The sequence below is a fragment of the Garra rufa genome, chromosome 8 (assembly GCF_049309525.1).
Source record: "Garra rufa chromosome 8, GarRuf1.0, whole genome shotgun sequence".
NCBI lineage: Eukaryota > Metazoa > Chordata > Actinopteri > Cypriniformes > Cyprinidae > Garra > Garra rufa.
Genome location: NC_133368.1, coordinates 15,952,989 through 16,088,068, shown reverse-complemented (window position 1 = coordinate 16,088,068; position 135,080 = coordinate 15,952,989). Strand labels below are relative to the sequence as shown.

The 135,080-nt window shown below is 35.8% G+C and overlaps 2 protein-coding genes across 2 annotated transcripts in view; both read right to left on the bottom strand.

The window, feature by feature from the left end:
• Nucleotides 1-22,205: 22,205 nt before the first annotated feature.
• chn1 (chimerin 1) lies at nucleotides 22,206-105,088 on the bottom strand. Its single transcript, XM_073845621.1, has 13 exons — nucleotides 104,705-105,088; nucleotides 102,141-102,179; nucleotides 99,663-99,718; nucleotides 87,167-87,198; nucleotides 86,909-87,022; nucleotides 79,697-79,985; nucleotides 44,374-44,451; nucleotides 40,251-40,335; nucleotides 30,314-30,487; nucleotides 26,276-26,353; nucleotides 25,457-25,594; nucleotides 25,000-25,105; nucleotides 22,206-23,212 (listed from the first exon to the last, which is right to left on the bottom strand). The coding sequence occupies exons 1-13, from the start codon at nucleotides 104,721-104,723 to the stop codon at nucleotides 23,041-23,043; spliced, it is 1,380 nt and encodes a 459-aa protein (XP_073701722.1). The 5' UTR covers nucleotides 104,724-105,088; the 3' UTR covers nucleotides 22,206-23,040.
• An 8,997-nt stretch (nucleotides 105,089-114,085) lies between these two features.
• atf2 (activating transcription factor 2) overlaps nucleotides 114,086-135,080 on the bottom strand; it is a 44,065-nt gene continuing 23,070 nt past the window's right edge. Inside the window, exons 10-12 of the mRNA XM_073845319.1 lie at nucleotides 132,082-132,288; nucleotides 127,489-127,594; nucleotides 114,086-115,822 (exon numbers count right to left, since the gene is read on the bottom strand). Coding sequence (XP_073701420.1) covers nucleotides 115,587-115,822; nucleotides 127,489-127,594; nucleotides 132,082-132,288 — 549 coding nt within the window. The 3' untranslated portion in view covers nucleotides 114,086-115,586. The remainder of the gene's footprint in view (nucleotides 115,823-127,488; nucleotides 127,595-132,081; nucleotides 132,289-135,080) is intronic.

The following is a 135,080-nucleotide window of genomic DNA, read 5'->3' as shown; positions in this document are numbered from 1 at the left end:
TCTGAAAAAGAGTCATTTTTGCTTAGTGACTTTTAATCAGCTGGTGTCAAGTTTGCTGAATTTGAAAAGCATATTACACTGTAAAAAAACAATTAGTTGAGTCAACTTAAAATAATTTCTTACATGCTGCCTTAAAAAATTAAGTTCAGTCAACTCAAAGAAAGTTTAATCAACTTGAAATGTTAAGTTTTACTAAGTGGCAACTTAGATATTTGAGTTGATTCAACTTACAATTTTAAGGCAGCCAGGTAACAAACACAACTGTTAGGTTTAACAAAAAAAAGTGTATGTTAACGTGATTCACTAGTTGGTGGGTTTACTGTGTAAACATTGCTAACTGAAATAGCTTCGTACAGATTCAAAAAACACACACAAAAAAAACAATTTGTTGAGTCAACTTAAAATAATTTGTTACATGGCTGCCTTAAAAATTGAAGTTCAGTTAACTCAAAGAAAGTTTAGTCAACTTGAAATGTTAAGTTTTACTAAGTGGCAACTTAGATATTTGAGATGATTCAAATTACAATTTTAAGTTTACCAGGTAACAAACACAGCTGTTAGGTTTAACAAAAAAAGTGCATGTTAACATGTGTGAACATTGCTAACTGAAATAGCATCATACAGATACACTGTAAAAAAAAAACATAATTTGTTGAGTCAATTTAAAATAAATTGTTACCCTGCTGCCTTAATTTTTTTTATGTTCAGTCAACTCAAATAAGTTTAGTCAACTCAAATATCTAAGTTGTCACTTAGTACAACTTCATATTTCAAGTTGAATAAACTTATTTGAGTTGACTGATTTTAAGGAATTTTAAGAAATTTTAAGAAAGCATGACTGCATAAACCATAGTGCATCCTTGCTTAATAAAAGTTTTAATTTCTTAAAAAAAAATCTGACTGACCTCCAAAATTTTGAAAGTTAGTATAAATTCGACATTGCTCTGTAAGAAAAGGTGTTACAATATAATATAATTTTTGCTTAATTTCTTGAGACATTATTTTACTTTAATTTTAAATATTTGCATTGAAATTAATGTTTATCCTGTTCTCTAGTTAGTGGGTTTACTGTGTGAACATTGCGAACTGAAATAGCTTCATACAGATCAATGTAAAAAACAAAAAAACTTAATTTGTTGAGTCAACTTAAAATAATTTGTTACCTTGCTGCCTTAATTTTTTTATGTTCAGTCAACTCAAATATCTAAGTTGTCACTTAGTACAACTTCACATTTCAAGTTGAATAAAATTATTTTAGTTGACTGAACTTAAACATTTAAGGAAGCATGACTGCATAAACCATATTTAGTGCATCCTTGCTTAATAAAAGTTTTTATTTCTTAAAAAAAAATCTGATTGACCTCCAAAATTTTGAAAGTTAGTATAAATTCAACATTATTTTACTTTTATTTTAAATATTTGCATTGAAATTCGGGTGTATCCTGTTCTCTAGTTAGTGAGTTTACTGTGTGAACCTTGCTAACTGAAATAGCATCATACACTGTAAAACAACAACAACAACAACAACAACAACAACAAAAAATTGTTGAGTCAACTTAAAATAATTTTTTACCCTGCTGCCTTAAAAGTGTTTATGTTCAGTCAACTCAAATAAGTTTAGTCAACTCAAATATCTAAGTTGTCACTTAGTACAATTTCACATTTCAAGTTGAATAAACTTATTTGAGTTGACTTAACAAAAATTTAAGGAAGCAGGGTAACAAACTATTTTAAGTTGACTCAACAAATTGTGTTTTTTTTACAGTGTATCTGAAGAATGCTATTTCAGTTAGCAATGTTCACACAGTAAACCCACTAACTAGAGAAGGTTGAAATAACTGCTGTCTATTCTAACATATATTGAAATTAATTTATTCCTGTGATGCAAAGCTGAATTTTCGGCATCATACTCCAGTCTTTAATGTCACATGATTTACAATACTAAATTCATATCTTAATTTATACATGTTTACGTGTGGTTTCAGTGTCTAAATGCTTGTGGGTTCATGTCATGACACACTATTTAATATTATAGTCATGTAATTTAAGCCCTAAACATTCATGCAGTGGTTAACCATTATGCAAATTTGTTGTACCTGCCTGCAATCCAAAGATACTTATGTTTAATTCTATAAAGCGTTCTGTATTATATTTATCACGTTTCTAATGTCTCTCAGTAATCAACATGATCTAAATTTAGCTAAAAACAATCTGCTACATGTCATCTAGTTACAGACATTTACACTTTTGTAATTCTGAGTAAAAAATTCAGAATTGTGAGATAAGAAGTCGCAATAGGCTAACCTTTTTTCATTTTTTATTCAGTGGCAGAAACGGTCTTCCACACATTTGTTAGCATTAGTTAATGTATTAACTAACATGAATGAACAATACATTTATTACAGTATTTATCAATCTTTGATAATATAGTTAATAAAAATACAGTTGTTCATTGTTAGCTCACATTTAATTTTAATAATGCATTAGATAACTAAGATTAAACTAAGATTAATAAATGCTGTATTGTATACGTTTTGTTCATTCTTAGTTCATGTTAACCACAGTAGTTAACTAATGAACCTTATTGTAAAGGGTTACCCATCACCATTGCATTTGCAATATGTTTTGACCACCACAATAAAAACTACAAATCTTTAAACATCAAATAAGCATTTAAATAATATCTAAGACTAAGAAGATATTTACATGCATTTTATCTAAATAGCCTGTTATAAAGATCTCACTGGTTTAAAATCCATCAGAATTGTAAATACACTGACCAAAATTATAAACACAACACTTTTATTTTTTCCCCCATTTTTCATGAGCTGAACTCAAAGATCTAAGACTCCTTCTATGTACACAAAAGGCCTATTTCTCTCAAATATTGTTCACAATTCTGTCTAAATCTGTGTTGGTGGGCACTTCTCCTTTGCCGAGATAATCCATCCACCTCACAGGTGTGGCATATCAAGATGCTGATTGGACAGCGTGATTATTGCACAGGTGTGCCTTAGGCTGGCCACAATAAAAGGCCTCTATAAAATGTGCAGTTTTATCACACAGCAAAATGCCACAGATGTTGCAAGTTTTGAGGGAGCTTGCAATTGGCACGCTGACTGCAGGCATGTCCACCAGAGCTGTTGCCTGTGAATTGAATGTTCATTTCCCTCCCATGACCTCCACATCCAGCATCTTCACCTCCAAGATCGTCTGAGACCAGCCACCCAGACAGCTGCTGCAACACTCGGTTTGCATAACCAAAGAATTTCTGCCCAAACTGTCAGAAACCATCTCAGGGAAGTTGAATGCTCGTCGTCCTCATCAGAGTCTCGACCTGACTGCAGTTCGTCGTCTTAACCGACTTGAGTGGGAAAATGCTCACATTTGATGGCGTCTGGCACTTTAGAGAGGTGTTCTCTTCACGGATGAATCCTAGTTTTCACTGTACAGGGCAGATGGCAGACAGCGTCAAGTCAAGTCACCTTTATTTATATAGCGCTTTTAACAATACAGATTGTGTCAAAGCAACTGCACAGTATTTAAACAGCACAATGGTGTGTAAGTAACGCATTATTGTAAATAATCAATTTTCAGTTAAAGGCAGTTCAACAATGAATTCAGTGATATCATCATCCAGTTCAGTTCAAATAGTATACGATATCGCTGGAAAGTGTCCCCAACTAAGCAAGCCAGAGGCGACAGCGGCAAGGAACCAAAACTCCACAGGTGACAGAAATGGAGAAAAAAACCTTGGGAGAAACCAGGCTCAGTCGGGGGACCAGTTCTCCTCTGGCCAGCGTGTATGGTGTTGTGTGGGTGAGTGGTTTGCTGATGTCAACGTTGTGGATCGAGTGGCCCTTGATGGCGGTGGGGTTATGGTATGGACAGGCGTATGTGATGAACAACTAACACAGGTACATTTTATTGATGGCATTTTGAATGCACAGAGATACCGTGACGAGATCCTGAGGTCCATTGTTGTGCCGTCCATCCACGACCATCACCTCATGTTGCAGCATGACAATACACAGCCCCATGTTGCAAGGACCTGCACACAATTCCTGGAAGCTGAAAACATCCTAGTTCTTGCATGGCCAAATGGTGGTCACACCAGATACTGACCACATACCCTGCTGAAAAAAACAGCATATGCTGGTTAGGTATGTTTTGGTGCTGGGATGCTGGTTTTAGCTGGTTTATGCTAGTCCTTTGCTGGTTTATGCTAGCCCTTTGCTGGTTTAAGCTGGTCCTTTGCTGGTTTATGCTGGTCCTTGGCCAGCAACATGACCAGCATAACCCAGCAAAGGACCAGCATTAACCAGCAAAGGACCAGCATAAACCAGCATCCCAGCACCAAAACATACATAACCAGCATATGCAGTTTTTTTTTTTCAGCAGGGTACTGACCCCCCAATTCAGTAAACCTGCACAATTTAGAGTGGCCTTTTATTGTGTCCAGCCTAAGGCACACCTGTGCAATAATCTTGCTGTCTGATCAGCGTCTTGATATGCTACACCTGTGAGGTGGATGGATTATCTCAGCAAAGGAAAAGTGCTCACTAACACAACTTTAGACAGATTTGTGAACAGATTTAACAGAAATAGGCCTTTTGTGTAAAAAAAAGTCTTACATCTTTGAGTTTAGCTCATGAAAAATGGGATTAAAAACAAAAGTGTTGTTTATAATTTTTGGTCAATTTAGACCTCTGAATAAAACGTAGGTCAGGTGGTTTTTTTCCATGGGTATGAGCTCCATATTCTCCTATCATTCCACATGACATGAGCCATAAAAGCCTGATTTAACAATGTCAATTACTTACTTGATAAAAAATAATAATTGTACTTATTGTGTTTATGTTGTACTGTATTGTAAAACACTTTTGCTGCTATTAATGTATACAAGAAGGGTTAGCTTCACAGCTTTCAAGGTTGGGTTTAAGGGTAGTGGAAGAGTCAACGATTATGGTAGTAGTAGTAGTAGTAGTAGTAGTAGCAGTTTTTAAATATAACAACAATGTACAAACATGTATGTACACAGTAAGAGCACTTATCAGAAACAAAAAGTGAACAGGATTGTTTGCAGTAAGTAGTCATTACCAAATTAAGAGAGTCACTCCTACAGTTAGGCTACAATCGGTTCCGCTTTTCCACATTTTGATAGTCCATTTGATTTTAGTCATCCTTCTAACCTTCTAAGTAACTCTACAACTACATGTCAACTAACTCTCATTAGAAAAGACGACATGTAGTTGCAAAGTTAGTTTTAGTCAGTAGAATGTTTGATGGAAAACCATCAAAATACAGTTTTTAGCTTATATTAAGCAGAAGGTCTGCTAGTTGACACATAGTTGTGGAGTTATATAGTCAGTATATGTCTAAAGTGGATTGTCAAAATAAACTGTTACCTCACAATCCTCTGGAGTAATCTGTGTCACAATATTGTTCATACTGCTCATCCTGTCTTTATTTGATTCTTTAAGCCTTCCTCTTTAGCCGCTACACAACACCCCTGTGTTCAGTGTGTGAACTGCAGGTGGCAGCACTGAGTGAGATATTACCACTCGCTTGACTGTGTTGTGCATTGCAGGCGTCAAAACATGTAACTAAAATGGTTTAAATTTACTGTGCGAGTGTGCGCAGTATGCAAATCTATATCCCACAAGCCAAGCAGTGCATTTAATTTTACCTTCTGTTTCAAGTGTTATGAATAAACAGGAAGTAATATCAAACATGATGTTCTTTTAAAAACAGAAAAACTATGCTAGAAACACTTAGTATTATCGTTTTTATTACTAATAGTAATTTTATTTGTATGGTTTTATGTTATATTATTGTATACTGCATACTATTTAACATACTTTGCAAAAAAAAAAAAAAGGTAGCATAGCAGTATGTGTATGCAACTGAGCCTTTGGATAAGAATAGAATAAGGAAGTGTATATAGGAGAAGAGACAGGATGAAAAGGAGAATGGAGACAAAATAAGGAGGATGTAAACACAGAGAGACAGTCTGCCAGGAGCCTGGCTTAACACCACCCTCGCTGCAACCTGTGCCAGCCAACCAGAGAGCCACCAGCACAGGGCTGAGGACTCACATGTACAAGAGCCGTTGTCAGGGAGAAAAGCCCTAAGTGTGTGCTTGTGTGCGCGCATACTGATGGAGAGACCTCAATTATCCTGATGGAGTCCTCCAGTCCCATACACACTGAATAGGGCTTTACAATACTCAGCAGTGTCTGTTTATGAGACAGCGATCAGGCTTATTTGGGATCTAACCTGATTTTGTCACCAAATCAAGTCTCCACACACTGCTGCTCTGAACTCTGATCTTCTGGATCCATCCACATCTTACGGGTTTCACTCCAGGGATTCACATCTTCCCACTGCTGAATGGAATTTTCCTTTAATCGCAGAAATAATAAACACGGTTTAGGATTTAATGTTTAAATTTAGCTTAAATACAAAAATCCTTTAAGATGTTTACAGGATTGCTAATGGAATTTCTGTCAGATTATTTTCCCCGAATTTTAGTTTATCCAGTAGGATCTTTGAAGATTCTTAGAAGATTCTTGATCTGCCTTTTAGAATTTTTTCTTATTATTTATGACTGAAAATCCACTAGAAATTCTTTACACGTCTTTTAGGGTGTTTTAACAGCACACTGGGATAAAACTTTACTTAGATGACCAGAAATATAATTAAGATTTTAGACTTTATATTCTGATTCCGATTCACTGGTCAGATGTGCCATTCTGTGGTCTGTAATGATAAAAAACTTTAAATGGTCAACAAATTTCCCACACAGCTGTGCCAGACATGTGTCTCATATGCAATTTCTTTCTTTCTTCTGTCCAAAAATGTCTGTGCACTTTATCTGGTGTTATTTTTCAAAAAAAGACAATGCAAGCAAAATGTGAACTCAAATCAATATTTCATGTCCAATAATTTATTAGCTAATAAATTCTGTGTAACTAGAGCCCATTAAATAGCATTTGTTATGGCCTATAAATACTAAAAAACAAGAAATGTAGCTCAGATGAGGGCAATGTCTGGGGAAGGTGACCTCTTGTGGTGGGGAGGTGCTATGACTGGCACAGATTGTCACTAGTAAACCTCAGATATCAGCTATAAATGTCCAATTTAGAAATTTGTTTTTACTTGTTAAAATGATCATAATTGTAAAAGTGTTTAAATCACCAACTGTCACAGAGCATAACTTACTTTCACACACTCACAGCATCAGCATTGCACACAAGTCTTTCTGTGTCACATTTCCTCTTTCGTTCTTAGGAGAAAGAAGAGGCAGAAAGATTAAATTGTCTTATTTTTCTCTTCTTTGTCATTCCTGTAGTGGCTGATCTGAGAGCAGTGGTCTGTGGACACAGTCTGCGCCTCTGTTTGATGCCAACCGCTTTGGCAGACATGCCAGCTGTCAGCAGTCACTGCAGATGAAACGGTCAGACACAGTAGCCATACCTCTGTAAAACCTCTTTTCATTTATACTCATTTTTTTGTCTGTTGTAGAACATTCAGATTCTTATTTCTTGCTATCTGATTGGTCCCTGTCCCTATAAAGCCATTAGTCCTCACATTTGTATGACTGAGCAGTGATCCAAGAGTGATTTTTTTTCTATATGATGCTGCTTGTGTTTGTGCATTTTTGGCAAATTGTCAGTTTGTACATTAGTGATTAGATTTTTCAGTGAGATTACACCAATGCGGCAGTAGGTGGCAACAGTTGACTGTCTTTGTGCACAAGTCAATGAATCATTCACTTAACTGATTAACTCAAAACTGCTGATCCATTTAGGAATTAATTCTCCCTAAATAGGAACTAATTTTGAATAAGTAATTAGTCCACAACCAAAAATTACAAAAATATGTAGTATGATTGTGTGTAGTATTAATGCAATTATTTGTTATGTGACCTACCAGCATATGTTTGTTGCATCATTGACGTTCACAAATCCTCTTCTTTGCCAACATAGTAAAATGTCCATTGAATGCACACTTCAGAATCTCAGCAAAGTCATTGAATTATTCACTCAACCAATTTGTTCAAAAACACTGATCTGTTTAGGAATGACACAAGTGACTACCTTAGTGAGTTGTTAAAATATTAATTCAACCAATTCGTTCAAAAACACTGATCCATTTAGGAATGACACAAGTGACTATTTAAGTCACTGAATTATTCAATCAACTTATTTGTTCAAATACTTATCCATTTATTAGCAAAACAAGTAACTATGTTTGTGAATGTGTAATTGAATTATTCACTCAACCAATTAATTAAAAAACACTGATCCATTATGGAATGACACAAGTGACTATCTTTGTGTGTAAGTAATTGAATTATTTACTCAACTAATTCGTTCAAAAACACTGATCCATTTAGGAATGATACAAATTACTATCTTTGTGAGTGAGTCATTGAATTTTTCACTTAACCAATTCATTCAAAAATGCTGATCCATTTAGGAATGACACAAGTTACTATCTTTGTGAGTTAGTAATTTAATTATTCACTCAACCTATTTGTTCAAAAACACTGATCCATTTAGGAACAAAACAAATGATTATCTTTGTAAGTTAGTAACTGAATTATTCACCAATTTGTTCAAATACCACTCATCTATTTAGGAATGACACAAGTGACTATCTTTGATGGTGAGTCGTTGAATTATTCACTCAACCAATTTATTCAAAAACATGGAGCCATTTTGGAATGACACAAGTGACTACTTTAGTGAGTGAGCCGTTAAATTATTCTCTCAACCAATTCGTTCAAAAGCATGGAGCCATTTTGGAATGACACAAATGACTACTTTAGTGAGTGAGTGAGTCATTTAATTATTCACTCACACAATTCTTTCAAAAACGCTGATCCATTTGGGAATGACACAAGTGACTACTTCAGTGAGTGAGTCGTTGAATTATTCACTCAACCAATTAGTACAAAAGCATGGAGCCATTTTGGAATGACACAAGTAACTATCTTTGTGAGTCATTTAAATATTCACTCAAAAAACATTTCAAAAACTCTGATCAATTTAGAAATGACACAAGTGACTACCTTTGTGAGTCATTGAATAATTTACTCATTCAATTTGTTTAAAAACACTGAACTATTTAGGAACGAAACAAGTGATTATTTTTGTGAGAGAGTCACCAAATGATTTACTCAACTGATTTGTTTAGGTAACTAATTTAATCACTAGTGTGTTACCATCTGATATTCAGAACAACAATAGTAATACTCATGATGTTTATTCTTGGTTTAATCTCTTTATATATATATTTTTTTTACATATATAGAAATGGTATATTTTGGATGCTGGTATGCTGTTCTCACCACAAAGCTGTTGCGGCAGTTTAACCAGCAAGACTACATTTGGTCAATTACCTAGAAAACACCAATTTAACCTTAATAAACCAACTTGGATTAGACCAAAAACATCCACAGGGATACCATAACAATACTATGGCATATGAAAATGATAATCATACGATATACACCCCAGTACAGCACTTTTTGTAGGGGTTTTGTCTTTGCCACTGAAAAGGTCCTTTGTGTGTGATTGTATTTACTTGAACAGGCGTGTTTGGCATGTAAATGCATCTACACACACACACACACACACACACACACACACACACACACACAGGGCTGAAAATTGTGTGCTCTATTCCATTACCTCACAAAGGTGATTGACTGGATTGATTTAGATTTTCGTTTTCCAGATAGCGGCGTCTGACATCCATTTCACCGCCTCCCGCCTCCAACAGATTCAACACAACCTGCCCCCACCCGCCAACCCGCCCTTGCACATACGCCTTCCAAAACCACAATATCACTAGCTGATGATCCCAATAAATACACAGCCCACTACTACTGACTTAAATCTATTGCTTTTTACCTGCCAAACCCCAAATCTCCACAAGGAAAGAACCACCCCCACCCCTGCACCGTCTGAAATCCTCCTCCATCCTGCTGAGCTGCTGATGGGGTGAGCGTTCCCCGTTCCTCCCCTTCACAGGACACACTCAACACCATGCTTCATTCATCTTACTTAGACCCGGACTGTCACATTTGGCAACCTCTGAATTAAGAGAGATCAGTACTCCACCCGCCCTTCAACACCCCGGGCCGCATGGATTCCAGCCCCCACACGTGTCCCCTGCAAATATTAAAGCCATTCGACCTTGACTGAGACGAGAAGCCCATTCAGAGGAGTCAAACGCAGAGCTTTCTGAAGCGCACCGGCCGAGGCCTGGATCCCAGCAGGGGCAGACAGCCTGCCCTTTTCTTAATGTGCTTTTTACATTTGATTACCAGGCTTGTAAAAGCTCACTCTAAACATGGGGACCATGCTGAACATCTGTTAGCCATGCTGGGAGAGCCTGAACTCAGCCCCGTGTCCTCTTATGTCCTCAGTCTGGATTAGAGTTTTCTCTCTGGGCATTGGAGTGTAATTGGATATTTTTCATCATTGTTTGCTCTTCTGTCAACAAAGACATGCGTTAGACAGCCCGTCCGTCAACACCAAGCACTAGGAACATTATATATATGCATGTTAATGGCTACTACCAAAAAATTTAACTGTGTACACTAGGATATGTGGGCTTAGATGCAATATATTATATACCAGTGCATTACAATGCATGTAATGGCTTATTCTCAGAAATTTTTAATCTACCTATCTATCTATATAAAAATAAATATAAAACATTTTTCCCCATATTGATGGGTTATAGAAAATAAAAAAGGTTTCTTTTTAAATGTGGCTTTATGTTATATTAAAACACTGTGCTTTCACTGTCAATATAGTATTTTCTTTTTCTTAAATTATGAATTTTTGGAGAAATTATTCTAGTTTAATATTTTCTGACATTATATTTGAGGGAGTAACTTCATAAATGTGTCTATTTTTTTCCTGGCAGAGAAAATCTATTTTTCATTATGACACTTATATTGGCCTTGTCAAGTTCAATATTTCCAACATTTTAAGGGGAAAAAATATATATATTTTCAATATTTGTGACCCTGGACTACAAAACCAGTCATAAGTAGCACAGGTATATTTGTAGCAATAGCCAAAAATACATTGTATGGGTCAAAATTAATGATTCATCTTTTATGCCAAAAACCATTGGGATATTACGTAAAGATCAGGTTCCATGAAGATATTTTGTAAATTTCCTACCATAAATACTTATCAAATCTTAATTTTTGATTAGTAATATGCATGGCTAAGAATTTAATTTGGACAACTTTAAAGGTTATTTATTCAGATGATGTCTCAAACTCAATAAAAAAAAAAAAGACCCTTATGACTGGTTTTGTGGTCCAGGGTCATCTTTTATGGGGGAGGAAAGTACAAATAGTGAATAATGTCACAATGGTATTTGTGCAATAATGTTAATCATAATGACCTATAACCTTCAACCCCGAGATATTTTGAACATGATTGTAACAGGGCTGGCAACAAACATTTTCTGAAATATAGATCTAAACAGTTTAAATGTGTGTTTAAATATGTGACCCTGGACCACAAAACCAGTCTTAAGTCGCTGGGGTATATTTGTAGTAATAGCCAAAAATACATTGTATGGGTCAAAATTCTAGATTTTTCTTTTATGCCAAAAATCATTAGGATATTAAGTAAAGATCATGTTCCATGAAGATTTTTTGTAAAATTGTAACTATAAATATATCAAAATGTAATTTTTGATTAGTAATATGCATTGTTAAGAACTTAATTTGGAGAACTTTAAAGGTGATTTTCTCAGTATTTAGATTTTTTTGCACCCTCAGATTCCAGATTTTCAAATAGATGTATCTCGGCCAAATATTGTCCTATCCTAACAAACCATACATCAATAGAAAGCTTATTTATTGAGCTTTCATATGTTGTATACATCTCAGTTTTGTAAAATTTAACCTTATGACTGGTTTTGTGGTCCAGGGTCACATATATGAATTACAAACATTCATACAATAGATCAATAAATAACTTACAGCACTTTTCAAGGCTGTTGCTATTAGGATTAGAGGTAATAAAAAATGGTCATTAAAAAATTCAAACTGATCTCATGACGAAAGCGTTTCCTGTGGAAACTTTTTCACAAGACACAAAATACGTACCGCCAGTTTGATTATTTGTGCGAGTAGATTACATACAAAGTCAATGCTAAGACGTGAATAGAGGTGAACACGCAGCGGGTGATGCAAATGATGTGAAATCCATTACTCCTGACATCTGAGCCGTTTAAGAGGCAGAGGACAACGTTACTTTCGTTTTTAAAAGGAAAGCGGCAATTCCCGATCTACATATGTATCTATGTTTGTGTGAATCATTCGTGATGCAGCTTCACCCACAGCAGAAGTGAGTATAAGAGTTTTTTATGCATCTTTGCAAATGGCCTTTCTTAATAATGTGCTTGTTGGCAAGTTTCTCCGATAAACGCAGCTAAATGCAGCTAAATGCAGCTAAACGCAGCTAAATGCATCTAAATGCAGCTAAATGCAGCTAAATGCAGCTAAATGCAGCTAAACGCAGCTAAACGCGGCTAAATGCGGCTAAATGCGGCTAAATGCGGCTAAAGTAAACATTACAGCCCGTAATCCCTCAGCAGAGAAGGGCGGGGCGAGCAGAGCTCATTTGCATTTAAAGGGCCCATGCAATAAAATGAGCTGACATTTTGCAGAGCTGATTTTGACAAGCTAAAAGGGAGTTTGTTACACTACTAGTGAGAATTTTTAACCAAAGTATATTAGAGACTTTTCATTAAGACCCTAAAGAATCATATGAACTTGTGGAAAATGGGCATCCGATGACCCCTTCAAACTAGAGTGGGAAAATGTGCATGTTGCGTTCTGGTGCAAGCCATTCAGCGAAGAGCTTATTGACATCTGGTTGTATCAGAAAATGGAAGAGAGAATTATTGTAGCCCAAAATTTATGAAATAGGTATCTGGAACATAGAAAACAGTTGTAGTGGTAGTTGTATTTTATTAGCATGGCTACGAGATCCTGCTATCAATAAAAAAAAAAAAAAATAATGTCAGTGTATGTACAGTAGTAAAATGTAACACATAAATTAATCCAGGATTAATACTCATCTGTCTCTGCATGGCGCTGTGAAGACATCGGCTTTTGGCTTTCTGGCATATTTGGGACTTCCACAACAGGAATAAAGCAGTGATTGTAGTTATCTCCAACATGGTTGATCTTGAATTGTTGTTAATTGCACGAGTAATGTGAAAAACATCCTGCGTTGAAAAGTTGAACATTTTAAACTCAAGTGGAAAAATTTGCATGCCGCGTTCTCGTGCAAACCAATCAGCGAAGAGCTTATTGACACATTCGGTTGTATCAGAAAATAGAAGAGAGCATTATTGTAGCCCAAAATTTATGATATAGGTATCTGGACCATAGAAAACAATTAAAATCAGTTGTAGTGGTAGTCATATTTTATTTGTGCAATTATTCGCGCAAGTAGATTACATTAAGTCAAAGCGAAGTCTTTCGGTGGGTGACGTGAATGATGCGAAATACACAACACGTTTGCCACAAACGCGCGATTATTGCCTCAAAGCACCGATCGTAATTATCTCCACCGTGGTTGATCATGCTTTGGTGTTATTTGTGCGAATGACACGAAAAACATCCCATGAGTAATCTAGAGCGAGTGACGCAATGCACATATTCACTTTGCGTTTGGTGTGAATGCACCATAATGTTCCGTGACATTTTAAAATAACGTACCATCTGCACTACACCTAAACCTACCCGATAGTATGAACAAAAGCAAATGTGACATAAAAACACAATGCATGCCGTTTTAGCTTGTTTTTCGCTCTCTAATCTTTCAGCTCTTTCATCACGAGTCATGTTTTTCACAAGACTTGACCCAAGGACTCAACATCCAATTCTGTGCCGGCTGAGCTATGTCCGGCAAGCAAAACATATGGAGCTGTAATCATAACTGTGTAAAACGATTACTGCTGAAAAAAACCCCCAGCTAAAACCAGCCTAGGCTGGTTGGCTGGTTTTAGCTTTTCAGCAAGCTGGTTTTGGCCACTTAGGGTTTGGAGACCAGCTAAAACCAGCTACTTCCAAGCCAACCAGCCTAGGCTGGTTTTAGCTGTTTTTTTCAGCAGGGAAATGCTCACTGTTCTACCGCCTCAAGTGTGCATTTCTCTTGGAAACTGCAGTGATATGTACTTTTTGTATGTATAATTGGTATGTCATTGTATAATTGTATAATATGTATAATTGATATGTCATTTTTGTCATAAGATCGGGTATAAAAAATATATTTGTTGACCACGGTGAAACAACAAACAATTAAACAAATAAACAATTAAATAAATAATCAAATATTACATACAAATGGCACAGTTACTTAAAAATGGCTCTGGATGTCCAAGAGTCAAAGGTGTCAAAGCATTTAAAGTCACTGAAACACCGCAGGTTATTTTAGTATTCATTGTCAGCATTTGCCTTATTGAGCGAGCGCACCATGTGTGGAAAGTTGGAATTAACGTCAATCAGCGCACAGAGAAAGGTCACTTATTTCATGGATCACACACAAACACAAATACATATTCCATCAGACTGTAATTCACGATTGCGCCGCAGCCGTGGCACATGTCATTTGATGCATGTGGAGAGTAATTCAAGCGCTGTAGCATTACCTCCACAGCAGCCAGCCGGAAATCACCTTCTTATTCGGCAGACCGACTCTTTACTAATGGAGATGGATTACTAATTTAGACTATAATTCCCCCCATACTGTTTTGGTCCATTTTATATGGAGTCAGTGGTGTGAAACAGAACTGTGAATATACATTTAGAAAATGATACAGTCAGTCTGTTATAAAGCTGGACAGTCTTGTGAATCTGACTGTAGGATATTTGAAAATAGACGTCTGATCACTCTTAGCTTCATAAATGCCTCTGGTTTTGGCTTTATTTCTGATAAATACTGGAATATTATAAAAAAAAATCTGGAGTGATTTGGATATTATATATTTGTTTAAAAGTTGGGGGTTGGTAATATTTTGTAATGTTTTTAATTGTATTTTATTTTATATATTTATATTATTTTTATTTTGAATATATTTTAAAATGTAATTTATTGCTGTGAGGCAAAGCTGAATTTTCAGCATTATTACTCCAGTCTTCAGTGTCACATGATCCTTCAGAAATCATTTAAATATGCTAATTTGATACTCAAGAAACATTTCTTCTTATTATCAGTATATCAATGATGAAAACAGTTGTGCTGCTTAATATTTTTGTGGAACTTGTGATCATTTTTAAATGTTATATACAGTATATTGCCTGGAGATTATATATTTTTAAATATATTTTCATATATTTAAACCCTTCATTTAACACCACAGCAAATGAACAACAAAAGGTCAAAAAAATCCAAAAACATGGGTAGCCGCCATCAAGGCTCGTCAAGCTTCATGTATTTTTATGAGTGCGGCTCTGAAGGCCATTCGTGCTTACCAGCGAGAAGAATGGGAGATAATTTAATGGGATTTCATGGAAAATGAAGGCTCTGCAGCTGACAGAAGGGTCACGAATGAAGGAGAGCCGTCCGACCTGAAACACACGCTGTCATCTAAAGCCTTGAGCTCTGGAGAAGAAACCTCTGGGACATAGACACAACACAGAACCTGCTCTGAGTTAATGTGATATACAGCCTGACAGCATTTTTGTTACTGCAGGGCAAAGCCACGAAAATCTCCTCTGAAGCCATTTTCATGTACATCTAGTAATTAAAACAGGGCTGTGAATGTAAAGAGGGGCAGCCGCAGGACCACTGATGTCTGTGTTCATCTCTAAACAAATCAGCGTGATTGAGACAGAGCTGCAGGGCTCAGGGCTCTTAACTCAGCTGTCACTCCAGATATCACACACACTAACCCTGCTTCTGCCAGCTCATGTGCTATGACTAAAAATAAAAAACACAAGTATTTATAATTATTTTCAAAATATGCTGCACTGTCTATGGACAGAACACACAATAAGGCTCGAGAGTCTTTAAAAATTACTTTTTTTGTTTGTTTTTCAACAAAGGGTCAGTAAAAGGAGATGGTTTGTCCAGGATATCAAACAAATATTATATGAGATGCTTTATTTTAGATTTCTTATATATGAGGACTGCAATGTTTTCAATCTTGTTACTAAAATTTTAAAAAGTTTAAAACCTGTGTCTGATTCATTTCTATAAATAAACATAAAAATGGCAAGAATTCAAATGGATAACAGAATTTCAAATAACAGGGCCGCTAAACTAAGCATTCAGTAACAACTATCTTGTTTGTGACCAAATATGTTGACAAACTTTTATTTTCCATAAATTATTTTTGGTAATTGTAATTTGGGTAGCAGGGTTGAATGATTTATCTTAACAAATATGAAAGACAAGGGTACAAGTCTGCGCTTTTAATGACTTTAACGAGGAAAGGACTACAATCCCATGAAGCACTGCAAAAAACAAAAACAAAAAAAACAAACAAACAAACAAAGAAATACTGATTTAAAGAAGTTGACTGTGAATATAGAAAGCAACATTTTTTAAGATTATTGCAAAATAATGTGGCGCTTACGTGTTCTTTTTATGCAATTTGCTTGTTTCGATTCTCTTACTGGTTGAAATGCATTTGCAGAATCATGAGTAATGATGTTTTTTTACACCGCGTTCCAAATTATTATGCAAATTGGATGTAAGTGTCATAAACACACAGTTTTTTGTTTTTCAATTAAACTCGTGGATAGTATTGTGTCTCATGGCTCTTTGGATCACTGAAATGAATCTCAGACACCTGTGATAAATAGTTTGCCAAATGAGCCCAATTAAAGGAAAAGTACTTAAGAAGGATGTTCCACATTATTAAGCAGGCCACAGGTTTCAAGCAATATGGGAAAGAAAAAGGTCTCTCTGCTGCCAAAAAGCGTCAAATAGTGCAATGCTTTGGACAAGGTATGAAAACATTAGATATTTCACGAAAACGTAAGCGTGATCATCGTACTGTGCAGAGATTTGAGGCTGATTCAGAGCACAGACAGGTTCGTGCAGGTAAAGGCAGAATGAGGAAGGTTTCTGCCAGACAAATTCATCAGATTAAGAGAGCAGCTACTAAAATGCCATTACAAAGTAGCAAACAGGTTTTTGAAGCTGCTGGTGCCTCTGGAGTCCCGCAAACATCAAGGTGTAGGATCCTCCAGAGGCTTGCAGTTGTGCATAAACCTACTATTTGGCCACTCCTAACCAATGCTCATAAGCAGAAACAGTTGCAGTGGGCCCAGACATACATGAAGACTCATTTTCAAACAGTCTTGTTTACTGATGAGTGTTGTGCATCTTTGGATGGTCCAGATGGATGGAGTAGTGGATGGAACATGTCCCAACAAGGCTGCTACCACAACAAGGAGGTGGCGTTTTTGGCCGGAATCATAGGGAGAGAGCTGGTTGGCCCCTTTAGGATCCCTAAAGGTATTAAAATGACCTCGGCAAAGTATGTCGAGTTTTTGACTGACCACTTTCTTTCATGGTATAAAAAGAAGAACTGTGCCTTCCGTAGCAAAATCATCTTCATGCATGACAATGCACCATCTCATGCTGCAAATAATACCTCTGTGTCATTGGCTGCTATCTGCATAAAAGATGAGAAACTCATGGTGTGGCCACCATCCTCCCCTGACCTCAACCAGATTGAGAACCTTTGGAGCATCCTCAAGCAAAAGATCTATGAGGGTGGGAGGCAGTTCACATCAAAACAGCAGCTCTGGGAGGCTATTCTGGCATCCTGCAAACAAACTCAATCAGAAACTCTCCAAAAACTCACAAATTCAATGGATGCAAGAATTGTGATAGCGATATCAAAGAAGGGGTCCTATGGTAAGATGTAACTTGCCCAGTTAGGATGTTTTTGATTGAAATAGCCTTTGCTTTCAGTAAATATGACCACCTAATGCTGCAAATTCAGCAAATGCCCATTTTCAGTTCTTTACAACCTATACAATGTTTTAACTCTGTTGTGCATAATAATGTGGAACAGTGCATTTTCAGTTTTTTATTTTTGAAATAAATACTGTTATCATTAGGAGGTTTGTTCAATAAAATTCGAATTATACCCTAATGGTTGATGACTTAAAAATTATACTGACTGTCATTTGCATTGACTAATTATGAAAACCAGAGAAAGATATGATTTGCATAATAATTTGGAACGCGGTGTAATAGTTGAACTAATGTGGCCTGATGGCTTTAACATAAGTGTAAATAACAATTAGATGATATTTACACTAAGTGAAATTAGCATATTTTCTTAACAACAGATGCCATTTACACTAAATGCAAATAGCTATTTATTAAATGGTACTGCCTTACTGGGACAATAAGCCCTCCCTACACCTACCCTAACTTTTCAATTATGTCCTTTATTTTTAGTATTTTTTTTTTTTAAATAAATGCTTTTCCGATATGATATGAGATTTGAAAAAGAAGAAAAAAAGTTTGCCAGAAGGGGGAATCTAACCCGGATTGAAAAGTGTGAAACGCGATTTATTCAATTCAATTCAATTCAAGTTTATTTGTATAGCGCTTTTTACAATACAGATTGTTGCAGAGCAGCTGCACAAAAGTTTTAGGCTACTACAATATATTTAGTAGCTTATTAGTGGTGAATACTGTATGTTGAGTCGATGTACATATGATATAAATATTAAATCAGTAACTGTGTAATCAAACAGATGATGAACACTAATTGCAATGGTTATGTGCTGTAATCAACTTGTAGGAAAATTATGTAGTGCTGTATGTTGTTTCAAGGCTGGCATCATCTGCGGTCCTCTGAGGGGTTGGCATCATCTCTTCATCTGAATCCGGGCTGAATCTTGTGTAAATCCTAGTTACCACGGGATGGAAATCCCGTGGCAGAGACAGAGAAACAGAGAAATAATTAGCGTAGCTGCTGTTCCAACTTCCGACCAAACAAAAATGATGGTTTAGCCCAAGCGGAAGAATATTAATGTGCATTTGATCAGATGTAACTGAAATTACAACGTTATGAGATCCATTATGTGAATGCTTGGCTAAAGAGATGAGTCTTTAATCTAGATTTAAACATAGAATGTGTGTCTGAACCCCGAACGTTATCAGGAAGGCTATTCCAGAGTTTGGGAGCCAAATGAGAAAAGGCTCTCCCTCCTTTAGTGGACTTTGCTATCCTAGGTACTACTAAAAGTCCAGAGTTTTGCGACCTTAGGGAGCGTGAGGGATTGTAGCGTAGTAGGAGACTAGTCAGGTATGCAGGATTAAGAATTAAGGGCCTTATAGGTAAGAAGTAATATTTTGTAGGTGATACGGAACCTAATAGGTAGCCAGTGTAGAGACTGTAAAATTGGGGTAATATGATCATATTTTCTTGACCTGGTAAGGACTCTAGCAGCTGCATTTTGGACTACCTGTAGCTTATTTATTGAAGAAGCAGGACAACCACCTAGTAGTGCATTACAATAGTCCAGTCTAGACGTCATGAATGCATGAACTAACTTTTCTGCATCAGAAACAGGTAACATGTTCCGTAGCTTAGCAATGTTTCGAAGATGAAAGAATGCTGTTTTTGTAACATAGGAAATATGATTTTCAAAAGACAGGTTGCTGTCTAATATAACACCTAGATTTTTGACTGTAGAAGAAATAACAGTACATCCATCTAGTTGCAGGTTGCAGTTTAAGAGATTCTGTGTACTGTTTTTTGGTCCAATAAGTAATATCTCAGTCTTATCTGAATTTAACAGTAGAAAATTATTGGTCATCCAGTCTTTCACATTTTTAACACACTCTGTTAACTTTGCTAAGTTAGAAGTTTCATCTGGTCTTGTTGAAATATATAGTTGAGTGTCATCAGCATAACAATGGAAACTAATCCCATATTTCCTAATAATATTACCGAGGGGTAACATGTAAATTGAAAATAGTAGAGGACCTAGGACAGATCCTTGTGGCACTCCATACTTTACTGGTGTTAGCTGCGATGACTCCCCGTTTAAATAAACAAAGTGGTAGCGATCGGACAGGTATGATCTGAACCATCCTAAAGCCTGCCCTTGAATACCTGTATAGTTTTGTAATCGATCTATGAGTATTTCATGATCTATAGTGTCGAACGCAGCACTAAGATCAAGTAAAACTAGCAATGAGACGCAGCCTTGATCTGCCGCAAGTAGCAAGTCGTTTGTGATTTTTACAAGTGCAGTTTCTGTGCTATGATGGGGCCTGAAACCTGACTGAAATTCTTCAAAGATATTATTATTTTGCAAGAAGGAGCACAATTGAGCAGACACAACTTTTTCTAGAATTTTAGACATAAATGGAAGATTAGAAATGGGTCTGTAATTTGCCAGTTCACTAAGGTCTAGCTGTGGTTTCTTAATTAGAGGTTTAATAACCGCTAGTTTGAATGGTTTTGGGACATGACCTAAAGATAACGATGAGTTAACAATATTAAGAAGCGGTACTTCTGCTACAGGTAACAACTCTTTTAGTAATTTAGTGGGTACTGGATTTATCATCTGCGCCACTGGAGCCGACAATTAACAGCCATCTTTTTAATGTTGACTATCCTAATCACACATTGGTGGGTGGAGTCAGTGTAAATAGCCTCTGCCAACAAGGTCTTTAAATGTTTATAAGCTACCAAATCCCCTATCCATATCTTATCCAACCATATCTTATTCTTCAACACAGAAAGCCTATTGGTGAGACTTCTGATTAATTAGCCGCTATTAAAGGCACTAGAAGGCAAACCTGCAACTTTTAGCAAAAAAAAAAGCATAATGTTTAAAGCTAATGCTGCGGCACAGAGAAGGAGACCAGACACAGTTTAGTTTTTGAACTGATGTCAATGGAGGATTATGCTGAACTGTATGCTCTGACTAAAATTCAATGACATCAAGACTTTAATGTGATTGGTTATGAAGACACACGTGATCCAAGTTGACCGTTATGCTTTCCCCAATGGTAAGTAATACAGACACTCTCATCTCCCAATAATAAGACAATTTCTGATGCTATCCACCTTTTTCTTCCTGTAGGAGTAGGCACGGCCATTTGCAAATTGTATGGTCTGGCTTCTGGACTCATCTGCGTCCAGCTATTCTTAGCTGTACAAAACAGCAGCTTGTTATGCTTTTTCCCCCTGTAGCAGCTAACAAACCAGAAGTCTCACCCATAGGCTTTCTTCCACGTTAAAGAAAAAGGTGGACAAAAAAAAAAGAGTTTGCACTACTAGTGTGCTCATTATCAAGATAATATGGTAAGACACCAATTTGCAGTATCAAGCTGCAAAACGAACAGCTAAAAATAGCTGGATGCAACCGGAAGCCATATCCATTAAATTTTCAAATGCCAGCGCCCACTCTTGCGGGAAAAATAAGGAGGATTAACCACATGTCAGAGAAACAAGTGCACAGCAATCTTTAGAATACGGTCTTTGAACTTCCATTTTTCGGTAGCTGTATAATATCACTGTTAAAGAGTAATTAGCTAAAGTGGATATACTTACTGCAGAGTTAACGAAAGTTATGTGCATTGTAGTATTTGAAGCAGATGTCATAACAGATGCCAGTAGATTGGGAAGATTTTAAAACAAGTGATTCATTCATAAATTCATACGACCTTACCTTTATGCTGTGGAAATTCAAACCTGAAGACAGAAGACAACGAGCACAGTGCTGGAAAGGGACAGAGCTACATAAGGTCTATCCACCTTATCTTTCCTTTAAGAGCAGGCACGGCCATTTGTACATTTTATAGGTCTGGCTTCCAGTCTCATCTGCGTCCAGCTATTTTTAGCTATGCAAAACAGCTGCTTGATATTGCAAATTGGTGTGTCTAACCATATTATTTTTATGTATTATCTTGTTTATGAACAAACTGGTTTGTAGTGCAAACAGTTTTACTGTTTATTGCACGTTGTTATTCTTCTCATTATTTCCCTATAGCAGCTAATGAACCAGAAGTCTCGCACATAGGCTTACTTCCGTGTTAAAGAATAAAGTGGATAGAGAAAATAAATGGGATTTTTGCACTCAATAAATTTCAATTTTTTTAAAACAACCAAAAACTACATTTTAATGGATACATTTCTTTTGAATGAACTGACCCAGAACACTGTACTAAAAGTAAATTTTAATAAATTAACGTATTCATGCTGAAATCAAATACAAAAACACAACCAAAAAACATCAAGCAGTCATGTGAGCGTAAAAATTGTTTTCTAAAGCCGAGTCTAAGATCAAGGATCCTGAAATGTACATGGACTGTAAATAATCTTCCTGTCTACAGCAGAAGTTATTATTTAGGCATGTGAAGGCAGAACAGAGTCAGATCAACCTGACGGAAGGAATAAAAAACAACCGAAAATAAAAACAAATCACAGATTTTGAAAAATCCCCGGTGACACTTTACCTGCTGAGCCATAAATATGTCAAAGATAAACATTCATACCATATACATAAATGAATAACAAACCTCGCATATTTGGGCTAAATGAGCAGTATGAATAATGACTAAAGATTGTCTAAACAAGAGTTTATATATCAGATGAAGAGATGATTATGCCAGCATAATGTTACCATCTTTATTTACGGCTCTTCAGATAAAGTGTCTCCAAAACTGACAATATCAAATTCACAATGTTTTACAAAAACAAAACAAAAACGCCCGTTTGGAACAGAAACACGAGCGATACCATCCCATAATAATGCTGAAGTACTTCAAACCCCTCAGCGACCCCCGACAAAAATGGGGAGGAAGACATGCAAGATACAGGAACAGAACCCATCAGACAGGGAAAAGTGTTAGTAAGCACTGGTCCAAAAAATGTACTATAATACAAGAGTCCTTCATATTCAAGTCCAGACTGAGTCAAAGTAGAAGAGCACAGCTCAGAGCTGCGGTAAACAGTATCGGGGTTCATTCACATCAGCGTGAGATGACAGTGATGCTAGAAGAGAATGTCTTCATTCTTGATGAGTAACTCCACCACCTGCCTCTGGTAGCGGATGTCGTTCAGAGCTGTCATGGCGTCCAGATCGGGCGCCCGCATCAAAGTTGGGCCAAATACGATCCCGAGATTCTCAGCATTCATCAGGTTATCCTTCTCATTTTGAGTTACCCTGCACACACATACACGTAGACGTGTGTTAATAAAAATTAACTTTAAACTTTTTTTTAAACTTTAGTACTTTTGATGGTGCAAGACTAAAAACCAATTCATTGGTTATCATCATGTTTGTAAAATAAAAGATTATGTATCTTTAGTCAGATGCATTTACATTGTGACTGTGCCTCAGTAGCACACTGTATGTAAAGGTGTGAACCAAATATACAGTTAGAATAACAAAGGAACAGCATTTCTCAGGAATGTATTGTAGATTGCAAGATCTCCAGCAGGAGGTCCTAACAGCATCTAGTGTTAGTTCTTTTGTCTTGAGGTATAAAGTTGTGTCTCACAGACAGAACTCTGGGAGAAGCCAGGACTCAAAAAGGGTTAATATTCTCAGACTTACTTATTTTATTTATTAGAGAAATCTAATAAATTGGCGAGCCACCCAAACCTCTGCTCAGCCAAATACACCAAATCTAAAAATTTGGCGAGCCAGCCAGGAGAGACTGACAAGAGGAGAACTCACCAACTCCAACAAGATGTTTGTGAATATTTTACAAATAAAAACTGTATTAGATCTAATGGAATATTTCACGTAACTTTACTGCAATATACTGTTAAATGTACAGATTTTAAAAAGTAAAAAGAACAGTCATTCTGGTCAGGCTTACTTATTTTATGTATTAGAGCAGTGGTTCCCAACCATGTTCCCGGAGGCCACCCAACACCGCATTTTTTCTATGTCTCCTGATTCAGATCATCAGCGCATTAGTAGAGACTCCAAGACCTGAAATGGGTGTGTCAGACAAAGGAGATGCAAAATGTGCAGTGTTGGGAGGCCTTCAGGAACGTTGTTGGAAACTACTGTATTAGATAAATCGAATAAATTGGGGAGCCACCCAAAGCTCTGCTCAGCCAAATGCAGCAAAATCTAAAAATTTGGCGAGCCAGCCAGGAGAGATTGACAAGAGGAGAACTCAACAACTTCAACAAGATGTTTGTGAATATTTTACAAATAAAAACTGTAATAGATCTAATGGGATATTTCATATAATTTTACAGTAATATACTGTTAAATGTACAGATTTAAAAAGTAAAATAAACAGTCATTTTGAAATGTACAGTGAAGAACAGAAAAAAAATTCCCTGTGTGACACTACATCTAAAGGCATTTCATTTAAATATTATTGCTTGTTAGTTTTTGTTATCAGTCATGTACATTGGGGTTTTATGTTGCATCTTGTTAAAATGTTAAATATACTTTTTTGGATTATTTTAGTGTCATGTGTTACCATGATGCTGTTTTGTATTTATGCAATTGAACCTCTATATATTAATGTTTACCTAAAAAAAGCTACTTGTTATGAAATGAATTCATGTCTCTATTTTATTATTTGTTCATTATTATTATTATAACTACAGTGGTTATCAGTGTATTATACAGGTATTTTTTAATACTTCAGATGAAATATTAACATTAGATTACTTAAATAAATATGTAGTTTTTACAATATATTTGGTTTAGACTTGCAAAATGTTGCTACCCTAATTTTTACAGTTAAGTTCTGGCAGTTCATCAGTTTTTTTTTTAATAACCATACATTTCTGTTGGTTTTATACCATAAAATTAAACATTATATTTATATTTTTTGACATTATTATTTATTTATTTACTTATTTATTTGTTAAAAAATGGTTGCATTCCATGGAGAAAATAAATGCATACAGACGACTGAAAAAATGACAGATTTCCTTTTGATTTTATTACAGGAGGTCTGATATCCATATGTTTCTCACCTCTTTAAATGTGCCATGAGATATCGCAGTGTTTCGCAGTGAGCGGGCGGCATTTGCTTCAGAGCTTCATGTAGTGCCTCCAAACGCTCATCTGGGTCTGTCAGCTCTGAAACAAACAAACAAACACATCAAAATCTCTCATCTGTCTCAACACATCTGGAGTATGATTGTCAAACAGTTCCGTAGGCGCTGTTTCAAAACATAGCATTATGTCGCTGCCTTGGATGTTTATCGAAACAAGCAGTCATCATAGTTTCTCACTAGCTTGAAACAAAGGCCTGTACAGGCAAAAAATAACATCTCACAGCTGGAGGATTTATGCTGTGTGCACAAAATTGCAAAAATCTTTTACTTTTGATATATTCAGCTTTTTTCTTGAATAAAAATATAGAGGATAGAGCTGAAATTGAGTGTAGCTTGCATTTGCTAATAGAGAAATGTGGAGAGTGTGACTCACTGGCAGCCTCGATGAAGCGTGGATATGCGTCATACGTGATGACGGGGATCGGCAGGTCCCTGAAGTAGAGTTTAAGAGCACCTGTGATGACATTGATGTCTTCATAGACGTTCACGGAGATGTCTGCTTTCTCTCCATCTGAAAACATACACACACAAACACTCAAATCAAAGTCACATTTTACCATCAGCTCCAGGGAGAGTCAGTCCTCTGCTACTGGAAGCAATGCAATGAACTGCACTTATCCACACAGACAGTGCACTTGTTTGGCTCCAGGGACTGAGCATGGAGACATTTAGCTTTATCTTAAGCTATAACTTTATCTTATTCTGAGCTTGTGAGAATACTTGTGCATTGTGATGCTGCCAGGGTGCCACTATTTTAGTGTTATAACAGTATTACTTAGAAACGTTTGAAGTGAATTGGTAGTGTATATTTACAATAGAAACCTGTAGATATAACAATTTCTTTCTCTCTAGCTTGTTCATATCCTCTCTCACTTTCTCTGATACTGTCTTCATGTCATCTGAGAGTCATTATGAAAGAGCAATGCATCTGAATACCAGCAGATGGGCGAAAATCCTCCTACAAATGTGCCACTTTAACATTTAAGCAGCTCAGACAATTTTACATTACATAAACCCACAGCTCTATACGCAAGACAAAGAGTGACCTAAAAAAGCAGCGGTGAGCATGTGTATGCGATTCGTCGGGATTACACACATGGATACGCGTGTAGGCGTGTGTATGTGTGTGTGTAGGAATGTGGGGGTTGTGACGGATCAGTACTGTACACAAATTAAACAAAATGCTACTCACCTCTGTCAAACGCTAACTTCACATCTTCAATTAAGTCACTGAATCCAGAGATTCGATAGATACCCTCTGATTTCAAACCTGAGAGACAAGACAGTTCAAGAATGAGTTATACAGCACACATTATGCTTTGCACTATCTTCAGTGTAAGAAGGTAATAATGTGCAGCATTGTCAAAAGCTCTGAACATATTGCCTGTTGAACTAAAAGATTCCTTAGTATTACAGAAGCACAAAAAAAAAAAAAATAAAATAAAATGAAAGTGTTAGACAAAAAATAAATAAATAAAACAAATGGGTCAGACAAAATCAAAAACAAAACAAAACAAAACAAACAAAAAATAAAATAAAGAAGGGTCAGACAAAATAAAAAACAAAACAGACAAAATCAAAAAAAAAAAAAAAAAGAATGGGTCGGACAAAAAACAAACAAATGGGTCAGAAAAAAATAAATAAAATAAAAATAAAAATAAAACAAATGGGTCGGACAAAAACACTAAATAAAATAAAAGAGTCAGACAAAAACAAAAACAAAACTAAAAAATTATAAATAAATAAAATAAAACAAAATAAATGGGTCGGACAAATACTAAACTAAAATAAAATAAATGGGTCAGACAAAAAATAAATAAATAAAATAAATCGGTCAGAAACAAACAAACAATAATAAATAAATAATTAAACAAAATAAAATAAAATGGTTTGGACAAAAAACAAAAACCTAAATAAATACATAAAAAATAATAAACTATATAATAAAATAAAATTGTTTGGACAGAACGAATAAATAAATAAATGGGTCAGACAAAAACAGGAAAAAAGCCAACAAAAATAAATAAAATTAAAGCTGCGAGCAGCGATGAACGGGCCCTCGCACCTGGGCTCACCGCCGACCGGTGGCTTCAGGAAATCAGCAAACGGTGGGCAGTATGCTTTTAATACAGTAAATATAGAAAAAAGTCATTAGTCATTTAAATGTGCCAAACTTGCCGCTGCCAGATGGTGGCGCTATGCTTGTAACTAATTATTGGCATGTAGATGTGTTCAGGCCAGCACTATTATCAAACATATGAAGTTTGGTGCAGATTGACCTTGGTATGTTTGAGTTAGTGAAAGATATGATATATCCTGCTGCTAACAAGTAAGAACAAGATTCATGATAACAAAATGTTATTATTGCTTGCTTTACGTCCACCACTTCTGCTGAAATGTCATCGTTACCTATCTGTACAATTTTTGTGTGGATATTGCTTTGCTGGTGACTCCTGTTATAAGACATCACTCTTAAGCGCTACATTACTAAGAATCAATAATGAAGACGGTGCCCACTTGGCACATGCATTCAAAGTAACCCTCTGCTAGTTTGGATTTAAAGTTTACAGAATTGAAAGGGTTAGACTTTAAAATCAACACACAGACACATACACACAAAATATAAAATGTTGCCATTCAGTTTTATTTGTTAGCATTAACTATATTAGTTAACATGACCAATAAATAAATAGCATTTATTAATGTTAATTAATATTAAGCTAAAAAAAAGTATTCATATATAGTTTATGTACTGTGAATTAGCATGAACATGAACACAGTTCATGTGGGTGTACAGCAATACACAATAAAGTGCTCTATAAACTCTTCATTCTTTCAAAATATCTTTAAAAATCAAGTTGAGTATTTTAACGGGGTGATATATATATTTATAACTGATCTTAAAATTATGGTTTTCAGATGTTTTGAAGAGATAACAGTAAAGTTTGTTTTGTTGTCAAAGTTTGTCTTAATTTTTTATTATTATGATTTTATATTCAATAAATAACACTATGTAAATATTGTCTATCAATGAAGATAAATTGATCATGCTAAAAAGTTGTATTTTTTAAAATCTTTTGCTATGTGACTGAATAGGACAAGTTCATGGTACAGTTAAGTAAAAAATAAATAAAAAACAACAACTGCAAAAAATGAACAATGAAAGACTTAGTGACCCTTTATATTTTCTCAAAATATCAGACTCTCAAAGATCAGACATATTTATGTAATTACACTACATACAGTATGTGCATTTTGTTCAAAGATGGTCTGTAGGATGGCTCTCTACTCTGTCACCCTCTCTGCCTCTCACCCCTCCCCCCTGCAATAATGAGCTTCTCTGTGCCTGACTGAACGCACACACATACTGTAGAGACATTCACCAGAGTGACAGCAGGTTTCTGAGTTCTTTTTTAAATTTTCTTTAATTCATAGAAGCTTGTATACATTTTTTATTTCCAGCACTTGCTCAGAATGATTAGATCTCTGTGTGAAAAAAGTTTTAAAGAGTTTGGATGCTGCACTTTAAAGATATAAAAATATTTTTTACTATATCTTTAAAAAATCACCACGTCCACACCGTTCAAGATATCCAAAATCCGCTCGCAATTTAACATCTTCAGAATATTCTCTTCATGTTAAAAAAGTTTGGTGTGAACAGCTGGTTGTTCTTAGAAGTAGTGTGCATTTGTTTACAGCCTGATTTTTCCAAAAATCCACATTCAAATCAAAATAGCCGGCTTCCTGTTGGTCTCAGCTAATGAGTTTGATTTAGAAAGTTGTCCAAATTGATGAGATTAATATATGTACAGAGTTTAGTGACTGTAGGAAAAACTAACCCCCCAACTTTTGTCAAAAGATGGCGCTATAGAGTGCCTGCTCCACGCCCATTTATGACCTTTTGCCAGTGTCTAACTATCATAAATATTGATGTGTGTGTTGAGTTTCATGAAATTCTAAGCATGTTATCTGCCTCGAAAAGACAGGAATCTAATTTTAAAGTTTGACATGTTGCCATGGCAACAGCATTCGATTTATCATCGACCCCTTTACATATTCTTATCGGCCGTGTTTTGACATGATTTTGATGAAGTTTAAAGAAAATCGAGTAAAATTAAGAGGCTGATATCAAAGCATTTTGAAAATGACACACTTCCTGCTGCCAGTTGGTGGCGCTATAACTTTGACTCATAATAGTCACATTTATGGAATCGGCATCATACAACGAACAAACTGGTGAAGTTTCATCAGAATCAGGCAATGTGTGCAACAGTTATTAGACACTTCCTGTTTCTCATTTCTCGCCATAACTTTGTCGCCTTGCCACGGCCAAACCGTTCGAGATATCAAAAATCTCCTCGCAATTTAGCGTCCCCAATGTCTTGAGATCATGCTGACCGAGTTTGGTGACAATCCCATGGAATTCCTGGGAGGAGTACGTTAAATTCCAGAGCATGCGCTTTTTAAACAGCCCTAAATATCTCACTTCCTGTCAGGTGGAGCCTATGACATAGAGTACAAAAGTTGTTTGGCTCAGTGAGATCTATATGTGTACCGAGTTTCATATCAATACATGCAAGTATGTGTGCGCAGTACATCAAGTTTTCAAACTGTGTTCCAGGGGGCGCTGTAGAGGCCCTGAACCACGCCCGGGTCCCAGCCTCTGTGGCGTCCTGATGGCCGCAGATTCCGACGTGTGTGCAAATTTTCAAGAGTTTTTGAGTATGTTAAGGCCCCCAAAAGTGCCCGGAAGGTTGAAAAAAAGAAAAAAAAAAAAAAAAAAAAAAATAATAACCCTTAGAAGAACAATAGGGCCTTCGCCCTTTTGGGCTCGGGCCCTAATAAAATATCAAATGGGTCAAACATAATTAGCATTAGCAAGCAATTTTTTTTATTGAAAAGCACCATTGATCTTGTGGTGAAAACAAAAAACATGAAACAATAAACAAAAGCACACACAAAACAAAACAAAAATACATCATAATAAATAAAAATAAAAAAGGCTGAAAACAACAACAAAACAATAAAAAAGAAACGCTGGCCACAACATTGACTATCAGTATCAGTACAAACAAAAAAACACAACAACAAAACCAAAACCAATCAAACAAAAACATTTACACAACATAAAACCTTTATAATATAATACCAGCCACTGGCCATAACACAGGCTATCAGTTATATCCCTTCATTACTGTTTAGTTTAACTTAAAGTGAGCGACTTCCTCACCTCGTGATTCGATCTCTCGTATGCACATGTCAACCACCATGGGTCGTTTGGCATTATGAGCCTTGACGAGTGTGGTCAGATCACAGCTGTAAACCTTCTTCACGTGCTTCAGGTCCGGTTTGCAGTCGTTGGGCACCATCTTCGAGCACTGCTTATGGACATTTAACCCACAATCTGTGAAAAAACACACACACAAAAATCAAATACACTTCAGCTGACCAAACAACCCTGTTCTATCAGTTATTTCATCATTCCTGTCAAAACAATGACTAAATCAATCAGTAATCAGTCACTGTGTTCAGTCATACGCTGAAATCACTGAATAAGTATGTTGTGTGTACAGGGCAGCAGTCTCGACACGGATATCATCGATCCTGAGGTAGATGTGCTTTAGTTAAATTAGAGTCCCCAGCATGCTGAGCTTTCAGTCTGCTTAATCAGTGACCTCTCTTGACCTCTGATCAGTGATGACAGCCCCTCTGATTGGCTGATGGGGATTTCAATAGTGTCACCTTGGCGATGACAGAACATGCCAGGAATATAAATGGTGCCTTATAAAATATGCATGAGCAATTTCAGGCACCTAATAGCCTCATAACCCTCAAAAATAAATCTCTGGGAACCTGTGAAAAAATGAAATAAACAATAGCTAAAAAATAAAAATTGTGTCATCGTGTCGTTTCAAGCCTGTATGACTTTCTGCCTTCTGTGAAACATAAATGAAAATATTTTGAAGAATTTGGGCGACCATTGACTGTTTGGTTACCAACATTCTTCAAAATAACACTTTGCTCTGCAGAAGTAAGTAAGTTATACAGGTTTGAAACGACTTGAAAGTGAGAAAATGATCACAGAATTGTAATTTTTGGGGAACTATCCCTTTAGTTATAAAACACTTCACCAAATATACATTTTTTTTTTTAAAAAATGTAACATAGTTGTTTTTCTGTAAAAATAAGTAAATACAAAACTAAAAGGCTGAATCCATCAAACACAGGCAGAATATTTAAATTGTTACAATTTGCATAAAATGTCACAATTTATGCAAACATAATTGTATGAATATTTTACGCAAGAATGCAAAATTTACATAAGAGCTGTATAAGAATAAATTTATAAAAATGAAAATAAGTTTCCACCCATTTAAAGAATGAGCCTGAATTTCTAAAATAATAAATAAAATAAAATAAAATAAATTAAAATAAAAATTCCCAGTCTCCATTTGTGGGACAAACAGACTGGTCTCGCCCCAGACATTAATAGCTTTAAATGGCAAACAAGACAAAAAACAAAACAAAACAAAAACTTAATAAAAAATAAAATGAACATAATATAATAAAATACAAAATAAAAACAAAACAAAAAACACAAAACAAAATAAAACAAAACAAAACAAAATAATATAAAAACAAAATAAAACAAGAACAAAAATAAAACACAAAATAAAATAAAATAAAAACAAAACACAATACAACAAAAAATAAAAACAAAATAACATACGGTATAAAACAGAAAACATCAAAATAAAACAAACATCACAAAATAAAAAAATAACAATTCAAATAAAAACAAAATAAAAACAAAATAAAAATAATACAAAATAAAATAAAATACAAAAAATAAAAATGAAACAAAACAAAACAAACTAAACTAAAATAAGAATGAAATAAAAATAAAATAAAACAAATTACAAAATAAAAATGCTAAACAAACCAAAAACAAACTAAAATAAAAAAAATATATAAAACAAAACAAAACAAAATAGAATAGAATACAAAAAATTTTAATGAAACAAAACAAAATAAAAATAAAATAAAACAAAAAAATACAAAAAAACAACAAAAAACAAAAAATAAACTAAAATAAAAACAAAAAAAAAAATTCAAAACAAACTAAAATAAAAATAAAATATTACAAAATAAAAGAAAACTAAATTAAGTAAAATAAAACAAAAAATACAAAATAAAAATGAAACAAAACAAAATAAAATAAAAACAAAACAGAACAAAAACAAACCAAAGCAAACTCAAACTAAATAAAATACAAAATAAAAACAAAACAAAACAAAACAAAATAAAACATAACAATACAAAATACAAAACAGAACACAAAACCAAATCAAATAAAATATTATTAATAAAACCAAACCGAAACAACAACAACAACAAAAATACAAAACAAACCAAAAACAAACTAAATAAAATAAAAATACAATATCGCAAAATAAAAGAAAACAAAATAGTGTAAAATAAAACAAAAAATACAAAACAAAAATTAAATCTCTTTAAATTAGTTCTTTTAAATAGCAAAAACTAACCAACCCCCAACTGCACCAAGCAACCAGGCCAGACACACACACACACGGCATATGCAAATGTAGGCAAATCAGCTGATTAATATATAATGTGGCCTACTAAATGGGCCAGCTGCTTCAAAGCAGGTACCAGACACAGAAAACAGAAAGAAAAAAAAGTATACCAAGAACCCAGAAAAACAGACAAGCAGCAGATGAATAAAAGACTGCAAGCTCAGGGCAGATGTGTGGGACACTCAGTGAGCCACACTAAATACAATGTGACCTGAAGGAACGAGAGAGAGAGACAGAGAGAGAGAGAGATATGGAGCTCTACTGCTCTTCAGATCTGTACTCAAGCATAATGGTGGAGTGGGCAGTGATTGTCAGTCCTGCGGGCTTCACCAGACCTCATTTCCTGCAATAAATGGGCCAAACGCTCTGCTCTGCTTTGCTCTCCTCTCTGACTGCCTGCCAGATTTAAACCCACAAGACTGTCATTCGGAATCACTTCATCAGCCTATGACCGTCTACTGAAAATAAACTACAATTAAGGATGATGAAAAGCAAAATTCATATTCTGTTTTCATACATTTTATGTAATATAAAATTCAAATTGAGAATATTTTCTAGAATGTTATACAATAATATATATGTATTAATTTATTTATTTATTCAAAGAGCTTAAGTTGAGGTATATAAAAAAAAAAAAAAAAAAAAAAAAAAAAAAGAGTGTTACATCTTTGACCCCAAATTTTAATCTGTAGCTGGCGGCTGATTTCCTTTTTTCGCCTCAAGACAATAAGAGGCAATAGATTTTTTTTTTCCTTTGACTCCTGAAATTAGAATTACTTCTAATCTAAACCATTGAATGCAAATACTGAATTATTCGCTGACACTTATTGTAAGGATTCGGCGGCATGTGATTAAAAAAAAGGCCCCTTGAGCGCCTCTGTCGTCCTGAGACTTCAGCCATGCAGAACTGTAATTATTTTTGAAAAAGAAGAGCGAGGTTTATGATAAGCGGAGGAGACAGGCGCTAATAGAGGGCACATCTCTAATGCATTCAATCTGTTAGCTCAGGTCTGCCGAGCCCTTGTTCAGCAAAGTGGCGTAGAGGTGACCCCTGGCCCACATGTGGAACACATATATATCGGGACATGCATACATACAACAAACTGCTTGAGAATAACAGCATGTATGCATGTAGGTTAAGTCTTTAAGCCAGCTAAAATAGCCAATCAATTTTCTAATTTAAAATTAGATTAGAAATGGGTTTCATTTGAAGCCAGTATATAAAATGTTTTATAAAAATATTAAATGACAGTCTTATTTCAGTATTATTGATATACTATAAGAGTTTTAGCTAATATTTAGAACTACACTGCCAGTCAAAAGCTTTTGAACAGTAAGATTTTTAATGTTTTTTTAAAGAAGCCTCTTTAGCTGTCCAAGTCTGCATTTATTTAATCCAAAGAACAGCAAAAGCAGTAATATTGTAAAATATTTTTTCTATTTAAAATATCTGCTTTCTATTTGAATATATTTTAAAATGTAATTTATTTCTGTGATCATAAAACAGTTAAGTTCTGTTTTTTTTTAGGATTCTTTGATGAATAGAAAGATCATAAGATCAGCATTTGTCTGAAATAAAAAGCTTTTTGGGAAAGAAATAATATTTTATTTAGCAAGGATGCTTTAAATTGATCAAAAACAATGAAAAAGGCATTTATATTGTAACAAAATATTTCTATTTCAGATAAATGCTGTTCTTCTGAACTTTTTTATTCATCAAGAAACCTAAAAAAAATACTCAACTGTTTTCAACATGATGATAATAATAATATTAATAATAATATTTTTTAATAAATTACTGTTTTTTGAGCAGAAAATCAGAATAATATAATTATTTCTGAAAGATCGTCTCTCTAGAGTAATGATGCTAAAAATTCAGCTTTGAAATCACAGGAATAAATTACATTGTAAAATATATTAAAACAGAAAGCAGTTATTTTAAATAGTAAAAATATTTCAAAATTTCACAGTTTTTGCTGTACTTTGGATCAAATAAATGCAAGCTTGGTAAGCAGAAAGGACTTCTTTAAAAACATAAAAAATCTTACTGTTCAAAAACTTTTGACTGGTAGTGTCTATTTTATTTTTAATTTTGTTGAAATTTTATTAATTTTTTTGTGTTTGTCATTTTTATTCGCTTGTATTTTACCTATATAGTCTTGCATGTTTTTATAGATTTCGTTTATTTAGTTTTAGGTTTTTTATTACTTATAATTAAAACTAAATGCAAATGAGAAATGTTGCCTTGGCAGCCAGCTGAAGTAAAATAATATTTTATTTTATTATTTTTTTAAGTTCAAGCTTATTTTATTTTATAAATAATTTATTTGATACATTTTGAATTTAACAAATAAAATTGGTTTTCTATGGTTTTAGTTTTATTTAAGGATAATAACCCTGTTAAATGCATTCACGTTTCCTGAGAAGACATAATAATCGGCTGTAAGTAACTGCATTCCATTGAATTTTTTGAAAATTAATGCACATCCAGAATCACAATACAGCCTCTGCATATTCCATTTCAATAATTCAATGGTCCAGAGTCAAATATATTGCTTAAAAAAAAAAAGTTAAAAAATAGATCGTAAGACATTTACTGGTTTTATCATGCATAGGCCAGTAGCAATGTAACCACAGTTAAATAATAATAATGCACTACAAACAGTAAAGCATTATGAATACGCTATAATTAATTAAGAGTATCTATAATGCATTACAAATACAGGCTTCAGTTAAAGTGTAACCCAAAAGCATTAAAAAGGCAATTATCTTGAGCTAAATTCAGACGTCGTCTTCCATTGTGAGAATGTTTTGAGCTGTTCCTGTATCCTGAAATTCCCTTTCACACTCGCTGTGTGACCCAGTGCTGCGACGAGCCCTGAATTTTAATGCGTGTCTGTGTGTGTGTGTGTAAAGTGGAGCTGGTTGCGAGCTCTCAGCCCCTCTTCTCATTATAAAGACATGCCAGCTTTGTTTTCAGTCTCTGCCATGATGGACTGGGCCGAGGGAGAAGGGGGGAGCACTTTATCCTCTCATGAGGCAATGTGGCACAACATGCCCGGGCACTGGGGCTGGCACACTGGCACACACCCAAAATAATAGCTCGGAGTCTCGCTCTCACAGACAAAACGCAAAAGAAAGAAGAAAGCATGTCAGATCACAACGTTGAATGCAAATCTCTACATCAAATGAGATTTCACTGCCCTAGATTCTGGTGGCATCACAGAATGAGAAAGAGAAAGAGAGAGAGAGAGAGATGGGTAGAGGTGAGAAAAGGAGGTGGATACAAGTAGCGTAAAAAGCCTCTCAGAATAAGGGATTTTCAACACAAGCTGCTTTCAAAATAGTTTCATGCATTATTCATGACGCCAGTTCATGAAAACATATGTGTCTCTCATATTATCCTATAAATAAATCATTAAAACACAAACAACCAACCATCCCTCAAAGAAAGAAACTGTGAATTAAACTGAGATTAGAAGTCCTAATATGTATTTTAAAAATCCTGTTTTGCACAAAAAAGATGGACTTTATCCATCTTTATATGATTTATATGATGATGAAAACAAGGACTAATCTATAGTAGCAACAAAATGATCAAAGATGAATTAAAACATGATAAATTAAAGAACTAATCATTTTCATGAAAAAACACACATGAATAAAATAAAATGGTTTAAAGGGAACCTTGGTATTAAGACTTGTATGGCTTTATATAATATTAATAAATGTCTCTTACTGAAATACTAAGTAGAAAACCTATGAAAGATATATGTTATGTTCAAAATTCACATTGTTTAAAACATATTTTGGACTATGGGGGGCGGCATTATTTCGATTACGTAAAATGGTTGCACTCGGTGAGCTACTGGCACTATCTATTGCTATTTTTTAATCGCAATACAACTCTGAATAAGCAACTTGAAAAACAAATACGATGACACATTGTGCGGCTTTTGGTTGTAATCTTTTAGTCGAAGGGCAACAAGAGAAGCGATGCAAGCCTTCACTAGAAGAGGAGAAAAGAATGAGAAGATACATGTGGAGGAATAAAACTTCCTAAAGACCTGCGTCTTTGTTCTTTCCACTTCAGCCCTGATGCCTTTAGGGCTTTTAGTAGACCACAGCTACTGAAAAAGCTTACAAATGGCAGAGACAAGAAACGCTAGATGCCTTCCTGGAAGGATGTAAACATGCCACACAATGCCGGAGCCACTAAAGGAGATTCTCAGTGTGGATTTCATTCGATATCCGTGGCCGTTTAGAAAATCAATGGTAGGGTATTTGGTTTAAGCATTTGCTTTAAGCCTACGCTTATATCCATAGCCACCTGTAAGCTATTTCAGTATCTGTGGTCATCGTATCAGTATCATTGTAATCAAATAGTAACAGTGCCAGTAGCTCAACGTGTGCAACCGTTTTACATAATCAAAATAATGATGCCCCTATAGAGACAGAGTGCATTTAGGCCAATCCAAGGTTCTACATTGACTTTGTATTGCGGGACGCTGACTCCTTGTAATTTCTGACTTATAACAAAAAATAGAACAATGTCTAAAAGCTGCTATGAGACAAGGTGTACAGTAAACAAGCTAAGAAACACTTAACTACTTTTTTATAAGCTGTTGACCCAAAAAACGAGTGTTTAAGGACACAAATAGTTGTAGATGTCAGGGTATTTCACGTTGGGCCATTCAGTTGGATAATTTCTTAAACAAAAGGAAGGTAAGGAAAAGGAGCACTGACATATACCAATAAAATGTAGTTTCTCAATATATCTCCTCCTTTTAAGGTGGTGAAATAATCCTTTGACATGGTTAAATAGTGAATGTTTACTGTCGCCGTTAAATTTCTCTCCAGCGGACATAGTTCTCAGAGTAACATGACACGTTGCGCTCTGATTTTGTGTCCTTAAACGCTTGTCTTTTAGGTCAACAGTTTATAAAAACATATAGTTCTGTGTTTTTTAGCTTGTTTACTGTACATCTTGTCACATAGTAGCTTTTAGACATTGTTCTGTTTTTTGTTATAAGTCAAAAATGACAAGGAGGCAACTTCCTGCAGTACAAAGTCAATGGAGAGAATTGGATTGTTTTACCCTCCGGTGGGCGTGGTTTTCAGATTATGATGCGTCTCTATAGTCCAAAATGTGTATATAATAATGTGGAATTTTTTAAATATAGTAAATATATCACGGGTTTTCTACTACATGTTTCAGTAAGAGGCATCATTTACGTTATATTAAGCCATACAAGTCTTAGGATGTGTTCACACTTGTAGTTCAGTTCGTTTGGTTCATTTAATCCGGACCAAAAAGGAAAATTATACATTTGGTCCTGGTCCGCTAAGCATTCACACTGGCATTTTTGACAGCGAACCTAAAGACACCAAACCTAAAGGCATAGTGAAACGTTCACAACCTAATTGGTCGAGTTGAATGACATATATTTCTTGAGGGAACTCACCCAACACTCCAAAAAAAGGAAAAGGTACATTTGACTTAAAGCCACTTCAAGTCGAATACACCTAATGCCGTCTGCTAGACTAAGCGTGTTGATTGTTACGTGTATGCTTTTATTTTTACCACTTGCAAACTTTCAAAGAGCTCATAAATGCCACATACCTCCTCGTTGCTCTACGTTTGTCCTCTGCTCATTTTGTTTTGGATACACTGCTTGTTCCCTTCATGAAATGTCGCATAGCATCGCATCTTGTCATTACTTCCCATTTTTGGTTCGTTTACAAGTACTTGGTCTGTGTTGCGTTCATATTTCATTTGAACCGCACCAGAGTGCGTTTGGAAGCTAAAAAGATGGGCCTTGGTCTGCTTGTTTGGTGCACACCAGGGTTTAGATGGCAGCATTCACACTTACTCAAATGAACTGCACTAACAGAGCAATCGAACCAGAGTTCGTTTTAATCGAACCAAACATGACAAGTGTGAGCACATCCTTAATACTCGGGTTTCCTTTAATCTCACTTTAAATGGCTGAAAGTATTCTTTTTAAATAATTTATCGCACAATCTGGCTGTTATCATCATAATGTTTTCTCATTTCAGCACTCAATCTGTTTCTCGCAGATGTAGGCCAGTCTATGCTGCCTCCACAGGCTAATGAGCATTCACATACACATCAGCCAGAGCTAACACACTGACCTACATGAGCTCTGATTGTGTGTGTGAATAAACACACCACGAGATATATGCAGGAATCCTCACTTCACCCCCTTACAAAACCCCAAATCTGTCCTAATGTCATCAGGAGAAGCTATTGAACACTTGAGAGGGGGTTCGGGGGGTGGAAGTTAATAGCTTTAATGGCACACAAATTACATTACATTTATAAACACGAGGGTGTATCATTATATACCATTACAATCATGGAGAACCCCCCACTTTTAGATTTTTTTTCACGCCAGCATCTTTATTGATTTTAGAAATTGTTTTCTTGATTGCTTCCTTTTTGAATCATTCCCTACAGTCTTAAAAATAAAGGTGCTTTATTGGCATCCGTGGTTCAATGAAAAACCCTTCCATTGCACAAAAGCTTCATTATAGTAGAAAAGCTTCTGAATCAGTGAGAAAACCACCTCCAGCAACCTTTGTTTAAGATTGGTATACAAACCTATTGAGTGTCTATTAGGGATTTAACAAATTATCAATATTATGGTATTGCGATAGCAAAATTGTCTCGACATTATCATGGTCACAGGATGATATGAAACTATAGGTCTTCTGGGCAAAAAGCGTAGTTTTTGTGGCAGATGATTACAGCATTTCACTAGATTTGTAGTGAGATGCGTTTTTGTAAGCCTATTTTTACCGAAGCTGGAGTTTTCCTTCAAAATAAAAGCTCTACTGCCATTTCCGTCAAAATAAAAGCTTAAAAGTTCAGTATGAATTGCTGACAGCTAGTGGTATAAATGGGTAACTTTACTGCAGTCCAAAATTCAAAATATCTCTTTCAGGTGTAGAAATTAGGAAAGAACTGTAGTGTAAAGCAAAAATAATATACATATTAAATATTCATTTTAATTTATTTTGCAGTGCAATTGTTTTTACAATATATGGGTATTACTGTCATAGGAATAACAATAATATAAAATTGTTGTTATTATTATTCTAATTTGTTTGGCTTCTTAAAACACCAGTGTGAATGTAATTTAGACTGAGACAGTATACCACAAATAAAAAGAGGGTTGAGTCCCATTTAAAGTTTTCTTAGTTAAGAACATGGCTTGGAGGTCTTAATTTTGAACTCTCAAAGTGCATTAGAAAGAATAATTTAACTTTAAAATATACAAGATTTTAATTATTTCCAATTCTTAATTTGTCTTTTTTTAAAATAACACAAATACTGTATCGTGGACTTCATATCGTAACATTTGATATTGTTACATCCCTAGTGTCTATATGAATGTATGTAAATATAAAATAAAAAAATATAATAAATGTTAAAGTGATAGTTATAACTATGTAATAACCACATAATAACTATGTAATAAGTATGGTATTTGGTGGAAAGCGTGTTTTCTAGGGTGATTTTGCATTGGGTGTGTGTTGATTTACCTGCACATTTGACTCCCTGAGCGATGAGTCCCCACATGAAGTTGGCACAGTACTCGCACCAATGCGGTCCTCTGAAGGTGTGCACCTGCAGGACAACACACAAACACAATAAACATACAAATCAACTTCTGCTCCTCTGAGCCGTTTAAACCTGCTAATAAAGATGAATGTGTGATTAGAGACGCAAGCAGTGTCAAATCTGACTGCTGCTTAATCCAATCACAATTAATCAGCAGCCAGAGAGAGAGATGGAGATAGAGAGAGGTCATTAATCAGGAGGAAAGCCCTGCTCTCTTGCTCTCCCCTCTCCACCAGGTAACGGCTCATCCAATCAGATATGTATAAACGCTCCTGTGGGACGGGCCCGCTGGCTCTCTGAGCTCCTGCAGGACACACCAGCAGGTCATCAGGTCTAGTAGCTGGAAGTGTAAGGGTTTACTATCCTAACAGCTGAACCATCTTACAGTAGATGATGAAATCACTGTACTTCACACTGACATCAACATGAGAAGTGGCCTATTTACATATAAAAGAGGTCTGAGGAATTCAAATGATTGAATATTTACAGAGCTATGGGGATTTTAACGGTTTATGGAAAAGAGGACAAAGAAAAGCTTGATGCTTATTGGATTATCAAAAGAAAGCCTTGCTTATTTATGAAATATGTATTTATGAAATCATTTAAATTACAATGGCCCTCATTTACTTGACTTTACTTGGCTAAACTGTATAACTTATTGTTGAACCAATTTTTAAACTCAAATGAATATTTAATTTACATTTATTAACGCAGTAATTTAGCATTTATCTTTTTATTTGACATAAATAAATAGAAATATTATTTTTAATAAAAAATAATTGTAAATCTTTTACATTGAATAAATTAGTAAAATTAATAAATACTATTATTTTTAGTATTTTTTTTTATTTTCACATATTAACAGACAAAAACACAATAACACAGTGTTAAACCAGAAAAATATTAAAGTACAATAATCATAACAATCATTGTAATTTCTTCTTCTTATTATTATTATTATTCTAATGGACTAAGAAAAAAATAATAAATAATAGTAAATTATGAATTAATTATAAAATAAATTATCTATTTTAAATATCATTTATACACACCCATATTTGTGTGCAGTTTTTTTAATTAATATTTTTTATTTATAAATAAAAAACAACATTAATTTGAATTTGTTATTATTATTTTTTTTATGTAAGATATAATAAAATTATATACACAATATATACTGCCCCACACATATATATGCAGCTTTTAAAATATTATTAACAATTCACAATTATTAATACAATTTATAAATAAATAAAAAAAACATTTTAAGTGGTTGTTATTATTATTTACGTAAAATATAATAAAATCATTTATAACATATACTATATATAAAACACCTATTTTATTAATAAAAATAGTATTTATTTTAAAATAACATTTATTTGTTATTATCATTTCTTAATAAAAATAAGAAATAACATAAATATAAAATTACAATAAAATTATATATTACATACATATATGTGACCCTGGACCACAAAACCAGTCTTAAGTAGCACGGGTATATTTGTAGCAAAAGCCAAAAATACATTGTATGGGTCAAAGTTATCAAATTTTCTGTTATGCCAAAAAAATTATTAGGATATTAAGTAAAGATCATGAAGATATTTTGTAAATTTTCTACCATAAATATATCAAAACTTCATTTTTAATTAGTTATATGCATAGCTAAGAACGTCATTTGGACAAGTTTAAAGGCGATTTTCTCAATATTTTAATTTTTTTAAATATTAGAAAACACCCTCAGATTCCAGATTAGTTGAAAAATAGTTGAAAATCGGCCAAATATTGTCCTATCCTACCAAACACATCAATGAAAAGCTTATTTATTCAGCTTTCAGGTGATGTATAAATCTCAATTTTTAAAAAAAATGACCCTGTTGACTGGTTTTGTGGCCAGGGTCACATATTATATACATATATAACCCATATGTAGCAGGGTTTTTTGGATCTAGCATGGACACTCAATGTAAACACTGATAGGTTTCTAACAACAATAACTTGAATCTTTTGTCGTTTTCACTGTACTGCTGACGAAAGCAGCCACTATCCAGCATCTGAGCATCAATTACCATGCGACAACAAGGGAAAAAGCGCAAGCATGAGAGAAAGCAAACAGCAGAAAGAGCTCTTTGTGGAGTCAGCAGTCTGTGAGGCTTTGCGCACCTCTGTCTCTAGACTCTACAGACAAACTGAAGCTGAAAGGGGGGCTGGGGGTCTGGGGCGGCAGTACCTGCTGATGACAGAAGCCAAATGAGGAAACGGCGTTATGTTTACCAATCCTCTATCAGTTCCTAATCTCTCCATCTGTCGCCCCAAACAACCTCCCTCGTGCTCCCTTCCTCTCTCATCCAAACTGAAGATGTTTTTATTCGATTTGTTTTTCAGAACCTCTGGCTAAAATGCCTCTAAATAACCCCGTCTTAAACAGACTCATGGCTCATAGCTTCTTAACTCTTACAACGTCTCCTGAAACCTGCACTCGCTGCCACAGCAACAACACTCCCTCGGGACGTATTTAAATCACATTTGGAGAGAATTTGCATAACATGCTATGACATAGTCGTGCTGAAAGCGAGTCACAACAACACAACAAAGTCAACATTTCAATGAATCATAGTAAAATTGAGTTGGAAGGGAGATCATTATGCAAAAAAGTGGATAAATCACAAATAATAGTATTACTAAAATGATTTATTGGTAATATATTCCACAAATATAAACTAACATTTTAAAAATGTGTTCTCATACCATTAGCAAAAAAAAAAAAAAAAAACATTAGCAAAAATACACTTGAAATAATTAATTTTTTTTGTTAATGTGAATTTTTTTTCTTTTTTTACACAAGACTATATCACAAAAACATAAAACTGACAAAATTTCAGTGAATCATGGTAATACTGATACTGAAGTGAGATCATAATGCAAAAAATAAAAATAAAAATAATAATAATAATAATAATAATAATAAATATATATATATATATAATTTAAATAAAAAAATTATATATCAAAATGTTTTTTCTCATGCCATTAGAAAATAGTTTTGCTCTTGTTTAAGCAAGATTTATACATTAAACAAGAAAAAAAAAACTCAGTAATCAAGTACCAAAAATACATTTAAAATGATTATTTTCTTGTTAATGACAAAACTGTGCGGTATTTCTTTTTTTTTTCTCCCAAGACTATTAATATCACACAATATTAATATAACTGACAAGACATTTCAATAGATCATGATAAAATTGAGATGGAAGTGAGATCCTTATGCAAACTAAATAAATAAATAAATAAAAAATACCAAAAGAAATAATAAAAAATAAAAATATTAAACCACAAATAACAGTATAGCAAATAGCTCTTTTTTAAGTAATTGAGCAAGATTTATACAGGAAACAATCAAGTACCAAAAATACATTTTAAATTATTATTATTTTATGTTAAAGACAAAACTGTGCAGTATTTCTTTTTATTCTCCCAAGACTATACATATCTCAAAAACATAAAACTGACAAAACATTTTAATAAATCATGGTAGAATTGAGATGGAAGTGAGATTCTTTATGCAATAAATAAATACATAAAAAATCAGGAAATATGAAACAAATGTATCAATCAGGAATACGAAAAAACACATCAAGTAATCAAGTACCAAAAAGAAACTTTAAATCATTTTCTTTTTGTTAAATGACAAAACCTTTTCAATTAATCATGGTAAAGCTGAGGCAGAATTTAAATAATTTTGAAAATGTTTTTTTATAGACCACAAATAATAATCTTACAAATTTTCTTTTCCCATAACCAAATAGTTTTCATTCTTGTTTTTAGGACAAATCAAACTCATTGGAATGAGCTTTATGCAGTAAACAAGAACAACAAAACCCAATTGGGTAACAAAAACATTTTTGGAAAATTGACAAAAAACTGACAAAAGAAATGAGCAAAAACTTGACACGTTCCTTATTTCAAAACATCATGCAAACATAACGACTTCTAGTAAAATAATCTCATTAAAGCAGGCTGTGAGCCTTTGTGGGTTCCTACCTTGAAGTTGTGGACTTTCTCGTACTTGGGCGCCCGTTCGCTCTCCTTCAGCGTGGCTCGGCGGACCAGCGACGTGAGCTGTGAATAAGCAAAGAGTTTGAGAGGTTGCCAGATAGTGGCCGGAGGTTTCTGAGGACTCATCTTCATCCCCAGAGCAGCGGCCACCATCCCCTGCTCTTTGCCCTCTGCCTTGGCCTTGTGCACCAGAGACTTCTCCTCCTTACGGAGAATGTAGGACTCACGGGACGGCATTTCAAACGCTTGAGGATCGACTCCAAACCAAAAACACAAAACTAAAGAAACTTAGCGTGACTCCGAGATCTCCTAACAGACTCTTCTACATCTTCTGCCAGAGATCTGAAGATGCCAAAATTAAGCACCAATGTGAACGTCCAATTAGTCCAAACAGAGTTTCCTCAGTGAGTGTATGAAGCCCTGAGTGTGTGAGAGACTGTGTGTGAAGCGCCTGGTTCTCCCTGGGCATCTATATGCAGATGAGATGAGTTGTTGAGTTAATCCCGTCCTGCCTGCGAGCAGCAGATATCCTCTCTGGAACGCTGCCTCAAAGAGAGAGCGAGGGGGGCAGGCGGGGAGGACCCAGCCACAGTCACACTGAATTACACTGCTCAAACCAGCCAATCCCAGCAGAGACTATCACAGAGCTCACCCCGCCCCTACAGCAACCAATCCCCCAATCCACCGCATGAGTGGGCAGAGAGAGAGAGAGAGAGAGAGAGAGAGAGAGAGAGAGAGAGAGAGAGAAAGAGCGTAGGGGGAGATAAGGAGTAGGACGGTAATGAGAGGTGAATGAGTCATGGATCAGCTCTGAGCTCATACTTCTCTAATAAAAGCACAAAGCCACCACACGAATCCACCATAAAACACAACCCACACTATGTTTGAGGACTGCTCAATCTCGGATTAAAAAAAAAAAAAAATTCCAGGATTGCTGCTTGCTTGTAAAGCTGCACAATTTGTCTTATACTTTAGATTATGCATTTATGGGTCTTAATTCATTATTAAACATTTAAACATTAACAATAATAAGAATAGTTATTATTACTATATAGAAAAGTGTATTTAAGAAAAATATAATAATGATTTACTATAAATAATTAAAACATAAAATAAGAAATATTACTACTGTAATATTTCACTGTAAAATTAAACAAAAGTGTAAAATTACAACACTAACAATTATTGAGGTCTTATTTTTTAAATGTCAAACAATAGCATAATTATTTTATTTTAATTCTTTTTATTTTTATTATTCCTACAAAAAAAGTACTAAATAGACAAAATATGAACTACTACAATTGTAATATTTCACTGTAACAAAAACAGTACTTCATAAAAACATAATACTATTAATATTAATAATACTTTTGTTTTAGATTGCAACTGTAAAGTTACAATACTGTCAATACTACAATATTTATTCAATTAATAACAATATTTAATATTTAATTTTCTAATGTCAAACAATAGCATAATTATTTTATTTTAATTATTTTAATTTGAATTATTATTACAAAAAGTGCTAAATAAAGACAAAATATGAACTACTACAACTATAATATTTCACTATAACAGAGTATTTAATAAAAATATCAATTATAATTTTATTTTACATTGCAACTGTAAAATTACAATACTTTGTCAATACTACAATATTTATTCTATTAAATACAATATTTAATATTTAATTCATTTTCAAATGGCAAATAATAGCATAATTATTTTAATTATTATTCTTACAAAAAAGTACTAAATAGACAAAATATAAACTATAACAACTGTAATATTTCACTGTAACAAAAAAGAGTATTTAATTAAAAATATAATAATATCAATAATAAATTTATTTTCCATTGCACCAGTAAAATTACAATATTTTGTGTCAATACTAAAATATTTATTATTCTTGTTAAATTCAATATTTAATATTTCATATAATTTAATAATAATAGGATAATTATTTATTTTAATTTTAAATATTATTCTTACAAAAAAAAAATATATAAAACAATAATAATAGTTAGGAAATAGAATATCAATATGACTAAATAAAAACAAAAGAAACATTACCATTGGAATACTCAAATATTTAAGAAAATATAATAATAATGATAATAATTATTATTATTATCATTATTACTACTGTAAAATTACAATACTAATATTTCTAAATGTCTTAATTTATTATTTTTTATATGTTAAACCATTAAACTTAGATTGTATATACAGATGCAGAGATGGAGTTTGTGCGGAGCAGCATTAACTGTGAATTAAGTCGCTGAAAACACTGGCGGATTATGAGCATTGATTGATACTAATAATATAAATGCAATCATTATAATATTTTCTGTATACAGTGCAATGCCTATAAGAGTTCTACCTGATTATTTGATAGACATTTCTATCTGTATCAGACAGAAATGTTAAATAGCGACACCGAACAATGGTGTGACCCATAAAGGGAGAATCTGAGCACCTCGAAGAAATCAGCCAAACAGAAAATATAATATATATATATATATATATATATATATATATATATATATATATATATATAGGCGATATATTGGTGGACCACTAATCATGAGCTGCTCATGTGTAAACAAACACAGTGCTGCGCTTCACTCTGAAACACACAGCACATACTGTATATTTACCTATGAAAAAACAGCCTTTGCGTTGTGATAAGCTGAGCTCGTGAGTTTGGTTTTATTTTGATTAATTGTGTGGCCTCACTAAGTATCCATACTTGTCACAGAACTCTTTAGAAGACTTGACTGTAAATGGACAATTGAGTAAGTCTGTGGTCAAATATTTTTATATAAATGACGCAAATCTGACCGTTGGTCACAGTAACCAATTTCCTAACTACTTCATAGACGTTCTAGTTTCATATCTCTTTTGTCACGGCACAGATACAAGAGACATGAATTATACAAGAGACACAAGATTTTCCTTCACACATAATAAAAGAATTTCAACTCAAATCAATATTTCAAGTCTCATGTATTTATTTGCTCTTCCCTGAATTGGGTTTGTCATAAAAAATTAATCAAACACCAGAAAAAAAGTGGAATGAATTTCTATATTGGACAAGGGGATTCACCAGGCCTGAACCTGCTCATTGCGTGTGTAATCAAATCAACTTCCTGTTTTATACACACCCACACGAGTCTCTCCTCTCCATCACACACACACTCACATCAGATACTGCAATCTGCCTTCATAAATCACAATGACAGCATCAGCCAAATGACTCTGGATCGTTCCCAAACAGATCAGACAGAGATTATGTCTAAACACTGTCTCTGTTTGTGTGCTATTATTATATTGCACACATTACTGATACACTGATATACCAGCCAGGATGATTAATTGGCTGATATCTGCCTGATATTTCGAAAGGCATCGGTCAAAAACTGCACCTGTCTTACCTCCAACTTCACTTCTGTCTGTCCCGAAATTTACGTACAGCTTCCAATGAGAATACTATGGAAGTCCGTTTCAGTCACTGAATAAAAAATTAAATAATAATTGTGACTTTCTCTCACAATTCTGACTTTTTTCTCGTAATTGCGAGTTTACATCTCGCTATTCTGAGTTTTTCTCAGACTTGTGCGATATAAACTCGCAATTGCGAAATATAAAGTCAGAATTGTGAGATAAAAAAATAACTGGATTAAAACTGGACTTCATAACTCGCAATTGTTTATATATCATAGTATCCAGAGACAAAAAGTCAGAACTGAGAGTTTTTCTCGGAATTATGACTATTTCTCACAGTTGCAAGTTCATAATGTGCAATTCTGAGAAAAAAAGTCAAAATTGTGATATATAAAAAAAATCTAATTTGTGAGAAAAAGTCTGCCTTTTTCTTAGAATTGTGTGATATAAACTCACAATTGTGAGAAATAAAGTCAGAATTGCAAGATAAAAAAAATCACAACTCTAATTTTTTTCTTGAAAATTCAAGTTTTTCTCTTGCAATTCTGACTTTATTTTTCGCAATTGTGAGTTTATATCACGCAACTGAGAAATAAAGTCAGAATTGCTAGATACAAACTTCAATTTTTAAGAAAAATCTGAATTGCGATTTTTATCTTGAAATTCTGACTTTATTTCTCACAATTGTGAGTTTATATCACACAATTCTAAGAAAAAGCCAGAATTGTGAGCTTATATCACGCAATTCTGAGAAAAAAAGTTAGAACTGAGAATTTTTATCTTGCCATTCTTACTTTATTTCTCGTAATTCTGAGCTTATAACACAATTTTGAGGAAAAAGTCAGAATTGTATGTTTACATCTCGCAATTCTGACTTTATTTCTCACAAATGCTAGTTTATACAATGCAATTCTGAAAAAAAGTCTGAATTGTGAGTTTATATCTTGTAATTCAGATTTTATTTCTTGCAATTCTGAGATATTACAATTTTAAGACAAAAAAAAAGTTGGAATTGAGTTTATATCTCGCAATTCTGACTTTATTTTTCACTATTGTGAGTTTATATCGCATAACTGAGAAATAAAGTAAGAACTGTGACATACAAACTCGAATTTTCAAGAAAAAAAAATCTGAATTGTGATTTTTTTAAATCTCACAATTCTGACTTTATTTCTCGCAATTGTGAGTTTATATCACGCAATTCTGAGAAAAAAAGTCAGAACTGGGAATTTTTATCTAGCAATTCTGACTTTATTTCTCACAATTGAGGTTTATATCATGCAATTCTGAGAAAAAAAGTTAGAATTGGGAATTTTTATCTAGCAATTCTGACTTTATTTCTCACAATTCTGAGTTTATATAACAATTTTGAGGAAAAAAGTCAGAATTGTGAGTTTATATAACGCAGTTTTGAGTAAAAAAAAAAGTCAGAATTGTAAGTTTACATCTTGCAATTCTGATTTTATTTCTTGCAATTCTGAGATATCACATTTTTTTAAAGTTTTTACCTCGCAATTCGGACTTTATTTCTCACAATTGTGAGTTTATATCACGCAATTCTGAGAAAAAAGTCAGAATTGTGAGGTTTTATTTCGAAATTCTGAAAAAAAAAAGAAGTCAGAATTGAGATAAAGTCGCTTTTTTTGTGCTAGGCAATGATTAATTGTGATTAATTGCATTAAAAATAAATGTTTTTGTGTACAAAAAAATAATAATTTGTGAGAAAAAAGTTTATCTCGCAATTCTGTCTTTATTTCTCACAGTTGTGAGTTTATATCATGCAATTCTGAGAAAAAAGTTAGAATTGTGAGTTTATATCGTAATTCTGATTTTATTTCTGGCAATTCTGAGATATCACAAGTTTGAGATAAAGTCAGAATTGTGAGTTTTTAACTTGCAATTCTTACTTTACTTCTCACAATTCTGAGTATATAACAATTCTGAGAAAAAAAGTCAAAATTGTGATTTTTTATCTCTAAATTCTGACTTTATAAACTTAATTGTGAGTTTATATCACAATTCTGAGAAAAAAAAGAGTCAGAATTGTGAGTTTGAATCATGCAATTCTAAAAAAAATCTGAATTTTGAGATAAAGTCACAAGAACCTAAGCAATGATTAACTGTGATTAATTGCGATGATTAATTATATATTTATTATATAAACACACATGCATGAATATATTTAAGAAAAATAGGTTGTTTATATATTAAATGTTTATATATAACAAATTATATGGATAGAAATATATACACGTAAATATTTTTTTTTTAAATACTGTATGCATGTTTATATCTATAATTTAGATGAATTTGAAGTAAATGTTTGTATCGTTCATCATTTTGGGGTCAGTAAGATCTTGTGTTTTTGAAATAAGTTTCTTATGCTCACCAAAGCTGCATTTATATGTGCAACTCTCACACACAATGAGATTGCATTCCTAGCTTAGTAACGTTTAAGTCAATCTTCCTTTATATTTTGCTTTTTAAAAAGATGTGACTGACACTTACCAGTAAAAAACAATTTTTCATTTTTTAATTAACGAACTTAGTCACTAATGTGCCATGCTGCATGTGTGAATCATATCAAATGTGTACTTTAATGTGTAGTTTGAACTGAATTTTAATTATAATCGAACTCTCTTCCTCTGTCTTCCTCTCATCTCAGCTGGATTGTTGAGCCTCGTCTGACAGCAGTACGTTGGATCCAGACATGCCAGCACACACACACACACACACACACACACACACACACACACACACACACACACACACATACACCACCATTTCCCTTTGATCAATACCACAGGACTCGATCCTCTCCAGCGCCAGTGAGCAAAGTGCTCAAATGGTGGGCTGGATGAGAGACCTCCCGCCTGCTGGCTTCCAGATCAATAAGCCAAGCGGAGGCAGAGAATATGAAACCGCTGGAGTCGAGATGAAATGCTCAGCGTCAAAGTCTCCAGCGGTGACGATCTCCCGGCAGACCTGAAGAAACCCTCGCACCCTTGAAGGCTACCTGTGCCAGGTGGCTTCACACAGCGGGTCTTTTTATATACACACTTGGCCTGCGTTGGAGGACTGTGGTTACAGAACGCAACAGCATGCTGCGTCTGACCAGTCAGTCCGGCAGGAAGTGGGCTTTCAGTCCCATCTCTAATTGACAAGATTGATCTTTCTGCTTTCTCAAATGTGTCTGGAGCAAAACGCTGCTCATAAATGGGCGGAGGCGAAGAATGGCTAATTCAAGGCCATTTCCTTTCATCTCCCAAAACGGCACAAGTGAGTCCATCTGTCTGTGCAATCACTGATTCAGTTTGACACTCAACACCTGATGGGTTCACAGGAGTTTGACGTTTTCGGAGCCAGATTTGCCCAGAGAGAGAAAAACACACACATGCAAAGACTAACACAACTTGGATACATTCATCTGATGCTCTGTGTTTTTTTTTTTTTTTTTGTTTAGTGATAGTTCATAAGTCCCTTGTGAGAGTCCTGAACAGTTAAACTGCTCGATGTTCCTCAGAAAAATCCTCTAGGTCCCACAAATGATTTGGTTTTTCAGCGTTTTTGTGCATTTGAACCCTATCCAACAACGACTGTATGATTTTGAGATCCATCTTTTCACTCTGAGGACAAATGAGGGACTCATATGCAATTATTACAGAAGGTTCACTTAATGCTCACTGATGCTTCAGAAGAAGAAAAACAAAAAAACAAACAATCTCCAAGAAGTCTCCAAGAAGAAAATTATTAAATATTAGATTAACTGGCTGATACCTGCCTGATATTTCAAAGGCATCGGTCAACAACTGCACCTGTCTTACCTCCACCTTCTTTTCTGTCTGTCCCGAAATGTACTATGGAAGTCCGTTTCAGTCACTGAATAAAAAAAATAAATAATAATTGCGACTTTCTCTCACAATTCTAACTTTTTGCGATTTACATCTCGCTATTCTGAATTGTTCAGCAATATAAACTCGCAATTACGAAACAAAATCAGAATTGTGATAAAAACAATTCTGACATATTTTTTCTGCCTTAAAACTGGACTTTATAACTGCAATTGTTTATATCACGTGATTCTGAGGATTTCCTCACAATTATGACTATTTCTATATATGACTATAACAATTCTGAGAAAAAAGTCAGAATCTTGAGTTTTTATATCGCAATTCTGACTTTATTTTTTCGCAATTGTGAGTTTATATGCGAAAAAAAGTCAGAACTGAGAGTTTTTCTCACAATTATGACTATTTCTCGCAATTGTAAGTTCATAATGTGCAATTCTGGGAAAAAAGTCAAAATTGCGAGAAAAAAAGTTCTCGCATTTCTGACTTTATTTCTCAAAATTGAGGTCATATCATGCAATTCCGAGAAAAAGCCAGAATTGTGTGTTTATATCACAAAAAAGTTAGAATTGGGAATTTTTATCCTGTAATTATCACTTTATTTCTTTATTTCTAAGTTTATATAACAACTCAGCTGTGTTTTTTTGTTTAGTGATAGTTCATGAGTCCCTTGTTTGTCCTGAACAGTTAAACTGTCTGCTGTTCTTCAGAAAAATACTTGAGGTCCCACAAATTCTTTGGTTTTTCAGCATTGTGTATTTGAACACTTTTCAACAATAACTGTATGATTTTGAGTCCCTTCACACAAGGTTCACACGCTCATTGATGCTCCAGAAGAAAACAATGCATTGAGAGGCGGGGGTGAAAACAGAATGAAGATGTGTACATTTTTCTTATTTTGCCTAAATATCATGTTTTTTTTATTTAGTATTGTCCTTCAGAAGATACTTACATGTTTCCCAGAAGACAAAATAAGGTAAAATTACCCTGATCTTCAAATTCAAAAAGTTTTCACCCCTAACCCTAACCTAACCCTAACCAACCCCCCCCCCCCTCCCCCAAATCTTAATGCATTGTGTTTCCTACTGAAGCATCAGTAAGCAAGGGATGAAAAGGGTTCAAATACAATGAAAAGAGTTCAAACACACAAAAACGCTGAAAAACCAAAGAATTTGTGGGATCTGAAGGATTTTTCTAAAGAACAGCGGGCAGCTTAACTGTTCAGGACAAACAAGGGACTCATGAACAACTATCACTGAACAAACAAACAAACAAACAAAAAAAAAAAACAGCTGTGGATCATTCAGGTAACAACACAGTATTAAGAATCAAGTGTGTGTAAACTTTTGAACAGGGTCATTTTTATAAACTCAACTCTTATTTTCTCTTGTGGACTATATGTAAATGTCAGTACTAAATAAAAATGTACATGCATTTTGTATGATCCATCTTGTTTTGGTAAAAATTAAATCATTTTGCAGATTCTGCAAGGTGTATATAAACTTTTGACTTATTCATTTATTGCAAGACAGTCTTGATGATTTAAAGGCAGAAAAGTGAAGCACACATCTTTGTTAAAACACCTGCATGAACTATTCAGTAAAAGTATTTAATATCCAAATAAAGCAAATCTAAATCACTAGTCCTTCCCAATGATAAGAAATATTCAAGTATATTCAGAACAAGTCTAATGCTCTTTTCTGACTCACATTTTGAGCTCTGGAAACGTACTGTATGATTCATAATACAATGAACTCTTTTATCTCAAAAAAGAAAGCGGAATTTGCATCGCCAAAAAATGTACTATCACCCACTTGCCACAAACAAAAGCTTCATTTCAGCAATCCTGAACCACGCAGAAACTGGAATGAAAATGTTCTGCTTATGTAAAACGTTAAATGCGCTGTTGAGTTTGCATAATAACCGTCAGCTGACCTCATTTCCTGTTCATCCCTCCATCCTATCCTCCATTTTCCTCCCTGCTTTTTCTGAGAAACATCCAGATGTCAATAACATCAACAACATGAGTTTGAGTGTTACAACAGGATTACAATCATCAAAATGTCTTCATTCCATCAGTGCCCTGAAATGCACTCTTGAGTTTGAGAAAGTTTCTTCGGTCAGAGCTGCAGTGATGTGGGTGGTTATGTTATATAACGTTACATAAGGACAGAGTGATGCATAATCACAGCGCAGGCGATCAAACAGTGCAGCAAGTGCTCAAACACCATATATGACGAATGATTACGGACCGGAACTGGGAGGCAGGTCTTATACCACGCACATCACCATCATCACCATTATCGTCATTACACGCACAACAACAGGATTGATAAAGCTTGTACAAACCAGATACGATGCTATCATATATACCACACTATTGCTCATACAAACACCAGCCTGAGCTATTAAAAGAAAATTTCAGTTTCAAAAGCTTATTCAACAGCATTTGCAACATGTCGATGAATACAAAAAAAAAAAAAAAAAAAAGATTTTTGATTGTTTTACTTTAAATTAGCAAAATGTGGACTACAGAGAGGCACTTTTAATGGAAGTGAAAAGAGAGAGTTTACTTATTAAAACCTGTAAAGCTGTTTAAATCATTGTTTTTACAGTTGGTTTAGTGTTTTGGTTATAGCATAGTGTCATCATGGCAAGCTATTTTTGTCACAATAAAATCATGTTAGCACGCACATTGTTTGCTATACGATTAAAAGTAAATGTGTTAACCATTATGCCACAAAAGCTGTTGATTAAGCTCAACTTGTACTGAACACAGAATATACTCTTAGGTGTGAAAAATGAAATCATGCAGCTTGAGGAAAAGTGTGATGATATATTTCTGAGTAGAATTTTGATGCAACAATTTCCATAGACTTAACATTTTTATTTTATTTTATTTCAAATAAATGCTTCTCCTTGGAACTTTCTATTCTTGAAAAAGTATCCTGAAAAAGTATCATGGTTTCCACAAAAATATTAAACAACATAACTGCTTTCTACACAGATAATCATCATCATCGTCATATTAAAATGATTTCGGAAGAATCATGTGACACTTTTGTTACACAATTTAGCGGCCATCGCGGTAACAAATTACATTTTAGCAATTTTTCATAATATTACTGTTTTACTATATTTTTGATCAAATAAATGCAGTGTTGGTGAGCATAAGAGACTTATTTCAAAAACAAACATCTTGCACATTTTTAGGGCTCTATGATTTCCACTATGCGGACAACGTGAACAGAATTGTGAAATCCAGTCATAAAAACAGGATTTACTGTGTTAGATTTAGAGGTCGACCGATATTGGTTTTTACCGATACCGATAGCTAGGTTGGACCACACTGGCCGATACCGATTAATTAACCGATAGTTTTTGAAAATAGATACTGAACGGCAACTAAAATAGTGCTGTACTATTTAAAAAAAAAATACTAAACCATACTTTGTAAATGAATAAAAATATTAATTTTAATTATATATTGATCATTAAAGTTATTTCATAGTTCATTAATGTTAACAAAATAACACCCTAACAAGGAACAACACTTCTATTCTACAGCTTTCATCAATCTTTCATCATCTTAGTTGATGTTACAAATGGGCTCATTGTAAAGTGTTATTTCATATTAACAGTAGGGGTGGGAATCTTTACATTTTAACAATATGTAAAATTGCAGTTTCTATGCTTTTTGTTTATATTTGGAATCTCTGTATGTTAGTACTGCCTTATTAAAATTAAGATTCAATTTAATTACGATTTTCAATAACAACTAAATATGCATCACATTCTCAGTTTTAAATATAACTGCACATGGCTACATTTTCATATACATTTTATATAATTTATTTTGAGCAAAATTTACTTTATTTTTTATTATATAAGCAGGCTACTTTTAAACCAATTACTTATTTAAAATAACTGTTCTTTAAGTATCCAAAAGTTAACAGACAATAGTTATTTTTTCCTTTCGTTTGATTATTACTGATGAGATCATTGACAGTGGCTGCTTTAACAGGCTGCATTCAAACGAATGCACAGATCTATTTCGATATATCAGATGCCCTGCTCTGAAAACATAACTGACTGTGTGTACATCAGTTTCGTATAAAAGTATTCGAAATGGCAAGTGCATTTTACCGCATCTGCAATCGAGCTTTTTAGGATGAACAAACACAAATTGCAAGTGAAAGTCTGTCAGTGCGCGAGTTTTGTGCATCTAATATACTGCATTACAAACGGCAGAAATGAAGGCACATGTAAAGTAAAAAACTGCGGGTGGAAGCACGCACTGTCAAGCAATGCACACAAGTCTCACAGTGCAAATTCTGTGCAATGAAGCCAGCCGCGTTTCAGGCGCTCACGCGTGCCATATGCGGGGAAAAACACGAGCTCCTTGAAGAGAGGGTTGCGATGCATTGGATGCAGCGCTGCGTTGCGCGGACAACTCGCAGGTATCTAACACACACAGGATGCGTCGTGTAGTTCAAGCAGAAATCTAAAACAGTTTATTTAATCACCAAATGGGCAAATGTTTACTTCAAGAATGATCAAAAAAGCGGCAAAGATTAGTTTAAACAACAGATCAAACGGAAAGAGAAAGTACGATCTATATTGTTGTAGCCATTTAAGAAAATGTGTTATCTGTTTAACATTTATGTTTAAATATTATTTGTTTGTGTTTTGTTTCAGTTTAATCTGTTAATTACGAAAGAAGTGTGTGTAATTTGTAAATGTCATAAAGGACGTGGTATGAATTGGACGGCAATACGCCGGGAGAATTGGAGAGGGTCAGACACAATTGTTGACCACTTCCACCTTTTTATTTGTGGAAAATCCCTTTTTAAACGAATTTCGTTTTGTATAATTTTTATCTTAATTTTGAATACATATTTTTGTTGATCAGATATTAAAATCAAGTAAGAACAAGGAAAATTGCATTGTGAAATAAAGTGCGTAACAAGATGCAAACCTACCATGCTTCCGCGGCCTGAAGAAAAGGCTAAAACATAAATTATAGCTCTATATGAAGCATACAGACTTTATTAGAGCTACAGAAATACGAATTTATCACTAAAATGCACAATTCTTCCAGCAGGGTCAAGCCTTTATAAACATTAACAACAATTTGGGATAGATATGTAATGTAAAACTATGAATGGCGCGCTGTGGCGCAGCAGGATTCTGTAGGCTGAATGAACACGGTTTGCTTTCTCACATCAAGTCTTTAAATCTGCAATTTTGCTGGCTACGAATATGACCAACTGGATATAAATCAATGCAAATATATGGTAACAATCCTGACATTTAACATTGGTGTTTGACTTAACCTCTCATACTCTATGACAGCGGAGCGGAGCGTGAGCCGCTTCAGCAAAGAATGCAATCCGGAAAAACTATCGGCATGGATTTTTGCCGATAACCGATAGTTCAGCCAATCAACTATCGGTGCCGATTAATCGGCAAAACCGATACATCGGTCGACCTCTAGTTAGATTAACGTGGAACGTCACAGAATTGGGGAAATCTTGGATGGTTACATCAACATTAGGTCAGTACACTAAAATCAAAACAAAAAAGTACATGAACAATCTCTAGGACTGCTCTGAGAGTTCCTTCATGACCATTTCACTGTTTCTTTTGAGAAAAACTATCGTCATTTCAGCAACCCGTCAAAATAAAAGTTCGGTTTAACTTGAAGAAACCATGACAGAAATATTCCTAATGTAATTATAATAATGCTACTACTAATAAAATCAGTATTATTAAACATCATCTTTAGAGGAACATTTACCTTTTTTTACCAGGATTAAAATCAATCAATTAGAGATGTTTTTGATCATTAATAATGAAACCATTAAAATTATCAAATTATTCAAATAATAAGACATGCTTTTTGATGAACAGAATTTAATTTAACCATTAAAACAGAAAAAAAAAACTGAATCCATAAAAATTAACAGAAAAAAAACACAATTTATTAGAGATGCACCGATTGATCAGCTAGTGTTTGCTGCCGTAATATGGCCGAAGCAGGCGGAGTATTATCAGAAATGAGTTCCCAGCTAGTTTAGCATTTGCACATGTGCTGCATGGTATTACTGCTCCTGCTTCAGCCATATTACGTCAGCAAACTTCCTTGACTATTACGCTGGAATGGAAGTGTAGTTCCTAATCTTATCAGCCTAGAAACTCGCAGCTTTGCATTTCCGCTGGTCTTAGTACACGATATAACTACAGAATAGTCAAGTTTTAAATAGGACAAATATCGAAACTCGTTGGTCATTTTTGAACGTGATGCTATTGCTCTAATAGGATTCAATGATCTACACTAAGCTATGCTAAAAGTGATATCGCCAGAACAGGAGAACGGCTGAATGGATTTCAAAATGGTAAAACTCAACTTATTAACTCGGGGGGAGTTGGAGAATGAGCCTATTTCCAAAAAAAGTGGAGTGTTCCTTTAACAAGAATTGAACCTCTTTCCTTGAAGTTCTTGATGATCCTATAAATTGTTGATTTAGGTGCAATCTTAGTAGCCACAATATCCTTGCCTGTGAAGCCATTTTTATGCAACGCAATGATGGCTGCTCGCGTTTCTTTGCAGGTCACCATGGTTAACAATGGAAGAACAATGATTTCAAGCATCACCCTCCTTTTAACATGTCAAGTCTGCCATTCTAACCCAATCAGCCTGACATAATGATCTCCAGCCTTGTGCTCGTCAACATTCTCACCTGAGTTAACAAGACGATTACTGAAATGATCTCAGCAGGTCCTTTAATGACAGCAGTGAAATGCAGTGGAAAGTTTTTTTCGATATTAAGTTAATTTTCATGGCAAAGAAGGACTATGCAATTCATCTGATCACTCTTCATATCATTCTGGAGTATATGCAAATTGCTATTATAAAAACTTAAGCAGCAACTTTTCCAATTTCCAATATTTATGTAATTCTCAAAACTTTTGGCCACAACTGTACAAAGTGAACATACAAAGAAGATCAAATTCTCTTTAAATAAAAAAGAAGGTAAAACAGCATTGTAGGATGATTTTGTAGTTAAAGATGAAAACGAAATGAGAGTTTTTCGACATACCCTAACTTATTGACCCGGATCACACAGACTGCGCATGCACATCGCAGAGACGAGACAAGACGAGCATTTGAGGTTAAAAAGTATATAAATTGTCCATTTGTTTCGAAAATAACCAACCGCATCGCTAGATAAGACCCTTCCTCCTCAGCAGGGATTGTATAGAGCCCTTTAAAGCTGCATTTCAACTGCATTTTGGAAGTTCAAACTCGGGGGCACCATGGAAGTCCATTATATGAAGAGAAATCCTGAAATGTTTTCCTCAAAAAACATAATTTCTTTATGACTGAAGAAAGAAAGACATGAACATTTTTGGTGACAAGGGGGTGAGTACATTATCTGTAAATCTCTGTTCTGAAAGGTGAACTAATCCTTCAAGGAGGGACCAAAATATCACAGTTTTTTTTTTTTTTTTTCTTTCACTTGGAGCAGTGAGCAGCAACCACTTAAAAACCAGCTAGTTATACTTTAGCGACCGCAATGCAACACTCTAAAAATATTCATAACACCTTAGCAACTCAGCACCCCGGCTAATATCCACAGGGAGTTTTGCACAGACGAGCACAATAATCTTATGACTAAATTTTCATACTTTCATTCAATTCTGGGCTATAAAGGCAAAATAATAACTACAAATTGAGTCCAAATTAAGTTATGACTTAAAATGGATGTCTTATACTATGATAAGACACATGATGGGTTTAGATCAACCGATATCTGTAATGAAATTAATAATTTGATTTCACATCAAACTTCAACCCAAAATGTGTTTTTCTCAGTTCCAGTTGTGTCATAGCTACTGTGTTACGCATTTGCAGCCGGTGTTGTTGTTCTTGAGAGCAGTACAGCAGTAAAGTACACACTTCCCTTGAGTTTCCATCCGTTTACTGCAGAATTATGAGTCTCAAGGACTGCTTCTTTATCTCCATCTCTCTCTACCCTAACTTTCTCATTCACTTCCTCTGACTGTCACACAGTGTGCCGCTGATCGATTGTGTTACGCAACTCAGCTACATTCCCGTCTCCCACGCATGACAGGAGAGCAAGGACAGACACACTTACACTAGAGTGTGTCGCACAGACTAGGAAAGTGTTTTTAACCCATAACTGTATCACCATTCATATGTAATCTATTTGCTGTAGTTTGAGATGTCTGCCTTTCATTGGGACTAAATTCAGTCAAACTGACAATCTTTAAAACCTCAAAACTTCTGAAATGGTCATAAGGGTCTAGAGTTTTTCTTCCCAAAAAATTTACTTCAAAACACTTGATAGTTGTGCTGAAACTAGAGCCTATCAGTGTGCAAACAATAGCCAATGAAATGAAAATCTGATCACTTAATCACTCTATAGAAGTACTGATGAGTTTAAGGATGTGCTAAAGAGGTGTGAAGCTTTAGTTTCAATAGTCAGAATAGATATGTAGTGGCTAATGGAGGTTAAAGACAATTACTACTATAGTGATTACTGTGAAACCTTTGAGTGTCAAATCATGAATGAAATCAGTTCAACTCTGCATTTCATCAATCACAAGGTTTTATTTCACAACATTGGGAAAATGGTTTTATGTAACTATGAGGCAAAGCACTTAAGATTTCCCACTTTAAAAGTCCTTGTCTGAAGACAACTGACCCATCTGAAGAAAATAGAACTCACTTTGCTCAAGAAAACTTTGTTACCAAATAAAATGTGTTCAAAGCTTCTGAAACTAATATTCACTAAATACTGACTCAAAATCCATTCAGAAGTATTTGAAGAAGTTTGTTTTATGCATTAATAACAAAAGGTAATTCTTTATTCCTTTAAATCTGACTTTATTTCTTTATATTGCACAACTTTATCATAGTTTAAAAGTTTAAAAAAGTACAAATTGTGAGATATAAACTTTGTTGTGTTGTGGGAAATAGTTCAAAAGTGTTATAGAATTGCATTGGGGGGAAAGTCTGAATTATATTACAGCATTTTAGTGCCACACAAGAAAACTTAAATACATAAAGGATTAAGAATAAAGAAAATAATTCAGTTTTAGCATCATGAGATCAAAGTTGTAATATGTTTAGAATAAAGTCAAAGTCACAGAAATACAAAATATTTTGAGAATAAAGGTAATATTTTGAGGGGCAAAATATTAGTACTGCAAGACAACTAAGACTTATTGATACAACTTTATTATGGTAATTTTGACTGTATTCTCAAAATATTATGAATTCAATCTCACAATGCAACGACTTAATTTTTGTGATTTTGACTTTATTATTGTAATCTTTTTTCCATTTTTTGTACAATTGTGATACAGTGGCTTGCAAAAGTATTCGGCCCCCTTGAACTTTTCCACATTTTGTCACATTACAGCCACAAACAATGAATCAATTTTTTTGGAATTCCACGTGAAAGACCAATACAAAGTGGTGTACACGTGAGAAGTGGAACGAAAATCATACATGATTCCAAACATTTTTTACAAATAAAGAACTGAAAAGTGGGGTGTGCGTAATTATTCAGCCCCCTTTGGTCTGAGTGCAGTCAGTTGCCCATAGACATTGCCTGATGAGTGCTAATGACTAAATAGAGTGCACCTGTGTGTAATCTAATGTCAGTACAAATACAGCTGCCCTGTGACGGCCTCAGAGGTTGTCTAAGAGAATATTGGGAGCAACAACACCATGAAGTCCAAAGAACACACCAGACAGGTCAGGGATAAAGTTATTGAGAAATTTAAAGCAGGCTTAGGCTACAAAAAGATTTCCCAAGCCTTGAACATCCCACGGAGCACTGTTCAAGCGATCATTCAGAACAACTGTAAACCTACCAAGACAAGGCCGTCCACCTAAACTCACAGGCCGAACAAGGAGAGCGCTGATCAGAAATGCGGCCAAGAGGCCCATGGTGACTCTGGACGAGCTGCAGAGATCTATAGCTCAGGTGGAATCTGTCCATAGGACAACTATTAGTCGTGCACTGCACAAAGTTGGCCTTTATGGAAGAGTGGCAAGAAGAAAGCCATTGTTAAAAGAAAACCATAAGAAGTCCCGTTTGCAGTTTGCCACAAGCCATGTGGGGGACACAGCAAACATGTGGAAGAAGGTGCTCTGGTCAGATGAGACCAAAATTGAACTTTTTGGCCAAAATGCAAAACGCTATGTGTGGCGGAAAACTAACACTGCATATCACTCTGAACACACCATCCCCACCCACTGTCAAATATGGTGGTGGCAGCATCATGCTCTGGGGGTGCTTCTCTTCAGCAGGGACAGGGAAGCTGGTCAGAGTTGATGGGAAGATGGATGGAGCCAAATACAGGGCAATCTTGGAAGAAAACCTCTTGTAGTCTGCAAAAGACTTGAGACTGGGGCGGAGGTTCACCTTCCAGTAGGACACCGACCCTAAACATAAAGCCAGGGCAACAATGGAATGGTTTAAAACAAAACATATACATGTGTTAGAATGGCCCAGTCAAAGTCCAGATCTAAATCCAATCGATAAACTGTGGCAAGATCTGAAAACAGCTGTTCACAAACGCTGTCCATCTAATCTGACTGAGCTGGAGCTGTTTTGCAAAGAAGAATGGGCAAGAATTTCAGTCTTGAAATTTGAAAAGTAAAATTAAAAACTAAAAATTTAAGAAAAATAAAAACTAAAAATTCTGAAATGTGAAAAATATAATCTGTATTGTTGGATAAAATATATTTTTTTGACACATTGTCCTCTAATAATGTTACGGAGTGCCCGGCAGCCCCACTAGAGGGCACTCCAATATGGACTTTTTTATGTTATGTGTTGTCTCAACCTACCATGTATTTCCCTTGTTTCTGTCTCATGTTCTCATTGGTTCTCCTGCTCCATGTGTCTGTCTCCCATTGGTTGTTTCTGTCATGTGACCCCTAGGCATGGGATGATAACCGGTTTCAAGGTTTACCGCGGATTGAAAAAGTCACGGTTTCAAAACCGAAAAGAAAAAAGTTATACCGTTCCTACGATATGTGCATTTTTTTGTGTCGTCAAAGTGAAAGCGCAGGACTCCCTACTAGGTTGTGTGTGTGCGTACCTGCAGCGAAAACAATGCAGCACCTCCCCCAGCGGTTAGTGCTGCAGGCGCGTGTCTGTGATTGTGCACGTGCTCCGCAGTCAGTGAGACTCAGCAGTAATATAAGTTCAGGATGGCCGAAGGAGGTGAACCCCCACAACTTTTTCCCCCGTCAAAAAAGACCAAGTCAGCAGTGTGGGAATTTCTGGGTACCGCAAAAATTCTGACGGCCACGGCTTGGAAGAGGAAGGTCAACCGACATCATGTTTAAAAAGAGTCGCTGGCTAATTAATAAACAGTTAAGTTAAGGTGAAATCACGTCTTTGCTTTTAAGCCTTCAGCCACGTTAAAGGTGCAGTGTGTAGATTTTTGCGGCATCTAGCGGCGAGGTTGTGAATTGCAACAGTCCACCGCTCACCTCTCCCTTTACAGAACTACAGAAGCCGATACAGGATTAAAATCTCGCCGTTTTTGACAGCAACGAACAGTGAGATTTCTTTTAAAACGTAATTTAAGGAATTATATTTACTTAATCATTCAATAAAACGATGTTAGTGTGAATATTACTGTTACTTGTTCATCATTGTGTCAGTGTTTTTTCGCAAGCTGATAATTCTAAGTTAATAAAAACATAATGGTTCATTAAGTAAGGTCTTTATGCACCCCTGAAAACATAGTTATGTATTATATTGCACCTCAGTGCACCTTTAACATCTTTTCAAAATCACGCCATTAAAAAAAAAAAAAAAAAAAAAAAAAAAAAAAAACTCGCTGGCTCTCATGTGTCTTTGAGTGTTTGTTTATTTTTGGAACTGTCACTAATGGTAATACTTTTGTTTTGATTAGTGATTGCATTTTTTTCCATTTAGAAGGATTTGTTTTTGAAAATTTTATTTATGTTTATTGATGTGGATTATTGTTGAGTTGCAGGTTTAGGCTCACACAATTGACTGCAATTTAATTTAATTAAGAAGATTACATTATTTATTTTAATTATTCTGCCTGATGTTCAATGTTACAAAATATGTATATAATTCTATATGTTTCCTAAAATAAAATATACTGTTCAGTTGAAAAAAAAAAGTTTTTTTTTTTTACTACCCAGACATTTAAATATAACATTGTAGAGCAGTAATTAAAATACGGTGATACCATGAAACCATGATATTTTTATCCAAGGTTTTCATACTGTCAGAATCTTATCCTGGCCCATGCCTAGTGATCCCTAGTGTTTGGTATATAGCCTGTCCCTTCCCCCTCTGTGTTTACGGATCGTTGTTTAGTGTTAGACTAGCGTTTCCGTTGTTCTTTGTTCTAGTTTTCTTAGCCTTGTCTTAGTTCCGTTTAGTTTCTTAGTCATAGTCTTAGTTTTCCTGGTTTCATAGTTTTGTTTCATTTATCACTTTGGACTGCTCATTTAGATTTTGATCCTCGCCTGTATTATTGGATTATTCTCTCGGATTACCCTTGTTGCTCCTGTTTGCCGGTATTTGACCCTGCTTGTTTGACCACGTCCATCAATAAAGCTAGCGTTTGGATCCACCTCTCACCGCCCTCTGTAACAGAACAATCCGTCAACCAGGATCCAGCAGCTTTATTTCACCACCAGCGCAAACATGGACCCAGTCATCAGTTTCGCCCTCACTACTCAAGGTAATCGGTCCCTCGAGGACCACATCAAAGATTTTCCGGACTGTGCATTGATGGACTTATTTTCACATGGACTAAATGAACCACTACGAACCATGCTAATAGTTAGTGGTCCTCGAGGGTCGCTTATGGAATTTTTGGACTTTGCTTTATTGCTCACTGGCTCCTCATTCACTGTGGGCGCTGTTGAGGAGTCAGTTGAGAAAATTCCAATCACAGCCGACTGTCACAAGCCTCATGTCAGGTCTATCAGTCCTGAGCCACAGCACAAGATGTCTGCTAGCCTGAGCCACAGCACAAGACGTCTGCTAGCCCAGAGCCACAGCACAAGACGTCTGCTAGCCTGAGCCACAGCACAAGACGTCTGCTAGCCCAGAGCCACAGCACAAGACGTCTGCTAGCCTGAGCCACAGCACAAGACGTCTGCTAGCCTGAGCCACAGCACGAGACGTCTGCTAGCCTGAGCCACAGCACAAGACGTCTGCTAGCCCAGAGCCACAGCACAAGATGTCTGCTAGCCCTGAGCCACAGCACAAGACGTCTGCTAGCCTGAGCCACAGCACAAGACGTCTGCTAGCCCAGAGCCACAGCACAAGACGTCTGCTAGCCTGAGCCACAGCACAAGACGTCTGCTAGCCCAGAGCCACAGCACAAGACGTCTGCTAGCCTGAGCCACAGCACAAGACGTCTGCTAGCCCAGAGCCACAGCACAAGACGTCTGCTAGCCTGAGCCACAGCACGAGACGTCTGCTAGCCTGAGCCACAGCACAAGACGTCTGCTAGCCCAGAGCCACAGCACAAGACGTCTGCTAGCCCTGAGCCACAGCACAAGATGTCTGCTAGCCCTGAGCCACAGCACAAGACGTCTGCTAGCCCAGAGCCACAGCACAAGACGTCTGCTAGCCCTGAGCCACAGCACAAGACGTCTGCTAGCCCAGAGCCACAGCACAAGATGTCTGCTAGCCCTGAGCCACAGCGCAAGATGTCTGCTAGCCCTGAGCCACAGCGCAAGATGTCTGCTAGCCCTGAGCCACAGCGCAAGATGTCTGCTAGCCCTGAGCCACAGCGCAAGATGTCTGCTAGCCCTGAGCCACAGCGCAAGATGTCTGCTAGCCCAGAGCCACAGCGCAAGATGTCTGCTAGCCCAGAGCCACAGCATAAGATGTCTACCAGCCCAGAGCACCGTCACAGGATGGCTGCCAGCCCAAAGCCCGTTCACAAGATGGCCGCTCATCTCAAATGATGGCTGCCATTCCAAATCGAGTCACAGCTGTTCCACTAAAACGAAGTCAAGTCATTCCGTCAAGCAAGGTCACACATTCGCCTGAGCGTCCAGAGCCAAGTCACGTCTCGCCTGAGCGTCCTGAGCCACGCCACGCCTCGTCTGATCTGCCAGAGCCTCGGCATGTCTTGATTGCCAACATAATGGACCCTCCTTTGATGTCAGTGCGGGCTGCAGGCAAACCGGTAGAACCTACACTCCCAAGCCTTACACCCTCAGACCTGGTGTGCATCCCTTTCGCCACCGCATTGCCTATGATGGCCATCGCTGTTTTTAGTGTGTGGGCTGCACACTGTGCTCCAGAGGCCTCATCTGCCTACGAGTCTGATCCGGAGGCCTCTTCAATCCACGAGTCCCCTGCGCCAATGCCTCTCTTCGAGGCGGCGTTCATGGCAGAATTCCTTGCTCTGCCTGCACCACCTAGGCTCCCTGTCGTCCCTGTCACGGCTACGGAGGCCGTTCCTGAAGTCCCTGTCTGCCTTGTCACGGCTATGGAGGCCGTTCCTGAAGTTCCTGTCTACCTTGTCACGGCTATGGAGGCCGTTCCTGAAGTTTCTGTCTGCCCTGCCACGGCTATTGAGGCTGTTCCTGAAGTTCCTGTCTGCCCTGCCACGGCTATGGAGGCCGTTCCTGAAGTTCCTGTCTGCCTTGTCACGGCTAAGGAGGCCATTCCTGAAGTTCCTTTCTGCCTTGTTACGGCCATGGAGGCTGTATGCGAACCATTTATGCCTCCCTGGTGGGCTCCTGCTCCGTCTGCTCCGCCCTGGTGGGCTCCTGCTCCCTCTGCTTCGCCCTGGTTGGCTCCTGCTCCCTATGCTCCACCCTGGCGGGTTTCTGCTCCACTGTGGAGGATTTCGGTCTGGCTCTGGTGGTCGTCTGCTCCGCCGTGGGTACCCTCGCTCCCACATGTCCCGCTGTGGGGGGCCTCAGCTCCCCCGATCTGCCGGTCCTGCCTCAGCCCCTAGGTCCTCCACCGCCACATTGACCTGGCCCTCCTTCGTTCCCCTGCTCCACCTCTGCCCCCCCCCACCGCCCCCAGGACTGTTTTTGCTAAGACTTTTGGGAGCGTCTGGAAGCCGCAGCCCCACTAGAGGGCACTCCAATATGGACTTTATGTTATGTGTTGTCTCAACCTACCATGTATTTCCCTTGTTTCTGTCTCATGTTCTCATTGGTTCTCCTGCTCCATGGGTCTGTCTCCCATTGGTTGTTTCTGTCATGTGACCCCTAGTGTTTGGTATATAGCCTGTCCCTTCCCCCTCTGTGTTTATGGATCGTTGTTTAGTGTTAGCCTAGCGTTTCCATTGTTCTTTGTTCTAGTTTCCTTGTTTTCTTAGCCTTGTCTTAGTTCAGTTTAGTTTCTTAGTCATAGTTTTCCTGGTTTCATAGTTTTGTTTCATTTATCACTTTGGACTGCTCATTTAGATTTTGACCCTCGCCTGTATTATTGGATTATTCTCTCGGATTACCCTTGTTGTTCCTGTTTGCCGGTATTTGACCCTGCTTGTTTAACCACGTCCATCAATAAAGCTAGCATTTGGATCCACCTCTCACCGCCCTCTGTAACAAATAAGGTCATCTTCAGTATAGATTTTGAAACTTTGGGAATATTGTGGCCTAATTACTAAATGTTAATAACCTCAAACAGGCCAAAAAAACCCCAACAGATGAATCACTCTGGTAGATCCACAGTCTATCACTTGTCCACGTACACGCAAGCATGCTATTTATATAAAACCATCTGAGGTTTGCGCTATTCAGAACACGTCAAGTGTGGCGTGTGCATGTTTCCTGCACGAATGAACAGTGCTTTTCCAGACTGATGAACATCGGCGGTGATTTCTGGAAACTGTGCTCCAAAAACACCTTTACCATCTGAATCATTCAACCTGCTCGCCTTCTGAAATTATTCATCCAACTGAAGACATCAGAGCCCTCTTCACTGATGCACAGTGTTTATCTGTGTTAGAGAGGATATCTAAACACATCAGCTTAATATAGAGCATCATTCCTGATTCGCAATTCGTAAGCATACAATGGAAAATTGTAGCAGTTCAGTACTAATATTTACTGCTGTGCACAATGACGCCGAGGAGGAAAGATTATTAATCAAACAGAATAATACAACAACAAGTGTAACAGATGTTATGAAGAGCTGGTGTTATTCATATTCAATGGAATTTCATGACAAGTGTGAAGTGTAAGATGTTATGCCATCGAAACTAAATTTCACCAGAGACTAGAGTGCATGGCTATGACCTACACAGCTGATGTTCTGTCACAGTGGGACTTTCCATTGACACACACAGACGCACTGGAGCTGCATCTGTCCTGCGTGCTCCACAAACGTCAGACTTCTTTCGCTTGATCTAATGAGCCTTGCGGCTCTCACTGCAGTAGTTACGCCAGAGACAAGTCAAAAATAATCATCATGAAGAGATATTCACAATCACAGACTTCATTTTGCGCACAGAACCTCACACCACCAAAGAATTTTATGCAATATCACACGTTATGTAAAACGTATCATGTACACTGCTGTATACAAGTTTGGGATCAGTAAGGTTTTGTTTTTTAAAGACGTTTCTTATGTTTATCAAGACTGCATTTAATTAATATTGTGAAATATTATTTCAATGTAAAATAAAATATAATATTTATAATACTTTTATTTCATTGATAATAAAAGAAACAAATCAGCATATTAGAATGATTTCTAAAGGATCATGTGACACTGAAGACTGGAGTAATGATGCTGAAAATGTAGCTATTATGAAAATTAGTAATATTTCATAATATTTCTGTTTTACTGTATTTTGATCAAATAGTTTCAACTTTAGCTTAAGAGAATTATTTTACTTTGCATTACAGGAACAAATTATACTTTAAAATATACATATAAAAAACATTACACACTAGGGATGCAACAATACAGTTTGCCTACGGTTCAATACATACCTCGTATTTTTAACACGGTTTTCGGTTCGGTTCGATTCTGATGGCTTGACACATAAGTGTTTTTTTTTTTGTTATTCTATGCTTAGGCAATAGGAACAGTAAGAGGTTAAGGAGAAAAAAATAAAAACAATTTATTGCAATACTCCTTTATTTTACTTAAAAGCCAAGAAAAGTACACTAGTTCCTAGTGTATTGTATAATAAAAAAAATTAACACTGAAATCTCACAGCCGCTGGTAGCCCATGTACAAACTGGGGAACACATAAATTTCTACAATTTGAAAATAAACATACATGTTAAGTTAATAAACATAAAATTGACCATTTGAAATAAACATAATTGTACTTCAGTAAACATAAATAAACCAGCTGTGTGCTTTAGCCAATTCGTACACAATATTGTTGCGTGTTTTTTCATAGAGGTCGGGAATAGGCCTATATCTCACATCCTGCTTCCGGAACGCGGAGTAGGGAAATAGAACTTCCGGTCATTACTAGTTTCTAGCTTAACTACATTTCTCAGTAGCATGGTGGTAGCTTCGCTGTTTTCTGAATCTAATAGCTTTTCAGTAGCTAAGCTCTTTTTTTGATCAAGTAGCGCGGTAGCGTCAACAAAAGCTAAAAGCTATATATTTTTCTATAGACCTTTTTCCTGTGTAAACGATGAGCGTCGCCATCACGAATTCTAACGACTGATTGAATGCTTTTCTGTTGCGGTCTCCATAGGAACCCATTCAAATAGCGTCCATCTGTTTTTAATGTAGCTAACGTCCGCAGCTTCCTGTCATCTACACTCATTAAAGTGAGGCACTGACAACTGACGGTCATTGCCAAGTGATGGCGCTTTGGAGCCATGTGCTATTTAAAAAACATTTTAATAGGTTTAAAGGAACACTCCACTTTTTTTGGAAATAGGCTCATTCTCCAACTCCCCCCGAGTTAATAAGTTGATTTTTACCGTTTTGAAATCCATTCAGCCGTTCTCCTGTTCTGGCGATATCACTTTTAGCATAGCTTAGCATAGATCATTGAATCCTATTAGACCGATAGCATCGCGTTCAAAAATGACCAACGAGTTTCCATATTTGTTGTATTTAAAACTTGACTCTTCTGTAGTTATATCGTGTGCTAAGACCGGTGGAAATGCAAAGCTTCAATTTTCTAGGCTGATAAGATTCGGAACTACACTTCCATTCCGGCGTAATAGTCAAGGAAGTTTGCTGCCGTAATATGGCCGAAGCAAGTGAGTAGAAAATTGAAGCTTTGCATTTCCACCGGTCTTAGCACACGATATAACTACAGAAGAGTCAAGTTTTAAATAGGACAAATATCGAAACTCGTTGGTCATTTTTGAACGTGATGCTACTGGTCTAATAGGATTCAATGATCTATGCTAAGCTATGCTAAAAGTGATATCGCCAGAACAGGAGAACGGCTGAATGGATTTCAAAACTGTAAAACTCAACTTATTAACTCAGGGGGAGTTGGAGAATGAGCCTATTTCCAAAAAAAGTGGAGTGTTCCTTTAACATTAGACTATTAGCTCGGAATATACCCTAATTTGACTAGAAACAATGCAGACCGGAAATGCAAAGCATTCTTTCAGTTAAGAGTCGGACTTACTTCTGTGTTCAGGAAAAACGTCTATACTTTAAGCTCAAATCGGAAATATAACTGCCACGGTTCACTGATCCTGGGTCAGTAAGCGACGCCACCGCCACTAAACCTCGTGACGCCATTGGCTCGTTAAACTGTCAGTCACTCCCGCCTCTCTCGTGAATGAAGTGCGGCGCGCAGTTTGAAGCATTTCAGCATGTTTGCTGTTGATTGAAAAAGTACATGTGTTCTGTATTTATAATACAGCACTTATTTATAAAGGCTAATGTTTTTTTTGCATTCGAGGAGATGAGAAGAGTGTCTTAGTGTAGCATTTTTTTGTCGAGACAACCAAATAATTGCTTATGTGAAGCGCTGAATCTTTATATTTTGGCTAAATGTCAAAAAAAAAAAAAAAAAAAAAAACTGAGCGCCCACGTAGCAACAGAAAACTGCATAATCTGCAATGCAAATTAGTATTTCAGAATATAATAAATGTGACTTATAGGCCTAGCCGCTGTGACCTGTCGGTTTAATTTTTCTTCTCAAAGACTTACAACTTATGTTAGCGTGTTTTTTTAAAACCTTCGGCAAACTATTCCTAAATTTGGATGTTTCTACTTGAGACTGTTCATTTACAATCCGAACCACGTTGTCGTAGGTGACTTCAGGCAAGTTACGGAGAGACTTGGTCCAGCGGTATTTATCGGCCTCCACCATTGTAAAAAGCTAACCAGAACTGCCGTCTCCCCACTCAGAGACGTTCTTCGATATTCAATTGTTGCGTGACATAGGCCTATTATCGCGGTGCTGAAAAAAGTGTGAGACGGTAGTCTGTAACGCGGATCGAGTGCTTTTATAAGATGACAAAAGCCCGCATCTCCAATCACCGAAAACGGCTGCAAATCTTTAGCAATGAACACCCCCCACTGCCTTTGTTATTTTTATGTGTCTCTCGGAACCAGTTGGGTATGTTTGCTGGAAGGATTCAGCGAGGGATTGTTGTTTTTTGGAGGACTTTATTACCTTCTCTGCTATCCTGCCTTCAGACAGAGATATTGCTGGGTGATGGCGCCGCAGATGTGCAGTCATGTTGGAAGTGTTTCCGTCTGAGTAGGCTATACGTGTAAAACAATACTTGCATTGCACACAGTCATTTTTTGTTTACCGTTTTTTCTTCCTCGGGATTACTCAACGGCAAAACTGAAATGTCCCCACACCGCGGATTTGAAAGACTGGCGCTTCCTCGTACTGTTGCCTCACTTCACCGCCGCTCACCATGTTAAAGTGTGGAATGATGGTTAAGCGCCCCCTAACTTTAGAGCATAGTGATTGAATATCTACTCGCGGGGAGGAGTTTCCTCATCTCAGCTCGTAGACTTACAGGCACACACAAACAGTCAATTCGGAGAGAAATAAAACGCACATAAATTATTTAAACGTAAAACCGAAAAAAAAAAACGCAATTCACAAGCGCGTATTGTACCGAACGGTTCAATATTATATTGAGAATTGTGGCATCCCTATTACACACTATATTACTATTTTTTTTTTTAGTGAAATGTAGCATTGATGAGCATAAGAGAATTAAAAAAAAACATAAAAAATCTGAATATAAGTGTATAGGGCAGTCTATTGCAAATAAGTTATTACTGTGATTTACAATATCCAAATTATTTGGATATTCAAGTCACATTTGAATAGGCCATTCACTGAAGAAAGCATTACTATGGACTCTTATATTGGCCAGAAGTGATGGTTTAAATTATTATAAAAATAATTAATGCTGCTCTTTTAAACTTTTAATTCATCAAAGAATAAATGAAAAAAGAACCACAGGTTTTAAAACAATATTAAGCAGCACAACTGTTTCCAACATTGATAATAAAAGTAATAAATCAGTATTAGAATGATTTCTAAAGGATCACGTGACACTGAAGACTGGAGTAATGATGCTGAAAATTTAGCTTTGATCACAGGAATAATTTACATTTTCATAATTTTTTTTTTTTATGTTTTACTGTATTTTTGATAAAATAAATGCAATGTTAGCATAAGAGACTTATTTTATTTTGCATTACAGAAATAAATTATATTTTAAAATATATTAAAATAAAAAACATTATTTTAAACTGTAATAATATTGCACTTTACTTTTTTTGATTAAGTTAATGCAGCATTGATGAGCATAAGATAATAATAAAAAAAATAAAAAAAATTGTACTGATCCCACACTTTTGAACATAAGTTAATATCGCGATTTACAGTGGCACAAAAAAAATACTTGGATATTTAAGTCACATTTGAACAGGCCATTCAATGAAGAAAGCATTAATATGGACTCTTATTTTGGCCAGAAGTGATGGTTTAAATGCCTTACTGGGAAAAAAGGAAGGTAAAATGCCCTAATGATGGATTAGTTTCCTACAAACACGCAGTTACAAGAGTTAATTGATGAACTAGAGTGGTGTGGATTGTGACATTTTTAATCAGCTGTTTACACTCATTCTGACGGCACCCATTCACTGCAGAGGATCCGTTGGTGAGCAAGTGATGCAATGCAATATTTCTCCAAATCTGCTCCCATGAACAAACAAAATCATCTGCATCTTGGATGACCTGAGGTTGAGTACATTTTCAGCAAATTTTAAATTTTTTACATACATGTTTAAAAGGAAGACAGTTTATGACACTTTTGACATCAGTGGGTCATTTTGACAGTTAATGTGATTTTCTGCACCTGTGGTTCCTCTGCAATGACACCGGTATGAATTTGAAGACAGCTGACGTCATACAGCCACTAAAAATGACCAAAACACCCCCTGATTTCAAGCCATCCACTTTTTTTCAAGCAAACTTAGTTCTGGGAAAAGCATTAGCAGCACTTCAACACAGATGTCACTTTGCATCTAATAAGTGTCCATATAAATTTCGAGGTCAGTGTTGATGAGCAGGGACACAGAGCTGTGTCGGTTCTTTTTTTAACCATGTGATAATCTTTTAACAGGCCTAATGAGGGTGAATAGAGGGTGACTGCTGGATACTGCCAAGATAACACAACTGCAAGTAGCCGTCAAGCAACAAATCTGCTCTCGGTCACACAACAGAGATTCTTTCTTCACCAGACTAAACGCTTATGATCAGAATCTGTCCGTTAAACTGGCAGTCGCTCTCTCTCTCTTCAGTGTGACCGATACACTGGCAATTGTGGCAAACAAAAACAAAGCAGCTGATTGGTTCAATTCAAACACTCTCAGCCAATCAGAAGGAACTGCAATGGCTTTGTCTGCCTTTAATGGACAAATATGCAATGATAACAATGCCAACTTTCATCTCTTATTGTGTGGTTAGGAATCCGCCCGAATATACTGAGGTAATAAAGCAGGAGGGGCTATCACTTATGCGAAGATATTAGCCAAACATAACAGAGGTAATTTACATATACAAGCCTTAAAGATACAGCAGAACCTGTAATTATCATAAAGCCCAAAGTCTACTTCAGTTTTGATGAAAATGCTATGCATTCAGTCTGATAGCATGCATAAATACAGACGCTAAACAAAGCAGCACCATAACGTTTCTTTCTCTCTAGAAGCTTATTGTGCAAAATACTGGAAAAAAAAAAAACTGTAAAAATGTAAAATATTCAAAAGTTTCTTATGCTCATCAAGACTGCATTTATTTACTACAAAATCCAGAAAAATGTAATATTGTGAAATATTTTTTCAAATGTAAAATAATTGTTTCTATGTGAATAAATTTTTAACTGTAATTTATTCCTGTGATCAAAGCTGAATTTTCAGCATCATTACTCAAGTCTTAGTGTCACACGATCCTTCAGAAATCATTCTAATATACTATTTTGTTGGATCCTGTTTTTTTTTTTTTTCCAGAAGTATTTAATAAATAGAAAGTTAAAAAGAGCAGCATTTAAAAGTTTGGTGTCAGTAAATTTTAATTCTTTCTTTTTTTTCAAAGAAATTAATACTTTTAATCACTGAGGATGTGTTAAATTAATCAAAAGTGATGGCAAAGACTCATATTGTTAGAAAAGATTTGTATTATTAATAAATGCTGTTCTTTTTAACTTTTAATTTCTCAAGAGAATAAATGAAATAAGAATCACAGGTTCCAAAAAAATTAAGCAGCGCAACTGTTTCCAACATTGATAATAAAAGTAATAAATCAGCATATTAGTATGATTTCTGAAGGATCATGTGACACTGAAGACTGGAGTAATGATGCTGAAAATGTAGCTTTGATCACAGAAACAAACTACATTTGATTAATATTTCATAATATTTCTGTTTTACCGTATTGTCGATAAAATAAATGCAACGTTAGCATAAGAAACTTATTTTACTTTGCATTACAGGAACAAATTATATTTTAAAATATATATATAAAAAACATATTGCACTATACTGCTGTATATTTTATTCCTATGATCCCCCTTTTAATGTTTTATTCAACAAAGAATCCTAAAAAAAGTATCACAGCATCCAAAATAAATAAAGAAATAAATATTTAGCAGCACAATCGTTTCTAACACTGATAATAAATCAGCACATTAGAATTACTTCTGATGGGTCATATGACACTGAAAGCTGGAATAATGATGCTGAAAATGTACAGAAAATAGAGTATATTAAAATATAAATCTGTTATTTTAATTTTAATTGTAATAGTATTTTACAATATTATGGATTTTTCTGTTTAAAATCAAATCTTGATCAAATAAATGCAGCCTTGATGAGCATAAGAGACTTCTTTTAAAACATTAAAAATCGGTGGTGTTTATTTTAAAAAAGTATGCTATGGCTGTTTAAACATCGTGTGTTAAAGTGCAACAGAATAAACATTGCTTTGCTGTTGAAACATTAGACAGTGCTACAGAATAGCCACATCTTTCACAAGTGCTCATGAAACACGCTCTAAATGTCCTACAGCAACCAAGACACAGCATCTCTTTTAACATCTCACACAGCACTCACTGGTGCAAACATCAGCTGATTCAACCCATGACGATACATGTCTAAAAATAAAATTCATTAAGGATGCAAATAGATGAGTTTGAAAGTGGACTGAAAAGTGTAAATAATTCGATGATACGCACAATATAAAAAAATCTGACTGATGTGAAAAAACATTAAAATCTAAAATCTAAAGTAATAAAACTTCTAATCTAAGGACTGATATTAAAGGTCAAAGCCAGTATTGGACACAGAAAGGATTGCAGAGTTTTTTTTTTCTTTTTTTCTAATATCTGTGCCCATATTACCAAAGACAGTGTTGATCTGCTGACCTGATCTGACAACTACAGGATATGACTCTTGTGCCTCTTACCGTAACACTAACGATACTAGTTCTGCTGAAGACCATTGGTCTGGATACAGTCACACTAAACAGACGATCCCACAAACACACCGCAGAGGGAAATTTATGCGACAAAGCATATCTGTTCAACACAGACCTCAGATCAACAGAGCATCACATATCAGACTAATATACTAATACTGTCATCATAATATTTATGCCCTTGAAAATAGCTTTGCCAGCCATTGTTTATGAACAGACTGAGCCTCGGCGAGGACTCTGGCAGAGCAGACCAGCGACGAGCCGCTGTGAGTAATTACTGCACGTTTAAATCTTCCCTGATTGTCTGATTACATGCATGAATTAATGTGGAGATAAATTCAGCCTGTGCATCTGTCAGCTGCTCTTCATTAACTCAAGACCAATCACAGCTGTACAGCAGGGCAAATCACCCACACACCTGCTTAAAGGGACAGTTCACCCAAAGATACAAATTCTGTCATCATTTACTCACTCTTAAATTATTCCAAACCTGACTTTCTTTCTTGAGTTAAACACAAAAGATGATCTTTCGAAGACCGTTTCAGTTGCCACTGCATTGGCAAAAAATACAATGGAAGTTGGGAACAGAAGCTATTTGGTTACCAACATTTTTTCAGTATATCGTCTTTTGTGTTTTGCAGAAGAAAGTCAGACTTAAATGTTGGTAACGACATAAGGGTGAGTAAATGACAGCATTTTAATTGTTGGGTGAATTATCCTTGCTGCTAAAAATCAATGACTGGAATCCCAAACTCAACTTTTGGTCACATCACCATTAAGAACAAACTAATTTGAACATTATTAACTATTTTGCCATATGGACAGTAGAGAGATGGCGAAAAAAGTGCAGTTGATGAAGAATGGGATCAGGAAATATTGAGCTGGATTTGAACTTGCATTGCCGGCATGAGCACAAACAGCTTTCAAAAGGCTTTTAAGTTGAACATGATCAGTCAGACCACCATAATCACCCATTCAACAGAGCCAGAGTGTGCAGTTATCCTCTCTATTACACTTGTCACAGTGGGAAATCTGAAATCTTTGAGGGTTTAATGTCCTGCTGAAAACCGAAGTGACATTGAATCATGTCTTTATTTGAAAGCTTGCAGCACTATGGGACGTCCTGTCACCACGACAGCAGCTCTTCCGTCACTCACATCCAAGTAGGCATATGTTTTCTGCTCTTGTGAGTCAAAATGCTGATCATTCTGACGCTGTGTCCCAGGCCCAACTTCAAGGGGAGGGCTGAAGCCCCCCTGCAATGATCTGAAGGACCGATCCCTTAACCCCCGGAATACGATTTTTAAACAATTACGATTTCAACCAAGGGGTGCCCCTCCGATCTGATTTAGTTTCACCTCAGATTCAATTTGACCCACTCCAACCCTTCAAAATTTTAACCATTCATTTCGGACAATCAATTTAAACTTCCACTGCTAAATTCAAATGTGTATTTGTGCCTTTAAAAACTCATCAAACCAAGCCACTCGAAAATATTGTGAAAAAATATTTAAAAAAAAACTTTATTCACATGGCTTTAACATTAAAAACAGCAAGCTTTTGCTCATGTTCTGCTTCAGAATGTACAGTACATAATGGAATCCATGTTTCCCCTCAATGAACTGCAGCTCGCCAGTACCAGCAGCACTCATGCAGCCCCAGACCATGATGCTAATACCACCATGCTTGACTCTAGGCAAGACACAATTTTCTTGGTACTCCTCACCAGGGCATCGCCACACATGCTGGACACCATCTGAGCCAAACAAGTTTATCTTATAGTCTCATCAGACCACAGGACATGGTTCCAGTAATTCATGCTCTTGGACAGGTTGTCTTCAGCAAACTGTTTGTAGGCATTCTTGTAAACCAGCTTCAGATGAGGCTTCCTTCTGGGATGACGCCTATGCAAACCGACTTGTTCCAGTGTGTGGCGTATGGTCTGAGCACTGACAAGCTGACCTTCTACTTCTGCAACCTTTAAAGCAATGCTGGCAGCACTCATGCATCTGTTTTTTGAACCCAGGTTCTGCACCTGACACACAACGAGTGCTCAACTTCGTTGATCAACCCTTGCAAGGCCTGTTGAATGAATGAAACCATCTTGGAAAACCTCTGTATGACCCTGACCACTGTAGTGTAACTCTGTTTCAGGGTGTTACTGAAGCTCTAATAGCCTTGGCCATCTTTGCGGAGAGCAACAATTCTAATTCTCAAATCCTCAGAGAGTTCTTTGCCATGAGATGTCATGTTGAACATTCAGTAGTCAGTATGAGAGAATTGTACTTAAAGCACCTAATTTGAACTGCTCTAACACAAGATACACAACTTTGTATGGCTTTGTAAGCAGACAAAAACATAAACATGATGAATAGGACATGCGGCTTTGCATGATTAAACAACATACTGCTGTTATCACTTAGGGTGTACTCACATTTGTTGCCAGTTATTTTGACAATAAAGACTGTATGTTGAATTTACTGAGGACAGTAAATCCTAACTGCTATACAAGCTGCACATTGACTACTCTAAAATTTATCCAAGTTTCATTTCTATAGTATTGTCCCTTGAGAAGATATACTAAAATGGTTGCTGAAATGCGAGGGGTGTACTCACTTTTGTGAGATACTGTATATTAACTAGAAAATCTTTATTTGAAATTTGTGAATTGATGAAAATTGCTAAAAGACTGAATCGTGATTCATATGTGAATCGATTTTCCCCCCCACTAAAAATTATTTACATTTTTACTCAAGACATCCTGGGTGTATATAACTTTCTTCTTTCTGATAAATACAACCGGAGTTCCATAAAAAAAAAAGTCCTGGTTTTTCCAAGCTATATAATGGCAGTGAATAGATGTTCACATTTTGAAGTACAATAAAGTGCATATAAAAAGTTCTGGCTTTGGGGGCTAATGAAGGCCTTCTGAAGTGAATCGATGCATTTGTGTAAGAAAAATATCTATATTTAAAACTTTATAAACTGTAATCTCAGCTTCCGCTAACTGCCGTACTCGCCACAAAAGAGTGGCATTCCAGCGGATGAAGTAGGATATAGTAAGAAGTAAGAAGTGATGAACATAAAAACATAGAGAAGAAAAACAAAACACCAGTCACAAATTAGAAGTACAAAACAAGGATTTGTAAAGAAAAATGTCAGAGGATTTCGATATAAGCCAGAATGACAAAACAAAACAGTTAGTGTAAGCTAGAAATTACGGTTTATGAACTTTTAAATACAAATATTTTTCTTACACAAACTCATTGATTTATTTCAGAAGGCCTTTATTAACCAGCCAGAGCTGTGTGGAGCACTTTTAATGATTGATGAATGCACTTTATTGGACTTCAAAACCTCAACAGCCATTCACTGCCATTATAAAGCTTGGAAGAACCAGGACATTTTTAATATAACTCAGATTGTATTCGTCTGAAACAAGAAAGTCATATACACCAAGGATGGCTTGAGGGTGAGTAAATCATGGAGTAATTTTCATTTTTTGGTGAACTATCCCTTTAAATGTCCCTTTTAAACAAGTGTCTTTGCTGAAAAAAAGTTAAATTTCTTTCAAGAAAAAAAAAATAAAAAATCATACTTTATCATAATATCATAACTTTCAACAGTAGTGTATATACCATTTTTTGCTTTTTAGCTTGACTATAACTGGACAATTATGCTGTCATTTAGCATAATGGTCCAATAAGGAACACATCTCAAGCTTTCAAACTATACAGCTAAAATAACAAAACTAATCAAGTAAAAAAGAGCAGAGCACAACCAGAAACCACAAGACAACGGACGAAAAAGGACCTGAAATATGGAGAACTAAGACTTATATTTGGAGGCATCGTGGTGCACAAGGCCGGCAATGAGGCATCATATTCCATAGTAGAAATCATAATCATAAACACTAACTGAACTCTTCACCCCGTCGCACACATGGCCGAGGCAGAGGTTATCATAACATCTTAACAGACTTTAGTCTGAAGAATAGCAGACAAACACACAGAGGCATGCTGGGAAAGTGCATTCCTGTATCTTACCCTCTCCTCCAGGTTGGTCTCTTCTCCAGGTGCGTCTTTCCCATCAGGAATGTCTCTGCAGACGGGCAGGGCTTTCTTCAGCGCCGGCTCGCGGTTCAGTGTGGTGTAGCCCACGTGCTCGTAGATGGGGTTGATGGTCATCTTAGATATGTATTCAGCGGCTTTGGTCTCGATGTACAGCGTGATCAGACCGTCCGTTACCAGGTCGTGAATGGACTCGAATCGCTTCTCCCCAACAAAATGCTTCCCATCGTAAAACAGACGGAAGTTTCGGGTCTGGTTCCCAAAGCTGAGAGAGAGAAAGAGACAATGAGAAACCGGAGTGCCATAACACACAGCTGTGAGACGATCCACAGAGAAAAGAAAACATGCACACACACATACTGAACATCTTTGGATGTATCAACTTCCTGTACTTCGGTTTGTAGTAGTAATGAGGCTGGAGAGTGAACAGCTCATATGTTGATCAATACGAAGGGCTGATACTCTTCACACACACACACACACACACACACACACACACACACACACACACACACACACACACACACACACACACACACACACACACACAGATCATAGCCTAGTTTACTCTAGGCACACATTTAAATGTCTGTTCTACATGGTTATCACTGTTTATTTCTTACCTTTTGACCTATTTTAAGTTTATCTAGGCTTTTGCACCATAAAAAAAATGACATTTAATATCCACCCTTCAATATTAATTGCTCTTCCACCCAAAAGATTTTGAAACATCTGGTTGTACATGACCTGTATTACTCTTGGCCAGTATTTGAACAGAAGTTTAGTTTACAGTCAATCATCAGGGTGAACCAAATGCGGTACGTTATGGCTAATTAGTAAATCCCATGCAAACCTGTTTCTTTAGTGATGGATAAATAAATAAATAAATACATAAATAAATACATCCCCATGTGTTTTCATGGGCCACTTTCCTAGTGTTTTTGACCTACAATGTATGACTATAAAATAATATTTTTATTGTGATTTTTATTAAATAAAAATATTGAGCAACTAAGAAACATATTGCAGTAGCACTGTTGTAATAAAAATACAATTTACGTCTGCATTTCTTCATTTTCAAACCAGAGCTCAAAAGATTTTTTACTGTTTTTAAAGAAGTCTCTTCTGCTCACCAATCCTGCATTTATTTGACCCAAAGTACAGCAAACGCAGAAAAAAATGACTTTTTTTAACTATTTATTTATTTATTTATTTATTTTTTACTAAATTTCTATTTGAATATATTTTAACATGCAATTTATTCCTGTGATTTCAAAGCTGAATTTTTAGCATCATTACTCCAGTCACATAATCCTTCAGAAATCATTCTAATATTCTGATTTGCTGCTCAAAAAGCATTTATTATTATCATATTGAAAACAGCTGAGTAGAATTTCCAGGTTTCTTTGATGAATAGAAAGTTCAGAAGAACAGCATTTATCTGACACTGAAATTTTTTGTAACATTATAAATGTCTTTATAATCACCTTTGAACAATCTAAAGCATCCATGCAAAATAGAAGTATTAATTTATATTATTTCTTTCCAAAAATAAAAAAAATTATACTCCAAGCTTTTAAATGGTATAGTGCATAATGTTATTTCAGATAATGCTTATTCTCACAGTATTCCAACTTTATTCTCGTAGTATTCCGACTTCATTCTCGTAGTATTCCCACTTTATTCTTGTAGTATTCCCACTTTATTCTCATGTTATTCCGATTTTATTCTCACGGTATTCCGACTTTATTCTCGTGGTATTCCAACTTTATTCTAGAGGTATTCCGTCTTTATTCTTATAGTATTCCGACTATATTCTCGTAGTATTTCGAGTAAATCTAAGATTCCATGATTAAAGTCGTAATATTCCGACTTCATTCTTGTGGTATTCCGACTTTATTCTCGTGGTATTCCAACTTTATTCTAGAGGTATTTTGACTTTATTCTAGAGGTATTCCGACTTTATTCTAGAGGTATTTCGACTTTATTCTAGAGGTATTTCGACTTTATAATGTAGTATTCCGACTTTATACTCGTAGTATTCCGACTTTAATCTAGAGGTACTCCAACTTTAATCTAGAGGTACTCCGACTTTATTATCGTGGTATTCTAACTATATTCTCGTGGTATTTCGACTTCATTCTAGAGGTATTCCGACTTTATTCTAGAGGTATTCCGACTTTATTCTAGAGGTATTCCGACTTTAATCTCCTAGTATTCCGACTTTATTCTAGGGGTATCTCAACTTTATTCTAGAGGAAATTCCGACTTTATTCTCGTAGTATTCCGACTTTATTCTCATAGTATTCTGACTTTATTCTAGAGGTATTTCGAGATAAAGCTGATCTTTGGATCTTTCTATTCATCAAAGAATCCTGAAAAAAATAAAACAGTTTTCTCAACTGTTTTAAATATTAATAATAACTAATAAATGTTTCTTGAACAGCAAATCAGCATATTAAAATGATTTCTGAGTTATCATGTAACTGAAGTAATGACCAACAGTTATTTCTAGAAATGCAAACTACTTCCTTTCTGCCAATTCTCACTGTTTGAATTTAAAATATGCAATTTATAGTCAGAAGTTCATAATATAATTCATAATTGTGAATGTAAAGAAACGTTTATAAAGCAGTTATTAGCATACTTGTATCAAGCATAAGACAAAGAGTGAATGTGCACATAGTGAATAAAGTGAATGAATTTGGTTACTTGAATCAATTCACTTAACATGAACATTTGTGTTTTCCTTTCAGTTTAAACATTTGTATCAAACAGTATTGGAAAACAGCAGTCTGATTCCTGAATCTCTAGGACAATCTATTATAACCTGATGAGAGATGGTAATGTTGTTATGAGCCACTGGAAATCACAGGACAGCTGACCTGCTGAGGTTTTAATGCATGTGCTTCCTGTTGGAGTTTGATTATGATCCCCCAGAGACTCACACACAACACACCCAAAATCAGATGCAGACGGATCTGCAAACATTTACCGATACACACAACATGGAGTTCATATCAGAAACAGCAGCACACAAACAAACAGAGGTTTGGATGACTTCAGAGACACACACACACACACACACACACACACACACACACACACACACACACACACACACACACACACACACACACACACACACACACACACACACACACACACACACACACAAAGACTAATGTCATTAAAGCCTGATGGCAATAGAGCTCTTTGATGTTGAAGGTTTTGCGCACAGGACACAACAGATGCTTTCTCTAAGGAATCACATGCCGGAAGATGAGCACAAGAGAGTGGCTGAGAGACACACAAACACAGGGAGAGAGAGAATGTGGACTAGAAAGTCAGCACGTGCAGTGTGTAGCAGTGTGTGGCCGACCGTCTGCTCAAGCGAGGAGATTAAAGGGATTATCTTGAGACTTTTTGTGTCTCAGGCACATACACAAACACCAGAACCTCAACACAAGCCTAACTAACATACCATATGACAGCATTTTAGTGCCATGTTAAAAAATTTAAATTAATCTCGTTTTGTATTTCTTTAATCTCGTAGTATTTTGACTTTATTCTCGTAGTATTCCGACTTTATTCTAAAGGTATTCCGGCTTTACTCTCGTGGTATGTCGACTTTACTCTCGTGGTTTTTTCGACTTTACTCTCGTGGTATTTTCGACTTTCATAGTATTCCGGCTTTACTCTCGTGGTATTCCGGCTTTACTCTCGTGGTATTCCGGCTTTACTCTCGTGGTATTTTCGACTTTACTCTCGTGGTATTTTCGACTTTACTCTCGTGGTATTTTCGACTTTACTCTCATGGCATTTTCGACTTTACTCTCGTGGTATTTCGACTTTACTCTCGTGGTATTTTCGACTTTACTCTCGTGGTATTCCGGCTTTACTCTCGTGGTATTCCGGCTTTACTCTCGTGGTATTCCGGCTTTACTCTCGTGGTATTCCGGCTTTACTCTCGTGGTATTTTCGACTTTACTCTCGTTGTATTTTCGACTTTACTCTCGTGGTATTTTCGGCTTTACTCTCGTGGTATTTTCGGCTTTACTCTCGTGGTATTTTCGGCTTTACTCTCGTGGTATTCCGGCTTTACTCACGTGGTATTCCGACTTTACTCTCGTGGTATTTTCGACTTTACTCTCGTGGTATTTTCGACTTTACTCTCGTGGCATTCCGGCTTTACTCTCGTGGTATTTCCGACTTTACTCTCGTGGTATTTCCGGCTTTACTCTCGTGGTATTTCCGGCTTTACTCTCGTGGCATTCCGGCTTTACTCTCGTGGTATTTCCGACTTTACTCTCGTGGTATTTCCGACTTTACTCTCGTGGTATTTCGGCTTTACTCTCGTGGTATTTCGGCTTTACTCTCGTGGTATTTCGGCTTTACTCTCGTGGTATTTCTGACTTTACTCTCGTGGCATTCCGACTTTACTCTCGTGGCATTTTCGACTTTACTCTCGTGGCATTTTCGACTTTACTCTCGTGGCATTTTCGACTTTACTCTCGTGGCATTTTCGACTTTACTCTCGTGGCATTTTCGACTTTACTCTCGTGGTATTTTCGACTTTACTCTCGTGGTATTTTCGACTTTACTCTCGTGGTATTTTCGACTTTACTCTCGTGGTATTTTCGACTTTACTCTCGTGGTATTTTCGGCTTTACTCACGTGGTATTCCGGCTTTACTCTCGTGGTATTATCGACTTTACTCTCGTGGTATTTTCGACTTTACTCTCGTGGTATTTCGGCTTTACTCTCGTGGTATTTCGGCTTTACTCTCGTGGTATTTCCGGCTTTACTCTCGTGGCATTCCGGCTTTACTCTCGTGGCATTCCGGCTTTACTCTCGTGGTATTTCCGACTTTACTCTCGTGGCATTTCGGCTTTACTCTCGTGGTATTTTCGACTTTACTCTCGTGGTATTTTCGACTTTACTCTCGTGGTATTTTCGACTTTACTCTCGTGGTATTTCGGCTTTACTCTCGTGGTATTTCCGGCTTTACTCTCGTGGCATTCCGGCTTTACTCTCGTGGCATTCCGGCTTTACTCTCGTGGTATTTTCGACTTTACTCTCGTGGTATTTTCGACTTTACTCTCGTGGCATTCCGACTTTACTCTCGTGGCATTCCGACTTTACTCTCGTGGCATTCCGACTTTACTCTCGTGGCATTCCGACTTTACTCTCGTGGCATTCCGACTTTACTCTCGTGGCATTCCGACTTTACTCTCGTGGCATTCCGACTTTACTCTCGTGGCATTCCGACTTTACTCTCGTGGCATTCCGACTTTACTCTCGTGGCATTCCGACTTTACTCTCGTGGCATTCCGACTTTACTCTTGTGCTATTCCGACTTTATTCTCATAATATTTCGACTTTACTCTTGTAATATTTCGACTTTATTCACGTAGTATTACAACTTTTTTCTTGTAGTATTATGACTTTAATCTCGTTAAAATGTTTTTGTTAGGTATCTTATGGACTTCAAGGTTGCATTTATTTGATCAAAAATACAGTAAAATCAGGAAATTGCAAAACATTGCAATTTAAAAAAACTATTGTCTAATTGAATCTAGTTGAAAAATGCAATTTAGTCCTTTGATCAAAGCTTAATTTTCAGCATTATTACTCCAGGCTTCTGTCACATGATCCTTCAGAAATCATTCTAATATGCTGATTTGCTGCTCAAGAAACATTTATGGTTATTAAAAACTAAGAAAAAAAACTAAGAAAAACAATTGGTGTAAAACCTGATTTGTTGTAAGAAACCTTGACTAATAACAATAACAACAATAATAATAATACACTAAAGTGTAAAATAATGTCCATTTTTAAGCCATAGTGATGACTCTGAATGGCAAAAACCAGCCAAAGCAAACAAACATCATGATAATCCGATTAGGAGACAATGGTCTTTTCAAGGACAGACTTCATTCCATATGCAAAATAATATTGAACAAATGTGTGTGAAAAGCACAGCACAATTCAGGCTGAATGGAGCAGAACAGTTTTCTAAGTTCGAAGCTCAAACCCATATTCTCTTAAAAAAAATCCACTGTGCTGCTCTACATCGAAACAAATCTCTGCTAAAACATGTCAAGATGGGTCACATAGGTCAAGATAAAGCAGCCAGACTAGAGAAAGAGTGAAGATCTAGGTCACAGTCGGATGGCTTGCCAACACAAGGTTTTGATCATGAACGGTTACAGGGCAAATGTACAGACACAAACGCTGAGGTAAAACAGAGCTGCAAGGTTAGTTTTGCAAAGACGGTTTCTGGGTGTTCTTCAACAATGAATCTGACAACATTAGCATTAGCATTAGCAACATAGTATTTCGACCTCATTCTCGTAGTATTTCAACCTCTTTCTCGTAGTACTTCAACCTCTTTCTCGTAGTATTTCGACTTTATTCTCGCAGTATTTCGACCTCTTTCTTGTAGTATTTCGACCTCATTCTCGTTGTTTTTCGACCTCTTTCTCGTTGTTTTTCGACCTCTTTCTCGTAGTATTTCGACCTCTTTCTCATAGTATTCTGACCTCATTTTCGTAGTATTTCGACCTCATTTTCGTAGTATTTTGTATTTCGACCTCATTCTCGTAGTATTTCGACCTCATTCTCATAGTATTCTCATTTTCGTAGTATTCTTGTAGTATTTTGACCTCACTCTCGTAGTATTTCGACCTCATTCTCGTAGTATTCTCATTCTTGTAGTATTCTTGTAGTATTTCGACCTCATTCTCATAGTATTCTCATTTTCGTAGTATTCTTGTAGTATTTCGACCTCATTCTCCTAGTATTTTGACTTTATTTTCAGTTTAATTCAAAATACGTAATACATAATATGTGCAAGACAAGCATTTGTGGTTAAAAAGCATATACATTTTTGTTTTTCTAAGAAAATTACTAATCGTTTTTTGAAGCTACATTGAAACTGCAATTGATCGTCCAACCTGTTGGCCACTATTGAAGTCCACTATATGGAGAAAAATCCTGGGATGTTTTCCTCAAAAATCTTAATTTCCTTTCGACTGAAGAAAGATAGAAATGATCATCTTGGATGACATGGGGGTGAATAAGTTATCAGGAAATTTTGATTCTGGAAGTGAACACAGAGTCAGAATATCCTAAAGAAGAAGAGGAGTCTGGACAATAACAGGTCAAAGGTGAAGGTTCACGTACCGTAGAGCTAACGTGTACGTGCCCGGCTGTCTCTGGCTCTCTCGGATCAGATAACTTCCTTCAGCCACACTGAGCAGTTGGTCGGCTTCCTCTCTGGAGATCATCCCATGATACCTTCACAAGAAACCAATCAGAGAGAGAATATTAATAAGACCGCAGATCTGACTCCTGAATTTGCTTGCTTAAACACTGGGGATTCATGCCAGTCCACACCGCTAGAATTTAAACTGGGTCTGTAATGAGTCTAATGAAACTTACTCTCGTCCATAGTACTTCGGCCGATTCTCCACCTGCAAACACGAGAAAGAGATCATTACTAATTAAAAAGTTAAGCAATTAAAGACTTCATTATTGCTCAGGAACACACATCTCTGGAGAACTTCACAGTCCACAGCACTATGAGGGATTTTATTAAGAGACTAAACTGATGTTAAGTAACAGTACAGTAATTAAAGGAAGTAACATACAATCAGTCAGTTACCATCGCATATTAATAAACGCATAATTAAACAATGTTGACTAGAGTTTAATTATTTTATCACAGGGTGATACAGAGTTCTCTGTAATCAGGGACAAACTGGTAAATATAGGGCAAAATAAGGAAGAGACCTCCAAGTAGTGTGCATTTACTGATAAATTGGAACATATTTAGGGAGTTTAGCATGTAGAGGATGATACACATCATTAATATATTATATATAATTAGCCTATATAATATATAGGCTAATTTTGCTGCAAGTACTGTGAAAACCATAAGAAAGGCTATCTTGCTCCACTACTGGGGTGTGATGACCCCTTACTGGGACAAAAGCCCTCTAGGGTAAACTCATCCCAGCTGCTTTGGCAGAATATGTAAAATACATCTGATATCATTTTTAATAATTTATGTCTATGGAAAAGGTGCCATGAATGTAAAAGTCTAATCCAATATTCTATGTAAATTTATGCATAAAGGACAGGCAAATTAAATAATGAAACTTCAGTCAAAACCTAAAATTCTTCTATGAATTATATATATACCTTTATATGTATTTAATGGGCCGTCATAATAGCAATAGACTTCATAGATGATAGTCTGCTCAGATTGCCTGTGGGTTAATGATGAAGATCTTTGAAATGTGTAATTCATAGAATTATTTTTAAATAATACAATAAATTACTATAATTATTGAATTGAATAATAAAAATGCCACCAACAACATGCTACTGGAGACCTTCTGACGCAGTTCTGACAAATCTACAGCTGCAATCGAAAGTATTCAACCCCCCAGAGACTGCAGTACTTTACAAATATAAGCTTTTCTGAAGATCCTAGGAATTGCATCTATAAAAGATTACTGGCATATTAAAAATGATAGTGTCAATATTTAATGTAACATTTTTGAGTTCTAGAATTTTTTTATTAACACAGCAATGTCATAATTATTTAACCCCTATTCAACATGCTGTTTTTTGTCACTTATTTGTATAGTGGGGAACCATTTTTTTTAAACACAATTAAACCTTTAGAAACTTTATTAGCTTGGGGTGTTACACATACATACAGTTAGCCCATGCATGTGCTGAAGTTGAGAAGCAAATATGGTGGACAACCGAGCCCTCACAAAATCTATAGAGAAGCTATAGAGAAGAAATATTTGGATTACTTTAGAAAGTCTAAGGCTTTACGAAGATTTCCAAGACATTAAAAGTTCCTAGAGACCCAGCTGGCAGCCTTATTCCTTAGTTTAAAATGTGTTGTACCAGAAAACCTTTGAACAAAAAACACAATTTTATAAAATGAGAACAAATGAGAAAAAACCTGTGATGTCCAGCCAAAGACTTGCAAGATGACCCGAAGAAAGTAGGAAAAAACATTTCAATGCACTGCATAAGAAGAACACTAGACAAGTATGGCCTTCATGTTGAGGCATCTGGCCGAATACCACTCTTGACCAAGAACAAAAAGCCTGACTTGAAAATGCTAAAAATTCATTTGGATAGACCTCTGGAGTCCTGGAAGAATGTTTTATGGAGTGATGTGATCAAATTAGAACTCTTTGGACCTATGGATCAGTCTGGTGCAAAAAAAGCAAAACTTATGAGCAGAAGAACAAAATTGTGATGCCTCTGGTGCAAAGATTGAAGCTGATGATCATTGGACTTTCCTGCAGGACAATCATACCAAAGTATACATCTAAATCTACTTTTGCTTGGTTCAGGGATCAGTCATAGAATGTTCTTGAGTGGTCCGTTCAATCTCCAGATTTAATTCACATTGAAAATACTTGGTTGAATTTGAAGAAAGCAGTGGCAATGTGAAAACCAAAGATTAACAGTGATCTGAAATCTTTTTCAGGTGAGGAATAGGCCAACATTACAGTTGAGAAACTTCTAAGCACTTCCAAGCAGCGTTTACTGGTATTTTTAAAGAATAAAAGATTCTGCACCAAATTTGACTTCTGGGGGGTTGAATAATTTTGAACATGAATGTTTAGATCCAATTTGATTTTTTTTTTCATTATTCATCAACGTATGTTCTCAGAACTAATCAAATGTGTATTAATAAACTCTCTAATAGTGTACTGATGACTTTGTTGAATTTTTTCACAAAATTGATTGCAACTGTAAATGATTTACTGCATCTACAAATCCCTCATTAACAAACAGACATAAACAGTTTAATTATATATATATATATTAGATGTAGCATTCCGTCAAAAAACAAAAAAAATGTGGCATTCTGTCACAAATATATATATTTATATTTTATTTATATTTATATTATATATTATTTATATTTTATATATATTTGACAGAATGCCACATCTAGCCAAACAAAAATAAGTATTCGAGAGAGCCTTGTAATACATGCTGCAAATCTGGATTTTATTAAGATTAAGTATTAAAAAAATAATAATGTAAGACTTATTTATTTTTAACCAATATGCATTCTTTTTTCAATCACAAACAGAACATGCATTGTTTTGTTAATAACTGAAATCTAGATGCACTGATTTACTCAGGAACAAGATTTTAACGGTATACAGCTGTAACAATTCTATGTCCATTGGTTATCAGTATGTTTCCTTACAATATACTGTACAGTGGAAAAACGTAATTGATAAAAATTGGACATTTCATGCATTTTTACAGTAAAACACTGTTAAAGGCACAGTTTTTGGAAGCGAACAGGAACAAGTTATCTTACAATTTACAGTGATAAAAAAACCTAGCTGACATTCCCAGAATTCATTATTACATTATTTTAGTGCAATAATGTTACTGTTACTGTTTACTTACAATAATGGTGTTTTGTATTTGTGAGAATGACACTGTGTGAATTTTTTACTGTAAAACTTGTAGATTTTTGTGCAATCTCTAGAGCACCAAAATATTAACATAACAGTGTAAAGACAAAATAACTAACAAAACACCACATGAATACATTTGATAAACATTCGTTGGTGACATTTAACCCTTGATCCGACAATCAGCAGTGCAAAGCCAACACTCAAATAAATTACCATAACAATCCCCACAACACCCTCCTGAATGATTAACCTTGAGCTTACAGAGAATCGAGCAGCAATGAATTCACAAAGCATTCTCATCCTCCCTTCCCTTCCCCCAAACAGCCTCTGTTTCTCCCACATTCATTTCTTACAGGAAACACAAGCGCAGAGCAGAGGAACAGTGCTGTGTTCATGAGTGTACCCAAGCAGCTTTACCACAGGGATTCTGACTAAAATATATTTGTGAGCTTTATACAATGACATGAGAAAAACAAAAGTCATACACAATGGGAAATCCAGAACATAATACAGCTGAAATATATCCATCCAGAAGGAATAAACCAAGCAGTGCAGCTTTTAATGTAATGAAACACAACACCAGACAATGAGAAGTGTCAGTCAGTGAATGAATGAATGTTTCAGGGTAAATGGGATGTGGGATGGAATAACACTGTTTCCTGATGAGAATAAAGGTGGAAAGTGTTTTGTGAGGCAAGGTTGTGTGTTTACGTGTGCAGTTGTAGGTGAGATGACCGACAGGGTAATAAAACCAGCTAATGATGGGAATCAGCAACACTATAGAGCTAATCAATCACTGAAAGCCAGAGTTTAACAGTCAAAGGGCCTGTGTGTGTATGTGTGTGTGCTGAGTGCGCACTATTTGCTATATGAAGGATGAGAGCGTCTGATTTCTGCCTGGGTTTCTCTATCAGCTTCCTTAAATGCTAATATCAGCAATGACCAGGTGACATCAGAAAAATGAGGCAACTGTTTCAGACATTTTCACCCAATTTCTCACCTCATTTATAATGTTAATTTCATTACATTTGTGTTTCTCCTATTTTGGAAATCAGAAAAAACGGGACATCAAAACCAGCACCATTTACTAGAATTAAGTTAATTTAAAAAAAAAAAAACATTTACAATTTCAGTTACAGTAAAGCTACCACTGCTATTTATTTTATTTTATAAATATAAATTATATATTTTATTTTTTTTAATGCATAATCAATGAAGGATTGAATCAATGTGTCATCATATCACTCTACAAAAAGTTCGGGGTCTGTATTATTTACTATAACACTTAATTAACACAATAATAATGTGAAAAATATTGCAATTTAAAACAACTGTTTTTTATTGTAACAATTTAAAATGTAATTTATTCCTGTGATGAAAAGCAAAATTTTGCATCATTACTCCAGTCTTAAATGTCATATGATCCTTCAGAAAGTATTCTAATATGCTGATTTGCTGATCAAGAAACATTTCTGATAATTATCAATGTTGAAAACAGTTGTGCCGCTTAATATTTTTGTAAACATTTTTTTTTCCAGGATTCTTTGTTGAAAAGAAAATTAAAATACAGCATTACAACATACTCTCAGTTTTAACCAATTTAAATCTATTTTTAATAAAAGTATTAATTTATTAAAGAGGTCCTATTATGCTCTTTCACAAAGTCTTTATTTTGTTTTGGGGTGCACTAGAACATGCTCTCATGCTTGGTGTTTTGAAAAACGCATTGTTTTTCACATAATTTACATTATTACAAATTACAATAGCTTTCTCCCCAGTCTGCAACTTCAACAACTTATGTTCTCAGAATGAATCAAATGTGTTTTGATAAAATCTCTAATAGTGTAATGAATAATTTCAATTGCAACTGTAAATTATTTTCTGCATCTACAAATCCCTCAATAACAAACAGAAAAACTGTTTAATATGCTATAAAAAAAATTCACAGAACGCCACATCTAGCCAAAAATAAGTGTTCCAGAGAGCCTTGTAATAAATGCTGCTATTTTATTAAGAATATGTGTATTAAAGAAATTATAATGTAAGACTTATTTATTTTTAATCAATATGCATTCCTTTTTCAATCACATGCAGTATATGCATTGTTTTGTTAATAACTGAAATCTGTCAGGATGCACTACTTTACTCATGATCATGATGACCTAGAACATGCTCTCAACGCATTGTTTTTCACATAATTTACATTATTACAATAGCTTTCTTACCAGTCTGGCACAAATGGCTTTATTAGTTCCGGGATGAAGGCCCGCCTTCATAAAAAAGAAATGTGTTGTGATTGGTTAGCAGTCCCACTGCGTTGTGATTGGTCAACAGCTTAGACGGCATTTCAGTCCTGCCACGCCCCTTCCCAAAGCAGCAAATTCCATGTACAACTGTTAGCGCAAACTAGATTAAAGTGATTCTTACATTTTAAATATCTCTTATTTCTTACAAAAACACATCGGTTCACTAAAGGAGGCTTTTACTGACCCCCAGGAGCCATTTGAGGCACTTTTTTTAATTATAGATCAATGCACTTTATTGGACTTGTTTTGGACTGAAACACTTTATCTATGCCGTTCTAAAGCTTGGGAGTGCCAGGATTATTTTTAATATAACTCCTATTGGATTCATCTGAAAGAAGGAAGTCATATACACCTAGGATGCATGGAGGGTTATCTTGACTGAATCTCTTACAGATTTTGATCATCCTCTCAGAGAGAATTATGTAACTGGGGATGAAGGTTGGGTTTTCCTTCACACATGAATACACATGCTTGATAAATCAGAAGAAAACTCCTCATATCAGATCTAAGTCTTATCATTTCAGGTGTGCTGGTGTGTGTGTGTGTGCAGCAGTGATTTGCAGGACAGACTGCTTCTGGCTTCAGTCATAATGAACAGAAATCTCTGCAGCGCTCTACAGGAACACAGATCAGCAGAGACGACGCACTGAGCTCCTGAAGAAAACACAATCCACTCACACACACACACACACACACACACACACACACACACACACACACACACACACACACACACACACACACACACACACACACACACACACACACACACTCTAAATCAGGACCAAAACACAGCCTAAAACACAACATGCCTTAAAACGTGGTGATAGTGCATTGAGAACAAAAAAGCATGCTGGCTTTCTACAGAGAACAATGTATTAGAGTAAAAACTGTTCTCAGGATTCCTTATGCTTCAAAAGACAACGGAGTATTAAAAATCCTTTAGATATCCTTTATAATATAAAAAAATAAGAGTAAACTAAAGAATATGAATCAGACAACATAAGGTACCTGTTCTAATCAAGTAGCTAACATGATAACTGAAAGAAAAATAAATAAATTATAAATCATGAAACATCTACGAAGCCTTAATGAGGATTAAGCTGAAGCTCGCCACAATGCACAATTCAATTACAAGAAGAAAGGACAAACTCACTCTGCACTAATGAAATCTGATAAGGGGGTGAAATCAAAACCTTAATAGTTTGGTCACAGACAGTCTGAATGAAAGCAGCAGGACAGCAGCATCTGTGAGGGTAAGGCTCATTTCTTTAACACTTTACATGGAGGGGAGACTGGGGTTGACATTCAAATAAGGGAAATTCTTCTCTGTTGTGAGAATTTAGTCACTCTAGCTGATACTCAGTATTAGAATAATACAGTAAACACACTGTAAAATGTTCAAATTTATCACATTAAAAAGACTGTAAAATGCTACAGTTAAAAATTGGTCCTTGAATCTGATTGGCTGAGAGGAGTGCAATATACTAGTGATTTCGGAACACCAACTGTTTCAGTTTGTATCACTCCGCTTGTGGTTTTTCTCACAGTGAGTGTCACAGCAGCAGACACCCAATCCACCATAATTTTCTAAACAATACTGTTTTTTGTGTCACAGAATGCAATTTTAAACGTTTTGAGGTGAGAATGTACTTGTTTAGACTTACAAGTGGTTTGTTAATATATTTGAAAATTTGCTTCAATGTTTTCAGAGATGTGAGCTCCAGGGCATCAACAGCAATTCAGGGCTCATGAACCCGTCAAGAGCAGCCACACCTTGGCCAGATCTTCTGGAATTTGTCGCTGGCTCTAATGTCGTTTTGGGTAAATTTAACAGGCAGTCTTTGGTAATATAGTTTTGGCTGAGGGCAAAATCTCATTGTGTTATATTTTAGGTAAATTGTAAAAATGCTGTATAGCAGAGTGCTGCCTTTGTATTTTTGACTGAATTGACTAGCAACTTTTATGAGGGCTGTTCTTGATTATTAAATATTCAATGAATAATATTTTGTATAAGTAATAGTGGTATTTAATAACAGTTTTTAGTATTGTAAAATAGTGTGTGTTCAGGATGGTGAATAGTTTCATTGTTCTGCCATTAGATGGGAACGAGTAGGGATGCACCAAATGTTCTGCAACCGAAATTGTTCTACCAAAAAAAAAAAAGCAAAAAAACCTCTCTTTCAGTGTTTGGCCGGATAATCGAAAAGGCTGAATAAATTATACCGAACAATGACGTGACTAACAAATAGAGGCGCACACTAATGCAGCAAACATGTTGGCAGTGTGGAAGCATTTAAAACTTTCAGAGAAAGACGCAAAACGACTGCTGTCAGGCAAAAAGTCTTCTTGTGGGTTTCCGCCAAAATAAAAGTTTATAAACGTTAGCATTGTAATTTTACTGTCATTCTGTAAAATAAAATAAAAGTTAAATTGTGCTTTGTTGCTAGGCCATAATGTCTACTAGAATGTTAAAAATGATCAGTGTTAAGTAAATATTTATCAATTGTTGTTTTGTAATTGAAAACCAAGACAAAACTGTAAAAAGAACATTTTGGCTATTAATACATGGGGGAAATGGGGATAATTGGCAAAATACATGGGGGAAAAACATGAAAAACTGTGTTTGGCCCAGTGTTTAATTTGGTTCGGCTTTGGCTTCGACCAAGAATTTTTCATTTCAGTGCATCTTTAGGAACAAGAGACTGTTTTTATGTGTGTCAGCGGTAAAGACTTTTATATTCCTTGCAAACAAGGAAGTTATGTTTACTTTAAACAACACATTGTAAGACAGCCAACAAATAAACTGAGAAGTTCTGTGATTGGAAATCACCCTTTACAGATGAAAGGATAGTACGACAAAGATATCGCTTTCCTCAGCAGACATTCATGTTTTATTCTGAGCTGAAGAATGAATGCTGTATCGGATTCAGGTAATCACACTCATTCAGTCAATCTCGCTCTCATAATACAGTGAGCTTTTAATACAGTAATACAACAAGCTTTCAATAAAGCGACTCAAAGTTCCTTCGTTATTAGTTCTAACATGACATTTTAAAATTAGTAACAGAGGCTTGGGCTCAGCTGTTAAACTGTCAACTTGTGATCTGAAAGGTGGAAGAGGAAAAAAGAAGGTTTTTTAAAGACACTCCATTGTTGTTTCCTTTTTATTTACACACTAGAGCCATCAAACTGTTGTATAAATGCTATATCACACTCGTATCTGTGAGATATGGTGTGCATATCAGTATGCTGTGTTTACCTACAGCCGAATCACAGCCATGCTGACATACAGCCATATTGCACTGTTACTCTACTGAACATGCAGGTTAAGACTGACATGGAAGAGACTGTTGCATTATTTTTATTTTCATTTTCTTTGCACACAAAAAGTATTCTCACAGCTTAACATTAGAGTTGAACCACTGATGTCACATGGACCATTTTAACAATGTCCTTACTAACTTTCTGGGCCTTGAATGTGTCAGTTGCAGGGTCTATGCAGGGTCAGAAAGCTCTCTGGTTTCATCAAATGATATCTTAATTTGTGTTCAGAAGATGAACAAAGGTTTTACAGTTTTGGAACAACATGAGGGTGAGTAATTAATGACAGAGTTTCACCTTTAACTATCCCTTTAAGTAAAGTGTCCAGTGAGTTGTGTGCGATGCTGGACTGGACTGGGCTGCAGACAGTGTGTGTGTGCGTTTGAGGACGCTGGTCACTGATTTGCATGCTCTGAATACTAAAAAAAAAAAAATGTGGGGCCTTTTGAAGGGGATTAGACAGGGTTAAAGCTCTTGCCACAATAACCCTCCACCCTGCACAGGGGTGATGCGCTTTACAGGAGCAGATAAGTGGCCAGCAGCCCAGAGCAAGAAACGCTCCAGAACGAATCCTTAAGAAGCCCTTGAGATAAACATGAAGAGCAGTGTGCATCTGTTTAATGTTAATCCACCGTTAATTAATACGCCGTCCAGTCGGTTGGGGCGGGGAGAGGGGGGGATGGGGTCCACGTCTGAGGGTAAAATACCTGCTGAATTGCGCTAACAGCAGGAGACCCCATCCCACCGTCAGCAGATCAACATCTTATTAAAACTCCCTCCACAGACACAGGCGTTTGCGTCTTTAAAGTGTCGCTACAGCATACGGCTTACTGGCAGGAACATGTTCTTTATTATATCAACCAGAACATCAAAATATATGACGCACAGTCACACTAGTGATACAGCATTCATAAAGGAGAGTTCTAATGTTGTGCTTGTTTTGCTGTTTCTAAGCACCAATTAGGGGTGGGCAATATACCAATAGACAAGATTAACTTGACTATCATCACTACACTCACTACATGGTCATGAAAGCCTTTGTTTGCACACATTTTAAGCATTTTGGTTGAAAAACATAATTTTAAGCTGCTGAAATGCAATCAGCAGCAAAGAGAGAACTCATTTTGCTATATGTGTGTGCTGTCTGAGAGAGTTTCTGGTTCCTGTTAGAGAGGCGCGCACATGAAGACGGTGCTCATAGACCGCAGGAGTTATTTTTGCCACTTTATAGCATTGTAACAGTTGTAAAACACACATTTGTATGTGTCAAAATGCCCATCTTTGCAAGTATGCCCATAAACACAGTAGGTTGTAAGTGAATGCAAACACATAACAGTAGCCTATATTGGAGCTCTTAAAGTGACAGCAGTCTAATATTCCTTCAGTCTCTCATTGACATTAATCAAAAAAAACCTTTCACTGCTCTTGACTTAATCAATTTTGTAACTTTAATAATAAGTAGGAAATGTTTAAATGTACATAGTGTGCATTACACATTGTTTTTTATACATTTAATTACTTTATACAATATATTTAGCATTTCTTATTTATTCGTTCTACTGTAGTTTTTTTTTTGTCCCATTGCTTGTAATTAGTATTTTATTTAGTTTTATAGTTATATAGTTAGTTTTTATAATCTTATATATTAGTTGTTTGTGATATTGACACTGGTGACACGAATCTATGGCATCAACTTTTTTGATATCATAAGGACCTTATTTAAAGCAAAAATAACTATATTATGACTTTTTTTTATCATTACCATGAAATAAAATTCCCAGGACTAATCCACAATTTCAAGAAAAAAACTCAACAGTAAAGTAGAAAATATAATGCTAAATCTCATAAAACCTGTCAAGAAATATTGAAGTCCTATTTGATGGCAAAACTGAAAGGAAGAAATAAGAAACTGCATTTTGCTTCAAGAAAATTAAGACTATTTTATGATTTTTCATGACAATTAAGCACATATTTCCTCCCATTCCTTTTCTTTTACCACCAAAAAGCTAAATAAATATAATTTCCTCATTAAATCATTTTAAATTGATTTAATGAATCATCATTAAATTGTATTATCATGCTATTATATCATGCTTAAATAGGAAAAAAAATAATAATAATACAGTATTTTTTAATTTAAGTGTCAGGAAAATGTCACAATGTCACAAAAAAGTCCTATAAGAGGTTTCATTTCCCTTACAAAACAAACAAACAAACAAACAGCACAGTATTTGTTGTGCTGCTCATAATTCAAGTAAATAAAAAAATCATAATAATAATAAAATAATGTCACAAAAATCATGAAAATAATGTTGCAATGTCACAAAAAAAGGTTTCATTTTATTTAGAAAATAAATAAATTAAATTAAAAAAATGAAATAAAATAAAAAAAAATCATGAAAAAAATGTCAAAAAAGCAAAATTAAAAAAAGATTCTTTAAAAAGATTCCTTGGATTACAGGTAATAATGTAGTAAATAATGTTTGGTTTCTTGAACAGATTGATTGTTTTGTTTCATAAGACCTCAATATATCATCAGTAGAATTAATTTTGGGTAACACTTTACAATAAGGTGTCATTTGTTAACATGTACATTTGTTAATGTATTAACTAATACGAACAAACAATGAACAATACATTAATTACAGTATTATTTTTTGTTAATGTTAATAAAAAAATGTAATTCAGTGTTTGTTCATGTTAGTTCAACGCATTAACTAACGTTAACAAATGCAACTTCTGATTTTAATAATGCATTAGTAAATGCTGAAATTAACATTAATATTAATAAATGCTGCAGAAGTATTGTTCAATCTCAGTTCATGTTACACACACACACACACACACAAAAAACGTATTGTAAAGTGTTACCTATTTAGGGCCCGAGCACTGATGGTGTGGGGACCCAATCGGAATTGCTCCGTTTATTATTATTATTCTTCTCCAAAATAAATCACATTTTTGAGGGCCTAAACATGCTCGAAAACTCATGAAACTTTGCACACACATCAAAACTGGTGAAAATTTACTTCTGACATGGGTTTCAGAAGTGGGAGTGGCAAAATGGCTCGATAGCGCCACCTATACACATTCAGCGGTGAGCGCTTTGAGCTACACTTCACGTACATGCACAAAAATTGGAACATACATGTAACACACCAATACCTACAAAAAAGCCTCTTGGAGTAAAATCCGAAACGCTGGACCACAGGCAGTTTCCTCCACAAACATGAGATTATCATGATACAGATGAATAATTCAATAGCACCATCTCTCTCGCTCCTTAATTACTGCCACTAATATCAGGCCGGCTAATGGAGCAGTGCTGGGGTGCAGATTCTGCTCTGCTGCTTCTCCGGTCTTTATATTGCATCTCGTCTCTGGAGGTTACCACAAGTCTAGACCATCGTGCAATTAAGAGCTGCATTTGTAATTCAATGAAGATTGGTGACCTAAATTACATCCCGGATGAACTTAAAACATTTACCATGCATCAAAATATCAACAAACTATATGAACCAAAGGTTATTGCTGAACAAAACAGCACAGGATATGGTTAACAGAAGCATTCTGATTAGAGTAGCTTATTTTGAAATGATAGCTGGTTACTGTTTTGAAGGAGTTATGCATATGGATACCTCCAGGGGGCGCTTGAAGGTTTAGAAAACCGAATTCCGAATCTCAAGTCTTTGTCTTTTTAGTCTTAAAAGAAAGTAATGCTTTTGTCTTTTTAGAGACATCTATATGTCACAGTCTTTGAATTATACATTTGTTAAACCCTGTTTATTTTGACAGAGCCTATTTGTGTTATTCCAAGGCTTTGTCACTCACCTCAGATATGCAGGTGACTCTGCGTGGATGTGGAGCCTCCTGCTGGAGCTGGTACACTGTTACAACAAAACACCACAAGCATTTCAGGAGGACAATCTATATTATATACGGGCCAATCTACAGAATTGGTCCAAACTGCTGTCCCACAACCAAAAAACACATTTAAAAAGCATTCAAGTATTCAAATCTTAGATGATTGGTAAGACTAAGATCATTCTATTATCTATTGAAACCCACAATAATATTTAAAATATCAGTAAGCTTAATATACATAAAAACATAATTTATTGGGTATTTCAATTGGGAGGTGGCTGTCTCTGGTGAAGTATCTTTTTAATTCTTTTAATAAGTAAAGTTCAACAAAAAAAAATATTATATTTTCTTTGTAAATTATGAAACTTTATGTTTAAAATGTATCACAACATCAGGAAATATTCCTGTGTCCCTCTCTCTCATAGCTACAAGGTGATTCGATAGGCCCCATCATTTTAAGGTCAATGTGTTCAAATTAAAGTATGACAATCTGTGTGTAACTTTAAGGAACGTCACTACCGAACATCTTTTTTCTGTAATTAAGCACATTTTTTGGGAGTTATTCCATAACATTTAGTTTTTATCCAAGTTTCATCCAACATTTAGTGAAGTTTCGGTAGTGACATCTTTTTTTTTTTTGGGGGGGTGTTATCCTATAAAATGGTCACTACCGAAACAGTCACGGCCGAAACAGGTCATCATTGTTTCGGTAGTTACAAAAGGGAACACATAATCCTTTATTTGGGGGAAATAAACAATTTCAGTACAGTTATGCACATTTTTTTGTATTTTAGTAGTTTTAGTATGAAAGTTAAAATTCTGCAATGTGATGTGATGGCTACTAAAACATTACTGTCACCACTGAAAATGTGTTGTCACTGCCAAAACATGGGATGCTTTGTCAAAAATAAAGTATATTGAATTATCACCTTAAATGTTATGATAGTTTTTGGTTAAATGTATATTAAAACTAATGAATCCTTAAGTTTGAAATTAGTATGATCAACCATAGAAAAATTAGAATCAAAACAACAAATCTAATAAATTACACTTGAAATATTGTACAAATTGTAATTGTTATTGATTTACCTCTTGATATTTTTTTAAAATAAAATAGCAAAAAAAATATATTTACAATGTAGATGCAAGCAAAATCTTGATAGGTCAATACAACCCTTCAAATTAAATTATTATTATAACTGTGTTTCGATAGGGACAAATTTGGGGAGAGGACACATATTTCAAAACTTTCTGAAAATACAATATGAGAACTAACTACACAATTACTAGAAATGTGTACCTTGGATATTATATAATTTGCATACACACAACTTTTTTGGAAAAAGACTTTGGACCAATTCTATAGAATGACCCAAATACAGAGATATGTGAATTATGAAACAAAATTGTTTTGAAAATCAATTATGATGTATATCTAAATGCGACTTCTACATAATAAATGGCTTCTTTTTCTTGCAAGATGTAGTTAAAGGAGAAGTTCACTTCCAAAAACAAAAATTTACAGGTAATGTATTCACTCCCTTGTCATCCAAGATGTTCATGTCTTTCTTTCTTCAGTCGTAAAGAAATTATGTTTTTTGAGGAAAACATTTCAGGATTTCTCTCTATATAATGGATATGTATGGTGCTCCCAAGTTCGAACTTCCAAAATGCAGTTTAAATGCAGCTTCAAAGGGCTCTAAATGATCCCAGCCGAGGATGAAGGGTCTTATCTAGCGAAACAATCATTTATTTTCACAACAAATTGACAATTTATATACTTTTTAACCTCAAATGCTCACCTTGCCCCTTCAAAATCATTCTACATCGCTGCAGAAGTACCAACCCAGTGTTTACAAAGTGAACATACAAAGAAGATCAAACGCCCTTTACAAAAAAAAAAGGGTAAAACAGCAATGTAGGACGATTTAGAAGTAGAGGAAGAAAACGAGATGGGAGTTTGTCACACAGACTACGCATGCGCATCGCAGAGATGAGACAAGATGAGCATTTGAGGTTAAAAAGTATATAAATTGTCAATGTTTAGAAAATAACCAATCGTTTCACTAGATAAGACCCTTCTTCCTTGGCTGGGATCATTTAGAGCCCTTTGAAGCCGCATTTAAACTGCAGTTTGGAAGTTCAAACTCGGGGGCACCATAGAAGTCCACTATATGGAGAGAAATCCTGAAATGTTTTCCTCAAAACATCATTTCTTTACGACTGAAGAAAGATATGAACATCTTGGATGACAAAGGGGTGAGTACATTATCTTTACATTTTGTTCTGGAAGTGAACTAATCCTTCAAGTAAAATAACTTTAACTTTAATGTACTCTCAAGATACACTCATTTACTTCTCTAGTAGAATTATGTTCTGTGAAACTGGCTGTTTATATGTTTATTTAACACTTTTATATGTTGCCGTATTACAAAGTACACTTACAGTAGGATTTCCACACAGGTGGTCTGTACTCATCATTATCTAAAAAAAAAGGGAAAAAAATTAAAAGACAGATCTTATGACACATCTTATACATTTTTGTTTAAAAAGTCTGCACATCTATTGTTAAAAGCAAAAAAAAAAAAAAAACAGCAAAAACTCACAGTGCCTAAACAATAACATTTCACATTTCAGTAACTTAACCTTAACTTGATCTCTTCATTATTTTAAGGTCCAGTGATCTGGCTTTAGAAATGAGCAAGTAAGCCAGAGTAAACATCAGCAGTAAATTTCATGTGAGAGCCTCACAAAGCATTTGTCTGCGTATTAACTGTGCGACAGTGCCATCTGCTGAAAAGCAGCAGGATTTGCAGTGGTTCCTTTCGTATTTTTATTAACGATCTCATATATTTTATCCATTTTACTTAACCTTTTTAATTAACATAACGTTTATTGTTTTTTATTCCTTTTGTTTTACAATGCAAGTCACAGACAAACTAAATATAACATTAATTAATCATTATATTATCTGAAAAATTCAGTAAAAACAGTACTAATGTAAAATATTATTGCAATTTAAAATAACTGCTTTCTATTTTAATATACTTTAAAATGTAATGTATTCCCGTGATCAAAGTTGAATTTTCAGCATCAAATCATCATATGGGAATGATTTCTGAAGGATCATGTGAGACTGAAGACTGGAGTACTGCTACTGAAAATTTAACTTTGCATAACAGGAATAAAATTTTAAATATATATAAACAGAAAACAGTTATTTAAATAGTAATAATATTTCACACTATTAGAGTTTTCCCTGTATTTTTGATCAAGTAAATGAAGCCTTGGTGAGCATAAGAGACTTCTTTCAAGAACATTAAAAAATTACTCCAAGCTTTACATTTTCTTCCAGCAAATTAATTTCCAAAACGCTACTGAAATTTGTATACTATTCAAATATTAATATATTCATTTTATTTATTATTTTAGGGTTTTTTTGCAGATAGATAGATAGATTAGATAGATGTGTGTATGCATGTATATGCAAAAAAAAAAAGTAGTGAGGTTGCTCATTTATAAATAAATTATATTACTGTTATATTTATTTATTTTAAATGTTATGTGACCACCAGCAATATTTATATCTGCAATCCCCAATATGAATTTACTAAAAAGGAAGAACTAAGATATACTGTGCAATATAACAACCAAATTTAAGCAAAAATAAAACCAAACACTATATAATAATAATAATAATAATAATAATAATACAACATGCTATAGTTTCCACAGGATATTTTCAGTGGCATTTCTGAATGAATTTGCTGGAAGAAAATGCTGTTAAGCTGACAGTAAGATGTTGCTGCTTTCTCAGGAGTGTTCATTATAAAATTAATGAATACTAGCAGGAAAACCCTGCCGAAATACCCCGCTGTAAGCACTTCATAAACAATAGAGCACAGGAGAAGGAGAGGCCCTTAACATTACTACTGACTTCGAAAAAAACCTGGCTCTGCTCCACAATACTGCAGCCCTGCTCATTACACTAACTCACTCTCACTCTTTCGGAGGAAAGACCCTCTGACAGTTTCCTCTTCCTTTCACAGAAACATCCAAAATAGAAAAAAAAAAAAAAAACGTCTATTATGTTCATCACAAAAGGTACATCCAAGACTAAAGCATTTGAATATATATTCAAGGCATAAAAGAGCAGCATGAGTCTGGGTGTGTAATAAAGTGAGTTTAACACAATAAATTCAGATATCTTTTTCTAAGAGTCATACACTTAAGCAACTCATATCTGTGTATGATTCAGCACTAAATATTAATAGAAAATGGCTGTTTCCTTATCAACAGATAAGAGCTCCAGTGAGGAAACATATTTCTTCCTTATGATTTCAACAAGTGTTCAAAACTCATGGTATTGAGCTCAGACAGTCATATGCTCTCATATATTTGAGTAGTTGATATATAACATGTCCATGTGCTTGTTTTCAGTCAGGTTTTTGATTATAACTGAAATAATAAGCGTACATTTAAATGCTTTGATCAAAAGTTCTTCGTTAATTTGAATCGACTTCGCGAGTATTTCAATATGAGAATGATCAAAATGCTGTTAAAATATTTGAGATGAAGTCTAACTTCATTTTTGTCACCGTTCTGCTTTAATATTAATTTACCTGTTGCCATGAAGAACAATATGCCATTATTACAGCGTGAGCACTTCAACAAAGCAAATACTCAAGATGAGGGGGAACAAAAGAGAAGAATAACCGGTTTGCCTTTGTATCATTAGAATAACGACAGACATGGATAAAGTCAAAGTTATTTTGACAACATGATCTCATTGTGAACCCGCACTGAAAGAGTGTTTGTATACACGTCTATAAAACAAAAACACTGCTCAGTGAAACTAAAAATGATACAATGCTGTGTTAAAGGGTTGGCTAATATTATTGTATGTCTTTATGGAATCTATTTATGTGTGTGTTTTGCTTTCACACACAGACACAACAATCTGTTGTCATCAAACTCTAAATATAAGCAATCAATAGAGATCGACTCACCGAACACAAGGATGGCCATTGCAGTCAGAGATCCAGATGGACAAAGCTTTGAATTACAGACACCTTATACAGTTATTCCATAAAGAATGAGTCTGATTTGATCACAAATAACCTTATATTTTAGAAGAGGGGGGTAATGCTGAATTGTCCAATGTGGGAATCCTGCATAAGCGATGTTGCAAGCTGTTGCCGAGCTAAACTTTCATTCCCAACGAGTCCCACAGCAACAACTGAACGCCGACCGCTGGAAAAAACGCATGTGCGCTGTGATGAGATGTGACCCGGTACGAGGAGCAGATCCGGACCGGTAGCTGTATTGGGCGCTGTGTGTGTGTTTGCTGCAGGTCTGGAGCTCTGATTCACTCCTTACATCCCAGCACTGAAGTCGCCATCTTGTGAGACCACATGACCTGATCCACACACGCGCGCGCTCTTCCTCTGGGACTGCAGCCTCCTCATGGCGCGTTACCATGGAGACCCCCTCTCTGTGACTAGATGATGCTGAACACGTTATAATACACTTTATACACTTATATGTTTAAAGGGTGTTTAGGAATCACATGATGTGCGTGTATAAATGTAAGGAGTAGTGTTTTTGAATAGTAAACAGTATTGTTTGGTATAAAAAAAGAGATAGTTTTCTTTGTATTGTCAAATCAAATCAAATCACTTCATTGTCACCAGCGTTGGGGGTAACGCGCTTAAGTAACGCGAGTTAGTGTTGCGGAAAGGTACTTTTAAAAGTAATGCATTACAATATGGAGTTACTACCTAAAAAAAGTAACGAATCACGTTACTTAATTACTTTTTGTGAAAAGGAATGCGTTACGTTACCTTTACGTTACTTTTAAAATCTGGGCAGGGCTTGCTTGTTTGTTTTTAATATATAAAGTTCTATTTTTGGCAAATGTATAAGCCCTTTCACACCAAAAGCCTTTGGCTTAGAGAAAAGTAAATTCACGTCTGTACAGTAGACCGCAGAAGAAAAAAGTCAACTCTTCAGCAATTAAAAAAAAGGAAAACAAACGTTAGATTATCTTGAGTAATTTTTGCTAATTAGTATGGATGAATTGGATCATCGAAGGTCGGCAGCAAAGACATTAGTTAATAAAATGGGATTAAATACATAAAGGATATTTGTATTTTTTTTTAAATATTTAATCATATTCTGAGTTGAATTTCACTGTTTTTATTCATTTTGAGGAATCTGTTTTTCTTGTGAGTGAGATGAATTAATGCATGTTCACATTTATTCTAGAACTAAAGTAACATCTTACGATTTCTCTCAACATGGGGACAGGAGAGCTTTTAATCAATAAATGGGAGGAAAAAGTAACTGGCGTTACTTATTTGAAAAAGTAATGCATTACTTTACTAGTTACATGGAAAAAGTATTATTATTATGTAACTTGCATTACTTGTAATGTGTTACCCTCAACACACTCAGATTACTTTTTTCAAGTAACTAGCATTACTTTTTAATTTAAAGGAAAATACCTAGTTGTTTTTACAAATAAGTAATGCCAGTTACTTAGTTTTCCCATTTATTGACTGACAGCTCTCCTGTCCCCATGCTGAGAGAAATCAGGAGTAAGTGCAGAGGCGTTGTATGCCATGTAAACATGTTACTGTAATTCTAGACTAAATGTTAACATGGTTTTACTCATCTCACTTGCACAAAAACAGATTCAGTATGAGAATGAAGAAAAATTTAGAAAAAAAAAACTAAGAATATGGCGTAAACCTGCAATAATTAAATATTAACACAAATATCCTTGCATTTAATCTAATTTTATTAACCAGTGTCCTTCAATGACCCAATTCAACCATACTAATAAGCAAATATTACTAATTAGCATAATTACTTAACTAACATTTGTGTTTCTTTTTTTCATTGCTAAAGAGTGTTAACCTTTCAGACATGAATTTACATTTCCTTCACTTTTGTCAATCCAAAAAAAGTTATCAAAAATAGCACTTTTTTATATGAAAAACAAACAAGCAAGCCCTGGCCAGATTTAAAAAGTAATGCAAAAGTAATGTAACAAATTACTTTCCAAACAAAGTAACGTACAAAAGCTGTCGGAAAAAAATGTACAAAAGCTGTGACTGGAGCAAAAGCTTTTCAGAAGGTACACTTTTGTACCTTTTTACCCTAAAGGCCACATACTCGTACCTAAATTATGCATAGTACCTTTTGAAAGGGTACAGCCCCAGTGATAGCTTTTGTACCTTTTTTTATTTCAAATAACGTTCAATAAATGTTCTTCAATAAATAAATGTACAGTCACACCCGAATTTATTCATACCCCTGGCAAATTCTGACTTAAAGTTACTTTTATTCAACCAGCTAGTTTATTTTTGACCAGAAATGACACAGGCCTCTCCCAAAAGATAATAAGATGAAGTACAAGAAGCATCATTGTGGAAAAAAAAATTACTCTTCTTTTATTTACATTTGAACAAAAAGTGGCATGTCCAAAATTATTTATATACCATTCTCAATAATCAATAGAAAAGCCTTTATTGGCTATTACAGCAATCAAACGCTTCCTATAATTGCAGCTTTTTGCATGTCTCCACTGGTATTTTTGCCCATTCATCTTTAGCGATGAGCTCCAACTCTTTCAGGTTGGAGGGTCTCCTTGCCATCACCCTGATCTTTAGCTCCCCCCACAGATTCTCAATTGGATTTAAGTCAGGACTCTGGCTGGGCCACTGCAAAACGTTAATGTTTTTGTCTGATAACATTTCTTCACCACATTTGTTGTGTGTTTTTGGTCGTTGTTGTGCTGAAATGTCCACTGGTGCCCAAGGCCAAGTTTCTCTGCAGACTGCCTGATGTTGTTGTTGAGAATTATGATGTATTGCTCCTTTTTCATGGTGCTGTTTACTGTGATTAGGTTCAATGGTCCACCGGCTGAAAAACACCCCCAAAACATTATGTTTCCATCACCATGTTTGGCAGTGGGGATGGTGTTCTTAGGGTTGAAGGCTTCTCCTTTTTTACGTCAAATGAAGGCTACATCATTGTGGCCAAACAATAAAATTTTTGTTTGATCTGACCATAAAACAGAAGACCAGAAGTTTTGTACTTTGTCCAGATGAGCATTTGCAAAGGCCAAGCGGGCTTTTGTGTGCCTTATCTGGAGAAGTGGTGTCCTCCTTGGTCTGCGTCCGTGGAACCCAGCAGTGTGCAGTGTTTGTTGGACTGTCTGTCTTGAGATGTTGCCACCAGCAGAGCCCAGATTCATCAGGATGGCCTTGGTGGTGATCCTTGGAATTTTTTCCCCCTCTCTCACTATCCTCCTGGCCAGCACAGGTGTCACTTTTGACGTCCTCTAAAATTTTTCACAGTGCGGAACGTCTTGTATTTTTTAATAATACTTTGCACTGTAGCCACTGGAACTTCAAAACATTTAGAAATAGTCTTATAGCCCTTTGCTGACTTGTGAGCAGCCACAATGTGCAGCCGCAGGTCCTTTGCCAGAGCTTTGTCTTAGCCATGACTGTCCACAAACCAACAGCAGAGAGCTTCTGTTTTTCACCTGCTGAGTTGATTAAAACAGCTGTTCCCAATGAATCAGGGTATTTAGGATGCTTTAGAACAGCTTGGACTATTTGGAATGGTATAGAACTTTGGATTTTCCCATAGACTGGGACAGTTTGCAAAGGGTATGAATAATTTTGGACATGCCACTTTTTGTTCAAATGTAAATGAAAGCTGAGAAATATTTTTTTCCACAATGATGCCTCTTGTACATCATCTTATTATCTTTTGGGAGAAGCCTGTGTCATTACCGGTCAAAAAAAAAAAAAAAAAATATTGAATAAAAGTAACTTTAAGTCAGAATTTGCCAGGGGTATGAATAATTTCGGGCTTGACTGTAGATATGTGACCCTGGACCACAAAACCAGTCTTAAGTAGTATAGGTATATTTGTAGCAATAGCCAAAATACATTTTATGGGTCAAAATTATCAAATTTTCTTTTATGCCAAAAATCATTAGGATATTAAATAAAAATGTTCCATGAAGATATTCTGTAAATTTCAGTAAATATGTGAAAACTTAATTTTTGATTAGTAATAAGCATTGCTTAGAATTTAATTTGGACAACTTTAAAGGCAATTTTCTCAATATTTTTTGCACCCTCAGATTCCAGATTTTCAAATAGTTGTATCTCAGCCAAATATCGTCCTAACAAACCATATATCAATGGAAAGCTTATTTATTCAGATCAATTAAAAGAAATAGACCCTTATGACTGGTTTTGTGGTCCTGGGTGACATGTGAATTTTGAGGTAGACTAGATAGTTCTGCAAAATGGTTATGAAATGCCAAAGCAGCATACAGAGATTTATCAGTTCATTCATATTTTGCACAATATGCCTTCACCAAATAATGTCATGAAACAATATCATTACATAACAGCAAAGCTGTTTAGCTGGGCATGGGATCCCAAAGCACCCTTTGAAGCTCCACTTAAGCTTGTGCTTTGCATTGGTTTGAAGTAAAACAAACTCTTCAATATGTTCCCCAGATGGCCGTGTCGCCCTGAACTGACAGAAGTTTAAGTGAGCACACACGCTAACAGGAAGCTCACACAATAGCCACTCAGCGGTTATGCTCAGAGGACATGAGCCCCTGACACTACATTTATTGTTCGGCTCTCATTTCCTGCCACTGTATAAAAGTAAATATACTTTTCTTGAGTACGACAAGACTAAAAAGACGTGCAAGGCGTGTCGTGTGGAGAATGAAGTAATGGTTATTTTTGACTGAAGACATGGTTCTTCTTTTGGAAATTGCTTGTTCATGAAGAATGTTAAGGGATGTGTGATAGTGCTATATTTAAATTGCTTGTCATAAACAGTGCTGGGAAAAGTTACTTTTAAAATTAATACATTACAATATATCGTTACTCAATGAAAAAGTAACTAATTGCATTACTTAGTTACTTTTTCGTGAAAGTAATGTATTACATTACCTTTGTGTTACTTTTTTCACCTGAGCTGGGCTTGCTTATTTGTTCTTTAATAACAAAACCCCAAAAGTTGTATTTTTGGCAACTGTAAAGGCCCTTTCACACCAAAAGTTAAATGAATAAGCCTCTGACTGAAGGAAGTGTCTCTGGAAGACTAAGGTCCTTGCACACTAAATCTGAAATTTTTGTATGTGTTTTTTTCGTATTCTACAAATTTTGTCAAGCACAGAATGTCAAGGTGTCAAAACACCTCTCAAAATGCTTGCTATGGATGTGAACCGGATCCACATCTTTTTTGATGGACGGAAATTTCAGGAGCAGTGTGTAAACATGATTGACACAACGTGAGGTTCTATTTGTTTTAACGTTTGAACATTTTGGATGAGAATTTCGGGCTCAGTGTGCAAGGACCTTTATTCACGATCTCTTAAAACATGTCACTGAATAAATGGGGAAACAAAGTAAATAAGTAACGCTATGAAAAGTAACTAATTGTGTTACTTTGTTACTTTTTATTGAAAGTAATGCATTCTGTTACCTTTGTGTTACTTTTTATGTAACTGAGCTGGGCTTGCTTATTTGTTCTTTAATAACAAAAACCTAAAAGTTGTATTTTTGGCAACTGTAAAGGCCCTTTCACACCCAAAGTGAAATGAATAAGCCTCCGACTGAAGGAAGTGTCTCTGGAAGTCTAAGGTCCTTGTGTAACCCCTCACACCCAGGTCCTACCGCACCCGCTCCGAGCGGGTCTCGAACCCGGGTCTCCGGCACGAAAGGCGGACTCACTAACAAGGAGGGTAAAGGCTGCAACCTCTAGCGTCTGTCGCTAGTGCGTCTCTTGAGATCAGGGGAGTGAGGTTTACTCACACAGCTCCTACAAGCTGGCCTCCATTACACTCACCTAAACCTCACTCCCGTCCGGGTCACGGCACCAATGTAACCCCTCACACCCGGGTCCTGCCGTACCCACTCCGAGCGGGTCTCGAACCCGGGTCTCCGGCACGAGACGCGGACGCACTACCCGCACAGCTCCTACTAGCTGGCCTCCGTTACACTTGCACACTAAATCTGAAATTTTTTTGTATTTTGTCAAGCACAGAATGTCAAGGTGTCAAAACACCTCTCAAAATGCTTGCTACAGATGTGAACACACAGAAAATTAAACCTGATCCAAATTTACAGGGTTTTTGGCCACTTTCTTAGGTCAGGCTGGGAGACAAGCTGGAACAACCAGCTAAAAACCAGCCTGAACTGCCTAGCCAGGCTGTTAGACCAGCTAATATCAACCTAAGCTGGTTGGCTGGTTTTAGCTGATTTAAGATGGCTTAAATCAGCTAAGACCAGTCAACCATCTTATGCTGGTTTTAGCTGGTCATCCAGCTTGGCCTTAGCTGGTCAGCAGGCTGGTTTTAGAGTGGCTTTGTCCACTTCCTTAGCTGGTCTGGTTGGGTAACCAGCTTGAACAACCAGCTAAAACCAGCCTGACCAGACTAGACAGACTGGGAGATCAGCTAAAATCAGCTACTTACAGCTTAAACCAGCTAAGACCAATCAACCAGCTTAGGCTAGTTTTAGTGGGTTTTTGGTCACTTGCTTAGCTGGTCTTGTTGGGAAACCAGCTGGAACAACCAGCTAAAATCAACTACTTCCACCTTAAACCTTAGCTGTTTTTTTTTTTCAGCAGGGTGTTGACAAACAAATGTTTTCCTCCTATTCAAATTTGACACTGAAAAGGTAAATACAACATATTTGCCCATCTGCAAATATAGTTGCCGTACATTCAAATACAATTTTAAAGAAGAAAAAAAAACCTGGCGAAAATAAATGCAAAAAATGTTCACATAGGACACTATTAACACGTGTATCTGCGGTTTCCTAGTGTTTTTCCCCCCTGTGGTTCCAATGTTTTGATTTCTTCCTTTGTCTCCCCCTATTGTTCAGTTTGTTTTGGTTTCTCCTTTTGCCCATATTTGGACTTCCCCCTCGTTTCCTTGATTGTCTACACCTGTACTTGTTAAGCTGACACTCCCCTCAGCAACCCTTTAAATAGTCGTTTGTTCCCCATTTACCTTGTCTGGTCTTGAAGTTACGTTGTGGTTGTTTGTGGTCCTGGATTTCTGTTTGTGGTCATTAAATAGTTTGTACGTACTCCTGGCTCCTGCGTGTTTTCCCATGGCTCCTCACTCCCAGCACGCCGTGACACATACTACCTCCAAAACTTTCATCTCTCTCTCAAAAAAAAAAAAAAAAATCTGATCAGGTTTGATTTTCTGCCTTTTCACATCCCTATCGAGCATTTTAAGAGTAAAGGATGACGAATGCGAAAAGGAGAGATGTCACTGAATAAATGGGAAAACAAAGTAACTCACGTTATTTGAAAAAGTAACTCAGATATTTTATTGCAAATATAAAAGTAATGCATTGCTTTAGTTACATGAAAAAAGTAATCCATTTACATAACTCATGTTACCTGTAATGCCTCACCCCTAACACTGATCATAAATATTCATGTTATTACCAAGAGAAATGATTAATTAGGTTGAAAAACATATATCTCATAACTGCTTTCACAATACACAATGCCATTTTAACTAGTGTATTAGTTGATTCCCTTAAATCATTCTATATAAAATGCGTCTAAAAGCAATAATGTGCTAAATATAGAGGTACTGGTGACTCAGCTAAAATCATTCGGGTTGAAATGTATAACCATGACTGGAAAGCTGGGAGTCGCATCAAAGTGAAGATGCTCTCATCCAGAAAGACTGAAAGGTCAGTACATTCACACTCTGAATGTCCATCTCAGTCTCATCAGGCTAAAGTTCACGGTTGAAAAAACAAGATGATGAGTGAGCAATAAGTTAACTCAGTGAGCCTGTTCATAAAACTATACGGTGATCAAACAGCAGGGGGAGCAGCATTACTTCAGAGTAAGAATTTCTGACTCGACGAACATTCTTTTGAATCGGTTTTAGTTCACAAATCAAGCTGCTTATCAATAGTATATACCACACCAATTCTACATTAGCTAATCTTGTAACACTAATTTTTGATTTGCATTTTCATAAAAACGTCTGGTACCGTCTGGAGGAATACGTAAATATAAGGTATGAATAAATTAATTCGCGAATCACATGCAATATCGAATCTAACATGCTAACTTAAGTTCAAAACAAAGCTCAATATAACGAAAACTGCCATAAAATGTGTATTTTATTAGTCGTTAAGACATAAGCACTGATATAAATGTTTAGTCTGTTAGCTAAAGGTGACAAAGAGATATTTAAAGATCGGTTTACCAAGCTAGTTTCAGTAAATATTTAACTAATTGCTAATAAATGCTTGTCTGTCTTTCATCATGTTCTTCTCACAGATTTATTTTTAACTTTACGATATTGTTGGTTAGTGCTTACACTAAAAATATGCTAAGTAAAATGATTATGGAGTGTTTTTAGGACACCTTGTCAATTAACCATATTAGCGGCACTGAACGTAAACAATGCCTCTGAAACGAACGAAACTCGCATATTTAGCTGATTATTGCTGCTGAAAATAGTCAGTTATTGTCATGTTTTAGGCTGTACTAATCGGTCGGACTAGGAAAAAACATTTGGAGAACTATAGACGGTCAAAAGTTGTAACAAATCAAGAAGAAGAGTGCAAAAAACTGAGGAACAAAAGGCGTTTGTGGTCGACACCTGAACCAGTATTTCCAGGGCAAGAATCTTGACAACATTTGTGTTTGTGCCATTTCCAGTCTGCACTCTTAAAAAAATAATGGTGATTCAAAAGGTTCTTCAAGCGATGCCATAGAAGAACCATTTTTGGTTCCACAAAGAACCATTCAATCAAAGGTTCTTTAACGAACCATTTCTTGCTTACCTTTTTTAATCTGAAGAACTTTATTTGCCACAAGGAACCTTTTGTGAAACAGAAAGGTTCTTCAGATGTTAAAGGTTCTTTATGAAACCATTTAAACAAAAAGGTACTTTTTGACAACATCAATTAGCAGAACAACGTATTCACTTTACATAACTTGCTAGCACTGCTGTTAATGTAAGTTTAATTGATTAGTACTAAAGTAGCTCTGATTTTACAGCCGTTGTTGTGCATTTAATTTTTTTTTTCTTGTTTACTTATTTTGAAGAATGAGAATCAGGCTGACATATGGTTTACTCCTTTCCCTTTAAAGCATGTATACTAAAATGAACACAAGCAAAACTTACCAGCAAGTCAACAGCTGCAACAGAATATTTTCCAGGATTCTCCACTAGATGGCAGAGTCTACAAAGCAAAATATCATTCAAACACCATTCCAATAAAACAGACACAAGACAATGAAAAAAAACAAATTTCATCCAATGACAAAATCTACAGAATGACTGATGCTTTAAATAGCTATTAAAAGATTTATTACAACATTTCATTAATTTATTATAATTTATACATAACTTTCACAAGTTACAAGTTGACCGCCAACACAATAATCATCACATCCTTTTTCCAAAGTGGACCTAGTAAATAAGAACAAAACCCCCATTGTAAAACTGCCATTTCCTGGCTGAAAATCTAAGAGTAACAAGATGTTCAACTGCAACGGAGACATGGTTGAAACACTGGTGTAATTCTCTTAGAGAATTCAGTCATGCAGATAAGCACAGAACAAACGTCATACAAATATACTTAAATTTGACTTAAAAGCAGAACGAAATGCAGCAAAGTCTTGTAGAACTACACAGTAGTAAGCCAATAGATTTTAAAGAGAGAAGAGGATGAAAACGAAAGACTTCATCTATTTTTCTTACTTAGTAATTGTCACTAAGCATAACTTAAAAAGAGTAGAGTTTTATATCCGTCAGAGCAGCTCTGGTTCCTTTTCACTTGTCGAGTTTATGCTAAAAACAGAGAAAGTTTATTTAAAGGTTTGTTCAGGTGTTTTTTTTTTTTTTTGTCTTCATGATCCTAAGACAAACATAGTACCAGTAGAGATCACATACAATGATTTCATCATAATGGCATATACAATGCTTCCTTAATTACACTGTAATCAGAAAGACAACCCAAGTGAAAGAACTAATGAACTTTTCTCAATGTTTCTAAGAGTCAGACACCACGAATACAAAGTCAGCCACTTTGTAAGTAAATCACTTATAAAAAAAAAGCATTAAGGTTCTTATCAAAATAAGTCCATGGAAAGCTCTCAGGCAAGTCTATTTCACTAATTCACCTTCATTGTAATTAAACTGTAAAGGAAACTTGTTATTGTAACTTCAATAACCTGCAACAAATATCGAAGTATCAAAGCAGTTGAAAAGTCAGCATGGTGAATAATGCACTCCTACAATCACTGCCCAAGGAACAATCACTCATGTCAGAAAATCCTTTAACATGCCAAGATTCACATGAAACATTCACACAACAACACGGCACTATTTCTAAAAGACTGACGATCAGATTTGTTTTAAAGAGCTACTCCTAAAATCTGCTGGAACTGCTTGTTTCTAGCACTTAAAACAATGATCGCTTAGAAAGAAAGTAGAGAAAACCTTTCACTCCTTCATGTGCAAAATATAAAAGGCAAATAAATAATAAAGTGGCCAATTCTTCCATCTTTACGCCTCTGATAGTGCTTCAGTACGTTTATGAATCCGGACACATTGGGCTGTCACGAATCCGTCTCGATCCTCAATAAATACACCACAAATGGAAAAAAACAATCGGTACTTCTGCATAACCTCCCAAGTGCATTCCCCGACTACTGTACTCACTCTCTGTAAAAATGCGCTGGATTGAAAAGAGCTCAAATGAAAACTGAAGGGGAATGTTCCAGGGAACATTCTCATCTCTTCATTTCAACATGGCTGCCAGGAATCAAAGTGACCAATCAGAGGCCTGATCAGCTTCCTGAAGACTGGGCGTGAGAGGAAGAAGGCCCGCCCACTTGCGAGTCGTCTTCCTCTTCTGTGCTGTGGTCTGCGGCGGGCCCAAGAGCCGGGCCGGATGCAAGCACCGCTGTGGCTGCTGTGGACGAGCTGACGCCGTTGGATGTGCTGATGGAGCTGTGCTGGATGGCCTCGTTCTGTGGGCTGCTGGGAACAGACATCTCCCCACAGCTGTCCTCCTTATCCAGCTCTGAAACACACAGTCACAGACATTAGCAGCTCTTAAAGGAGTAGTTCACTTCCAGAACAAAAAATGTACAGATAATGTACTCACCCCCTTGTCATTCAAGATGTTCATGTCTTTCTTTCTTCAGTCGTAAAGAAATTATTGTTTTTGAGGAAAACATGTCAGGATTTCTCTTCATATAATGGACTTCTATGGTGCCCCCGAGTTTGAACTTCCAAAATGCAGTTTAAGGGCTCTAAACGATCCCAGCTGAGGAAAAAGGGTCTTATCTAGCGAAACAAACGCTCATCTTGTCTAGCTCTGCGTGTACTCTGTGTATTCCGGTTCAAGACAGTTAGGGTAGGTTGAAAAACTCCCATCTTATTTTCTCCTCCAACTTCAAAATCGCCCTGCATCGCTGTTTTACCTTTTTTGTAAAGGGTGTTTGATCTTCTTTGCATGTTCACTTTGTAAACACTGGGTCGGTGCTTCTGCAGCAATGTAGGGCGATTTTGAAGTTGGAGGAGAAAATAAGATGGGAGTTTTTTGACATACCCCAACTGTCTTTAACTGGAATACACAGAGTTCACGCAGAGCTAGACAAGATGAGCGTTTGAGGTTAAAAAGTATAAAAAGCGTACTTTTTTTTGAAAATAACCAGTCGTTTCACTAGATAAGACCCTTTTTCCTTGTCTGGGATCATTTAGAGCCCCTTGAAGCTGCATTTAAACTGGTTTTTCGAAATTCAAACTCGGGGCACCATGGAAGTCCATTATACGGAGAGAAATCCTGAAATGTTCTCCTCAAAAAACATCATTTCTTTACGCCTGAAGAAAGAAAGACATAAACATCTTGGATGACAAGGGGATGAGTACATTATCTGTAAATGTTTGTTCTGGAAGTGAACTATTCCTTTAACCTATTCAAACACAATGCATCGAAATGGCAACGGAAAAGTTTAAAATAGTACACTATTTGTATGCTGTACAAATATGCTGCAGGATAACTAAATATATTTGCCAAAATATGTAGTACACAACCAGTGCTAAAGAACACAATTCTGTCCGTTAAATTATGAAAAAATAAAATTATTAAACAAACAATAGTAATAACTATAAAAATGCAGTAAAAACAGTAATATTGTAATAATATATATATATATAAATATATTTTTTTTTCTTTTAAAGAGACATTTGTACACTACTGGTCAAAAGTCTGGAATAAAAAAAATACAATAAAATAAGCAATATTCGGAAATATTATTACAATTTAAAATAACTGTTTACCATTTGAACACATTTTAAAATGTCATTTATTCCTGAGATCCAAGGCTGAATTTCCAGGATCAGGTCACACAATCCTTCAGAAATTATTCTAATATGCTAATTTGCTATTTAAGGATCATTTCTCATTATTACCAGTGTTGAAAACTGTTGTGCTGCTAATTATTTTTGGGGAAACCCTTGCATTTGTACAGTATTCTTTAATGAACAGAATTGAAAATTCTAAAGAACTACATTTAATTGAAAGAAATCTTTTGTAAGATTATAAATGTCTTGACAGTCACTTTTGATCAGTTGAATGCATTTTTAAGATGTGTAGTCTTGCTAATTTGTGTGCCACTGTAATGACGTTAAATCAACTGGTAAACAGGCTTTTTAAATGTCTTTCAGCCATATGTGTGCAAACACAACTCACATCACGGCTTCAACACTAGTGTAATGTGCCGCTTGGACTTCCATATGAATAGAGTTGTAGAAAGCATCACATAAGGGCAATTTGGTATGCACAATAAACCGTAAAAATAAACTTAAGAGGTACCATGACTTCTCACGCATAGTTCTTAATTTTTCCTTCAAGACTGTGTTGCACAACTAATGGTAAATTAGTATTACAAGCAAGCAATCATTTGGTTTTATTGAACAAAACTGTTAAAATACATAATGTATTATAAACAATAGAGCTAACATACTTTACGCATTAAAACGAATGACTGCAGAGGATGTCAACGGCCGGACGATTGTTTTTACACTTTACCGTGCAATCTAATTCTTGTTTAATATTGACGAAACAACATTCAATTCAACATCCACTTAATCTTTCAAATTTGGCCATTTCTTTATGATAGAAAAGCTACAGCCGCTGTCATTTCTTGAAAATGTGGACATCAAAGTAGCTAAACTCTAAATGAGGGTTTAAACTTTTAGAAAGAAAGATATTGAGGTATTCACCTGTGTTGTTTGCGTAGGTTTCTAAATGATTTACCTTACAAATCTTATGAATTAGTGCACACTGCGTTCCCAGATGAACGTTATAATAAACCCAAACTCACAACAACATGCAGAGATGGAGTTTAAGATGCTCTACACATGTAAATGATAAGAGTTTGTGTGGAGCAGCATTTACTGTGAACGGTGCCGCTCTGAGATGCACGTACGTAACGTACACGCATGTAAATAAAGCGCACATATTACAACTGCATCGCATATATTTAATTGAGTATGTAAGTTCTTGAGTATGATGCTTTATTATGATTTTTAAAAGGCAATCAAGGATTTAAAAAAAAATACTCAAATAGAATCAAGGAATCAATGATCATACCAAAATACAAAGTAAATAAATAAAACTAGAAATTACAGAAAAAGCACAAACCAATTTACATAAAGTGCAATAGTTTGAGGTATTTATTAATTCAGGGTTCCTACACATTTCCATTTCAAAATGGCATACTTTTGCATGCATTAATTTCAGCTTTATATTTGCTATATAGTACAGTCATCTGCAAATATTTTTATTTTATATTTTTCGTTTTTTTTTTCATTGATTTTCTCTAAGTGACAACATGCAAAGCCCCTAAAAAATCATAGTAATAGTTAAATAACTTTTGCATGCCCTCGAGAAACTATTCACATGCACATGGGAATTTTTTGCACACTTCTGCATTACAATTTCTAGGTGTGATTAACCTATTTCTTTTATGCATTACTGCTATCTTACTGTAAATAAAATGAGTGCATGGATGCACATGAGATATAGTTGCTCATAATTTTGGCTTTTCTGATGGTAGTACCTTTAATATCAAGGCCTAATGTTCAATTTAACACATTCTCTGTAGCAGCAGAGAAGCCATGGCAAACAAAATAGGTTAATGGCATAAAATTTGCCAAGTTCAATGTTTTATAAAAAGACAAAAAGGGCTGATGGCACAATAGTTGAATCAGTGTGGATTATCCTATATGCTAAGTTTAATGCTTTCTTGTGCACACATCAAAGTCTGCACATTTTTTTTTATTTTTGCAAAGGTCCATGAGGCTATGTGATAGAGTGCTAAGAATATAGTGAAAAGAAACTCAAAATTCTTTTAACCTGCTTTGTTTTCATAATGAAAAAGTGCACCTTGAATTCATTCAGTCATATTGGACAATCACTAAAAACACTAAACAGCTGCCATGAAACCTCACTTCACAATAAATTTGTTTTCATTAAATTCGTAATTTTCTATTATATAAAAACTAAATTAGTTTACCATACTCTGGTTTCTTTTTTCCATACATTTCCAGACCTGTAAAATACTTAAATCAAATTCCATACTTTTCCAAACCCCCGTAGGAACCCAGACTACCACGGCAAGCCTACTGCTAATTCTTTTGGGATTGATAATTGTGTAGTAAAAACTGATAGTTTGCAACAAATGGCTTCAAAGTTGAAACTCTTCGAACTAAAGCTCTGTTAACATTCCTATTTTTGTCAATACCAGTTGCTCAGCTGGCACACGCCCCGAAAGCATGACGCCATCTTTGTTTTAGCCTCACCTGCCCTGTAATCACCACGTGACTGATGACTCTCGAGCAGTGGTGTTGACATCTACCATCAGGCACTAACTGTCTATGCTAAACAGCCAAATCTAACCCCCCGAGCGACGGCGTGAGACAGAAAGCTGGATTCCGACCCCGCGAACATCCAAAGTTCTCTCGCACCGGATGAGCTGCTGGCATGATTGCGATTAAAGACTTTCCCAGTCCAATGCTTTGTCTTTTATTAATCCCTGTGCTTGCTTTGTAACCTTTAATTAAAGTTACAATGTCATTTTAAACCAACATCATCAGGGTATATTAGAGGCTGTAGCGTGCGGCCAGACTCGCGCACCCCTCCCTACGATCCCCTCTCTTTCCTGCCAACTACTGCAGCGACAGATAATTACTGCACCTGATTTTAATGATACACACACAGGAGAGCGGCAGAGATGCGCGGTCCAAATGCCACCAGCTGTTCTGCAGTTGCATTGAATTAATTGGCTCCTGATGAAGAAGGGAATGAAAAAAGGCTCCGACTCGCACAGAAATGCAGACTACCATGATAATTAATATAGCTAATGAAGCAAGCACCGCTGAAATGGCACTAGGTAATTAATGCGGGGGTATTTGATTGTGGCCGCGGTTCGGAATTGACTGGGATCCGATCAACACACGGGGTTGCAAACGCCCTCGCCGGCGACATGCATGTAAGGTCGAGCTCGGAAATCAGAACTGGGTTTTCTTTAGGTTTCGGCTTCATTCTATAATTACTCCTAATGGTATTAAGCAGGAAAGAGGGTGATATATTATCATACACAGCATTGCATGCTCTAGAGACCGCTCTCCGCTCACCTCCTCTCGGATCATCTCCGTTGCGAGCAGATGGGCCTCGTGCAATGCCAAACGGAGGCACGGCCTGCCCTGTTTGCAGGGCAGCCTGGGTAATTTCCCCCCACCTGCTACGAGGGCAGAGAGATTAAGGCCAGAAACATACTTTACCTAAGTACGCAATCACAAATGAAAACGCTTTGCCAAGCAGGATCTCGTCCGCCATATTTTACACCTGTCCCAACAAGGTACAATGTGATTTTCATATATTTCAGGCCTAACAGACTGTAATGAAGCCAACAAGACGGGAGCGTTCAGGTGACCGAATGAAACCTCACACAGACGTCCGCACTTTTTCACCGTATTAAGACCGTTCTTTGACAGGTGATGACCATCTGCTGCTTCTCCGTCCTGCGATGAATGTGGCACAAACCGGCGTTGTTTACAAAGACGGAGCGATGCTCTTCCGCGAGACTCATTTGCACAGGTGACTAATATATGACCCCTCACGGTGTTGGGTGACATTGGCAGCATAAACAGGATTGAGGAATGGTTTCGATCATCTCCGTACCCTCCTCTACCTCGCAAAGACCTACCAGATGCCTGCAAATGAACCCGCTCCCTGACAACCCAATCTCAATCCCGCTCATAATATGCATGAGACCTGTCAGTCAAGCTGCTTAACAATGCCGGCGCATAATGAACTGCACGGCTGCAGCGGCGCATCCCAGTGGCGAAACGGCGCTTCTGTCAGGCTCTCCGCTATAATACACTCATTTTGGAAGCAATCATTGTCAATACAAGTCAGCCTTGGGTTACAAAATGAGCCAGACACTTGCACACACAAAGCCGGCGATGTATCGGATAAAGTTATGTGCAAAAAGTGCTTACGCACCAGAGAAGCGGCGTGGGCAGCCGTTAAGTTTTAGTGTCGCGGAAGTGCCTCCGGCAGACGCGCACATGCAATCGCTCCCACAACCGCTTCTCCGTCCCTGTGACAACAGCTAATTGATATGAAGTGGCTGCATATGGCAGTCAAGCCGCAGATCCGCACATTTCACAAGGTGTCATTAAAGCGTAACGGCCGAAGACGCGTGTGTAACAAAAGCGGCCCTTGGTTTCTCAATGCCTCTTTATCACTCATCTTAAAGAGGACGGCGCCACGTACAGCAGGGATCATTTTGTTAGCGAACATCGCTGTTGTGCAAATATATGAGTCCTTGGCGTTCTTCTGTAATAATGGGACGAGATGAATCTGTTATTTCACACTCAGGGCTAGTTCATATTCCACTTCTCAGTTCATCAAAAATCCAACAGAACACTCATTAGAAGTAACACTCATCTGTTATCTGTTACACACGCACACACAAACAAGAAAAACATTAACTTTACAACCCATTAAGCAGAGCTGGCAGTCTTGAGATGTTTGCTCATTTTCAAGGAAAGAAGAGAAAAGGCATTCAGTGAGATTAGATGTCAGATTGGATCACGTTGAGATTACGTTGTGAATGAAATCTCAGGCTCTTTTGACTTGGGTCTAGGGCTGTGATGATAAATCGATGTATCGGGATTCATGGATCAATTACGAATGCATCGCGATACTCTGTGAAAACGATTCTGAGCTTAGTTTTTAACAGCAGATAGCACTCTAATTTTGTTAATCGCAGACTCAAATGCTCACAAAGAAGAGCGCTGAAAAGTAGGACTGTTTGATTCAGAAAATTTTGGAATCGAGTCCGATTCTGATTCCTGGTTCTGGAATGAATAAGATTTAATTCTAAGAATCGATTCCCTCACTTGTTTTTGGTTCTTTTTCGATTCTTGTTTTTGTAGATTGGAGAAACCTAATTTCGCAATGACTACAGGATATAAAAGTCTTAGAAAGTAGCCTTATCATAATATGATGCTTTAGTTGTAAAAAAAAAACTATGATACATTTCTGTATTTGAAATTGTAATTTTATCCTCATTGCCCATGAAATTAGCCATAGCCCACAGCGCAGCAGTGAAGATCCGTTTATTGCATGAATGGAACAAGACATGAAGTGTCTAAAATACATTTTGAAGTTTAATAGTAAACTTTGTTTAATAGTATTTTTTTATTATTTAATTTGTTTATTAATATTTATTAATATTTTATTTAAAAAACAAACAAACAAACAGGCAAGGCAAGGAAATATTTTGTTTAAAAGATGCTCTTGAGTGTATGTTACTTGTAAATAAAAAGTAACGTTTGAAAACAATTCATTTTGTGTTTGCAGGTCTATGGTAACAGCAAACCAGAAATCACAATATCTGCTGAGGTTTTAAGTCATTCATAGTGTTTTAAAGTCTAAGTGTTTGCAACTTACTTGACATAGTTTTTTTTTTAGCCTGATTTAGATTTAATTTGGATGACAGACAAATATCTATTACCTGTTTTAGTATGATCATTACATATATAAATGATTTTAAAACATATATTAATAATATAATAATAATAATTAAAAAAAGGCATTTCTCTAGGGAAATGTTATATCGCAAGAAATATCGTTATCGCAATATTCAACAACAATATCGCATATCGCATGTTTTCCCAATGTCGTGCAGCCCTACTATACACTGCAACAAAATAACCAGAACATTAACAACACTGATATAAGATCTTGTGGTTTATCTGTCAATCAGATGTGCTCTCAGTCACTGATCTGTGCTCTTCACATTTTCTTTCAGAATTATCATTGGCTGATAGTAAGGTTAAAAAAACAGCATTTTATTTAAGATGGAAAAGGACCAAGACCACTGTAAAATAATAATTGAATCGTTTTTTTGAACTGGTTCATTAAACATTCCAAAAAGAATCTTTTCGTAGAAACAACTTCTAGACTTCTAATATCTATTAACGAGCAAGAGTAGAATTAATGGGTTTTTCTCAAATGGAAGGCTGAATCCTCAACCTCAGGCAAGCTCAGCACAGACTCGTTTTCATTCAGTTTATTTTCGTGAATCAACGATCAGCGACGTTTGATGACGTAGCAGTGAAGATATGCAGCCTTCGTAGGATGAAGCCTTCGGTTTAAAGGTCCCATATTGTACATATTTCTGGAGGTTTATTTTAGTTGTTGATGTCCTTAAGAATATATATCTGCGGTATAAGTGCCAAAATCCATCTCAATATATTTTTACAGCTCCTTTTTTAGGAGCTCTGTCAAGAACAGGTCGATTTTGGCCCATCTAATTAATATTCATGAGCCTCTCTTCTGATTGGCCTGTTGTTTTCTGAGTGACGCACAGCCAGGCCAACCACAGTTAACTACGGTCATGTATGCTTTAGCCGAGCCCAGAGCCATAGAGAGAGCCTAGCCTGCTGATACTCAACAGGATTTTATTAATGTTTTTTCTTTTTCAAACACCGAATGCAGTAAGCTACGTAACTGTTGCTTTAGTAAAGCCCCTTTCACAATGCGCGCTGATTCCGGAAAATTACGGGAACGAGCGCTGTGTGAACAAAAGCCAGAACCAAATGCCATTAAGGCAGTGTTGTAGTGATGATGCACTTTACCCTGCGACTCTTCACGACGGAAAAAAATATGTGCAAGTGGAATGAAGCAACGATCAGGCAGCCCCTCACTATCAGCGCTGAAAATCAGGTTAGTTTCAGTTTAGTGAAATGTATGCGTCGCATTACATCTCACATCCAAATGTCACGTGTTTACGGGTTGTGTGTAAAGCACGCACAGATTCCGAAAACAACTGTGAATGAACCTAATTGAGCAATTCCGGAACAAATCGTGGGACACATTATCCGTGTATTTTCCGGAATGGCTGTGTGAAAGAGGCTGAAGTTGACGTGCCACTGGTCTCTTACATTAACGTTGTTCGGAAGCCTGTGTAATGATGTAGCTTGACATCTATCGACTGAATAGGGTTTTCTCCACTTGTTTTCGTGTTGTTGTTGCTTAGCAATGTTATGGACGCGAAGTTGTCGAGGTTTCACAAAAGGAGGGTGGGACAGTGGTTGCTGCTCTGGGTGGTGACTGAAGGCGGTGACTGAGTAGATCGGACGTCATATTTTTACGGAAGTTACAGGGGCTTGTGAAAAGGAACGGCTACTTTATTCAGGCTGTGTGCAGTTTGCTGTGGACTGACTGTTTTGAAACTTATATGGTAGTTACATAACCCCTAGACCTCAGTTATCATGAAAAAAGCCAGGAAATTTCGATTTTGACAATATGGGACCTTTAAGAGGCACCCATAGATAAGTTTTGTTGAGCTGAAAATGGCTCTGAATGAGGAGTCGATTCCCCTTGATGGGATCAATTCCAACCTTTGGAATTGACTCTTGATTCCCAACGCCTCAGATTCAATTCTTCTTGGAATTGATTCCCAGCCCTGTTGAGGAGTTCTTGTGTGTTCGGCTGAGTCATGTAATTGCACCTTGGCTAAGAATGCTTTTATGACACAAGAGTAATGTAAACACAGCCCAACCTTTTCAAACTTCATGAATGATTATTTTAGGGTCAAGAATGTGTAAGGAATTAGAAGCAAACAGAGTACAGCTGTTTCTAAAGCATGCAGTGCCATCTGCTGTTAAAATCTAAACTTACAATCGATTCAGAGAGAGTCGTGATGCATTCGAAAAATCTTAGAATCGATACAGAATCATTTCTAGATTCGCGATGCATCGATTTATATTCCCAGCCCTATTTGGGTTAGTAAACAACCACCTAGAACAGTCTTTTTAACCCTGTTTTTGAAGACACAGCAACAGTAGACACTTTGCATGTCACACTTACCCTACCCATCCATGTCTGGTCTTGGAGTCTCTATAGTGAGTTGAATCAGGTTTGTTTGGGAAAAGGGTTGGGAAACACTGCCATAGTATACTAGTAGTGGTAAATTTACACTTTTTTTTACTAGTAAGTAAGTGTTATTTTGGATACAGTAACTGCTAGACTCATTCATTGATTTATCAAATTGACTTAAACCAGTAACAAGTTCATGAATCTTTTTGAACAAAAGGTTCATTAAAGGATTACTGCACTTTCCTGATAATTTACTCACCCCCATGTCATCCAAGATACCCATGTCTTTTTTCTTCAGTCGCAAAGTAATTATGTTTTTTGAGGAGAACATTCCAGGATTTTTCTCTATGTAGTGGATGGTGCTCAACAGACTCAAGGTTAAAAATGCAGTCTCAATGCAGCTTCAAGGAAGTGCATAGAGTATGCATGCACATCACAGCGCTAGACAAGAAAAGCATTTAAAGTATATAAATTGTAATTTTTTTAGAAAATGACCAATTGTTTCACTAGATAAGACCCTTATTCCTCAGTTGGGATCGTGTAGAGCCCTTTGAAGCTGCACTGAAACTGCAGTTTTAACCTTCAATCCATTGATCCCCATTGAAGTCAACTATATGGTGAAAAATCCTGAAATCTTTTCCTCAACAAACTTAATTTCTTTGCAACTGAAGAAAGAAAGATATGAACATCTTGGATTTTTATTATATTCTGCATAAAATGTACAATTATTATTAAAAAACAAATACCAATACATATCAAATTTGATAAGTGATCGCCCGGATTTACACCTACCTATATTGTATTTATAAGAAGCCTTGACTGGCAAATTTGCTTTATGTATTTCCCTGGCTTTGAAATCAGGCACATATTAATGTTATTAAACATGATTATAGGCCACATGCCAATATCCATGGATCATTGGTTCTTTGGTAAGATGTAAGGAACACAATCGAGTCCATCTGCCATTTAAACTGATAATCATTCATTTTATTCATATTTTCAGTTTCCACTATTAAATCTAAACATGCAGCAGGCTCTTTTGCCACTCAGTCCGGCCAAGTGAGCCATGCTCCAGTGGTAAAGTGACGTCAATGCATACCCGTTATAATATTTGAAGATACTGGACTGAATAAATTCACATTCATCACGTTTTTTTAAAAAAATGTTAAATGTTAATGTTAAAATTTGAGTATCAAAATATGATACAACAAGATTTTGAAGACCATTTGTAATGATCTTCCAACAATCATTGTACTGCATTATAATAACATTTGCAACAAATTGCATATTTTTGCTCAGTTTAGGCCTCTAAATAAAAACGATGTGCTTTTTCTCCTCTAGTATGAGCTCCATATTCTTACTATATCATAGAATATGAACTACACTGAAAAAAATGCTTGTTTCTAGCCAAAATAACTACACATTCTTAAATTAAGAAGAATATTCTATTCTAAAAAAAAAAAAAAAAACAAGTCAGTGAGTTTTTGCTTAGAACAAGCAAAATAATCTGCCAATGGGGTAAGAAAAAAAAGTCTTATTTCAAACAGAAAAAAATATTATTTTTCTTACCCCATTGGCATTATTATTTCACTTGTTTCAAGCAAAAACTCACTTAATTTTGACTTGGTTTTTTCTGAAAACAAGACAATACTTTTTACTTGTCTAGAAAATCCTTTTTGATTTACGAATTTTTCGATTTTTCACTGGAAACAAGACAAAAAAATCAAAGTAAGAAAAGCATTTTCGCAGTTTGCAAAAACCTGATGTATCAAATATGATACTCAAAACTGTTCCATTTCAAAAATGTAGACTTTTCTCAGCACTGATAATCAGAAAAATCTAAATTTTTGAAATGAAAGTATCATATTTGTTACATTTTTAATTCTTGTCAGCCATCTTTTAATTTAATCTTAGTCTTTTAAATAAGACTTAGTTTTAGTCCTGTGTCAAATGTACTTTTTAGATCTTGGCCTGTTTTGTTTTGTCAAGTTTTAGTCGACTAAATGTCTGAGCGTTTAGCCAATGAAAACTCATGCTGTATAATGGTTAAACTGATAAAAATGATTATTTTGCTCAAAATTATAATTATGTGTGAAAATATGTAAGGTTTTACAGGGTTAAGAGTGTCGAATCATGACATTTTTCAATAACTAAAAATGCATTTCATGGCTCTTGTGATTCATAAGTGCTAAATCGAACAGTGAGAGCACTGTAGTCTGATGACGAAGCAAACGGATATGTCTGCCAGCGCTAATGTGCTGTGGTTTGGTGATGAGGTCACTCACGGTGGTATCCTGATTTCTTCTGCAGGAGCGTCACGGGACAGTCTTTATGAGCCAGTAATAGCTGCTTCAGCTGGGCCACCTCGCTACGCAGAAGAGTCACCTCATTCTGGACAGAGAGAGAAAGCAGCACGTTAGCCGTCGAGATGAGCAGACTAGTGAGGAATCAACAGAGAGAGATCATTAGCTCTTCTTCATTTAAGCTTTTTTGGGACACAATTATAGCTGCTTAATGGCAGAGTCCCAGGAGAGAGAAACACAGAGAGAGCGCTCCCCTCCGTCAGCGAAACACTGTCGCCCATTCTGGTGAGATTTACTCTCGTCTGCCGTTAGGACTCCCATGGGGCTGTGCTGTTCTGCATGCGCTAAAGACAGGCTGTTTAACAGCGAAGGTGACTTTAACAGGATTAACAGAGAGCTGAACGGGTGTGAAACAAGGGCACAAAGCTGCAGATTTAAAAGCTAAGCTCTGTTCCTCAGAAACACGGCCGACATTTAGCGTAGCAGTCTAAAAGCGTGCCAGCTTATTCCGTTCCATCTGTTTTATCTTGGCAGTGCTGGTGCGCTGTGCAGAGGAGAAGCAGATTTAAACACAGCTGCTAAAACACTATGGCAATGTTCACCACAAACTGCCATCTTCCATTACGACCACAAAGCCGGCCTCCCTCCCTCCGTCTCTTCTTTCTGTATTCCACATCACACCAAAATGCACCCAAGACTCCAATATTTAGTCATTCAGCATGAGCTCAGCTTGACCACAGGCTATTATTATTAGTTACTGGAAACTAACTCATAAGGCTCAGGGGCTGTTAAATGTCCTCAAACAAGACGGGAGAACTGGTGTAGGTGTCGATATCTCCAGAGCAGTGTGGCCAATGCTCGATAGATTTATATTAACGGTAATAAATAGTAATCAGCCTAGCTTTCTGAAACGTCATTCTGTGGTCAAAACTACAGCTTAAATAGTTATTTCAGGCAAATGATTACTTAGTTTCATGTCTCTCTGTACATTTTTCCTCTCATATAATAAGCAATTTAATGTCAGTGTTATATGTCAGTTTATATATCAGGTGAGAAGTATATTATAAGCAGGATAATGCAGTTGAAAAGTAATAACCATGAAATAAACCTTGACAAGCAACACAACCCTGATTAACAAATGTCAGAGTTCACACAGTTGTTTAATAGAAATTGAGACTTTTATTCAGGAAGGATGCATTAAACTGATCAGGAGTGACAGTTAAAATGTTTTGTTTTTTATTTTATTTTTACAGCTTCCACAAAAATATTAAGCAGTTTTCAACACTGACAGCAATCAGAAATGCTTCTTGAGCAGCAAATCATCATATTAGAAGGATTTCTGAAGGATCATGTGACACTGAAGACTGGAGTAGTGATGATGAAGAAAATTCAGCTTTGATCACAGAAATAATAATATTTCACAATTTTACTGTTTTTATCACATTTCTGATCAAATTAATGCAAATGCACGAGATGTATGTTTTATAAGACTGAACATAAGAGACTGAAATGGTCGTATACGTAAAATTAAAACTGTTTAAAGTAAGTCTTATCTAATATATCTTAAAAAAAAAAACTAACTAACAAACAAAACAATCTCTGTGTTTATGAGAGTTTTGTACATCTGGGGTGTTTTGATTACTATTAGTATAACCACAATTTTACTACAAATTCCACGGATAAGCTATGGTTAGTACAGCAAAATCTTTTTTTTGTAGTAAGTATTTGTAGTAAAACCATGTTTAATTTTCATAAAGGGACACTACCAGTCAAAAGTTTTTGAACACATTTTTACAGTTTTTTTTAAGTTTCTTTTGCTCACCAAGCCTGCATTTATTTCATACAAAATATAGCAAAAGCAGTAATATTTTGAAATATTATTTCAATTTAAAATAGCTGTTTTCTATTTGAATATATTTTTAAAAATGTAATTTATTCTGGTGATCAAAGCTAAATTTTCAGCATCATTACAAGGATGCTTTAAATTGATAATTAAGAATTTATAATGTTACAGAAGATTTCGGATAAATGCGGTTCTTTTGAACTGTCTGTTCATCAAAGAAACCTGAAAAAATTCTACTCTGCTGTTTTTAACAAAATAATAAATGTTTTTTGAGCAGCAAATCAGAACACTAGAATGATTTCTGAAGGATCATGTGACACCGAAGACTGGAGTAATGATGCTAAAAATTCAGCTTTGACCACAGGAATAAATCACATTTAGAAACATATTCAAATAGAAAACTGTTATTTAAACATTTGACTCTTTTTGCTGCACTTTGGATTTAATAAATGCAGGCTTGTTGAGCAGAGGAGACTTCGCAGTAGTAAGAGCGTCTACGGTAAAAACACACAAAAAAAAATGTGTTGAGAAAAAAATTGTCTGCAATCACTGACAGCATTCGAAAAAAAAAGACGGTAGGTAATTTGCTCTGGAATTTTTTCAGAGGTTGTGTGAGGAAAAAAAAACAGACTTGGCAGATTCGGACGGGATTAAAATACAAAGCACAATTGTGAAACACAAATTTCTTTAATGACCCCCTGGAAAACTAGTTCCATCCGAATAGAGCTTAATAGGCCAAAATAATCATCTGTGTCTAGATATCAGACAAACAAAGAAAGGAAGAACAGTTTCACTGCAAAAATGCTTTTCTTACTCATATTTTTTGTCTTGTTTCCAGCCAAAATATAGAAAAAAATTTAAATCAAGAAGGATTTTCTTGACAAGTAAAAATTATTAAAACAAGTACGTTTTTGCTTCGAACAAGCAAAATAATCTGCCAATGGGGTAAGCAAAAAAATCTTATTTCAAACAGAAAACAAAATTATTTTTCTTACCCCATTGGCAGATTATTTTGCTTACACACAAAAAAAGTAAAAATTATTCTCTTGTTGTCAGAAAAAAAAACAAGTTAAAATTAAGGACATTTTTGCTTAAAACAAGCAAAATATTCTGCCAATGGGGTAAAAAAAATCTTGTATTCTGTTTAAAATGTTTTTTTTTTTGATTACTTAGATTTTTTTGTCTTGTTTCCAGCCAAAATATCCAAACAATTCAAACAGAGAACAAGATTTTTTTTCTTACCCCATTGGCAGATTAGTTTGCTTGTTTCAAGAAAAAAACGCACTTAATTTTGACTTGTTTTTTTCTGAAAACAAGACAATCATTTTTGCTTATGTCATGTTATTATGACTACATTGCAAAAAATGCTTTTCTTACTTAGATTTTTGTCTTGTTTCCAGCTAAAATATTGAACAATTCTTAAATCAAGAAGGATTTTCTAAGTAAAAATTATTGTCAACAACAACAACAAGAAAAAGCAAGTTAAAATTAAATGCGTTTTTGCTTGAAACAAGCAAAATAATCTGCCAATGGGGTAAGAAAAATCATCATGTTTTCTGTTCGAAATAAGAATCCAAATACAAGAAAATAATTTTTACTCGACTTCTTGATTTAAGAATTTTTAGATATTTTGATAGGAAGCAAAACAAAAAATCGAAGTAAGAAAAGCATTTTTTGCAGTGTAGTGAACTTTCAATGACATCTAAGCTGACATATGGCTTCAGGTACAGCCTCCCATTTCGCCTCTCAACACAACAAAAAAAAAAAAACATCAAACGAAATGTCTAAAATGTGACGAATCTCAGCCGTCCCTTGTGCTGTTTTCAGAGAGATGGCGAAGCGGTAAGATCAGGCCCGTTCAGGCCATTAAAGTGTTTAATGTTTTCACAGACCGGCTGCATCCATAAAGACAGCACAGGGGGGATGTTTGGCTCGAGTGTTGCCGCGCGCTGGTCGGCAAACCCTGACACCTCGTTAAAAAGCCAGTTAAGGATGATGTTAACGTAATTGAGCATCATTAGAGCTCTACGCTCCGATCAGCTGGGCCAACGGGGCAGAGAGGGACAATTACACCAGCCCATCAGCGCTGATAAATGCGCTCGTATTAAACACCTTCTCTCGGATGAAACATACTGTCACGCTCGTTTTCAGAGTCCCAAACATTCTGTTCTACACCCAACACCCTTCTTCAGTTCTCCATCTGTTTCATGTTAGTTTATTCCTTCGCATAACCCACAAATTAATCGCCCTTCCCCCACCCCTTCGCCAAACCATTGCGCTTTGTTGAAACGGACAAATAAAGAAGACAGCGCGCAAATAAACAGTGGCACATCTCATTAAATTGTCTGGAACGTGCCGGCGCCGAGCCGCACTCTCCGTTATCAGCGGAGACAACGGTTACGTGAACTGTTTCGAACTTGTCAGTGGCGGATCCTAATTGCCTGCTACAAAACGGGGGTTGAGAAAGAGACGGCTTTCCCTGAGAGAGTTCCAGGGCAGCTCGCGAACGCTCCGACAGAACAGACGACACGCTTGTGTGCCGATGACATCTGGAGGAAACGTCTTTATTGACAGGGCCATATCGATGCAGGAGACTCGAACAATCACGCCGTGGCTGTCATGCAAACACACTTCTTAATTTACATTAATGACTTCATCACCATCTTTGTCTGGCTCTCCGACGCACACGGAAATACACTCAAAGACCGTCTGATGTGTGTGTGTGTGTGTACCTGTAGCTGTCCGTTCATGGAGCTCAAGTCGTCCGCTTTCTTCTCCAGATTCTGCACCCAGACTTTTCTCTTTTGCCTGCAGCGAGACGCAGCCGCTCTGTTCCTTTCCAGAAATTTTCGTCTTTTCTCATCTGGGTCCTCGCTGGTGGTTCTTCGCCGCCGCCCACCTGTACTGGTTGTGTGCTGGGCTGGAGGGGCGGGAGACACCTGCACAGGCCGACAATCAAACACAAATCAATTAAGACCTTTTTAGTAAGACCTTGCCAAACAATAAGGTAGAAAGCATACCTGCATTAGGTATCATGACCTTTCAATGAACAACAACTCTTTAAAAGTTCATTTAAAATCGTAAAAATATAACACTACCACATAAAAGATGAGAGCGTTGTTTTAAAATAAAAAAAATACATTTTTATTCAGGAAGGATGCATTAAATTGATCAAATAAGACTATTATTAATATTACTATTAGTATATACTTTAACTATTATCTTAATATTAAATATTAAGATTTTAGCATTAATAATAATAATAATAAACATTTCTTAAGCAGCTAATGAGCATATTAGAATGATTTCTGAAGGATCATGTGACACTGAAGCCTGGAGTAATGATGCTAAAAATTCAGATTAGATGTCACAGGAATAAATTAAATTGTAAAATATATTCATATTTTAAACAGAATACAAATAGAAAAATGTTATTTTAAATTGTAATAATATTTCGAAATGTATCACTACTGTATTTGTGATCAAATAAATGCACTTTCGATGAACTTTTTGAACCCCAAACTTTAGAATGGCAGTGTACTACTCTTCACTGTTAATTCATATTGGCTCATAATACATTAACAAACTGTTGAAAATATATAATATACATAAAAATAATGGAGAAGTTCACTACCAGAACAAAAACATACAGATAATGTACTCACCACCTTGTCATCCAAGATGTTTGTGTCTTTCTTTCTTCAGTCGTAAAAAAATAGTTTTTTGAGGAAAGAATTTCAGGATTTCTCTCCATATAGTGGACTTCTATGGTGCCCCCGAGTTTGAACTTCTAAAATGCAGCTTAAATGCAGCTTCAAACGATCCCAAATGCGGTTGTAAATGATCCAAGACGAGGAAAAAGGTCTTATCTAGTGAAATTATCAGCTATTTTGTTTTAAAAATTACAATGTATATACACTACCGGTCAAAAGTTTGGGGTCAGTAAGAGTTGTAATGTTTTTAAAGAAAGTCTCTTATGCTCATCAGTGCTGCATTTATTTAATAAAAAATATAGAAAAAAAAATTTATATTGCCAAATGTTATTACAATATAAAAAAACGGTTTCTATTGTAATATACTTTCAAATTTAATTTATTCCTGTGATGCAAAGCTGAATTTTCATATGCCATTACTTCAGTCTTAAGTGTCACATGATCCTTCAGAAATCATTCTAATACACTGATTTATTATTAGAATGATCTATATTGGATTATATATTGCAACAGTTGCCTTGCAAAGTATTTATTTAGAAATTGTGATATTTTTTCAGGATTCTTTGATGAATAAAAAGCTCAAAAGAACAGCACTTATTCAAAATAGAAATATTTTTAACAAATGTAAGTATTTGCTATCACTTTTTATCAATTTAACACACCCTTGGTGAATAAAAGTATTGATTTCTTTAAAATAAAAAAAAAGAAGAAGAAGAAAAATGTACTGACCCCAAACTTTCGACCAGTAGTGTACTTTTTAACCTCAAGCGCTCATCTTGTCTTGCTCTGTCTGAACTCTGTTTTTTTGGTTCAAAAATCATTTCAAAATCTTTCCAAATCTAAAAAAAAGTACCGACCCTGTGTTTGCAAATTGAACATAAACGTAAAACAGTGATTTTGAAGTTGAGGGAGAAAATGAGATGGAAGTTTTTCAACGTACCCTGTCTTGAACTGGATAAAAACTTCAAGCAGAGCAAGACAAGACAAGCATTTGAGGTTAAAAAGTACAGAAATTGTAATAACATTTTCTTAAAAACGGTCGTTTCGCTAGATAAGACCCTTCTTCCTCGGCTGGGATTGTTTAGAGCCCTATGAAGCTGCATTTCAACTGCATTTTGGAAGTTTAAACTCGGGGGCACCATAGAAGTCCACTATATGGAGAGAAATCCTGAAATGTTTTCCTCAAAACACACAATTTCTTTACGACTGAAGAAAGAAAGACATGAACATCTTCGATGACAAGGAGGTGAGTACATTATCTGTCAATTTTGTGTTCTGGAAGTGAACTTCTCCTTTAACATTAATTGTTAACCTGTTGTTCACTGTTAGTTAAATGATACCTAATTACTCCTGGGATTATTAACATTTATATTGATTATTTAGCAGAAGCTTTATCCAAAGCAACTCATAAAGCAATCAAAACAACAAAAGAGCAACAATATGTTAGTGCTGCGAGTTAGTTAGTTTAACCCAGTACACGTAGCAAAGGCTGAAGTAGATAGAATAGAAAAAAAATAGAGAATAGAGAATGCTAATGTTAGAGGGTTACACTTTTTTTTTTTAATAAAATAAAGAAAACAAGTAGAGAGAACAGAAAAAGAATAGAGAACGCTAGTGTTACAGGGTCATTTTTATAATAAATAAAAAGAAATCAAGTAGAGAGAACAGAAAAGGAATAGAGAGTCTACCAGTCAAAAGTTTTAAACAGTAAGATTTGTAATGTTTTAATCTCTTTTCTGCTTACCAAGCGTGCATTTATTTGATTCAAAGTATGGCAAAAACAGTAAAATTGTTGGAATGGAAATATTTGTACTTTTTAAAATAACTGTTTCCTCTTTAAATACATTTTAAAACGTCATTTATTCCTGTGATTTCAAAGCTGAATTTTCAGCATCATTACTCCAGTCACATTCTAATATTCTGATTTGCTGCTCAAAAAACATTTATTATTATTAATAAGTAGAAAACAGCGAAGTAGAATTTTTTTCAGGTCCCTTTGATGAATAGAAAGTTCAGAA

Coding starts and splice junctions, on each gene's coding strand:
- chn1 (XM_073845621.1), bottom strand. Junction 87,023..87,166: donor CCGAAGTACTATGGACGAGA/GTAAGTTTCATT, acceptor TTTCTTGTGAAG/GTATCATGGGATGATCTCCA. Junction 79,986..86,908: donor ACGTACACGTTAGCTCTACG/GTACGTGAACCT, acceptor TCTCTCTCTCAG/CTTTGGGAACCAGACCCGAA.